General features: G+C 38.6%; 7 protein-coding genes across 9 annotated transcripts; 2 read left to right on the forward strand and 5 right to left on the reverse strand.

Moving 5' to 3' along the window:
* Window positions 1–4462: 4462 nt before the first annotated feature.
* Window positions 4463–5609, reverse strand: LOC144650411 (L-rhamnose-binding lectin ELEL-1-like). Its single transcript, XM_078510076.1, has 2 exons — window positions 5395–5609; window positions 4463–4579 (listed from the first exon to the last, which is right to left on the reverse strand). The coding sequence occupies exons 1-2, from the start codon at window positions 5590–5592 to the stop codon at window positions 4556–4558; spliced, it is 222 nt and encodes a 73-aa protein (XP_078366202.1). The 5' UTR covers window positions 5593–5609; the 3' UTR covers window positions 4463–4555.
* A 1809-nt stretch (window positions 5610–7418) lies between these two features.
* Window positions 7419–32222, forward strand: LOC144648583 (serum amyloid P-component-like). Its single transcript, XM_078508105.1, has 6 exons — window positions 7419–7526; window positions 8033–8295; window positions 9148–9262; window positions 26075–26149; window positions 27599–27818; window positions 29053–32222. The coding sequence occupies exons 1-6, from the start codon at window positions 7451–7453 to the stop codon at window positions 29420–29422; spliced, it is 1119 nt and encodes a 372-aa protein (XP_078364231.1). The 5' UTR covers window positions 7419–7450; the 3' UTR covers window positions 29423–32222.
* Window positions 16754–22352, reverse strand: LOC144647992 (uncharacterized). The gene is made up of 2 exons (XM_078507650.1): window positions 21075–22352; window positions 16754–17074 (listed from the first exon to the last, which is right to left on the reverse strand). The coding sequence occupies exons 1-2, from the start codon at window positions 22350–22352 to the stop codon at window positions 16754–16756; spliced, it is 1599 nt and encodes a 532-aa protein (XP_078363776.1).
* Window positions 32223–38394: 6172 nt separating the features above from the next.
* LOC144650703 (L-rhamnose-binding lectin CSL3-like) lies at window positions 38395–58803 on the reverse strand. 2 transcript variants are annotated; one of them, XM_078510438.1, is made up of 4 exons: window positions 58713–58803; window positions 57677–57960; window positions 57054–57350; window positions 38395–38495 (listed from the first exon to the last, which is right to left on the reverse strand). In XM_078510438.1, exons 1-4 carry the CDS (start codon window positions 58774–58776, stop codon window positions 38472–38474), a joined length of 669 nt encoding a protein of 222 aa, XP_078366564.1. In that variant the 5' UTR covers window positions 58777–58803; the 3' UTR covers window positions 38395–38471. The 2 variants fall into 2 exon arrangements, with proteins under 2 accessions (XP_078366564.1, XP_078366565.1); XM_078510439.1 differs by lacking the exon at window positions 38395–38495 and adding an exon at window positions 55339–55454.
* LOC144647993 (C-reactive protein-like) lies at window positions 41704–50995 on the forward strand. The gene is made up of 6 exons (XM_078507651.1): window positions 41704–41838; window positions 42333–42595; window positions 44721–44831; window positions 45829–45892; window positions 47068–47290; window positions 50535–50995. Exons 1-6 carry the CDS (start codon window positions 41763–41765, stop codon window positions 50902–50904), a joined length of 1107 nt encoding a protein of 368 aa, XP_078363777.1. The 5' UTR covers window positions 41704–41762; the 3' UTR covers window positions 50905–50995.
* A 13121-nt stretch (window positions 58804–71924) lies between the features above and the next one.
* Window positions 71925–119975, reverse strand: LOC144650702 (L-rhamnose-binding lectin CSL3-like). Of its 2 annotated transcripts, none has more exons than XM_078510437.1 (5): window positions 119855–119966; window positions 102680–102766; window positions 101605–101888; window positions 93353–93649; window positions 71925–72050 (listed from the first exon to the last, which is right to left on the reverse strand). In XM_078510437.1, exons 2-5 carry the CDS (start codon window positions 102741–102743, stop codon window positions 72027–72029), a joined length of 669 nt encoding a protein of 222 aa, XP_078366563.1. In that variant the 5' UTR covers window positions 102744–102766; window positions 119855–119966; the 3' UTR covers window positions 71925–72026. The 2 variants fall into 2 exon arrangements, with proteins under 2 accessions (XP_078366563.1, XP_078366562.1); XM_078510436.1 differs by lacking the exons at window positions 71925–72050; window positions 93353–93649; window positions 101605–101888; window positions 102680–102766 and adding exons at window positions 115069–115200; window positions 116059–116355; window positions 117270–117559; window positions 117657–117740 and having other exon boundaries at window positions 119855–119975.
* On the reverse strand, window positions 106270–112134 carry LOC144648584 (L-rhamnose-binding lectin CSL3-like). Its single transcript, XM_078508106.1, has 5 exons — window positions 112068–112134; window positions 108719–108808; window positions 108317–108624; window positions 107094–107390; window positions 106270–106293 (listed from the first exon to the last, which is right to left on the reverse strand). The coding sequence occupies exons 1-5, from the start codon at window positions 112132–112134 to the stop codon at window positions 106270–106272; spliced, it is 786 nt and encodes a 261-aa protein (XP_078364232.1).
* Window positions 119976–128271: the final 8296 nt, after the last annotated feature.

Below are 128271 nucleotides of genomic sequence, written 5' to 3' on the forward strand. Positions count from 1 at the left end.
GCTCAGTGATTATTGTTGAATAATCCCCTCGACTTCGTCTCGGGGATTATTCAACAATAATCACTGAGCCTGAGGCGAATAATTGTTAATTATAAACTGCACTATACTGCATCCGTAATTTCTGGATAAGGACGTGCTTTAGTTTTCAGGTTAAATATGTTTCTAACCTGGGTTTATCTGTTTCAGCCTTAGGATTACACTCTTTTAATCACTTAAAACAATTTGAATTTATTTATTGGGGTTCATTTTTAATGAATTCAAATTGTTCTAAATGATTAAAAGAGTGTCATCTTCAGGCTGAAACAGATTAACCGTGGTTGAAAACAGATTTAACCTGAAAACCAATTCGACCTACATCATATATTCTATAGAACATATATAATTTATACAACATTTATTGAGAACTAGCTATGGTATATTGCAATTCCTGCGTTTTGATTGGTTAACAAGCAATGGTATATTAGCTCATATACCATTGACCACAAATTTGGTAGCCGATACGTATCAACGATCGAAAATAGCTGGGGAGCTCAAATATTGCAATTGTTTGGGCGTTTTTAATAAAACAATTCCACTCGCGCTTGTTGGATATGAGATCGTTATAGCCAACTGGGCGCTACACGCCTCGTTGGCTATCTACCATCACATATCCAACGCGCTCTCGTGCAATAATTGTTAAATATACTATACAACATACAACTACATATATACCTGATTGAAAAATCGTTGACCCATGAAAAGCATAAACCATGAACGATGCGACCCAAATGTTTACTGGGAAATCGGAAAAAATAATCGTCGTCTGTGACAGAATGAACATTATAATAAAACTGGTTGCAAAAATCATCCTTTAAGGTACTCAAAGAAAGAAAATATCTTGATTATCAATAAAAGAAACGTTACTAGGCTTTCCAAGGCTTTGCACCCAGACGCCAGTGGGTCATATCGTTCATGGTTTATGCTTTTCACAGGGTCAACGTTTCTTCAATTAGGTATATACTATACAACATATATACCTATAGCTTATATACTATTAGTATACTATTTGTTAGACGAGTAACAGTAGTTGATATAAGTTTTACGGGTGAACTGTGAACACTGCCCGGCATAACAAATCGAACCCAATCGAACTAAATTTCAATCGAACTTAATCGAACTCAATTCATGGATTGAGTTCGATTGAGTTCGGCAATCGAACGAAATCGAACTCACCGAAAAGAAAAAAAATCAATCGAACCCAATCGAACGTTCGATTTTCGAACTCGTGATTTGTGTAAAACAGGCGTTGAAAATCCATAACCAGATCTTGGAAGCTCGAGTTACTTCAGCCCGGAGTGTAGCGCACGTGTTTTTCGTAAACGAAGAAATACTGCAGAAATGGCTTCAGATGCGATGTGGATTGTAAGCTTCAAATGTGTAGTAAAAGGCTACCAGGAATGCCACTTTGACGTAAAGGATGGCGAAGTTTTCAAGGTTTGAAAGAAAATAGGCGAGAAAGGCCGTGCATTCCGAATTGTTAACGAGCGCATCTTGACACTCAAGAATTAAATTTAACTTTTAATTTTGACCTGAGGAGAAAAATAATTTCACTGTTGCATTTACTATTTGTCCTTTCTATCATGGCAGTAATTATAAGATGCTTCCATACATCTGATATACTGACGCTCGTTCACCTCTTACTCTCTTGGTCACTGTTAATTGTCCAAGATGAATTTGAGAGAATCATGTATATCGTTAGTAAGATATTTATCATAATCATCCATCTACTGTACGCCGTTGCCTGTGTCGCGGTTAGTAATTTGCTTGTATTTTTGACTAAAAGTAACCCTTCGAGTTGTCTTTCCGCAATTGCAAGTTAGCTAAAAAGGAAAGGGTACAACGATTTCGGAATACGCCCGCGGGTATAATGATAGCTTTATTCTGTTCTGCTCTGTTCTCTTGGACAGATTATAAATGGGGTTTCTATTATTGAATAAATTGTAAAAAAACACGAGAAAAACCTGCTTTGATGGGCTTGCTTTGTACATCCAAATTGGTCGTTACTATTCCAGACGACCTGCAACTTACAGACCCAGAACGATCCGTTCTCAGAAAAGGACTTTCTTTGCTTTGCATTGGTTTACCAGAGCCAATCGAACGCAATCCATTTAATTGTGTTCGATTGAGTTCGGTTTCCGAACTATGCCGGGACACTGGCGATAAGACCAATGAAAGAACTGTAAAATGTGACAGTAGGCATGGTTACTCGTACCGTACAAATTTACTCTCGTGTATATCTTTACTTAAGCATGGTTAAAACATCAGTGAAAATGATAAAATATCTATAATATTGTTTTACGTGTTTGCCGTGTGTGCCCGTTGAGGAGTAAAAGTGATTTCGTTTCTAAAGCTTGCAACCTGTTAGGTTCCTAGGCTTTTCTTTCAAAATATTTTTTTGGTTTTCCAGTTGGAGTTAATTCGAAGTGAGTTTAAGTTTGTAAACGAAATACGATGATTATTAGCTCAAGTGCATTGTCAAAAATGACTTGAGTGCCAATTGACCAATCACAGGCACGTACGAAAACGTGACGCGTAGTTCTTAAATGTTGAGCTTCGAGTAAAGTATTTGCTACATGATAGAATTTGAACGGTAACATGCTGTTAAGAAATAAAGTCGTTTGGTGACCCAGAATCTGAAGACTTGACTTGTGATACAGTACACTGCGAAAAAGGCGTCATGATTTTCTCGGACGCTGATATTCGCAACGTTCTCGCGTCTCCCACTTGATGAAATTACACTCTTTCCAGCATTGTTAATGGCCGCGTTGGTACGATTTCAAGCAAAACGTATGACTGTTTCGCAGTCAAGAAGTACAACTAAGGGCTGTAGCCTGTTCCAAGCTCTCGGTAGTTATGGGAGAGTGTTGGCGAATAACGCGGGTGAGCGAGGAAGAAATGAGGCGTTTTTTGCTTTCTCCTGCTGTGTTCCACCATTTAAAAAAATTGGAGTTGGCTCACAAGCGTTTAGACCTTCCCGTCCCAGCCAGCTCGATGATGTAGCTTAAAAACGTTATACTATGCGATAAACCAGAAAAGTTCTTATTAGTTAACAGAGTCAGTCCCAAATGACGTCAAAATTCTTTGCCATTGCAGCATTAAAGAGGTTTAAGACACCCTATGGCAAGTTTCGACCTTTTGAAGGTAATAACTTGATGTTGATGCATTTTTCTAAACGTTATAGGAAACATTTCTACAAATGCTTAACAAACTCTGTTGATGAGATTTTGAGCTTCCTTAAATTTATGAAAAATTAATCTAGCTCTGACCCCTGCCTGCAAATACATATATTTTTTTGAAATTGAAAAGATGTTTTCTATGTCGATAAGACAAAATTTATGAAGCTCAAAACGTCAGAAATAGAGTACATTTGATCCCTCTTGGAGTTGCCATGACGAAACATTTTGACGTCAAAGCGTCATCAATTTGTTAACTGCATGCCATACACAAATCTATCTAAAAGTTGATCTCTTAACGATTTCGACATTGCTGATCCTAGCAGTTTGCAAGACGCTTGTCACATATCAACCTAGTAAATGGCCCAGCTCACAACGAGTCTCTCGTAGCTCAGTTAGTTTGAGCGCCCTATCCATGCTCGTGTCATGTTGAACACTTCATCTTCATTTGATTCACTTCATCTTCATTATCACAGTATTATCTAAAAGTTCTTCGTCAACATTATATTGTGTAGGTGTGATAGAAAGCCAAAGATGGGAAAGTCTAAACTATTACGAGCCTTTACGGCAAATCAAATCACTGGACTACATTCTGTTCTTACTGTAAAACGTGAAGCGAGAGAAGTCTGCGGGATCAACTGTCCTAAGTTTCCCAAAATTGGATAGGTGTGTGTGTCACGCTTCCTGAAACCCTCGCACTATTTCAGACCAAAATATGAAATTTTCATGACTCTATTTCACGCTTCTACCGGCAAAAAGACGTTTTCTATATGCGAGGCAACTCAGTCATAAACAATTGTCATCTAAATAACACGTCTGCGCGAAGTATTAGTTTCAGCTTTTTTTTCTTTTTTTGTTTTCAGCCATCACAACATCCAAAAGACATGCCGCATAAATATACGTCTTTTAGAACTCAGTATGTCATTAGCCAGAAGTGAATTTTTACGTCTTCCACTGCGGTTTTTTATTCTCCATTTTTCAAAGTATATGCAAGGATTTCTAAACCTGTACAACCACGTTCAGTAAAACTAACAAAAATGGTGTTTTATTAAGAACCAATTGTTTGTTAATGCCATTGTGCACTTCGATTTTTCTCTGTCCACTCGAAAAAACGACAAAATTTCTACGGGAAAAAATTCTAGGGAGATAATTATAAAAACGAGCACCATAAGGCGGTTGAAAGTAATGGGTAAAGGAATAAGACAATACTGTTGACGTTTTGCAAAGGGATAAATCAAACACCACGTTTACTAAAATGAATTCTCATTTTTATTTCCCATTATTTTTCGTGCTACATTGCATTTGCTCTCATCTCATCTCTCATCCCCAGTTGACTTTGTCGCTCACCGTCGGCAACGGTAATGAACCTGCAAGAAAAGTTAGAAGACAAAATACAATTACCAGTTTGCTTTATAACAAGATCTATATAAGATCTAATCCGGAGGTCGTGGGTTCGAATCCCACCGAGATCAAATAATTTTTTCTTTACCTCGTGTGGTGCCCGATTTCCTTTCTAGGGCTGACGCTCAAAAAGAAATCCTGGGTTATTTTCCAGCACTTAAAAGTTACATTAGAGTTAATCTTCTACTTTCCAGCTTCTAGTGTCAGTGCTGTGTGGCGCAACACTACATTCGCAAGTGGAACCTATTTGTATGCAGCCCTCTTGGAGCACCTGTATGGCGCCGGGCTCCAACATTGCACAATAAGTAAATACTTTCTATCATTAATATCATTCCCTTTCACCTAAAATTTCCTTACATGTTGTTTCTAGATCTTTATAACGGCTGAAATTGAAACATTGCAAAGCTGTACACTAAGAATTATTGCAGGGTGCCCAAAGGCTCTAATGTAAGAAGTCTTGGGTGCCAAGCTCTTCATGGAAGCAAAGTTGTATAAGTCGCTCAAAGACAAAAGTCGCCTGTGGCACCATAGTTAGTAGAGGGCACGCGCGCACTGGTAGAGCACATTGACATAAAAACATCAGTTTTTGTAAGAGGTTCATCTGGGACAGCACAAATTTCTGAAACGAAGCCCTGAATCAATAACAAATCCGTTTCTGTGGTCAAAAGAATAACTTGTTAGAATTTTTATATTTATTGTGGCATTGACACTACTTTGAATGGCTTGTCGTTTATGAAGATCTATGAACCTTTTAGCAAAGCAAACGTTCAACATTACTAACCTCCAGATATTTCTGAGTAAGGAAACAGGGATCACTAAACTTGCCATTGTCGGCCTCTAGCACGCAGCTACGTTTGCCCTGGCAGTCCTCTTTCACAATTGACAAAGAGTTCGCGGCCTTACAATCTTTTGTCCAGGCAAAGAAACCAGAAAAAAAATTTCGTCTGCTAACGAACTTTAGCACACGTAACGTCGACATGGCTAGCACTTGCTAGACTTGAGGTGTGTTTTTTTAGAGTTTTTGTCTCTCTGCCACATTCAATTCAATTCGATGAAATTGTTTAAATTTTTTGTGATCGAAGCGAATTTTTAGCTGGATCGGCTATTTAAATTGTCAGTTTATGCATTTATTTGATATAAAAGCGTGGGCTGTTTTAAAAATTGACATCTGCTTGATTATTTTCGCCTAGCTTGTTCTAACGTGTACAGCAGGGAGTACAGGTAGCATAAAAGTGCCACGAGGGCCTCTTTGTTTTCAATGAAAACAGTTTCTCTCAACATAGAGATAAAGTTTTTCATATAGGCTGAAATAAATTTTGCTTAGGTTAGAAATAATTCTTTCCCTTGGAAAATGTTTGTAAGGAAACGATCGGAATATGCAGCTAATTTGCTCATTAATGTTTATTGTTGTTACTTTTGAAAATACTGAGAAAAACGTTGATTTTTTTCCCAAAACAACGGCTCAAACGACAAAAATTATTTATTGCATTCCACAGTCAGAAACTGATGTACTGTCGGACCGCCATTTTTCTTCTGGCGAATATTTGGGAAATTCGTGCAGCTCGAGTGCCCTCAATTCCGTAAGTTTCTAGACTGGTATTATTACCTTTTAGATAAAATAGACTTGAGTATTGACTAGGTCCCACGTTTGAGAAAATAGCTTTCAACTACAGGTTTGTCACGTTTCGCTCATTCCGGAATTTGGTAGGTTGTGTTTTAGAAAACTGATATCTCAGTCAAATTTTTATCGAATGCAATTGTTGAACTTTTTACCTTTTGAAGAAAGATAAAACTTGTAAAATATTCATTTTGTTGGGTTAAAACATTTACAGCTAAATACAAATTGGGTAGTTCTGAGGTACAGTTGAGGTTACAGTGAAAACCCTCTCACGAAAAATAAACGATTTGATTCAAATATATGTCATATTTTTAGACCGGTGAAGGTACAAAATTGTCCTTATCCGAAGCTGTTACGGTCCCGGAAAGGAGTCATTAATTCAGCAGACAGGACAGATGTTTAGGAAGCTTTAAAACTTTTGTTCACAGTCTTTTGGTTGAAAAAAGTGACCATACTCCTTAAAAACATTACATTGTATTGACGCCTTCTTAACCTTGGCTTTTTTGTAATTATGAGGGGTCTTTCTTTGTTTAGCTGTGTTGATCAAATACAATCTCACAGAACTTTTATGGTTATTAAATATGTAAGTGAATGGACGAGCTATTATTAATGACGGTTATGAATTAAATATCGCGTCGCGACTTGTTTTTCCCCAAACGTTTGTAACTGAGCCATGTAATTCAATACGCCTTTTAATTATTGAACGCAAAAGAGAAATTTCAATGGGCCTTGTTTAGGTCGACAATGATAAAGTTTTGATTTGAAATTACCATATATGGAATTGCAAGTGCTAGAGCTTAGAAACTGCACGAAAAGTCTTATATGCGACAATAATGTTAAAATGCCTTTGACTAAAGAACAAGAAATGGAACACAAATGCTTATTTTTTTCATCGTTTTTTTTAAATATAAGTTCTGCTAAAAGTACGGCCAAACGTTGAGACAATGTATTGAAGTTTTAACAGGCTGCTGGTTTGGTTTACGTGCAGAAACTATAACTCCCCGGGGGGAGAAGCTAACTCAGTGACAAGCAGCCAATTGCGGATGTGTCCTTTGTGTCTCCCATATCACGGTTTAAATATCATAATTAACAAACTGCAGTCAGTAACTTGTAATCGGCTTTTAGGCCATAGGTAAGTAATACATATATGCGTTGGTGTTAAAGGGTTGTCTAATTTTGGTCTAGAACTTCCTGTTGATCGCACAAGAACTGAGGCAACATGGGTCTTGCTCTCCTCCATTTTGTCAGTCTTCTTGCTTTGATCATGTCAGTGAGCTCTGGAGAAACTTCAAAAGGTACTATTGTATTCATCTGTTGAAGAAGTTTTGTATCAACCTTAGCTTATTTAAAGAAATTGAAGAACTTCTTAAAGGAACCACTGTGTCACGGATTTAAGCGAAATTTAGGCATGAAAATGGCTATCAAATTTGGTGAAATAAGAAAAATAACCGCTTAAAACAGTAAAGGAACATTTCAATACTACCGGGCACCGCAAATACAAAAGAAGGTACGGATGTTGAAAAGTGAAGGAGATTGAAATGGATTGCAATATGGGTTTTTGAAATACCATTGGGCTGAACAGTTCTCAAAGTTGATCTCTTTTGCTTGTAACTTTAAATTATAACGTCCGGGAGACACATTTGGTTGTTATAAAGCTATGGTTTTGTCATTTAGATCCATAGTAGTGATTTCTTTGCAAACATTAAGTTTCGTAGAGAGTATTTGGCAAAACGTAATAAAATAAACTTAACTCAGCCGTGACACAGTCCCTTTAATATTGATTTCTTGATTTTCAACTTAGGACAACCAGCTTACAATGGTCTGATGTATGCCAACTTCAAAACTCATAGTAAATCCTACTTAAACATCACAAGTGTTGCTACAGAACTTGTTCAAGATAAGACAGATTGTGCGTTTGCGTGTGTTGCCACAGAGTCCTGTTTCTCCTTTAACCTGGCCCGAAACAAAACATCAATAAAGCTGTGTGAACTGCTCCCATCTGACAAATACATTAACTCGGACAAGTTCGTCACAAGCCAATTTTACGATCACTTCAGCATTCCGGTGAGTATGACAGCAAGCCGTTATATTACGATATATTTAGGATGCCTTTAAGGTTGGGAAGTATTGAAGCGGAATAATGAACGACCAGGACATTAAAATTTATGCCTACTATTTGTAACGTGCGCCATCAATTTCTTTGCAGAACTGTGGACTGAAGGGCTTGCTCGCAAAGTTCTCAGAATCGTACAGAAATTTCTGAAAATTGCAGACAAAAATAGCATTAACTTCAAAACAACAGTTACTCAGACAGCTGCCGTCTGCATAAGGGGAGAAAGCGGGGTTCCATTGTACATTCTCGTAGCCATGACGACCGGCAGCGTCGAACGGTGACTGTATACGCAGCCTATAACAAATATAATTCACTTTATTACAGAAAAACTTTCGTTTCCAACAAATACTAATAGCTTTTAAACTAAAAAGGTTATACCATCGGCTCTAATCCTATTTTAAGTTTTCATTCAGTCTTTCATTCAAGTTTTGTTATGTTAGGAAAATACTGAAATATATTTTCGGCTCACAAAGACACCTTGGAGACATATCATCAACTAATTTTTAACTTCAAATTCTTATTTTAAAACTACATTTAGAGGCTGTTTCTGTCTTGAAAAATGGATTTCGCTCATTTCTTGTGAGTTGCAAGACATTCATGTACTTATACTAAAACCACAATCGCTTGATTGGATTATTAATTTTTTTGGAGTTTTTAAGCATATTCGGTTCACCCGAACGCGCGCTCGTATAAACCGATAGTTTGAATTTAATAACTGCTGATAACAATGAACAAAATGTGTGAATAGTTTTTTTTTTTGCTTGGTACCATAAATTTGAATGTAGGTGTTTTTCTTCTCTTAGTCTCCATGCTCAAGTGGACCATGCCGTAACAAAGGAACTTGCGTACCAGTTTATCAGACGAATAGCTTTACTTGCCTTTGTGCAAAAGGATACACAGGAGGGAACTGTGAAATAGGTAAGAGATGCTTTTCTGAAATCCTATTAAAACCACTTTTAAAAGTTACTTCCTTGTACAGTTGTTCAAAGTCGTGTGGCATTTGGAATTTTTTGACAGAAATAACACAGATACCTTGAAATAACACGTGCTTTTAACAGTCAAGTGTAATCATGTTTGTCTTTTACCACTGTGTTACGAAGTAAGGGAAACTTTTTGATTTTCACAGAGGAAAACTTTAATGGAGAAGTTCATTCCAAAATGGCACTTTTTTCTTCACGCCAACGAAAAGGTGATTCCAAGATCGAGGCAACTCGCTCGGCTCGCCGGCTCGCCTCGCTCCTTGTCTCGATTAGTGACCAAAACCGCCATCTTACATGTGTGTAAAATCGCGAGCGGCACCCAAAATCTCTGCGGCTTGTGCGCTCAAAAATATCAAGCTTAATTGCTGTGCCAGAAATAATTCCTATTGAACAATTGCTTCCTTTGTGTATATACCAAGATGGCTGCCGCAAGATATTCGTCAGAAGTTTTGCAAGCTATGATGGAGGAAAACCTTCGTGAATTTCAAAGAAACCCCCAAAGAAACAATATGTTTTTTGTTGCAAGAACTAATTTTGATGATTGGCTCCGTGTATGGAAAATGAACATACCTGAATCTGACAGAAATAACAAAGATCTTTTCACTTTTGCAAGAAAAAACAAAAAAAAGTTTTATGATCTTTTATTAAGTGAAATTAATGACTTAAAAACCTTAAAAACGAGCTTTGGGTTGGAAGTTAAATTTTATAAACAAAAAAAACGGTATAACAGAATATATGTGGCATTATTTTAAAGAAAAACAACCGCACGTTTTTAACGAACATAATAAAAAACAGATAAAACAAGAGTTCGATAAATTTATTGAAAGAGCAAAGGGAGAAATAGAGTCTTGGTCAGAGAGAGGCTCAGGCTGGGTTATTGAAAGAATAACAGAAGTGTACGTTAATGTTGCACGCTATCAGCCATTGCGCGGAGGAAGTTACTTACCTCTTCCTGCTGATTTGGCAAAAAAGAAAGCAATTATTAACGTGCAAAACAGGGATAACGAATGTTTGAAGTGGGCTTTGAGAGCTGCTTTATTCCACCAAGAGATGGAAAAAATCCACAAAGAACAAGCAAATACCCTGTTAACGATGGAATTAACTATGAAGGAATTCTCTTTCCAACACCTGTAAAACAGCTTGACAAGCTTGAGGCGCAAAACAAAAACCTCGCAATAAATGTGTTCGGCTGGGAAGACAATTGTGTGATTGTACACAAAATAAGCGAGAAAGAAAGAAAAATTCCTCGTATTTGCCTTATTTTAATTGAGTCAGGATTAATTCAGCATTACTGTTTTGTTAAAAAAGTAAGCGCTTTGCTTTATGATCAGAACAAACATCAACATAAAAAACACTTTTGCATGATGTGCTTGACCGGTTTTTCAACAGCGGACTTGCTTGAGAACCACGAAAAATATTGCAATGGTGTGAACGGCAGGCCAACAAGAATCGAAATGCCAAAAAATGGAGAAAACACCCTTTCTTTTCAAAACTATCACAAGCAAATGAAAGTGCCATATGTGATATATGCTGACTTTGAGGCATTGGTAAGAAAGATGCAACGATGTGAACGCGAAACGCTCAAGGACCGCCAGAAGAGAAAAGATCTTGGTGAAGAACTGGAAGACTTGGAGCAAAAAAGCTACACTGAAAAGACAGAACAGCACGAGGCATGTGGTTTTTCTTACACTGTAGTAAGGAGCGATGGCATAAACAAACCTCCAGTGACCTACAGAGGTAAAAACGCAGTTGAAGTGTTTTTGAAATGCCTTTTAAGTGAAGAGAAAAAATAAGATTTGCTTTGTCAACACCAAAGCCACTTGTGATGACGGCAAAGGATTGGGAAGAATACAGAAACGCAACAAGTTGCCACATTTGCAACGAAAGTTTGATAAGAGATTCCTTTTTTGACTCAATGCCTGTTTGGTGCCACGACTCAGGCCGTTATTGTGGTCAAAGCCACAAATGTTGTTATTACGCGGCACTTAAAGAAATAGAATTTGTAGGCCCAAAAATAGAAAGAAAAGCAAAAAATAAAACAGATCAATGGATTGCAAAAACCCAGGAAGAATGTTTGTTTTGCTCAGAACCTTTTATGAAGAAAGATTATAAGGACTCTGTAAAAGATCATTGCCACATAACAGGCAAGTTTCGAGGAGCTGCGCACAACGCATGTAACTTGAAATTGAGAATAAAACCAAAAACAGACCAAATACCAGTTGTTTTTCACAACTTAAAAGGCTACGACGCACACCATTTAATGCAGGCTATGACTAAGCTAAAGCTTCCAACAAAGGAAGAGAAAAAATGTGGTGCAAACAACATGGATGTAAAATGTGTTGCCAACAACATGGAGAAATACATTACATTTTCATTTGGAGGGCTAAAATTTATTGACAGCTTAAGTTTTCTTTTAACGAGCCTTGAAAAGTGTGTAGAAAGCACTCCAAAACAAGCTTTAAAAATAACAAAAAAACTTTTCTTTGAAAAAAGTGGACTGTTGTTGGACGATGGAACATATCCATACGAATACATTGAACAGTGGGAAATGTTTAAGGAAAATGATTTGAGCCAAAGTTTTTTTGAAAAACTGTTACAACCAGAAGAAAAAGAAAATATTATAAGCCGACTTGGGATTTTTACTAACGAAAAATTAAAAACCATTTTTATTGAACAATACGAAAAAGCAAAAACCATTTTTCTTGAAAACTTTGAACTGTTAACAAAAAAAGGAATTTATCCATACGAATACATAGACTCATGGGATAGATTTAAAGAAACAATTTTACCAAAAAAAGAAAATTTTTACAGCAAGCTTAATGATGAGCACATAACAGATAAAGAGTATAAGCATGCACAAAACGTGTGGAAAACCTTTGGCTGCCAGACGTTGAGTGACTACCACGATTTGTACGTACAAACTGACGTTACTCTTTTGGCAGATGTTTTTGAAAACTCCCGAAAAATATGTCTTGAGAAGTACGTGTTGGATCCTGCAAATTATTACACATCTCCAGGCCTTTCTTGGGACGCACTATTGAAAAAGACAGGAGTACAGCTTGAGCTACTGACAGACTACGACATGCATCTTTTTGTGGAAAGAGGAATAAGAGGAGGAATTTCAATGGTAAGCAAGAGATACGCAAAGGCTAACAATCCTTATGTTGAGGGGTATGACGAAAAAAACCCCAAAAAATACTTAATGTACCTTGACGCTAACAACCTTTACGGGTGGGCAATGAGCAAGCCGCTGCCAAAAAGTGGTTTTAGATGGAAAAGAGTTATGCCGACAGAAAAGAAATAATGAGAAAAAAGGAGTTTGCAAAAACCGGCTGGATTTTGGAGGTAGACCTCGAATACCCTGCAGAACTGCATGAAGAGCACAACAGCTACCCATTAGCACCTGAGAAAAAGAAAATAAATAAGGACTTGTTTTCACCCTACCAAAAGGAATTGATAAAAAACCTTGATCTGGACCCACCAGACAGCGAAAAGCTTGTTTTAACTCTTGAAGACAAAACTAATTATGTTGTGCATTATCGAAACTTGCAGTTTTATTTGAAACAGGGAATGAAACTCAAAAAAGTGCACAGGGTTTTGGAGTTCGAACAGGAATGTTGGATGGAGCCGTACATAAAGATGAACACAGAATTCAGGAAAAAAGCGAAAAACGACTTTGAAAAAAACTTTTACAAGCTAATGAATAACTCAGTTTTCGGAAAAACAATGGAAAACCTGCGTAACCGTGTTGACATAAAAATAGCGCGAAGCGACGAAACGAACAAAATAAGAAAACTGGTTGCCAGTCCATTGTACTCAAGACACGTTCTGTTTTCAAACGATCTGGTCGGAATAGACATGCGGAAAAGCAGACTTTTTCTCAATAAACCTGTCTACACAGGTATGACTATCCTTGACGTAAGCAAGATTTTGATGTATGACTTTTTTTACAACGAAATGAAAATGGAGTACGGGCAGCGCTGCGAGCTTTTGTATACAGACACTGACAGCCTTCTTCTGGAGATTGAAACAGAGGATATTTACGAAGATATTTATCAAAACAAAACTCTATACGACACAAGCGACTACCCAAAAGAGCACTCACTTCATTCATACGAAAACAAAAAGGTCTTGGGAAAAATGAAAGACGAATGCGCAGGAACACCAATTTCAGAGTGTGTCTGTTTGAGGCCAGAAATGTATTCAATACTGACAGAAGACCAAAAAAAAATAAAGAAAGCTAAAGGAGTAAAAAAGTGTGTGGTAAAAAAGAAAATCTTGCACGAAAATTATTTAGAAACCCTTTTTGGAACAAAGCAGTTATGGCATGGAATGAACATACTTAGAAGCGAGGGTCATGAGATTTACGGAATGCATCTCAACAAAGTCTCGCTGTCGCCTTTTGACTCAAAGCGATGGATAGCGGATGATGGGATACATACAAATGCTTACGGGTATAAGTTTTGCGAAACAGAACGTTTATAGCTTTTCTGGTGGTAACTGTGTATTTGGAGGAATAACAAGCAATTCTTCACGCACGAAGCCGCGCTTTGGACCATCGTGCAAGTAATAAAGAACTGGCTGATTAGGTTTAGTAACAGACCTTTCAATGCTGTAGACTTTTAATGACCAAATCGGATCTGTAGCCCTTTTTACGCCGCCTTCCAGCTCGTCAGGTTGGTAGAGATAGCGCACATTAACGAGAGAGGGTATTTTTTTTTCTTTCTTGCCAACAGGCCTTGTATATTTTGAGGACGGTTTGGACGAAACAGCCTTTTCTTTGATTGCAGTAGCAGGTTTTTTTCCAGTAAGACTGGTAACTTCGTTGTTCAGAGCGGTAACAACTTCGGGAAGCCTTTTTACCCACGCTGTCGACCGCTGGCCAGATGGCAGGTTCATCTCGACACCGTACTGATAACCAAACAGGCGCCCTGCCAGTGTTTGATTAAAACGTTCAACAATAGCTTGATCTCTGTGAATGTTAACACGCCCGCGTCTAATATAGGTTTTGTGATTTTCCATTTCTTTAGTAACAGATCCCATGAATTCGCGACCCGGGTCAACTTGCAGCATCTGTGGCCATTTTAGTGCACTTCGCCTGTAAATTGTCTGAAAACCTTTTGCAACCTCAGTTGAATCTTTGGAGGTCAAAGGCTCGGCCTCTTTGAAACGGCTGGCAACGTCAACAACAGTCAGCGCGTATTTGTAAACTTTTCGCCCTCGCGGCAGTTTGTCGTGTGGCAGAAAAAGAAGGTCCGCCTGGTGGACCGCGTTTGGAGAAGAAACATCGAATTTTGGGCGAGGAACGTATCGTGGTGCCGGAAGGTAGATCTGCCAAAGGGCCTGCTTAACTAGCCACTTTTTTGCGGCATCTTCGGAAACCTTGGCAGCCTCGGCTAATTTTTTTATCGCTGCAATTCCCTTCCAGTAGCCCTGGGGGCTATAGTAGACTTTCGAGATCTTTGCATCCATGCGTATACAAGAAAAAAAAGAAACGTTTAAAGAAACCGAAAGGCAGCGTACCCAAGTGCAAGCGCGCCAGCGCCAACGAACATCAGTTCACCTTGTTTCTGCTGCTCGCTTGGCTGATAAAAATCAGAGAACTTGGGCTCTTTCGGAGGAATCATTTGTTTGTCAGGATGTGCCTGGTTATAGAGTTTGAAAGCGTAGTCAGTGTTTGTGAAGTTCTGTTTGGCCTGCTCTTTTATTTCCGCGTTGGTTTGTATCCAGTCGAGGAGCTTGGTGCGGTCTCGAGACTATTTAGCGTAAGCTGCCTGGTAAGCCTCTAGAGCTTTGTCGTGCCTTTCTTTTTCTTTCAAAGCGGCGTCATCTCCACCACCCAAAGCTCGAGCAAGGTAATTGCCGCCAATGAAAGCAGCAGCGTTCAAGATAGCTCCGCCAGCCATAATCGCGATGCTTGCCATTGTGTGTCTTTGTTCTTATATTATGCGAATTTTTTTTTAATTGGTGGGGAGGATTTTCTGGTCCTCGAGATACTGTTTAAGTGCAACGCTGCCAGCCATGACGGCTGTGAACTTTACATAGTTCATAAAACTGCCGCTTGGGTCGGATGTGAAGTTTTCTTTCACAACTTTTTTGGCAGCCCAGCCGATTCCGGCGGCTAGGCCAGTAAGAGTGGCGGCATCCATGAGTGTTTTTACGAACTTGTTGTCGGACATGGCGTTTTGATATAAAATAAAAATAAATATTTAAATTAAAAAATAATTTTATGCATTCTTTCAATCTCATCAAAGAGCTCTAATAAAGAAAAAAAAAGTTAATTGCTAAAGTCAGAAAGTAACACAGAAATCACTTGCTTAAAAACTTTCGTTGGTCAAACCAACATCACCAACCGCAGAATTAAAGGTTTTTTCCATTTCAGCAAACACCAAACTTTTTGCTTTTTCAATCATCTCTTTTCTTTTTTCTTCATTTTCTATTTTTTCATACTCTTTTTCAAGTATTCTTAAATCCTCATACCACCTGTTTAAACTTTCTACAGATTTTTCAGCAATTGCATAAAATTTTTTTAATTTTTCTGGTTCTAGCCGGTTTAAAAAGGCTTTTCCCTCTTTCAAAGCAGCTGTTGCTCGTACCTCATCTTTTTCAAAGCATTTTGAAAGCATAGAAAGCACAAAAAAGTTTCCAAAATCCATTGGGTCAGACATAGTGTATGAACTTGTTGTGGTCATAGTATTTCGTTTACTTAAAAATCGCAAATGTTTAAATGAAATTTATTTAATCCATCAAACGGATTCCTCTTTTTGAGCCATTTTGGCTTGTTGGTTGCGGAATTCTAGAGCCCGTTTGGCGCGTGTCTGAAGAACGCGTTGCAACCCTTCCAATACTTTCTGCTGTAACTGGTGTGTCATCAGTTATAAGAGTTGGCGGAGCTTTAAATGTTGGACTTCTTTTTTCGTTTATAAAGGCTTTTATGTCTTCGCGTTTCACATAAGTTGTAACGATTGCAACGCCGATACCAAGCAAAGATATCCATTGATTTGTGGTGAGACCGCTTGATTGCGGCTGAGCCTCGGGCGGAGCTGGTTCCGTTACGGCCGGTGGTGTTACATTTCGCTTTGCAGCCGCAGATTTCTTTTCCTTTTCTTTTGCAATTATTGCAGCAGCCTCGATAGAAGCTTTTTTCTGTGCTTCACGAGCCTGTTTTGTTTTTTCTGCAGCAAGCTTGCCAGCAGCAACTCTCTTTGGATTTTTGGCAGGCTTTGTTGCAGGAGTTGTTGAAGTGACAGGAGAAGAGGTAGAAACAGGAGTTTCCAATTCACGTTGTTCGAGCTCGGCCATTATATTTATGAAAAAATAATATTTAAATAGAAATTTGCTCAGCAAGATCTTTTGCTAAGCAATTTCTAAGCATTGCTCATTAATTATTCAGTATTTTCTTAGCTTTGTTTAGGAAGTCTTGTGAGTATTACTCAGTAAAGGTGCCTTCGGAGCTTTTTTCCGTGGCGCCCTGCCGCTCAGAGGCGATTTCATCAAGATCTGACTGTTTTTTTGATGAACTTGCTGAGTCGTAATCAATATATTTTGCTGTTATCAAAGCAGCAGAAGCAGGAGCAAGAAGCTTGCCGTAATTGAAAGACAAACTGCCGACAAGATTGGAAAGCTCGCTGTTTATAATGTAGTCATTTTTAAGCTCTTTTTGTAAAGCTTCAATATTTTTCATGGGCACAAACAGACTTGCTGCTTTTGTTAAAAGAGTTAGCGCGCTGTCAATAAGATTTTCCGTTGTCTTGGTGCCAACGTATGCCTCATATCTCTTGAAGTACTTTTCAACTTCTTTATCTGTCAAGCGCTTCACCTGCTCGTATGTCAGCTGCACACCGATTGCTTCTTTGGCTTTTCCTGTTGAAACAAGGATTGCAAGCCGTTCACGCAAAGCAGGAATGTCAGGGCCTTGAATGAGTGCCATAGCGCTTTCTGTACTTTCTGGTTCAGCTCCTAGCAGTTCCATTACGGAAGCTAATTCTTGTTCACTTGCAGCGCCCTTGACGCTCTCGGGAGGAGAAGTTGCGAAAGGGTCGGCCATTTATTACTATAAAAAATATGTTCAATAAAAAAAATTGTTCCGTAAGGGTGGCGATGAGAAATGACAAGATGCGAAAACTTATTTTTTTTTAGCTTTAAAATGATTTCTTTGTAATCCTCATTGGCAAGTTCGCCAGCGTAATCCTCAAAGATTGCCTTCGTGGTCTTGGCAGAGGGGGTGTAAAAGAAAACGATTGCCGCCACATTTTCGCGGAATGAGGCTGTTATGCTTGTCATTTTTTGAGTTAACACCCATATGCTCAAGCCTGCGTGGCGAGCAGAGAAAGCAAGATTCACCAATTCACCCGTTCTTCCCTTTACATCTTTCGATGCAGCACAGTCGTCGAGGATGATAAGCGTGTTCGTACCCTCAAAAAGAAATCTTGAAAGCCTTAACCAAGATTCCACCTCGTGCTGCTCGCAAATGAAAACAAAAAATCGAATATCTTCCTCAGCAAAGCGATAATAAGTCTTGTTGTGCTCGAAAGTCGGGCAGATGAGCACGATGTAGTCAAACTTGCCTCGGAAAGGGCCACAAAGCTGATTGACCACGTATCTTGTTTTTCCTGAGTTCGTTGGTCCCACAATGAGGGCGTTGAAGGGTATATTGGCAGGATCCATCTTCGTTCGTATATTATAAAAGCACAGATTCTAACTGCCTGCCAATTATATTCATTTGGGCGTCGCTGATTACGTAAATGTGGCAGTTCAAATTACCTGAGCCGCTTGCTTTCCTCTCTAGCTCAAGCTGGACACCGTCCTTTGTGTTCACAAGGCGCGTGCCGCTTCCGTGCATCGAGTGGTCAGCCATGGAACGCAGATCAATAAGAAGGCCAAACTTTTCTTCTGTGTAAAACTTTTGCAGAGTCATGTGCTGCGTTTTATTTTTTTCTTTCATGTAGAATCTTTTAACTTCTCCCCAAATGTCCATTCCTTCGATGCCGTTGTTGTACAGCATGTTTGGCGAGCCGTTGACAGTGATGCTTACTTTTGTAAGGTCCGGGTTAATGTACTTTTCCGAGCTCCTTGCACCTTTGTTATATTGCTCAATAAATAGGAGCAAGATACCTTTCATGGACCTCCTCTGCGGGTTGACCCTTAGATTCAGACGTGTGTCGGAGCCTTTTGCAAAAGTCGTCACTTTATCACGCTGGATGTGGTCGTAAGCGAACTCTTTGCCGCCCGAATAAGCGCTGAACGCTTCATCTGCAATTTCCTTGCTTCTTATCATCTCGTACTCCAGCTGGATGTTTGTCAACTTGTATTTTAGTTTTGTTGTATCTGAGCCTCTGACCACATGTTCGGCTGCCGCGAGCTTCAGTTCGAACACAAGATCGTTGTATAGTGCCTGAGGATAAAATGCCCCATGGTCAGTTAAAATCTGGTGATCCAGTCGGATTCGGTATTTATTACCATAGAGCTCATTTAGCTTTTTTTCTGCTTCGACTCCTGAAGTTTTCTTATCGCCAGCATTTGAGCGAATTTTGTTGAGGTCCTCGCTCTGAATGCCCTCTGGCACCCTGTCGTCGCGCTCCTCCTGCGAAAGGAAAAAATCCTCAAATATTTTGTAGATGTCATAGCCCACCGTGTCCTGCACGACGGTGCCTTCGTACTTTACAACAAACTTGTCGACCAGAGCTCGGCTGACGTTGTCAACCAGAAAGTTGTTGGCATGGCCTCCGCTCAAGTCGATGTTGAAGCGCAGCGCCAGCGAGCCAGGCACAATGACCTCGTTTTCGTTCAGCTTGGGCACTGAAACATACAACGTTTCCTCTGGATTGGCTTCTGTGCGGTCAAAAGTGATTCGTTTTACCGCGCGCTCGGCTTTCAGTGCGCCGAGTATTTTCTCTGTGCGTCCCGGTCGAAGGTTTTCTTGAACAGCAGCCATCTCTCGATTGGTTTTATTGTTAAATTGAAAAGTTTAATTTGAAAATATATATAAATTACGTGATGGCGGAAGGTGGTGGTGAGCTTGGATACGAGAACCCTGATTTGGACCAAGATCTTGACCACAACAGTGATAACGATGATGAAAAGGAACAAGAGGTCGACACAACCCGACCATTTCAGCCCGGGGAGGCATCCACACCCTACCATGGGGGTGAACAACATGAAATGCAAACGATGCAGCACGAACAGAGCGGGCTGCCTGATACCTCCTACGACGAAACACATTTGCTTGAAAGAACCCCTTCGATAAGTGATCTTCAAAAAGAAAGTTTTTTGCGGCAAAAACTTAAAAAAGCTGTAGACACGATAAAAGGCAAATTCCCCAAAGCAAAATTTGAAAAAATTAGAATTAGAAGAGGCACTGGGAAAAATGAGGGGAAAATTGTTGCTATAGGAACTAAAAAAGGCGAGTACAAGATTCTAAAAGATAATGAGTCAGGCTTCATGAAAAACTTTTTAGACAGCTTCAAAGATGAACTTGGGCCGTCAGCTGAAGATCTTATTGCTCAAGACAATGAGAGCATAAGAGATGAACGCCAAAGATTAAGAGAAGCTGAAAAACAACTTCAAGAGGCCCAAAAAATCGCATCAGAAAGAGAAAAAGCTGCTCAAGAAGTACAAGATCTGAGAAACAAAATCGAACGAACTCAGGCCAGAATTGAACAACTTGGGTCAAACGTTGAAAATGAAACACAATTGCGTGAGCAACGGCAACTTTTGAAAAACTATAAAACGGATTTTGAAAACGCAAAAAAAGAAGTTTCTGCTCTTGAAAAACAAGCAAAGCAGAAGGCAAAAGAACAAACACGAGTCGGCCAACTAAGGGCAAGCCTCGCTGCCAAAGAGAGCGAAAGAAACACTTTGCAAGAAAGGCTCAACGACACAAGAGCTTTGGAGGATCTAAAAGAGAAAGAAGCCGAGCTGAAGCGCCAAAACGAGGAAGATCAGGCTGTTATAGAGGATGAGAATGCCTCCCCCACTGACAAACAAGCCGCGGAAGAAAGAGTTGCGGAAAGAACCGAGGAACTTGGACGCTTGCAAACGCAGATTGCCGAAAGAGAAAGAGCGCTTCCACTTCGTGAGAGGATCAAAGAGATCTTCAAAAAACATGGCGTGACATTAACAGCAATACTTCTTGCTGCTGGTGTCACGATTGGTTCTGTTATTGGAGCCATTACAAACTCTTTGAAGGCCACCGGCAAAGCGTTGGGAAAAGGCCTAAGTGATATTGGCTCAAAGGTAGCATCAGCTCTGCCTGGTCTCATTGGCTCGATTGCGAAATTTCTTTTCAAAACCACTGGTCAAGTAATTGGATTTCTTGCAGAGCACACCTGGCTGCTTATCCTTGCTGTGGTTGCTTTTCTTGTTGAAAAATACATCAAAAAGAGACGTTAGCGCATAAGGGTGTAGAGCAAAGCTGCTGCTCCAACCGCGCCAACAGCGACAGTTGCTTTGTTTATTTCGTGTGAATCATTGGCTACGGCCTTCGTAGGTTTAGCGCTTTGCGCGTTGCTAGCTTGTGTTTCAGCAGCGCTTGCTGCAGGTGCCTGTTTTTGTTTTGCTGTGGCGCTCTTGTGTATAGGATTTGAAGGGTGGCTGTTTGGTGGGTTGATTTTTGATTTTCCTCCCGCCATCAGTTTAAGAGCTGCTTTTTTTGTAGCTTTATTAACCTCATCATTCACTCCTAATTTCATCCCAACAACAGCCTGCTTAAGCTGGTTATTGTAGCCAACAACGCTTTCTGTGTTTATCACCATTCGAGCGGGCATAAGCCAGGCACCTGGGCAGACTGCAAGGTTAAGCCGAACCTTAGCCTCGTCGATGGCGAGTTGGTATCTTTGGACCGACTTTGCCAGATCAGGTTGCCTTATAGCGTCTTCAACCAACACGAGGAACTCACTTTGCGCTTCCTTTGCACGGCCGCCTGTGCCAAGTATGCTACTTCGAACGTTGACCTGCGAACCCAAAATACAGTAGACAAAAGCCTCTATCGACTGGTTTACTCTCGACAAACCCGCCTGAGTAAGCCCTTGCGTTGCATTTGCACAAAACCAGTCAGCCTGTGATGCTGCAGAATCATCTGGCTGAATGTAATAAATAAGGTTACCGTCGCTTGCAGTTCCACCTTCATCCGAAAATTTATCGTAATCGGGGTATTTTGCTCCAGTTTTTTGTATACCATTGCTTGAAATCCAGATATAAATAGCACCAAGTCCGTGGTTTGCACCTGTTGTAAAACGAAAATCGCTTGACGGGTCGACACCGAACTCAGCACATATTCTTTTGTACGAAGCCACGTCGTACTTGTTGTCGAACTGGCTAAAAGTTGGGTCGCCTGGCAAGGCGCTTACGCTCTGAATTCCCCCCATCTGAAACAATATTCGCCTTATCGTGAAATAAATGTGAAAAAGATAAAAATTACGCACAATCGGTGGCAAGCTAAGAGCTGAGTGCTCTTCATCGAAAATATCTCGACTTATACCGCAGCCTGTTGTCGCGCACCATACCGCAAAGTTAAGTTGCTGGGGCCAATAGGCCATGTTAGACCCCGCAAGCCACTTTTTTGACTCTTTTCCTGATGTATGCTTCAGTTTTGTTTTTTGAAAAATCTCTCTTAATTTCGTTGTGAAATATTGATCTGGTGTTACGTAGATGTTGATTTTGCTGTTAAATATTTTTTTCAAACTCGGTGCGGCTTCGTGAAATCCAACCGCGGGAATTGACAAAGATGAGCCTTTTGCGCCGCTTGGTGACAGCTGTTGTGGAAAACCGCCTGAAATTTGATTCACCCCCAGTGCTTTTTTCATCTCTGGGCTCCAATATTTGCTGTCAGAGCCAAAAACATTTATCAAATGGCCTTGTTCTGCCTTGTAATAAATGTCTGCCGTTGCTGTGTGGTTGTACGCGAACTCAACCTGTGCAACAAATTTTGTTCGGTCAGCGTTTGGATATTTTGCAAGAAAAGGTTTCCACGCATTGTCTTTTGCCGCTTCAGAAATTTTAGTTGCTTCTGGGGTTTTCATCCACTTCATAAAATCTCTTTCTTTGGAATCAAGAAAAGTTGATTGAGAAATGTCATCAGCTCTCTGAATAGGCGGAGCCATTTTATATTAAAGATTTATTTTTCAAAAGATAATTATAAAGATGGTTGTGCTCACAATCGACGCGAGTTCCAACGGGGAAGCTGTTTACTTTGACCAGCCAATTGAAAAACCAAGGTTTATCAGCCTGCTGTCATGCTCGTTACAAAACAGCTGGCGTAATCTGGAAGAAATTGGCTCCATAAGCATTAAACAAAACAATGTGAGCAACAATGTTGCTGTTTTTTTTCCAGGCAACTACAATTTTGATGAAATTACAACTTACCTGACTAATAAGTTCAAAGATCAACAAAAGCTAACAGTAAAAAGGGATGATTTAAAAAGAGGCTTTTCAATAACAAAAACAAAAAATATTGAAAGCTTTTCTTTTGATAAAAATCTTTCTAAACTTTTTAAGAACACAATTGTTGATGCTGCTAACGCAAGAATTGAAGATTTTACTATACCAGACTTTTATTACATTCACTGCGATTTACTTTCCAAAGAAAATAACTTGTATAATGGAAAGCCAAGTGACATTCTCGCTTGTGTACCAATAACCGGGAAACCTTATGATTTGGTTCATTACCCTCAAAATTTTATCAATAATTCACGTCGAATCGACGCTGTTCAGAGTGTGAACAGTGTCACATTGACCGTCAAAGACAAAACTGGCAGTAAGTTTGACTTTGTTGGAGCTCCGCTGCATTTTGAATTAGAATTAAATTAATATTTTTTTATTGTATACGGCCATGTCATCTGCTAATGTTCTCCCTAGTGCACCTGCTTATGGTGATCGCGAAGAAACACAACTTTATCCAAGCCTCCCAACAAATGCCGAGAATTTTCGGCTGACTGAAATAAGTAAAATTGAAAAAGAAATATCCGCTGAAGCTGAGCATTACAGGCTTGTGTTAAAAAAATATAAAAAAGTCCGGAAAGTTATTCACTATTCCGTGGTCTGTCTTGGCACCGTGACGGCAGCTCTGTCTTCTGGAGCTGTTGCGACTTCACTTGCTGGTGTTGGAATTGTTATCGGCGTTCCTGTTGCAGCAGTAGCAGGTATATCTGGCGCAGCTTCCACTGGCCTGTCAGTTATCAACAAAAAGCTTGAACGTAAAGTTAATAAGCACTCAAGAATCCTCGCTCTGGCTGTTGCAAAACATGACTCGATAAACAGCTCTGTCTCACAAGCTCTGAATGATAATCTTGTTTCTGACAAAGAGTTTCAACTGATCACACGAGAAATGCAGAAATATCGCCAACTTAAAGATACTTTACGCTCAAACTTTGCAAAAAAACAAACAAATTCACTCCAGCCAGACATCGGAAAAATTCGGGAAGAAATCAAGAGAGAAGAACGCAAAAGATTGGAAAAAAAACTTCTCGAAAGTGCCACCGACATTTCGAAATAAAATTTCAGTCCAATAAAACATTTTTTCATTTTATAAAAGAATGATTGTCTGCGCTCATCTTGTCGTTTACTTTGTGTTTGAATATTTCACGCCCGAGTGTCAAAAAAATATTCGATACATAACCCGCGATGTTGTTAATTGCCTGAACGAGGCAAAATAAAAGGTTACAGCGCACTTAAAGTGACTTTCAGCCGAGTCGAAAGGATTAAATCTGAGTGTGCAAAAAATACAATTAAGTTGAAGCGAACAGCGAGAAATTGCGTGACCCACAGCGGCATGCAAATTTTTTTTGTGTTTGCGTGCGTGGGTGTACAAAGTCGGGGTATTACCCGAATGATATTTTTAGACGGTGTAATATCATGACTCATCGCCAATGACAAACACCGGCTGTGGTATTTGTCAAATACTCTCTGTACTACTGTTTCAATCAAGAGTCTTTTCTACCAATTTTTAATCTTTTGCCAGTTGATTCTCAATTTTTTTGCTTTAGCCGTTTAAAGCTTGATTAACACATCGGCTTGTTTACAATCATGTCGCTTTAGAATATTCTGGACTTCCGGTACGTCACACACACATGCCAAACATGCCGATTCGCCATTGATTTTCAGCGTTTTTAAAAAAATTTTTTTTTCGTGAAAAAAAAAAATCACAAGCGAACAGGAATGTGTGGTGCGATTTGGAATGTCCTTTCTATTGTGCGATTTGGAATGTGCTGTATAAGCAAAAATAATTTTACGCAGGATTTTTTTTTCACTTCTCTGGTTGTTGAAACAGTTCAATTTAATATGATCTATTTTATAAAATATTATTTTTTTGGCTTTTAGGTTCCAAAATTTGGTTATGGTGTTTGCTTAAAAAATACATCCCTGACGCCATTTCTATTTATCGGTTTATATTCTAAAAATGCACCCATGACGGCATTTCTATAACTGAGCTCTGTCCTCTAAAAACTCCTAAAAAAAAAACAATTAGATTACGTCAAGGGGGTTTTCCGTTTCTTGACAGCAATACACCCACGCAATCAAAGTCATTGTTGTGACTTTCTGTGTTGCTGCAATAATTTATGCACTCACCGGAGCGTGCAAGTCTTGTTTAGCTTGTTAAAACGTTTGCGACAACACTGCTGTCTAATTTTTTTAATTTTTCAATCAGCTCGTCTGTTAAAAAGATTTTTATTTGTTTTTCATTTTCTTTAGTTTTTTTGTAGGTTGTAAACGCTTTTCCACGAGATCTTTTCAAGTTTTTCTTTACATTCAAGTTAATTTCTCCAGTTCTCCCTCTTCCCATCTTCGTTTACTCAATAAGAGCATTTGTTCAATAGGAATTGTTTCTGGCACAGCAATTAAGCTTGATATTTTTGAGCGCTCAAGCCGCAGAGATTTTGGGTGCCGCTCGCGATTTTACACACATGTAAGATGGCGGTTTTGGTCACTAATCGAGACAAGGAACGAGGCGAGCCGGCGAGCCGAGCGAGTTGCCTCGATTTGTGCCAAAACCGCCATCTTACATGTGTGTAACTTTAAATACTGTTTAAATACTTGACACTGCTTGTTAATTTTGTATTGGCTTGTTTTTCCAAATGCCTATTTGTGCAGCATCATTTTGCACAAACTGAGCTCCAAGAGATAATAAACGTTGAGCTCTTTGACGTCACGCATACATCGCCAGGCTGCTAAGTTACTCCAAGATGGCGGCGGCCGGTTCTCAATTGTTGGACTACTTCAGACAAAAATTTCATAGGGTTTGAATACTTTTTGGAAGCTGAAATTTTGGTGAGTAACATATCTTCGTATTACCTTTTCGTTGGCGTGATGAAAAGAATGCCATTTTGGAATGAACTTTCCCTTTCACAATAGACCATATTCGTATTCTCGGTATTGGACTGGAACTAGCTTGTAATGGGGGCTAATGCGGGGGAATATGATTAAAAAGGGCTTCATGTCATTTGCATTTGAAAAGATTACCCGCATGAGCCTCCATTGCAAGCTAGTTCCAGTCCAAAACCGAGAGTACGAATATGGTCTATTGGGTGAAATAAGGCTACAAGAAGTTCAGTTGCGATGATAAGAAGCGTTTAAGGTTTTTGTTGTAAAACTATGGTGAATAGAAGAGGGGTTGAATTGCAAATTTTTAATGAAATCTTGCTATGCCAAAAATAAAATACCCTTGACAACTGATAAAATTGGAGTCCGTAGTCATTCCATTCACCTTTAAAATCAGGCGACAATAACCTATCGTCCCGATCCTTTATTGGGACAGGAGGAAATGACGATATTGATGCCGACAGCTGCAGCTGTTCATCAGGGTTAGACGGAAAACAGTCCTGTAAAACAGGTAAGCCAATCAAATATTAGCAGATTTCTTCACTTTTCACTTTTATTCACACATATTTTGAGTACATATATATTAATTTGTTACTACCCGAAAAATAGCAACAGCTAATCGGGGCGGTTAGTAACACTAACAGAACAACTGAGTCAATAATTGTTTTAATGCAAATTATGCTGCAACCTGATTGGTGAGCTATCGTACACCATTTACACTAACCCAGAGACCGACCATTAGCCAAACTACCATTTTGATTGGCTACACAAGGACCGTGTAATTTTCGATAGACTGCACTGGGAGCGCGCGCAAGTAAAATTGCTGAAATCACAAACCAAAACTACAATTAAACCACTTGCACCGAACTTATAGTTGAATAGATTGGTCTCTGGGTTACGCTTATACAATAAGACGGCTCGCTCTCGGTTTCTATTGACTTTTGATCGTTGACTCGCCATAAACAACCAGTAGAAGCCTCGAGCTTGCTGTTTAATTGTTAAATAGTTCTGTTCTCTTATTGGTCACGAATGTGCGGGTCGTCTGGAAAACCCGAATGGCGAATAGCGAACAGTCGCGAATAGCGAATAGTACGAATAGTGCGAATAGTCGCGAATAGTGACGAATAGTCGCGAATAGTGACGAATAGTGACGAATAGTCGTTTAATAGTCGCGATTAGTGACGAATAGTCGTAAACAGTCACCGTGGATAAGCCTAGGAGGGTTTCTACAAAATTTACCGCCACATGCACAGAGCAATCTACAATCTATTCGCTATTCGGGTTTTCCAGACACCCCGATTGTGCTGCTCTGCGCCGCATGGAATACATGTTCCCACAGCTTTATCGACGGTTCCCCCAGAGTGTTTCTATGACTCTACAGAAACATGGAGAAAATGTTTGTTATTTCTTCTAAAAAACACCGCAAGAAAAAAAAGTAGTAAAAAGAAAAAGAAAACTGGGAATTAGCATTCGAAGCAGACGTCGAACACGTGACCAACCCAAAGAGCATCTGCACAGGAGGCTAACTTGAAATCGGATCTTACTGCCACTCGGCTGCGACTTGGGAAAATAGCTTTTGTTCGTTTGTATTAAAGGGTCTAAGTCACGGTATTTTAAGAAAATTTTATATATTTTCGTTAATTAAGAGCTCTAAACTTCAAATTGGCAGAGCAATAGTTATTTATTGGCAAAATCACGGCCACATAACAAACAAGGATAATTTTCGAACACTTTAAATGACACCTTCCTTCAAATTGTGATAAACTTGAGAAAGTCGGGCCGACGTTTTTCAAGTTTATCCGAACGCAATCCGTTTTAATCTTCTCGAATTTTGCCCATCCATGCCCCTTTTTGGCCTTTCAGTGTTTCTTTTGATTTTTTCTACAGTTTTAAGCCGTTATTGTCAATTCTATGACCGGTTGGTCAGTGCCTCTTAAACACATGTCCTTCTCTTTTTCAGGATATCGACTGGTGTTCCAAACTCGATCCACAGACAACTACGCCATGAAACAGCCAGCCATAGGATCTGACCTCAGCGAGTTATCCATGTGCTTTTTTATGAAAATAGTACCAGACGGGCAGGAACATTCTGTTATCAGCTACTCCAAAGAAACCGCTAACGATTTGTATATTTCATTTCCGCCTCAATCGACAACTGTCTTTATCGGCAACACAAAAATGTAATTGCTGCTATTTGCATTATCTCATAAATATAGTGTATGTCCCCTATACAGTGAGTCAACTCTTGCCTTGCGGTCACCCCGCTCTTGCGGACACTAGCTATTACCTGACGGACAAAATCCAGATTCCCGGCGAAAGAGGTTTCATTGGATTACGGACTCCCTCTATAAGGGACACTAAACGACGCCCCGAGCATGTCTGCTATAACAAGAGTGGACTGTAAATGTGTGTAAATAAGACTTAATTAAAATACTATATACAGTCTATACTAAAAGAAAGCAAATAATCTATTGCCAATTTTAAATACATCTTATTCGATGGTATTACAGAGGAAGGAATGAGAGAACTACACGGAACCTGTTAAACAGGTCTTGTGGAGAATATCGTGAGATATTTATATTCCTTTCGCGCGTCATTTGTACTCCGCAAAGCGGAGTTGGATAATAAATAAAAGTTCTTTTGAGATAGCACACTATGGGCCTCTTTACATGAGAGCCGAGATGAGTTTCGTCCCGGGATGAAAAAATTTCATTTTATATGAACGTGTTCATCCCGGGATGCCGGGACGTAAATCGTCCCCCCCCCCCCGAGTTGAATTCATCTTGCCCTTGCTTACATTACATTACATTACATTTCATCCCGGAGAGACTGTTTACATGGGGGTTTTCATCACGTTTCATCCCGGGATGACATGTCATGCCGGTGCTTAGGACAGGGATGAAATAGTCCCGGGATGAGTTCATCCCGGGACGAAATAACTCATCCCGAGACGAAATCATGTAGACAGTAACAAGAAAATGACCAGACACCGAGCTGAATTCATCCCGGGAGGAAAGTCATCCCGGGACGAAAACTCTCATGTAAAGAGGCCTTATGTCTGTAGATATATCTCCGTCGAGGGAATCGTGACATATTCATTTTATTTCCTTCCTTAAGACAAACAGTGAAAGTTTGATAGAATGTCCAAAAATCAACATCAATTAAAAAGCTCAACAGGCGCGCATCCCACAAAGGTTGAATGTGTCCTGACCACCTCCTCTGTTTGAAGCGTCAAAGTTTCTTTTCTGGCATAAAATGCTGCAGTATAGATATTCGAGTAGATGATTAATTTTAAACTTCTAGTGTAAATTTTATTTACTAAGCCATAAATAAATAAATAAGTAAAGAAATAAATTAACTTAATAAATAAATAAAAATATAAATAAATAAGTCTTTTTTGTAATTTATTCTTAGGAGTATCGACATGGTCGCAAATAGTACCTGGCATCATTTTTGTTTCACATGGGAAAACACCAATGGCGTCTACAAATCCTATAAGGATGGTAAACTGGAAGCCCAAGGTGATGATTTCCGAAAGGGTTACATACTTAGATCTGGAGGCACTGTAGTGCTCGGACAAGACCAAGACAGCATTGGGGGAGGTTTCAATACCAATGACGCCTTTGTTGGTGAAATGACAGAAGTGAACATGTGGGGCAGCGTTCTCTCTGAAAGCGACATTGCAGCCCAGTACGAAAACTGCAGCATACCCCATGGCTCAGTTCTTGCTTGGCCTATTTTCAAAGATGTTATGCATGGTCAGGTGCAAGTGGTAGAGCCATGATCTACCGGAACTAAGGTGATTCCTTAGTGTTGCACTACTCATTTTTACAGCGCATGTTTTCATTCGTAATTAGTGGCGGAATTTTCTTTACGGCTTATGCACCTATCGATGTTAAGCCGCTGCTTGAGCTTAGCTGAGACTTTCTGTTCAAATGCTCAACTCCAAAGCATTTTTGGATGTTCAATGAGTCACTAAACTTCAATAAAATGTTGTAAGAAAGTCCGTTAAAACGGTCAAAAGTCCCCACCACGGGCAAACAATTGCTGTCAAATCCCCTGCCTATGCCCGGCCTCACCCCCAGCTGCTTAACATTGATAGGTGCATTAGCTCGCCAGAGTGATCAAAATTTTTCACGTAAACTACAATAAGCATAGTCGCCCATTCATTTTCGCACATTTTCAGTCCGGAAGTAATCATTTTTGTGCTAAAAAATGTCGGAAAAATACGTCCATGGACATCAAAGTAGTAATCCTGAGATCACGCAAGAGAGGAAAAATTTCAGTTACAGTTGAATCCCGATAACTCGAACCCTCAAGATAAATCGAGAAGGGTCGAGATATCGGGTTTTTGAGTTATCGAAGGTAAAATTAGTAAGAAAATGACCTGGAGGGGAACCGAAAAAGGCTTGGGTTAGCTGGAGGTTCGAGTCACTGAGAGTTAGAATTATCGAGATTCAACTGTAATACCATTTCACACTGTGTCTTTGCCATAAAACACATAAAGCGCGATGCGATAATATTTACACGTGCTTAATGGGTATTATCACAGGAATAAACAGAGAATTCATCTCCCTTTCACGCCCATTTTGACCTTTCTTTTTAATGCACATTTCCAATCAATTTTTTTAATGAAAACTATCCGGAGGGGTTAAAAAACGACTTTCAATAAGGGCGAATCACAAAAACGGCACTAAAAATGACTAAAAACAATAGATTGTAACTTAGATTTGTGGGTTTAAGACTCTTAGTACGAGGAATTGTAGTTAAAACTATGGCTAAACGTTTTAGTTGAGGTCGACTTTTTGAAGGGACAAATCGTGACCACCTGTCAACAATTTTAACCCTAGTTTTTAAATTGATATTAAAATACCAACTTGACTTTCGTTGCCTAAAGTCTTCGAAAAGGGCTGAATAGAATCGGCAAATCACACGGGTATATCTTTTATATGCTGGGACGAGACTTCCTGTAAAGCACATGGACGTCTGGTCTGAGAAATGCGCTGCCTGACTTCCGCTAAAGGGACAGTGTCATGGGAAATCTTTTAAGTTTTGGTGTAAAATATTCTAGAATTACGAGAAAACACTCACTGTTAATCACAATAACCTTTGAACAACAAAAAGAAATGCATTAAATCATTCTCCAAGAGGTGTATAAACCGCAATCAATAGTTTTTGAGAAATTTTCTTCCAAGTAAAACCTGACTGTCAAATTTGAAAACCCTCGGCCCGACGTTTTCAAGTTTTAGGTCATTTCTTTCCTACCAGCCTGTACCACGTTTTAACAATTTTCAGGACTTTGTAAAGTACGATTTAGCAAGGCCAAGCCACTATGAGTGGATTTACTATTCATACCAACACCTTCACGAAATTTTCAAATTGCACTAAATCTTGTTGATACTGCCCCCTTAAGACGAGTCATCGTTATCGCGCTTATAGTAAACGACACGACTCGACTCACTTCATGTATATTGGTCACGAATTTTGTGTCTAATTTGGCCCGTAATCATACTTATGAATAGACAAATCGGACAACTGAGCGCGCGCGTTGTTGTTAATCACTTGTATGATTTCTGACCGAATTGAACTCCACTTCATATTAGATTATAACCATAAAAAAATTGGGACAAAAAGAAGTGTCTACTCTTGTTGTTATATAAATACAATGAACGAAGTATAGCTGAGTGGTTTGGGAGCTTAATACGTAATCTCGAGGTCTCCACCCTGCTACTAGTTGGGTCTATCATTGTCGATCGTCACCTTAAGTTCAGCTCCTCTGTTATGCTTTGAAAATAAGCACTTATTGTATTGGGCCCAGTTGTTGAAAGGTTGGTGAACGCCATCCACCAGGTAAATCGCTATCTAGTAGATAAGTGTTGGCAAAACAATATAACACTATCCACTGAATAGTGATCTATCCGCTGGATAGCGTTTTCCACACTTTGAACAACCTGGCCTGGCCCTGAAGAAAACTGCTCTGCTATTAAAATATTGGCCAATACATTTTACCCTTTTTTCGTAGAACTAGCCTTGCAATCAATTTGGCCTTCATTATAGTAAAGTCTATGCGACAGATTAGTTAGTTTCCAAGCATGCTACTTAAAAACGACAGAAACAAATATTTCAAAAAATTCTATATTTACATGCTTTTATGAATCTAAACTGGTAAGAAAAAAAACCTGGTAAGGGATAACAGCTCTTAAATTTGAAACAGTAGTATATAATGACAGTACGTCCCCTGTTTTCGTACAATTTTCTATTATAAACTGTACTATACTTTACCAGTAATTCTCGGATCGGGACGTGTTCATTTAATGTATCAGGAGTGTGTTTTTTGGTGTACATAAACCAGCAACACGGAACACGAAAACGAAACACGGAACACTGAGCGCGGAATTGGCGCGGAACGGGAACATGGAACGCGGAACGCGCCCAACTCGCCGGGATAGGGTTAGGATTTGGGATCGTGGTTGGCGGTTAGCAGTAAATGATTTCTGCATCGTTTGATTAGATTATTAAGGGAGTTCTGGGCTGCTCCGGTGTACTCCGTTATTTCTGGTTTATTGCACTGCAGATTTTTAAAGTTTGTTGATACGCCATTAGTGTAGTTGTAATGTCTATTGACATTAAATGTATATAATTATGTTGTACATGTAGGTCAAATTAGTTTTCAGGTCAAATCTGTTTCTAACCTACGTTAATTAGTCTCAACCTGAAGATAACACGTTTTTATCACTAAAAAACAATTTTAATTTATTAATTCGGGTTTATTATCAATGAATTCAAGTTATTTTATATTAATTAAAAGAGTGCCATCTTTAGGGTGAAACAGATTAACCGAGGTTGAAAACAGATTCGACCTACAACATATATTCTATAAAATATATGCTATACAACATACAAATACAAATATTTGTATCAAGCTCTACATATTCATGCATAGAGCACTCTTAGGATAAGTGAAGCAATCTAGCCATCGTTTATTCGTGTACTATACAACATATATACCTATAGCTTATATACTATTAGTATGCTCTTTGGTAGACGAGTAACAGCAATTGATATAAAGGTCGGCACACACTAGCTAGGGGACTAGTCGCAGGGACTTATCCCTTAGTGTGTACTGGAATAAAAATGACCGATTTGTGGGACTATTGGTCCCTGCGACTAGTCCCAGAAATCAAACCAGTTTAATTCGTGGGACTAGTCGCAGGGACCAAAAATGTGGTCCCTGCGACTAGAATTTCGATTTAAAATACGAGTATACACACTAGGGGACTGGTCCCCGAAGCAAGTCCCTGCGACAAGTCCCTGCGACTAGTCCCCTAGTGTGTGCCGACCTTAAGTTTTACGGGTGAACTGTGAACACTGGCGATAAAACCAGTGAAAGAATTGTAAAATGTAACAGCGTGCATGGTTACTAGTACCGTATAAATTTACTCTCGCGTGTATTTAACTTTTGTGTGCTATTATCCATTAACAAAAAACAGCGGTCACTTACATTTAGGTTCTGCGCGTTTGATCCCAAGTACTACGACTGTGATTAAAAGTTTAGTTTGGTTGAAAAGTTCCTGTCAGGTCCTACAAAACTTTTTGTTTTTCAGTGAAGTTGGTTTGAGTTTGGTTAACAAGATCCTGTTAGGTTCCTAGGCTTCTCTTTCAAAATATTCTTTTGGTTTTCCAGTTGGAGTTAATTCGAAGAAAGTTAGTTCAAGTTTGTAAACAAAATACCGTACGGTCATTGGCTGTCAAAGGACTCGGCTTTGTCAGAGATGCACTTGAGTGCAAATTGACCAATCACAGTCGTGTACGAGAAAACGCGACGCGTAGTTCTTAAATGTTGAGCTTTGAGTTAAGTATTTGCTAGATAATAGAATTTGAACAGTATCATGCTCTTGAGAAATAAAGTCGTTTGGTGACCCAGAATCTGACTTGTCCTGACTTGTGATACAGTACACTGCGAAGAAGTCGTTATTTTTCATCGACATTATTTTCTCGAGACGCTAATATTCGCCACGTTCTTGCGTCTCCCGCTTGATGAAATGATACTCTTTCCAGCATTTTTAATGGCCTCGTTGTTACGGTTTCAAGGAAAAACGCATGACTGTTTCGCAGTCAAGAAGTACATTTACTTCCACAACTAAGGGCCTTAGCTCCCATTATACTTCTGTGTTCCACCCTTTTAACCTTTTGATTCCCAAATTTTCCTGCAAAAACGCGTTTTTTAACCGCTTAACTGAATTTTTGGTGCTATGATCTTGAATTTAACTCAACTTTGCTAAATAAGCACTTTTTTACACTTCAGCAACATTTTATTAAAGATTCTGTATAAAAATGTACAATATGTCACTTTGGTGCATGCGCATAAGCCAATTTTTTTTGTTGCTAAACCGTTCCAATTTTTTTTTTGCTCCTTTTGCTTCCTTTTATTTCAGCTTTCTATTCTCATTACTTTCTACTCTTCTGGCCAGAAAAGTTTTGACGTTTTCATTGGAAAACCCTGAAAGGGGACCCTGACCAATTACCGGTGTACTGTCCTTTTAAAGCAACGATTTTGCACTAAAAACGGGTCGTGTTTTACTCTAGTTAGCTCTGTGAGAATGCAACCCATATTCAAAATGAAAAGTCCTGTAGAAAGGTCGACCCAAGCTCTAACAGATTCTTATCGCGAAATTTCACTGACGTGCTAATTGATGACGTCACAAGTGGTTCAATGACTGCACCTCTAAATAGCGCGTTTAGGAGTGAAAGGGTTAAAAAAATTGGAGTTGGCTCACAATTGTTTAGACCTTTCCGTCCCAGCCAGCAGCTCGCAACCTAAAGACGTTTTACTGTACTGTAAACCAGAAAAGCACTTAACAGTAAACAGAGTCAGTCCCAAATGACGTCAAAATTCGTTGGCATGACAGCATTAAACAGGCTTAAGACACCCTATGGCAAGTTTCGACCTTTTAAAGGTAATAATTTGATGATGATGCATTTTTCTAAACTTTATAGGAAACATTTCTACAAATTATTAACAAATTCTGTTGATGGGATTTTGAGCTTCCTTAAATTTATGAAAAATTAATGTGACTCTGACCCCCTGCTTGCAAATACATATATTTTTTGAAATTAAAAATATGTTTTCTATGTCGATAAGACAAAATTTATTAAGCTTAAAACGTCAAAAATAGCCGGAGTACGTTTGGTCTCTCTTGGTGAGCCATTACGAAACATTTTGACGTCAAAGCGTTCTCAATTTGTTTACTGCATGTCATACACGAATCTATCTAAACGTTATTCGTCAACATTATATTGTGTAGGTGTGATTGAATGCCAAAGATGGGAAAGTCTAAACTATTAGTAATAGTAATTGGACTGAGTGGAGTACAATTCAGCATAGGCGTACGGGCGCCTTCGGACCTGGGGGGGCGGAGACCTTATTGCCCGAAAAAAAAGGCATGGGTTGAAAGCCGAATAAAGAGGCAAATAAAATTGACAACAAAACGTGTACAAACATTGCCTTCTTGTTTAAAGGAAACGATAGTTCTTTAATTAATTTCGCGGCGTTTCCCGAAGGTGTCAATGCGCTGAATCCTTTTTCTTCGGAAATATTTTATTTATTCACTCTAGTTCAGCGAGAATTAAATTAAAGTATTTTGGGGGAGCCAATTTACGTCGTTTTCCCCCACTTGAAAGTTAAACAAAAGCGTGTGAAACATTCAGGGATGAATGGGTTAAACATTTCGTTGAAAGTTTTAAGCCAGCCCTGAGAACTTACCGTTTGAGTCAAAAGCATTAGCTTCATCACATTTGTAACCGTATCGCAGCTTTGTTTCAAGGTTACACTGAATCCACCGCGCGTAAACGCTCAAGCTATGGAAAAGCTGATTGCAACTAAATCAAACTGAGAGGTCATGCAGAATTTGCGAGAAAAATCGAAAATAATTATAGCAATTTGCGAGAGGAAACGCAAGCAGATGAGTGAGGAATTTGGACTTTTGAACCACAACGTTCGGTATATTTCCAACACTTTTTCTGTTGGTGTTATTTATTCGTTTTGAACGTAATTTTGAGATTTGTTGGCTTATTTTCTATTTTTTCTCTAGGCTTGTTGCCCGAATTCTCAGTATTTTGCCCGAAAAATTTCGGCACTGGGGGGGCTGCAGCCCCCCTCGCCCCCCCCCCCGCCTCGTACGCCTATGCAATTCAGGGAGTAATCGGGCGAGTAATTTCAAAATCGGCCGAGCGCGCAGCGCGAGGACGATTTGAAATTACGAGCACGATTACTCTCTGAATTGTACGACACGAAGTCCAGTTACTAATTAATCGTATCAATAACAAAATTCGAGGTTAGAAAGTCTTTGAGAATCTTTTTAGTGTGAAAAAGCCAATGGTAAAATCAACTGGTTGTACAAACAGTGGGAAAACAGCAAGAAAGAACCCATTTATATGCGGATGATTGACGCGCGAATGGTGTCCAATAGACCATTCGCATTATGACGTAAAAGCGCAAAGACTCCTGGTAGTTGTAGTTAGGTTCGCGGGAAATTTTGAATTATTGCCTGCTTAAGAAAATGGTGATGGAGGTAAAGTAAATTACTCTCACCGAAAAAGGCGTCATTTAAAAGGCAAAAAGCAACCTCTCAGTATAAAACCAAGTCTGTTAAAATGAAAAAAGGTATGAATGAAATTGTATATTTGCTTGGTTGCGTTTTGTAGTGAAGTTTCAACGAGTGTTTCCTCCAGTCGAGTCTCAGTCGCGCTGTTATTAAATTATATTCCTTTTAAGCTTTTGCTTGCCAGGTATTTTCAAATAGCATACGAAGACGCAATATTTTACCCTTTCTAAACATTGGGGAGTACAGTACATGATGTCTGCACTCGTAAAAATCTTTGAGGCTCAACTTTCAAGTCTCACAAGTAATCGCTCATCAACAAAATTATGTAAATAAATTATATTTGCTCACACGTACGGCCCACGCTCGTATTGAAACCACAACACCAAATTAAATCGACGAGGTGACATTTTCAGTACAAAAACAAGAAAGCTTCTTTGTTAAAGAAAATTGCAATTACAGTTCAGTTTAAATTTGACGAGAAAAGAAATACAATTTTAAGATAAATAAACAAATAACCTGTATTCACCTGCACAGTGAAGTTTTGATTGATCAGCTTGGAAATCCTTTATCATTGACCCTTCATGATTCATTGATGAAGCTCGATTAAACGAGGAGAATTATTTGACTCGTTTCTCGGTCTCACTGTAAAAATAAATTAAACTAACCGTCCCGCCGAGTAATTAGGATATATGGCAAATTTTCTAAGCTTTTCAGTCAAGAATTAATTCACCTGCGATCGATGGAAGCGATCGTTTGTTCAACGTTTGAAAATAGATGATGAACAAAGTCAATGGCTTGCCTTGCTTTCACTTGATTCCACACAAATTTAATCATATTCTAGACTCGTCCTTTCAAGCAATCTGTTTCCAGTGCGCGATTTTTTGAAGCTGTGATTTAAGGATAAAATTATTTACGAAGAGAAGTTGTCGGCCGCGATGAATGAAATTCTACCAAGTCAACTCCGCACACAACGTACATATTAAACTTACTTAAATACGAACAACATTTGTCAGTCAAGTTTCATTCCAAAGCTATCATTCTGTTTTCAATATTTTTGACAAGTAACTGATGAAATATAAATGTATAACCAAATTTCGAAGCGACAACGCCGACAAGAGCGTAAACTTTAGCAGCTCAGCTTCAAATAAATGTCATAGATGTCCACCTTCCCGCTTGGCTGCCCTTAGCCAATCAAAAGCCAGAAATGGTGTTTTCCCGCGAACCTAACTACAACTACCAGAATTCTTTGCGCTTTTACGTCATAATGCAAATGGTCTATTACAGGTATCCAATTTGAACTACTTCAAATTGGATACCTGAAATTGGACAACCAAGTGATCGTGCTCCCATTACGCGACAAATATATAGGCGCGCGCAGAACCAATCAAAATCGAGAATTTTGTTATAAATACGATTAAGAGCCTTATCGGCAAATCAAATCACTGGACTACATTCTGTCCTTACTGTGAAACGTGAAACGAGAAAAGTCTGCCAGATCAACTGTCCTAACTTTTCCAAAAATTGGATGGGTGTGTGTGTGAAACTTCCTGAAACCCTCACCCTAGTTCAGACCCAAATATGAAATTTTCACGACTCTATTTCACACTTCTACTGGCAAAAAGTCGTTTTCTAAATGCGAGGCAACTCAGTCATAAGCAATAGTGATCTAAATAGCACGTCATTAAATTCCTTTTTTTAAACAAAATTGTTGCTGTTTTCTTCACGCATATTTACTTCTGGACACAGTAATAGTTCCATTTTTTTTCATTTTTTGTTTTCAGCCATCAGAACATCCAAAAGACTGCCAAATAAATATACGCTTTTTAGAGCTCGGTATATCATCAGCAAAAAGTGACTTTTTACATTTTCAACTGCGGATTTTTATTCTTCATTTACCAAAGTATATGCAAGGATTTCTAAACCTATGCAACCACGTTCAGTAAAACTAAAAAAATGGAGTTTTATTAAGTTTTCTTTGTTAATATCATTGTGCACTTCGATTCTAATCGGTCCATTCGAGACAACGACAAAATTTCCATTTTACGGAGATAATTGTAAAAACAAACACCATAAATGTCAAGCAATAAGACAATACTGTTGACGTTTTGCAATGGGCTTAACCAAACACCACGTTTACTAAACTGAATTCTCATTTTTATTTCCCATTATTTTTCGTGCTACATTGCATTTGCTCTCATCTCATCTCTCATCCCCAGTTGACTTTGTCGCTCACTTTCGGCAACGGTAATGAACCTGCAAGAAAGTCAGAAGACAAAATGCAATTTCCTTTGCTTTATAACAAGATCTATATAAGATCTAATCCGGAGGTCGTGGGTTTGAATCCCACCGAGATCAAATAATTTTTTCTTTACCTCGTGAGGTGTCCGATTTCCTTTTTAGGGCTAACGCTCAAAAAGAAATCCTGGGTTATTTTCCAGCACTCAAAATAACATTAGAATTAATCCTCTAATTTCCAGCTTCTAGTGTCAGTAAAAATATTGAAGATCCGATACCGTGTAGCGAAACATGCCTGGACTTTTGAACACGCCATCGACTTTGACAATGCGGAGATAATTGACAAGGGCAACAATCGCATTAGAAAGACACTAGAATCGTGGCACACAGCAAAAACGGTCGAGGCCGACAACAATTCGTGCCCTCTGCCAGGACAATATAACATTCTTTTAAACAAACAGTAATTTATACACTTTTAGCATTCTTTTAACATTCTTTTACACATACTTTTAACTTTTTAATTTATGCAATTCGCTAGTCATATTCAAATTTTTAGGTCCATTTTATCACTACATTTTTATCTGTCGAAGACAGCAGTCTGGCTGTCGAAAGCTAATAATTTTTAAAATATTTTACCAGAGAACGCTTTTTACCTTCTTCTAGTGTCAGTGCTGTGTGGCGTAACACTGCATTCGCAATTGGACCCTATTTGTATGCAGCCCTCTTTGGAGCACCGATATGGTGCCGGGCTATAAAATTGCACAATAAATAACATTAGAGTTAATCCTCTAATTTCCAGCTTCTAGTGTCAGTGTTGTGTGGCGCAACACTACATTCGAAATTGGACCCTATTTGTATGCAGCCCTCTTTGGAGCACCAATATGGTTCCGGGCTATAAAATTGCACAATAAGTAAATACTTTCCATCATTTAATTTCATTCCCTTTTACTTAAAAATTTCTCTACATATTGTTCCTAGATCTTTGTCATTGCTGAAATTGAAAAATTGCAAAGCTGTGAACTAAGAATTATTGCAGGGTGCCCAAAGGCTCTAATGTAAGAAATCTTGGGTGCCAAGCTCTTCATGGAAGCAAAGTTGTATAAGTCGCCCAAAGACAAAAGTCGCCTGTGGCACCATAGTTAGTAGAGGGCACCCGGGCACTGGTAGAGCACATTGACATAAAAACATCAGTTTTTGTAAGAGGTTCATCTGGGACAGCACAAATTTCTGAAACGAAGCCCTGAATCGATAACAAATCCGTTTCTGTTGTCCAAAAAATAACTTCTTAGAATTTTTATATTTATTGTGGCATTGACACTACTTTGAACGGCTTGTCGTTTATGAAGATCTATGAACCTTTTTGCAAAGCAAACGTTCAACATTACTAACCTCAAAATATTTCTGAGTAAGGAAACAGGGATCACCAAACTTGCCATTGTTGGCCTCCAGCACGCAGCTACGTTTGCGCTGGCAGTCCTCCCTTCACAATTGAAAAGGAGTTCGAGGCCTTACAATCTTTTGTCCAGGCAAAGAAACCACAAAAAACATTCGTCTGCTAACGAACTTTGGCACACGCAACGTCGACATGGTTAGCACTTGCTAGACTTGAGGTATTTTTCTTTAGAGTTTCTGTCTCTCTGCCACATTCAATTCAATTCGATGAAATTGTTTAAATTTTTTTTGTGATCGAAGCGAATTTTTAGCTGGATCGGCTATTTAAATTGTCAGTTTATGCATTTATTTGATATAAAAGAGTGGGCTGTTTTTAAAATTGACATCTGCTTGATTATTTTCGCCTAGCTTGTTCTAATGTGTACAGCAGGGAGTACAGGTTTCATAAAAGTGCCCTGAGGGCCTCTTTGTTTTCAATGAAAACAGTTTCTTTCAACATAGAGAAAAAGTTTTACAAATAGGCTGAAATAAATTTTGCTTAGGTTAGAAATAATTCTTTCCCTTGGAAAATGTTTTTAAGGAAACGATCGGAATATGCAGCTTATTTGCTCATTAATATTTGTTGTTGTTACTTTTAAAAATACTGAAAAAAATGTTGATTTTTTTTCCCAAAACAACGGCTCAAACGACAAAAATTATTTATTGCAGTCCACAATCAGTAACTGGTGTACTGTCGGACCGCAATTTTTCTTCTGTCGAATATTTGGGAAATTCTTGCAGCTCGAGTGCCCTCAATTCCGTAAGTTTCTAGACTGGTATTATTACCTTTAGATAAAATAGACTTGAGTATTGACTAGGTCCCACGTTTGAGAAAATAGCTTTCAACTACAGGTATGCCACGTTTCGCACACTCCGGAATTTGGTAGGTGGTGTTTTAGAAAACTGATAGCTCAGTCAAATTTTTAGCGAATGCAATTGTTGAACTTTTTACCTTTTGAAGAAAGATAAAACTTGTAAAATATTCATTTTATTTGGTTAAACATTTACAGCTAAATACAGATTGGGTAGTTCTGAGGTACAGTTGAGGTTACAGTGAAAACCCTCTCACGAAAAATAAACGATTTGATTCAAATATATGTCATATTTTTAGACCGGTGAAGGTACAAAACTGGCCTTATCCGAAGCTGTTATGGTCATGTAAAAAAGTCATTAATTCAGCAGACAGGAGAGATGTTTAGGAAGCTATTAAAACTTTTGTTCACAGTCTTTTGGTTGAAAAAAGTGACCATACTCCTTAAAAACATTACATTGTACTGACGCCTTCGGAACCTTGGCTTTTTTGTAATTATGAGGGTTTTTTTTCTTTGTTTGGCTGTGTTATCAAATACAATCTCACAGAACTGTTATGGTTATTAAATATGTAAGTGAATAGACGAGCTGTTATTAATGACGGTTATGAATTAAATATCGCGTCGCGACTTGTTTTCCTCAAACGTTTGCAACTGAGACATGTAGTTCAATACGCCTTTTAATTATTGAACGCAAAAGAGAAATTTCAATGGGCCTTGTTTAGGTCGGCAACGATAAAGTTTTGATGTGAAATTACCATAGATGAAATTGCAACTGCTGGAGCTCAGAAACTGCATAAATACTTTATATAAGTTTTATTTGCAAGAAGGATGTTATTGGTGTCTTTGACTAAAGAACAAGAAATGGAACACAATGATTTTTTTATCGTTTTTTTTAATTATATTTTTGAAAAAAGGGCAATGAGATTTGTGAGACCCGGGGGGGAGAAAAAAATAAGTTATACATATATGCGTTGGTGTTAATGGGTTGTCTAATTTTATTTTAGAACTTCCTGTGTGTTGATCGTATAAGAACTGAGACAACATGGATCTTGCTCTCTTCCATTTTGCCAGTCTTCTTGCTTTGATCATGTCAGTGAGCTCTGCAGAAACTTCAAAAGGTACTATATTATTCATATTTCTAAGAAGTTTTGTATCAACCTTAGCTTATTTAAAGAAATTGAAGAACTTCTTAAAGGAACCGCTGTGTCACGGATTTTAGCGAAATGTAGGCATGAAAATGGCTATCAAATTTTGGTGAAATATAAAAATAACCGCTTAAAACAGTAAAGGAACATTTCAATAACACAGCAAATACAAAAGAAGGAACGGATGGCCAAAAGTGAAGGGGATTAAAACGGACTGCAATGTGGGTTTTTGAAATACCATTGGGCTGAACAGTTATCAAAGTTGATCTCGTTTGTGCTTTAAATGATAACGTCCGGGAGACACATTTGGTTGTTATGAAGCTATGGTTTTGTCATTTAGATCCATAAAAGTAATTTCTTTACAAACATTAAGTTTCATAGCGAGTATTTGGCAAAACGTAATAAAATTAATTTAACTCAGCCGTGACACAGTCCCTTTAATATTGATTTCTTTATTTTCAACTTAGGACAATTAGCTTACAATGGTCTGATGTATGCCAACTTTAAAACTTATTTTAAATCCTACTTAAACATCACAAGTGTTGCTACAGAACTTGTTCAAGATAAGACAGATTGTGCGTTTGCGTGTGTCAACACAGAGTCCTGTTTCTCCTTTAACCTGGCCCGAAACAAAACATCAATAAGGCTGTGTGAACTGCTACCATCTGACAAATACATCAACTCGGACAAGTTCGTCACAAGCCAATTTTATGATCACTTCAGCATTCCGGTGAGTATGACAACAAGCCGTTATATTACCATATATTTAGCTGGATGCCGTTAAGGTTGGGAAATATTGAGGCGGAAAAAAATCGACCAGGACATTAAAATTTATGCCTATTATTTTTAACGTGCGCTATCAGTTTCTTTGCAGAACTGTGGACTGAAGGGCTTGCTCGAAAAGTTCTCAGAATCGTACAGAAATTTCTGAAAATTGCAGACAAAAATAGCATTATCTTCAAAACAACAGTTACTCAGACAGCTGCCGTCTGCATAAGGGGGCATTCGTATTAAGGTTGTTCAGAAAGCGGGCTTTCATTGTACATTCTCGTAGCCATGACGACCGGTAGCGACGAAAGGCGACTGTATTACGCAGCCTATAACAAATATTAATTCACTTTATTACAGAAAAACTTTCGTTTCCAACAAATACTAATAGCTTTCAAACCCAAGAAGGTTATACCATCGGCTCTAATCCTATTTTTAGTTTTCATTCAGCCTTTCATTCGAATTTTGTTATGTTAGGAAAATACTGAAATATATTTTCGGCTCAAAAAGACATCTTGGAGACATATCATCAACTAATTTTTAACTTCAAATTTTTATTTTAAAACTACATTTAGAAGCTGTTAACGTTTCTGTCTTGAAAAATGGATTTCGCTCATTTCTTGTGAGTTGCAAGACATTCATGTACTTATACTAAAACCACAATCGCTTGATCGGATTATAAATTTTTTTGGGAGTTTTAAAACATATTCGGTTCACCCGAACGAGCGCTCGTATTTAACGACTTATGTCAAGGCTTAAATTTACCACAACTTTCAAGATAAATTAAACAAAAATTAATAACTCCTGTATCACACAAACACCACAGCCAGTTAAATGATGTCTTTTTATTTTTATCTCACCGTCTTTCATAACCATTGAGCTCGAATCAAGCCAGCAGCAAGACATTGACGACACCCATTTCACATACCTCAATGAAACACGCGAAAACGGCTCGCATTCAAACTTTATTTTTGAAATAGTGATGCGAACTATTTTAATAAAGCCAACACAGCCGAAAAGTAAATACAATAGAAAATGTTACTAAAGAAAAAAACCTTACGGTCTCGTCTTACAGGAGCTACGTGACGGTAATTTCGCATATTTTTGATCTTAACTGTTCTGAAATTAGTGATAGGCAACTTTACCCATGAAAAACATTATCTTTGAACATCTAAAGGAAGATATAAGCTTAATTTCAGAATAAAAATCAAAACACAGTTAAAAATATCGGTTTTTTTGAAGACACGCGGAAAACATTTGAAAAAATTTAGCCTTAATTTTTCATTTGCAATCCATTTCCATCCTAGTTATCCGCAGCTTAAGACGCTTGTTATAGTTTTAATGCTCTAATAAAGCAAGTTTTATTAAAAATATACCATTATTTTTAGGTTTCCTATTACACAAATATAAAATTTTGCCTTTTTAAAAATTGGAAAAATATGTGACATAGTCCTTTAATTGAAATATTTATAGCTGTGTTAACTTACCAAATTTCGACAATCTTTATGTTTGCCGCAGGACTGGGCGTTTCATCAACTTGCCTCGCAGATATACCTAAAACCATCAGAAATAAAGAAAAAAATCAATATAAATGCGTTACAGTTCAATCGAAAGAAAATAAATGTTTGAAATTGGAAGCTTGACTTACATAACTCATTTCAACCATTTGTACGGACGTAATGTCATTACTGTTCCTTCTTTTCCCTTCCTTACTGGCGTACAGCAAAGATTTTCAATCGCAAAACGTTGAACGTCGAACAACAACCAAACAACCAGCCTCCTGGTCTCTACCTCATGTATGAGGCACTTTACAGTTCAATACGGTACCCCATACATGAAGTACGTACCGATAGATAATCATGGCAGTTGCTCTCCTTTTAACAGCGACGTTCACTGTTTTGTGTTGAAAACAACTTCGCTGTGAGTTGATAACATATAAGAAGGGAACCAATAGAAAAGCAACAATTTCAATATATAAACCGATAGTTTGAATTTAATAACTGCTGATAACAAAGAACAAAATGTTTGAATGTTTTTTTTTTTTGCTTGGTACCATAAATTTGAATTTGGTAATTTTCTTCTCTTAGTCTCCATGCTCGAGTGGACCATGCCGTAACAAAGGAACTTGCGTACCAGTTTATCAGACGAATAGCTTTGCCTGCCTTTGTGCAAAAGGATACACAGGAGGGAACTGTGAAATAGGTAAGAGATGCTTTTCTGAAATCCTATTAAAACCACTTTTAAAAGTTACTTCCTTGTGCAGTAGTTCAAAGCCGTGTGGCATTTGGGATTTTTTGACAGAAATAACACAGATACCTTAAAAAAACCACGTGCTTTTAACACTCAAGTGTAATCACGTTTGTCTTTTTCCACTACCTGTCAAAAATGGCACTTTTTTCTCCACGCCAACGAAAAGGTGATTCCAAGATATGTTAGACAACACCAAAGTTTCAGCTTCCAAAGAATATTCAAACCCTATGAAATCCTTGTATGAAGTAGTTCTAAAATCGAGCACCGGCTGCCGCCATCTTGGAGAAACTTAACAGCCTGGTGATGAATGTGTGACGTCAAAGAGCTCAACCTGAAGTTTGACAGGGAGTTTAAACACTTTTTAAATACTTGACACTGCTTGTTAATTTTGTATTGGCTTGTTTTTCGAAATGCCTTTTAATTTTATGCAGCACCACTTTGCACAAACTGAGCTCAACAGGGAGTAAAAGTTGAACTCTCTGACGTCACGCATACATCGCCAGGCTGCTAAGTTACTCCAAGATGGCGGCGGCCGGTTCTCAATTGTTGGACTACTTCAGACGAGGATTTCATAGGGTTTGAATACTCTTTGAAAGCTGAAATTTTGGTGAGTAACATATCTTCGTATTACCTTTTCGTTGGCGTGAAGAAAAAAATTGCCATTTTGGAATGATCTTCCCCTTTAGCAATTTGTTGAAATAAAGTTACACGCAAGAAGTTCAGTTGCGATGATAAGAAGCAACTAAAGTTTTTGTTGTAAAACTGTGGTGATTAGAGGAGGGGTTGAGTTACAAATTTTTAAATGAAATCTTGCTACGCCAAAAATAAAATATTCTTGACAACTGATAAAATTGGAGTCCTTAGTCATTCCATTCACCTTTAAAGTCAGGCGAAATAACTAATAACTTATCGTCCCGATCCTTTATTGGGACAGGAGGAAATGACGATATTGATGCCGACAGCTGCAGCTGCTCATCAGGGTTATACGGGAAACAGTCCTGTAAAACAGGTAAGCTAATCAATATGAGTAGATTTCTTCACTTTTTACTTTTATTCACACATATTTTGAGTACATATATATTAATTTGTTACTACCCGCAAAATAGCAACAGCTAATCGGGGTAGGTAGTAACACTAACAAACAATTAAGTCAAGAATTGTTTTAATGCAAGTTATGCTGCAACCTGATGATGAGCTATCGTACACCATTTGCACTAACCCAGAGACCGACCATTAGGCAAACTACCATTTTGATTGGCTACACAAGGACCGTGTAATTTTCGATAGACTGCACTGAGAGCGCGCGCAAGTAAAATTGCTGAAATCACAAACCAAAACTACTGACAAATAAACCACTTGCACCGAACTTATAGTTGAATAGATTGGTCTCTGGGTTACACTTAAAGAATAAGACGGCTCGCTCTCGGTTTCTATTGACTTTTGATCGTTGACTCACCATAAACAACCAGTAGAAGCCTCGAGCTTGCTGTTTAATTGTTTAACAGTTCTCTTATTGGTCACGATTGTGCTGCTCTGCGCCGCATGGACTACATGTTCTCACAGCTTTGTCGACGGTTCCCCCAGAGTGTTTCTATGACTCTACAGAAACATGGAGAAAATGTTTTTTATTTCTTTTAAAAAACACCGCAAGAAAAAAAAAAGGAGTAAAAAGAAAAAGAATACTGGGATTTAGCATTCGACGCAGACGTCGAACACGTGACCAACCCAAAGAGCATCTGCCACGCACAGGAGGCTAACTTGAAATCGTATCTTACTGCCACTCGGCTGCGACTTGGGAAAATAGCTTTTGTTCGTTTGTATTAAAGGGTCTAGGTCACGGTATTTTAAGAAAATTTTATATATTGTCGTTAATTAAGAGCTCTAAACTTCAAATTGGCAGAGCAATAGTCATTAATTGGCAAAATCACGGCCACATAACAAACAAGCATGATTTTCGAACACTTTCAATGACACCTTCCTACAAATTGTGATAAACTTAAGAAAGTCGGGCCAAGGTTTTTCAAGTATACCCGAACGCTATCCGTTTTAATCTTCTCGAATTTTGCCCATCCATGCCCCTTTTTGGCCTTTTAGTGTTTCTTTTGATTTTTTCTACAGTTTTAAGCCGTTATTGTTAATTCGGTTGGTCAGTGCCCCTTAAACACATGTCGTTCTCTTTTCCAGGATATCGACTGGTATTTCCAGAGAATCGGTCCACAGACAACTACGTCATGAAACAGCCAGCCATAGGGTCTGACCTCAGCGAGTTATCCGTGTGCTTTTTTCTAAAGATAGTACCAGACGGGCAAGAACATTCTGTTGTCAGCTACTCCAAAAAAACCGCTAACGATTTGTATATTTCATTTCCGCCTCAATCGACAACTGTCTTTATTGGCAACACAAAAATGTAATTGCTGCTATTTGCATTATCCCATAAATATAGTGCATGTCCCCTATACAGTGAGTCAACTCTCGCCTTGCGGTCACCCTCTCTTGCGGACACTAGCTATTACGGACAAAATCCAGATCCCCGGGGAAAGTAGTCCAGTCCCTGAACTCTCTCTTCCACGCGCCCTTTTTAAGCGGTTAAACCCATGCGCGCGAAAAGAGAGAGTGCAGGATAACTTGCATGCGCAGGCTCAGAACGAAGCAATCAGAAGCGAGGAGTGTGGCATCACTTGCTTGGAGCGCGCGCGCTTGGTTAAAAATGCTCGCTCAAATGACGAATTCAACTACGCGACCAAGCGCGCGAATAAACGCAAGAAAAAAAACTGTGCTCAATTGAATCCAAAACCAATTCAATAAACAGCTACAAAACTAGGAATAGTTGACCGGTAGCGATTTGTGTTTTGTGATTTGTGTTTTTAATAGACACTGACTGGAACGCTAGGTCTTTTAAAGTTATTCCGGTGATCCAGCTTCAGTACGCGTTGTTGAACTCGTCATCTGTGCGCGCGCGTTTTCAAAAGTGCTGCCAAATATGGTTTTCCCCCCAATTTTAGGGAAAAAACTGGCGCATGCGCATGCAAGTTATCCTGGTCTCTCTTATCGCGCGCCTGGGTTCAGCCCCTAAAAAGGGCGTGCGGAAGAGAGTTCAGGGACTGGACTACGGGGAAAGAGGTTTCATTGGATTACGGACTCCCTCTATAAGGGACACTAAACGACGCCCCGAGCATGTCTGCTATAACGAGAGTGGACTGTACCTGTGTGTAAGACTAAATTAAAATACTATATACAGTCAGAAGTACATGATCTAGAAGTCCACATCTCTGGTAATGGGTCTTGTGCTATCGGATTTGCGTGTGTGCTATGTTTAGAACAGGCCTCGCGCGCGAGACGCACGAGAAAATTACGTAGACGGCTTTTGGCGCGAACTAGTAACCAATCGCGTAAAAGTATTTTTTACAGCGCGCCTTTGATTGGTTGAACAAATTTTTGAAGTTGACTGAGCAAGAAGAACCTAACTGCTGAAAACAAACGAACGGCACCACGAAATTTCTTACTGTTCAAGTTTTTGTTAATCAAAATGTGCATTTAGTGAGGATTTAAACCTACTGGATACGAATCACTGGTCTCCTCTTCTGTCGATGATTACAGCATTGAAATCGCTAAAAACATTGGAGCATCCAGTAGAATGTGTTGTGTTTTGGAGTCAGAGTAGAGTAGGCAGCGAGCGTAAAAGAAACTGACTGCTTCGACCGGCTCAAATTCAAAATGTAAAGACACTTCAGATGAATGGAACTCAAGAGAAAAAGAAAAGAAAAGTCCGGCTGTCCCTGAAGTGGTTAAAATCGAGCGCGACAACTGTAAGATACATGCACTGAAAGTGCGAACACCAGCTTGATCCATGCATGTGACAACAACTTTCTGCTTCACGATCAAGCCCTTTTTCAAAGCCTAAAAGGACAGGACGGCTACACAAGAGAAGGAAAAATTTTGGTGACTATTTCTGTGGTTCTAAAGGTGTCTTTAATTTGGAGTCCTTATGCGTGCAGAGCGGTGAAAGCACAATATTTCTAGACCTGAACTCAAACAATTGTAAGGGAAGCCAGAGTACCGCATTTTAAAAATACATGCCTCCCGCCTTTCGGATTCGGAAAATGGAGGTTCTTTTCGATTAGTAAATCTGTGAACTTTAATTTAAGGTAATGTACATGTTTATATATAAATGAAAATGCGAGTTAAATTCACTGAACGATCATGTTTTCATTCATGCTTTTCCAATATACCTCAAAGTATACAGTCAGTTGGCGCCGCAAATAAATAAATAATAAATTTTCTATTTGTTGTTCAGTAATTAAGCTTAAATACGACGAGACTTTATACTTTCCATATGAAAGTTTAAGGTACTTATTTTCATAACTCCTTCGTTAAAATACAAATATTCCGCATGTTTGTTTTGGGAGCTCGCTAATGGAAAGCGGCGACCGGTTGCCTTTTCACTTGCCTACAAACTTTAAATTTCAACACTGTCAGACGGTTATAAATTAAAATCAAAATTTAAGAGTTATACGACTGTCAAAAGGCTAGAGTTAAAAATAATGGCCAATGAAAATAATGTGTTTTCAATTGTTGTATCGCTCCCTTTTCGAAAATATTCTCAAACAATTTTTAGTTAGCAGTTTTAATATCGAAATTCAGAAAACGAGTATTCCAAACGAGCTTCAAGTCGTGGTTATTTTTGTAGCTCAGGAGCAAGACAATATTATTTTGTTGATTTAAAGACGTTCAGCAAAGCGAAACATACTTTCTTTAACCAAAAACTAAATATTTTATTCTATCAATGGTTTCGTTTTCTTTGGTTTTTGTTCCTTAAATTTAAGGAATTTATCACTGTATTGAAACGGAAAGCAACTTTCTCCATCTCTGATTATCATCGGATGTTTTTCATCACAGATCTCATAAAATTAGATCGATGCTTCCCCTATTTCGGAGTATTTTTTGAATTTGTTTTTAGTTTTAATTTGTTTTCTGAGTGAAATGTTTTATGGCAAGGTCACACGGCATTTTCTCGCGCGTCTCGCGCGTCTCCCCCACAAGGATGTTCTAAAAATAGCACACACGCAAATCCGATAGCACGCGCCCCAATGCTAGATGTGGACTTCTAGATTATGTACTTCTGATACAGTCTATACTAAAAGAAAGCAAATAATCCATTGCCAATTTTAAATACATCTTATTCGATGGTATTACAGAGGAGGTAACGAGGGAACTACACGGAAACTGTTAAACAGGTCTTGTGGAGAATATCGTGAGATATTTATATTCCTTACGCGCGTCATTTGTACTCCGCAAAGCGGAGTTGGATAATAAATAAAAGCTCTTATGAGATAGCACACTATGTCTGTAGATATATCTCCGTCGAGGGAATCGGGACATATTCTTATTATTTCCTTTTTTTAGACAAACAGTGAAAGTTTGATAGAATGTCCAGAAATCAACATCAATTAAAAAGCTCAACAGGCGCGCATCCCACAATGGTTGAATGTGTCCACCTCCTCTGCTTGAAGCGTCAAAGTTTCTTTGCTGGCATAAAATGCTGCCGTATAGATATTCGAGTAGAGGATTAATTTTAAACTTCTAGTGTAATTTTTATTTACTAAGCCATAAATAAATAAATAAATAAAACATTTTTTGTAATTTATTTTCAGGAGTATCGACATGGTCGCAAATAGTACCTGGCGTCATTTTTGCTTCACATGGGAAAACACCAATGGTGTATACAAATCCTATAAGGATGGTAAACTGGAAGCCCAAGGTGTTGATTTCCAAAAGGGTTACATACTTAGATCTGGAGGCACTGTAGTGCTCGGACAAGACCAAGACAGCATTGGGGGAGGGTTCAATACCAATGATGCTTTTGTTGGCGAAATGACCGAAGTGAACATGTGGGGCAGCGTTCTCTCTGAAAGCGACATTGCAGCCCAGTACGAAAACTGCAGCATACCCCATGGCTCAGTTCTTGCTTGGCCTCTTTTCAAAGATGTTGTGCATGGTCAGGTGCAAGTGGTGGAACCATGATCTACAGCAACTAAGGCGATTCTTTAGTATTACACTATTCATTTTTACAGCGCATGTTTTCATTCGTAATTAGCGCGCTCATTAAGAACATGGCGGGATTTTCTTTAGGGCTTATGCACCTGTCAATGTTAAGCCGCTGGGGGCTGGGGGGGGGAGGCCGGGCATAGAACGGCATTTGAACTTAGCTGAGACTTTCTGTTCAAATGCCCAAACCCAGGGCATTCGTGGATGTTCAAAAGAGTCACTAAACTTCAATAAAATGTTGTAAGAAAGTCCATGATTAAAACGGTCAAAAGTCCCCACCACGGGCAAACAATTGCTGTCAAATCCCCTGCCTATGCCCTGCCTTTCCCCCCAGCTGCTTAACATGTGCATTAGCTCGCCAGAGTGCTAAAAGTTTTTCGTAAACTAGCATAGTGGCCCATTCATTTTCGCACAATTTCAGTCTGGAAGTCATCATTTTTGTACTAAAAAGTTTCCGAAAATTCCGTCCGTGGACATCAAAGTAATAATCCTGAGATCACGCACGAGAGGAATAATTTCAGTTACAGTTGAATCCCGATAACTTGAACCCTCAAGATAAATCGAGAAGGGTCGAGATATCGGGCTTTTAATTTGAGTTATCGAAGGTAAAATTAGTAAGAATCGAGAATTGTTCGAGTTTGCTGGGGTTCGAGTTTTTGACGGTTGGAGTTATTGAGATTCAACTATTATACCATTTCACATTGTGCCTTTGCCATAAAATACATAAGGCGCGAATCGATAATATGTACACGTGCTTAATGGGTATTATTGCAGGAATTTACCCATTTAACCTTTCCCTATCCGGAAAGGTTAAAAAATCGTATGTTAACTTTAAATAAGGGGGAATCACAAAAATTGCAAAAAAAAAAATGACTGAAAACATTAGAATATAACTTAGATTTGTGGTATAAGACGAGGAATTGTCGTTATAGCGATTGGCTTCTCGTTTTAGTTAAGGTCAACTTTTTGAAGTGACGAATCGTGACCACTCGTCGACATTTTTTCCCTTAGTTTAATACCACCTTGACTTTCATTGCCTAGTCTTTAGGAAGGACTGACTAGAATCGTGAGAACAACACGGGTATATCTTTTATAAGTAGGGACAAGACTTGATGGGACCTGTGAAGCACATGGACTTCTGGTCTGAGAATTGCGCTGCCTGACGTCCGTTAAAGGGACAGTCTCACCAGAAATCTTATAAGTTTTCGTGTAAAATATTCTAGAATCACAAGGAAACACTCACTGTTAATAAAATAACCCTCAAACAACAAATGAAATGCATTAAATCATTCTCCAAGATGTAAATAGACCGCAATCAATGGTTTTAAATAAGTTTCTTCCAAGAAAAACCTGACTGTCAAATTTGAAAACGTCGGCCCGACGTTTTCAAGTTTTAGGTCATTTCTTTCCTCCCCAGCCTGTACCCAAACAACGTTTTAACAATCTTCAGGGCTTGTAAGAGTACGTTTTAGCAAGGCCAAGCTACTATGAGTGGATTTACAATTCATACCAACACCTTCATGGGATTTTCAAATTGCACTAAATCTTGTTACCGCACTTATAGTAAAGGACACGACTCGACTCACTTCATGTATATTGGTCACGAATTTTGTGTCTAATTTGGCCCGTAATCATACTTATGACTAAAAAAATTGGACAACTGAATGCGCGCGTTTTTTGTTAATCACTCGTATGATTACTGACCGAATTGAACTCCACTCCATATTATATTATTACCATAAAAAAGTAGTGTCTTTTCGTTATATAAATATAATGAAAGAAGTATAGCTGAGTGGTTTGAGAGCTTAACTCGTAATCTCGGGGTCTCCACCCTGCTTATAGTTGGGTCTATTATCGTCGATCGCTACTAAGGTCCAGCTCCTCTGTTATGCTTTGAAAATAATCACAGGTCAACCTCCCACCAGTTAAGATTCATAAAAGCATGTTAGTATAGAATTTTTTGAAATATGCTATCTGTTGTTTTTAAGTAGCGTGCTTGGAAGCTAACTGGTCTGTCGTATGCTTCGTTTGATTATTTTATTAAGGGAGTTTCGGGCTGTTCCGGTGTATTCCAGTGTTTCTGGTTTACTGCACTGCAGTTTTTTGAAGTTTGTTGATACGCCACTAGTGTAGTTGTTATGGCTATTGGTTGAAATGTATATATGACGTAGGTCAAATTAGTTTTCAGGTTAAAACTGTTTCTGACCTACGTTAATTTGTTTCAGCCTGAAGATAACACTGTTTTTTTTTTTTTTAAAAAAAATCAATTTATTTATAAGGGTTTATTCTTAATGAATTCAAATTGTTTTAAGTGATTAACAGAGTGCCATCTTCAGGTTGAAGCAGATTAACCGAAGTTGAAAACATATTTTACCGGAAAACCAATTAATATAGAACATATATACTAAATTTTATACAACATATATACTATACAACATATATACCTATACTGCTTATACACTATTAGTATACTATTTGATAGACGAGTAACAGCAGTTGATATAAGTTTTACGGGTGAACAGTGAACACTGGCGATAAGACCAATGAAAGAACTATAAAATGTGTCAGTAGGCATGGTTACTCGTACCGTATAAATTTACTCTCGCTTGTATTTAACTTTTCTGTGCTATTATCCATTAATAAAAAGGAGCGGTCACTTCCATTTAGGTTCTGCGCGTTTGATCCCAAGTACTTAGACTGTGATTATAAGTTCAATTGGGTTGAAAAGATCCTGTCAGGTTCCTATTACAATTTTTGTTTTTCCAGTGAAGTTGGTTTGATTTGGTTGTCAAGATCCTGTTAGGTTCCTGGGCTTCTTCTCTTTCAAAAATAATCTTTTGGTTTGCTGGAAAATTCAAGCATGTTCAAACCCGGGAAATAACCAATCAGAACCACTGTGTAGAGCTTCTTCTACATTAACAAAGTTTTTCGCGTGCCGGAAACGAATTTTTCGCGCAGAGAAAGATGACCAATTTCGATGTAGTTTAATTAAACACAACGCAGTCCGTTGTTGTGTGTCATAATAACCTAATTATCATGTGTCATAATAACCTCCACCTCCTAAATTACAATTAGAGCCGATTTTAACATCGCGTGGGTGTCGAAAGAGACTTTTTTTGGTATTTTTCCTTACAGAGTTCATGCAGATCATGAAGATCATGCAGATCATGAGATCAGATCAGATCATCAGATCATGCAGCTTATAAATGATGACAACTGCTCTGTTTTTACTGCACTGACTAGCCTCTTTTCCAGGCTTTTACCGTCACAAAGACGTTTTCTGTATGTGAGGCTACCTAGTCCTAAACAATAGAGCGTTTTCACGTGAAATCATCACAGTTCTAATATTTTGTTTTTGTTTTTTTTTTTTTTTTCCCCCCCATTCAAAAGCTATTAAACCTACCAAGCTGTTCTTTTAGTAGATTGTATTCATCAGTGTCACTAATTGCTGGGGACGTTTTTGTGCCAGAAGAGTGCTTTGTTTTGGAGATAAAGCGTTTTGAGACAGCATAACTCAACGTGATCTCAAATGTTACAGAAAACAATATTTCTGCACTTTTGAAACTCTTTTCAGATTTGCTTATATAAGTTTAAAAAATGACAACCAAAGCATTCCGAAGTGCAACGCATGACTTTGATAGCAAAATCTTTCTTTCTTCTTGCAGAGGGTTTTGGTCTCCATCAGTGATGTACCAAAGTGAACACCAATATGGCGGACTCTTACAACACTCTGTAATTTTTCGAATTTTGTTTTCCAAATAACTTGGCTGCAATGGGCACTGCCACGATAAAATTTGAGAAATATATTTCTTTTTACCTACTCCACAATCTCTGAGTTTGTTGATGTTTTTGATGCAAGCAAAACAATCTTGTTATCTTGGTGAAAACGCTCTATAAGAGATTTCCGTTTTCTTAGCACATCTTTCTGAGCAAAAACTACTCGAATAATTTACGTTTTTCAAATTAATTGAGTTTTTAGCGCTCAGACCATCCAGAAAAATCTTGACTGCCGCATAAATTTCCTCCAACTGGGTATGTCATCAGGAAAATCATGACTTTTTACGTTTTCCGGTGCGGATGTTTATGTTCCCTTGTTTTGCAAAAGGCTTTATACTAGAATATCTAAACCTACACAAACGCGTTCTGTTAAACTAGCAGAAATGGAGGCCGGCTTGCGGCACGAAAAAAAAAATGGCTTCAAAACAATCACATTCAGTATTTTAAGAACAGTTGTATGTTAATGTCCGGCATTGTGCACTTCCTCACTTTTCATTCGAACAACGACGAAATTTCAATTCTATGGAGACAATTATAAAAACAAACACCGCAGAGCGGTTGAGAGAAAAGGATAAAGCAATTAGACAAAACTGTTGACGTTTTGCAAAAGGATTAATGAAAAACCACGTTTACTAAAATGAATTCTCATTTTTATTTCCCATTATTTCTCGTGCTGCATTACACTTGCTGTCATCTCATCTCTCATCCGCAGTTGACTTTGTCGCTCACTTTCGGCAACGGTAATGAACCTGCAAGAAAAGTAAGAAGATAAAAAGCCATTTCCTTTATTACAGGGTTCAAGACGGATTCCGTTGAAAGTTGGAGAAATGAGTGCAAATATGAATAACTAAAAACATAATCATAGCACGGCAACATTTTAAATACTATTTGAAACATCTCACTGAAATTTATTTGTTTTAGTGACCCTATGATTAAACTCTAAAGCATTCTTGAGAAAATTAAAGTCATACCTCGTAGAAATATTCAAAACGCGCGTCAATTTTGTTTTAAACATTTTTCTCTCGCGGGGTAAGCTTGAGAGTAGTTGGGGGGGGCCAAAATTTAGTATCAGTGCTGTGTGGTGCAATTTTGATAACATTACATTCGCAGTTGAACCTTATATATTTGTATGCAGCCCTATTTGGAGCATCTATATAGTGGCCAAAAAATTGCTTTTAAGTGAAAACTTTCTACCTTTAACACTTTTACTGCTTTAGTCAACTTTGGCGAAATTTAAAGGAGCTGTCAATGAATCACTTATGGCGTTATCATTTTAAACGTCAACAGATTTTGGTAAAAAGCACTGATAAATATAGGATTGACCCTTTCACAGAAATATTCATTTTGCGTATGGCTTCCTGACAGAGCTAATTGAGAAAAATACAATCACTTCTTGGTGCAAAATCGGTGCTTAAACAGGCCTAAACACATGAATTTGATCGAGGTCCTCTTTTCAGGATTTTCCAATTATTTCATCAAACCTTTTTTGGCTTAAAGGAAGGAATTGAAGAGTAGAAAGGAGTGTGAATACTTAAGCCGAGAAAAACAAAAGAAAAAAGAAGCAAGAAAAAAAGGAACGATTTCGCCAAAAAAAGAGAAATCCAAATTTTGGCCTATGCGCATGCGCCAAAGTACAATTTTGTATACTTTTTCATGGAATCTTCTGCTGCATTGTGGAAAAGTGCTTTCTTAGCAAAATTAAAGGAAACTCGGGATCGAAGAACCAAAATTCATGTTAAAAACGGTAAAAAAACGTGTTTTTTGAGAAATTTAGCACTGAAAAGGTTAATTAATATGTATCCCTTTCACTTATCTAGATGATAACAATAATTAAAATTGCTGAAATCAAAATAATGCCATAAAATATCAGTTTTTGTGACAGGTTCATCTGGGACATCACAAAAAAAAAATTGCTATACCGTATTTTCTCGATTAAACGCCGGGCCCCGAATAAACGCCGGGTCTCCGAGCAAGATTTGTAAGTAAGCCTTCCAGGCATTTATTTGAGGTGTAATATGCTTTAGGTATGATGGCAAATTACGTTCATGTCACAAATAATGATTTAAAACCCTTGTTTAATAAAAATTTTCCTTCCATAAACTGCGCCATTCAAATAAACGCCGGATCAACGGAGCCAAGTTTGAAATAAACGCCGGGGGCGTTTAATTGAGAAAATACGGTATTTCTGAAACGAAGCACTAAAACAATACCAAAATGCTGTTGTCTAGACTATTTCAAAAGAAGAGCTTTGTAGAATTTTTATATTCATTGTGGCATTGACATTACTTTTAACAGCTCGTCGTTTACGGTTTAAACAAGGACAGACCCCAAAGACCAACATTACTAACCTCAAGATATTTCTGAGTAAGGAAACAAGGATCACCAAACTTGCCATTGTTGGCCTCCAACACGCAGCTACGTTTGCCCTGGCAGTCTTCCTTCACAATTGACAACGAGTTCGCGGCCTTACAATCTTTTGTCCATGCGAAGAAACCACAAATATGGCCTCCCTTTAAACGACCGTAATTTGCATACTCGATATCAATTTTACGTCTGCCGGGGCATTGGATTGATTGTTGATCTCCTTCACAAACACGAACCTTTCGCAAGACATTTTGTTTTGCTGCTACGCACTTGTAAGATACCTGTACAATGTAAGTAAAAAAATATTGTAAATGTAAAATTTTTATAACTGTAATATTTTGGCTGTTATTTCTTGGCAGAAATAAACCTTACTCAATTTAATATTGACGTATTTCGTTTTAAAAAATATTTTTAACAGCTACAATTAATCGGTCTGATCGAAAATTAGCTAAGCATATTTGGGGGTATCAGTCAAAGAGAATTTATTAGTTATTTAATATAAATGATAACCTGGAAATGACAGACAATCCAGGGACAGAAGGAAAAAGTAGTTGCATAATAATTTGTGCGAAAAGTTGGTATTTACAACGAATAATTGTGGACATACCGTCAAATACTTTTTGGTACCCAAACATGGGTCACCGTACTCAGCGTTATTTGCATAGAGAGCACATTCCGGGTGACCTTCGCATTCATTCTTGGTGATTTCCAAGGCACCTGGTGAGTGGCAGTTTGTGTTATGGTCTTGTAAGAACGCCGGGCACACGTCTTTTGCAGACCTTCCATAGTCCGCAGCGGTAATCTGAATCTTCTGGTTTTTCTGACAACTGATCTTGTCCGATTCGCCTTCACAAACTGTGACGCTCGTTTCAGTTTTCGCTGGGCGTTTCTCTAGAAGAAAGAAATAAAGAATGGTTGCACTTTAATTAAGGGGCTATGTCACGCAATTTTAGGCAATTTCGGCACTGACCAGCCGGTCATAGAATTAACTGAAATACCATAAAATTTCGGTTATAAACCCCCCCCGGTTATAGCATCTACCGAAAAGGTCCCCGGATATAAGCCCCCCTATGCCGGTTGACAGTACTGAACAGGGCTAAATGTTGTTTTTCATGCGTTTTTAACTTAAAAACGTATTTCGATCTACACTCCTGTGGCTCGTTTCGGAACGTTTTTTTTTTATTCCGCTTATAAGCCCTCCCGGATATAAGGCCCTTCGCTTATAAGCCCACCCAAAACCCCTTACGAAGTTGTATAAGCCCAGGGCTTATAACCGGAATTTTACGGTATCAAAATAACGGCTTAAAACTGACGAATAACTAAAAAAAAAACACAGAAAGTCGAAAAAGGGGCATGGATGGGTAAAATTCGACAAGATTAAAACGGATTGCTTTCAGGTAAACTTGAAAAAACGTCGGCCAGACCTTTCTCAAGTTTGTATGAAAGTGTCATTTACAATGCTCGAAAAGCATCCTTGTTTGTTATGTGGCCCTGATTTTGCCAATAAATGACTTTTGCTCTGCCAATTTGAAGTTCACAGCTTTCAATTAACGAAAACAAATAGAATTACCTAAAATTCCATGACCTAGTGTTAATTATAAAACAAATAATAATTACTCATTAAATCATCAAATCATTCTTACTTTTGCCGCAGTGAATTCCACTCACAGCGAGAGAAATTACGAACACCACCAAAAGTGACCTCATTCTCGTTGATGTCGCGTTGAAAACTGAAAGGAAAATAATACAGGAATTTGTTATCGAGCTTACTCAATCGTATATTCTTCTTTATTATAGTAACTGGCAATGGTATATTACAACTCCTGAGTTTTTATTGGTCGAAAGACAATGGTACATGAGCGCATATACCATTGACCACAAAAATGGTAATCGATACGCGCAGCCGGAAGCTCAAATATTGCAATTCTTTGGGCGTTTTTAATAAAACATTTTCCACTCGGGCTTGTTGGATATGAGATCGTTATAGCCAACTCGACTCGGCGCTACGCGCCTCGTTGGCTATCTACCATCTCATATCCAACGCGCGCTCGCAGAATAATTGTTAATTAAACTTCCAACGGTTTAGCATTTTGTGAACTTTCTATGGCAGAGAAGTTCAATAACAAAAGCACAATATAACCTAATTCAATTTGCTGAATCAAACTTAATCGCCGAACCAATTATCTTAAAGCGTTTTGAATATAATCAAAAGACATCAAATGGTGGCAATTATAGACCGCTAGGTGTGGCAAGCTTGCGTATAAAACGTGTAAGAGATAAATTTCCAACGTTCGAGGTATTTATCTTTATTTCATGTTACACCTTTGTTGGATCAAAACACACAATAAATGTGTCGGATTTTTCAAGGACTATGAAAATTCTTGTTTAAAACCTCAGAGAGAAGCAAAAACAATGCTGTTTATTAATCGTGCTTCATGAAATGATTTAAATAACGAGAATTCCAGCGAGTCCACAAGGGACTTATCTTAGTGTTTCCTTTGTTCCTTTGTTTTTATACTGTTCTGTTGTTTGATCTTTTGTTTTGTCATTTGCCAGTTTACCGGTAGAACAGGTTCCCAGGGGCGTACTCGAAGTTAACATGACGGGCGGGGGAAATTGCTATTGTGAATATTGAAGCCTCCCAGAAACTGCTTTTACAGCTGCCTCTTTGTAATAAAATGAAGTAGAAATATTTTCGCAATGTTTAAGTTTGTTTTTATGCGTTTGTTTTGGCGATTTAAAGCGTGCGAGAGAAGTTCTATAAGTTTTAGTTGTCGACTCCTACATAGAATACAATTATTTACAAAAAGCATATTAAAAGCGTGCAACTTTAACGGAGAATCGGGTACCTCTTCTAAAATACACGAAGAAAGTATCTCTCCTCCGCTTGCTTTGATAAAAGCTACCGGTCCTCTAAAGAACACTTTTCAAACTATAGTCCGGCTGGCATTATTTGAGTTGGATCAGTTCGCGAATTGTTTTTTTTTTAAGCTACCTGGAATACTAAATTAGGCCGTAAATTTGCCGATTTACCATTGCTAAAACTGCAGAAATTGGCAAAAGCTAGATTATAGTTTCTCGACGACTCAATATAAAAGAAACGTTTTGAATTTTGACTTTCGCGAGAAACCCAATTCAGTAAAGCCCTGACAATTGCGATTTCTTTAACAATGTCCCGGGCAGTATCGTGTTTGTCGTCATCTCTCTTATCTGCTCATTAACAAAACCGCGTATGGTCGCGCAAATTTAGCCTGCGTAGCTGGCGGTATTGTTGGGTTTAGCGCGCACAAGCAAGCGGCAAAGCCGCGACTTCGCCTCTTGCTTGTCGCGCTAAACTCAACAATATCGCCAGCTACGCAGGCAACGCAAATTCAGATTTTAGTAAAGACTGTTTAGCTTTGAAACTTTGCGTATGAGATTGGTTAAATATATATCAGCTAAATCCCGCACACCAACCAACCAGAGGAACACGCAGCTTGCATAAGCGCGAATACGCCCTTTAATAATGTTACATTCCAAACACGCTGCTTGCGCTGTGTTCACATTTCAACTTGCCAGAATGGTCACCAAGGTTTTCTCCTTAAGCTGGCATGGCCGGTGCGTGTTTCTGTGGTCAATCCGTCAATGCAGCTGTATTTCCAAGCTAGGTTATAGAATGGACTAGTACTTACCTTTGAAGAAGTCGGATCCACTTTAAAAGCAGCAGCAAACTGATCAACTCACTGGTTTGAGAATAAGAGCGACTATTTGCTCTTTATATAGGTATCCTAATTAAAAAATATTTCCGACTCATTATTGTTTTTTAACAATAGTACTACGAAACTGTGGAAGACGAATAATAAGCTACTAGATGCGTTGATTGCAAAAAGCCCTTCTTTTGGACTTCTTTGTCGATGACAATAGCGGTGTTATCCTGGCAAAGCGAAAAAAGCCGCCAAGTTATATTCCTCTGAGACGTAAGCATGATAACAAAACAGAGGGAATTTTTGTCATTGTTCGCTGTACATGTACTAGTGGCTTTAAATTGTTTGTATAGGCGCTTTTTCTTTTGACATATTGTTCGTATAATACAAGATTTGCCCTAATGTGACACCAACAGGAAGGTGGGTCAGTCAACTCAATATGTTGGCATATTGCTGGATCCAAATGCTGATTGGTTGTCGCCGATCTGATATGTTTTCGAAGCAAAGATGTAGCGTCGATGTAAAATGAAAAAGGCATTTGACAATTGTTGTGTATGTTTGTTCATTGTTCGAACCAACAAGGGACTTAAGTAATTGATTTTAAACAAAGTCAAAGGCTTCAAATGCCGGCAATTTTAGGCCGCTAGGTGTGGTAAGTATCTACCTGGTAAGAGATAAATACCAACGTTCGAGGTGTTTATCTGACTTATTTCATGATATTTTATGAGGATCTTGCTATAAAAGACTTTCCTTCAAGTGGACAAATTCCAGTTAATTAGTACGCATTGAATATGTGAGACTTAACAACTGATTTCAATACCTCAGCTAGAAGCACTCTAAAACAATATTGTTCATTAATCTGCTTCACTAAATGATTTAAATAATGATATTCCGGCGAGTCCACAAGGGACTCAGCTTTGTGTTTCTTTGTTTAATGTGTGCTTCTTTTTTACTATTGAGTTGGTTTAGTTTGCCAAACTAACGGTATATAGAACCAGCGTTTGTCGACAGCAACGAAGATTGTTTTCTTACTCATAATTAGCTGTCGCAAGAATTGGTTAGCATTTGTTCTATTTTCGACCGAATATAAGTTATCAATGATTCTTTTACGTTGATTGCAAAAAGCCCTTCGGCTTCCTTTGGATTTTTTTGTCAGTGACAGTGGCGGTATTATCCTTGCAAAGTGAAAAAGCCGCCAATTATTATTCCTCTGAGACGTAAGCATGATAACAGAAGAGAGGGAGTTAGTCATTGTTCGCCGCTCTGGTGTTCTTAACTAATTTTGAAAGGACGCTTCTAAATTTAACGTACTGTACATATAATACAAGATTTGGCTTTATGACACATAGGAAGGCGTTCAATCAAACATGTTTGCACAATATTGCTAAACAACAACGCGGTGTTTGATTATTCGTTTTCTGTGATTGCGTTCAACCAACAGATATCCCTGCAGGCGTGCCTGTCCCATAGGGTGGGGGGGGGGGGGGGGGGAGGGTTAGACAGTGTTTGCTGTACGGAGATGTCCTAATGTTAATAACTACAAGTGCTGCAGTCGACTCTACTTTTTTCACTCGAAAAATAACATTAACCATCATGAATTCTCATATTTATTTCCCATTTCTAGTTCTACATTGCATTTACACTCATCTTGTCAACCATCCCCCAATTGACTTTGTCGCTCACTTTCGGCAACGGTAATGAACCTGCATGAGAAGACAAAATATAATAAGGTTACAGGATAAAAAAAGAGAAACGCTTATCTGTAGACCCAAAATTTTGCTTTATTACAAGATCTATACAACCATATAAGATCAAATAAGGGAAACGTGGGTTCGAGTCCCACCAAGGTCAATGAATTTTTCTTTGCCTCGTGGTCCCGATTTCCTTTCTAGGTCTTACGTCAAAACGAAATCCTTCGTTATTTTCCAATTTGTTTCGACCTACGAATCAAATAAATTAAAAAAAGATACATTTTATTGGAGTTGATTCCTTAGTGTCCAGCTTCTAGTATCAGCGCTGCGTGGAGCAATACTGCTTTCCCAATTGTACCTATAATTTGTACGCAGCCCTCTTGGAGTACAGTCAACTCTCACTGAAACGGACACCTTCGGGACCACAATTTTGTGTCCGTAATAGAGAAAGTCCGTAGTAGCAGGAGTTATTTTCAGTGTTTCTTATTCGCCTGGACTTCAACTTCTGTCCGTAATGACGGGGTGTCCGTAATAGCGAGGTGTCCGCAAGGCGGGAGTTGACTGTTCCTATAAATTAGTATGTGGTTGCCCAAAAACTGCACCTTAAGTAAATATTTTCTTCCATTAATATTATTTCCTTTCACTCAAACTTCTTTTTTAGATACTGTTTCTGAATAATTATAATAATTCAAATTGAAAACGTGCCATAAAATGTTCAGGTTCATCTGGGACATCACACATTTCAAATGTTATATTTCTAAAACTAAGCACTAAAACGATACCATAAGTTCCATAGAGGTTAATGCTTTTGTCTTTACTATGCATGGTATTGACACTACTTTGAAAGCCTTGTTGTTTATGGACGTTTTCAAAATAAGGACTAAACCCAAAAGCTCATCGTTACTAACCTCAAGATATTTCTGAGTGAGCAAACAAGGATCGCCAAACTTGCCATTGTTGGCCTCCAACACGCAGCTACGTTTGCCCTGGCAGTCCTCCTTCACAATCGACAAGGAGTTCGCGGCCTTACAATCTTTTGTCCAGGCGAAGATACCACAGATATGGCCTCCCTTCAAACGGCCGTAGTTTGCATACTCGATATCAATCTTGTGTTTGCCGGGGCAAGCGATTGATTGCTGATCTCCTTCACAAACGCGAACCTTTTCCAGGACATTTGGTTGGGTTTTTACGCACTTGAAAGAAACCTGTCAGTTCAGAAAAATTATAGCTGTGAAATAAGTATAAGAAAAAAGTTGGCGACACTATTGTCTATTTCGAGGTTAATGATTTGAAATTATGTATTATTCATTTTGCACTACCACAAACTAGTACTTCTAGCTAAATGTATAGTAACTCTTAATCTATCAAAGTGGCCTTAAAACAAGGGCAACCAACGGGCAAATTTTACTATAGGTGTCGGAACACCGTTTTTACGTATTTAGTGTCGTTTTCGTGCGATTCAAAGCATTGGGAGTCTTGAACGCTAAGAAAAGTGTATCTCTCCGGATTCGCTAGCTGAACTTTCAATCTTCAGAAAATTTTAGGAAACAAAATATAATTACCCGAATTTACGAGCCGCTATTGCCTTCTCGAAGATCGTAGCTGGCCTTTTTTGTACCGAAAACAACATTTTTCTCTCTCCGAAAACAAAAGACATTACTTTTCCCATGTCACGAAAGTTTGAGCTGGAAAAATTCCAGTTTTCGTCCCAACTTTAATCCAAAAATCACAGGCACAGTCTTCCGAACAGATAATTACCGAAACGGTCTATTGGGTGCTCCTGTTGGAAAACATATCCAAATCCATAGCAATGTTTAAGCCTTTACGTAGCTTCGTTTAGTAGAACTTGAATTTCGTTTGGACATTTTCTACAAGAGCCGCTCATCGTATGGGATCACACCAGCTTTTAAATCATATAAAAAGACACATCGGAACGATCACAAATACCTAAGGAAATCTAGGTTGATCAGTCAAAAAAATATATAAAGAAGTTGGATAGTATAAATGATCACTAAAATGCAATCTAGGAAAAGGAGAAACCAGATATTACAAAACTGTTAACGAGAAAGTTGACATTTACAACGTCTTATATTGACATACCGTCAAATACTTTTTGGTGCCAAAACACGGTTCGCCGTACTCATCAGTATTTGCATAGAGAGTGCACTCCGTGTAGCCGTCGCATTCTTTCTTGCTGATTTCCAAGGCACTCGGCGAGTGGCAGTTCGTGTTCAAGTCCAATAAAAACGCCGGACACACGTCTTTCGCGGTCCTTCCAAAGTCCGCGGCAGTAATCTCAATCTTCTGGTTTCCCTGACAACTGATCTTGTGTGAGTCGCCTTCACAAACTGTGGCGCTGGTTTCAGTATTCACTGGACCTTTTCCTGGGCGTTTCCCTGGGCGTTTCCCTATAACAAAATGGATGACACGTCAAGAAGGTGTTGGTCATCTCAAACGGTAATTTTAATATCATGATAATTTATAGAAATAAATCAGTCTTACTTTTGCCGCAGTGAGTTCCACTCACAATGAGAGCAATTACGAAGACCACCAAAAGTGACCTCATCGTTCTTTTTGATGCTGCTTGGGAGACTAAAAGGACTAAAAGTAGAAAATTGTAACACAGTAATCGAGGTTGTTCAATTGAATCCATAGTCCAGTCCCTGAACTCTCTCTTCTGCACACCCTTTATAGGGGGTTGAACCCAGGCGCGCGAAGAGAGAGTCCAGGATAACTAGCATGCGCATGCTCAAAACGAACCAATCAGAAGCGAGGAGTGTGGTGTCACTTGTTTGGGACGCGCGCGCTGGGTTTAAAATGCTCGCTCAAATGACGAATTCAACTACGCGACCACGCGCGCGAATAAATGCAAGAAAAAAAAACTGTGCTAAATTGCATCCAAAATCAATTCAATAAACAAGAAGCAGCCTTTAGAGATTTAGTATTAATGTACAAATGTCTAAATAATTTAGCACCCAGTTATTTAAGCAACAAGTTTTGTAAACGGTCTGATGTTCATGGATGAAAAACCCGCCAACACCAGAGCTTGCAAATTCCACTGTTCAGGACCGCAGCAGGGCAAAGAACATTCACATACAGAGCCGTAAACCTATGGAACAGCCTTGATATTAAAACCAAAAACGCTAAATCTCTGTACTATTTTAAATCAAAGCTTAGGGATCATCTTCTTTTAAACTTTTAATCATTATTTTATTTAGTTTTCAATTTTATTTGTAAATATTAGTGTTAAGTAGATTTTTTTTTATTGTAAATAGTTTCTGAAAAGCCCTATGGGGAGATTACTATTAAAGTTCTTATCTTATCTTATCTTAAAATACTAGGAATAGTTGACGGATAGCAATTTGTGTTTTTGCCCTTCGTTTTTAGTAGACACTGACAGGAAATTAAGCTTTTTTAAAGTTATTCCGGTGATCCTGCTTTAGTACACGGTCGCGTAGTTGAACTCGTTATCTGTGCGCGCGCGTTTTCAAAAGTGCTGCCAAATACTGGCGCATGCGCATGCAAGTTATCTGGACTCTCTCTTCGCGCGCGTGCACGTGGGAAGAGAGAGTTCAAGGACTGGACTATTGAATCCAGTAAACGTACAATGTTTTATTTTGGTGAACTTTCTATGGCGAGAGCCTAGAAATCGCCGAACTAACCTACCTTTTTTGGCGCTCTTCTCGTTGGCCCCGTAAGTGGAATCAAATGAGGGGAACTTAAGTATCTAGTGTTAAAACAAATGTTGTGCTATTTTACTTATTTGAAAACATTTCTGGATACTTCAGCTTATTCATAGTGTCTTTTCTTTCCGTCTTTATTAAATGGTAGTTTATAAAGAGAAATTACCTTAACCGGTGTTTGGTTTGCCGCAAATGTCAGTCTTTGCATTGTTCATCCGGGTTTTTAGTTACATAAGAATCTTACGTTAAGAGACTTTAAAATCTGTCCTAAGTAGATGTAAAAAACACCTAAGTTTCGGCAGCCCTTTAGCTGCTTTTCTCGGATTCAAAATAGTTTAGTCACTAATGAGACTTTTCTTGGTCCCTAAGGGATGTAACAAGAGGCAAGTAAGCTTCTACATCTACATCTACATTTATTGAGTTGATAACATCGTTTAAGACATCACATCAACTATAAGAGTACAAAATTAGCTTTAGGGAAAAGAGAGAGAACCTTGAATAATGTGAACAAAATAATTCAATTTCAATTGTTTCAGAGGCTTGTGAAAGTAAACGAATAGCTTAACAAAAGTCTTAGCTAACTGGTGTTTGAGGTCATTTTTCTGAGCTTGCACTGAGAGTTTAGCTGTGAAATCGTTCGTTAAAGCAACTCCATTGGTTGCCGGTTGCTTGGCAGCTTGAAGTCAGAGACGCCGTATTGGTTATAAATGTTTGCACGGACAAGCCCCAGCATATCTACGCAGCAAATTTATTGTTAGAGCTGACGTCCATTCTATAAATACAAGACACCGAAACAAATTGGATGTCCCGCTATTCAAAACAGCTACAGGCCAGCAGTCATTTGTATTCAGAGCTACTCGGCTTTGGAACGAACTACCAAGGACCCTAACAGATGTTAATAGTTTGAGTATTTTTAAGGATGCTATAAAACGTCGCGCTTGGAAGAATTTTATTGAAACATAGAACCCTTTTAAACGTAACTCTTTTTAATATTTAGAATGATTTTATTTTTTAGCTGTACATTTTTAACATTTTATTGTAATTTGCCCTGAAAAACCATTTTTGGAGAGGTAAATAAAGTCTTATCTTATCTTTGACGAGCGATTGATCGTTATATTCACTCCATGCCTCCCCACCCCGATGCGCCATTTCTAAACTCTTTCTTTCCTACCAGCGTGACTCATCCAGATACACAAGCAAATTTTTGCGCGAAAATTTCGCAGGAAAATTTACACTGCTGCGAGTCCGTGGACATTATGATATCAGCCCGGAGAGGCGAACAGTTTTCATAAGCCGATAACTACGAGGATCTACGAGATTTACGGTAAATTAAGGAAAAATATCACTGCATACTTTTCTGTGTTTTAATGCTTCATTAAAGATTTTGTATTTGTTATCCTTCAAATATATTTTTTTTAATATTGAACGTCTTTAATCTCGAAGTTAAAAAAGGAATTAAATTCACTGAAAACGAAACGGGGAACGGATCTGAATGATGTTTACGTAGATTAAGCTAGATTACAAATTTCAAGTTAGACAAAATTTCCCAACATTCTTTTTCGTGAGCTCCCGAAGATACCCCCCAACTTCCTGTTTTTAACATGAAATTCACTGAACAGAAGCTTGATTTATGATTTTCAAACATAATTTACCAGTTTCTCAAAATTCTCAACTTACCTTTTTTACTTCAGACCTCGATACCACAAGGCGCGTGTCTTGAGATGAAAAATGTCTAAAAACTTCGCATTTGCGAGTTCTTTTAAAGGGTTTTATTAACATAAATATATAATGTACACCTAATTGCAATAACGTTGTCATAGAAAAGAAGAAAAATGAAAAAAAGTCAAAAAAGAATTAATTAGGCGCACGTAAGAAACTGACCCAAAGAAATGGCCTCAAAATACAAAAAATCAATCTTTCCTTATTTTCTCGTGATTTATCTCATTACACGATTAATATGTGTACAAATAAAAATTCGTAAGTTTCTTGAAAATACTACTAGTTGTGATGATTGAGTGAATTAATTACTATTTACATTTTTTTCATTTTTCTTTTTAACATGATAACGTTATTGCAATTAGGTGTACATTATTTGTAAGAACTAAAGGCATTTCGTGTATTGTCATCTTTATTGTTTTGTGTTAAATGTTTATTTGGCTAACGAGGACTTTAATGAATTTGAGGTGCTTTCCTCTTTTTCAAAAATGATCATATATTGACGACGAAGCATTGTTTATAATTTCCACTGTCAGCTCATTCAAAATCCTAATTTAATCACTGAAATACACCTAATTGCAGTAAGGTTGTCATAGAAAAAGGAGAAAGGAAAAAGTCCAAAAGGAATTAATTAGGCGGATGCATACAATTTATTCGTACAAATGGCCTAAAAAGCCTCAAAATACGAATTAATCAATTTATCTTGTTACAGCATAAAAAAGTGGACTCAAAATGTGCAGATAAAAACTCGTGAGTTTTTTGTAAATGCTATCAGTTATGAAACTACGCTAATTAATTCCTATTTACTTTTTTCTTTTTTCTATGACAACGTTATTGCAATTAGGTGTATACCAAAATACGTCTGTCCTTTGTCTAAAGGAAAGCAAAATTACCTTGTTAGCTAAGAAATTGTACAAAGAAGAAGTAATGAAACACCTCCGTGCTCCCCAGCCAGCAGCTCCAATCCTGGATCCAGCTCAAAGAAGTCATCAGAAGGAACCATGGCGGCCAGTTTCAATCCTCAATTGAAACAATGTAATAGTACGTGTAGAAACTCCTCAATGTTTTCTTTTTCCTTTTTTTTTTCAACTCCTCCTTTTGTGTAGAAACTCCTCAATTGCCTTCTGCCATGGCGGGTCTCCTCCCTAAGGAGGCTTAAAAAGAGCTGGTGCTGATTGGGACAGCAATTACCTTGTTATAATTAGCTAAGATATTGAACATCAAATAATACCGCCGACAATCAACTTTGTTTTCACTTGTTTCAGCTGTGAATTTTAATAGCACTCTCGTCTAGACGAGCTTTTTTGTCTTCTGCCTATTGAAATTTCATTATGTAGAAAACACGAATTAAAGAGCAGTACATAATAGGAGATTGACTGCTTTTAAACAACAGCTGAGGTAAAACGTGTGCTGATCCTAAGTAGAAAAAACTTAAACGCAAAACAACTTTTCTTTCTGTGGATCAGTCTTGTCGGGTTGGTTTTCTAAAAATTAAGATGCTAATAAGCCATTTTCGAGATGCCATTTACCTCTAATTCATAGCGAACCCTGATAATATGGAAAAGATCTTTACATGTACGTTCATTGTCAAATTATTTTCTATTTGAAAGGTTGTGCATTAGAACTCCTTTTGAAAAAGAGGTAAGCATTGGACGACGTTTTTGCTTTTTTGTGTAGAATTAAATTGTTGTTGATAAAAAAAAAAAACATGGAATTTTGGATAATTTTTCAATCATCAATTAGTGGCATTACGGAGAAACTACCGATAAACTTTGGGGCTCATCCTCGTTGAAAAACCTGTGAAACTCACAAGTGACCTAAAAAAAAGAACGACCAAGACAACAAAGAACCTTGAGACAATAGAGCAGGAAACAATAGCGCCAAAACAAAGAAAACTTTCACAAGTTTTTACATCAAAGTGAACCCAAAATTGGCTTTACTTTTAATAAAATGACATACATTTTCTGGCCTTAGATTACAATGGTTCGTTAGATCAGTTAACGTGGACGGTTAATTTTGTTCTTTACATCCTAAAAACCAATAATTATCTCTAAGTTCAATTGAAAAGAAAATATGATAGAAGAGGCATACGAGACTGAAAAGCGAGACCGTTCTTTTGTTATGTGAGTCTCTAAAGGCTGGTTCTCATATGATCGCCCCGATCGTCTCTGTCGCTTCTGTCGTTTGCAAAGTCTGAGGTGATTGGAGCAAGCAAACGTTTTGAAGCGACAGAAGCGACAGAGACGATCGGGACGATCATATGAGAACCAAGCTTAAGAAGAGACATCACGTGACCTTTTTGGCGTCAAGTGTTTTTGCAAAATATCCAAGAAGGCGGCGAATAGCAAAGATTTGTATGAAGGTTTCGTTGCTTACATGCCCAATAAACAAAGTTTTAGGAGATCTTCCTGCTTTGAAAGGTTAAAAATCCATCATTTTTAAACAGGGGTGAAAGCCTTCAACATTGCGTAAAGAAGAACAGTGCCTCCCGGTAATGCAGGTGAATTTCACTGACTTTCCGTAAACCAAAGGCACGAATTGACAATAAAACCATGTAAACAAGCCAAATAGCGGTAATTTTGTTTGTTTTTTCTTACAAGTAAATCAATGATGATAAAAACAACAGCATGGGTGTTGGTGTAATTTTTCCATCATTTAGTGGAAGCACCACAGAGATGCAAACAAAGGACATAAATTTTCTGGAGTAAGATCGTAATGGTTCGTTAGATCAGTTTAACGTGGCCAGACGGTTCATATAAATAGAGAGATTAAGCATGAAGTTTATTTTTCCCGCGAACGGCAAAAATTCAACTTCTGCCGTCTGCCGTTTGGCGTTCGTACGCGAAAAAGATTAGTTTTGTGTTCGTCTTGAATGTGAAATTTCCCTCCTTTTTTATGAGGGATTAATTTTAGAATTCGTTAAAAAGGCAACGAAATGAAAGGCAAGCTCGCGTTTGCCGTTTGGCGTATAACGTCGTGTTTTTAAACACGAGATTAAAATCTCTCTAATGACTTAGTTCATTCATCCTTCACTTCGGAATTAAGTTAACTAATAAAAAATTCAAAACTTTCGACCGTATCTCACGGCCATCATCAGTGAGCACCACGTTCTTACTTGTTTGTCCATTTGTCAATCAGCTTCATCGCCAACTATGACTAGACCTAAGGCCTATTTGTAAAGAAAAGTTGCCGTTTGTAGGATGGTTGCCCTCTCCCCCAGTGTTTTATATAAAAACCAACCGAGCCAAAAATTTATCCTCCCGCTTTCACGCATGCTGTGTATTGAAAAAGGTGAACAGCGGTTACAGGCTTATTTTATAGCAACAAAACCGAGACATTTAAAACCTTTTGCCATAAAAAATTTGCAATTGACCGAAACCAAGAGAGAAACACCACCTTTCCAAAAGCTGAAGAACAAGCAACTCGTTCAAATTGAAGTAGGTTCTTGTCATTCTTGACACTTTGGCCTACATATTTGGTATTCAAGGCATGCAGAAAGAACTATTGTAAAAAATACTTTCGCTTCAGTACATTTAAACTAAAGTCAATGTTCCGATTCCATCCCAAATGACAAAATTTTGGGAAGCGTGCAGTCGTTTCTTCATCCTTTTCTATATTCATTCACGAAGAGCGATTTTGTTTCAACAGACGTATGCGGAAAAACGAAGAAAAAGACTATATTCTTTCTAGGTCAGGTACGTTCCTCAAATTTGGCCACTTCTTAACCGTCCTTTCCAAAAAACGACGAAATTATAATTCTAACAAAAGTGGTTGAAAGAGATGGGTGAAGCATGGTATGCAAGACTGTTGACTTTGTTAGGGGGAATCTAGCCAATCACATGAAAGTGTTAATCACAGGCGCCTTTAGTGCATAGCTACCACCCTTTGACACGCTGGGTAGCCAGGCCTCAGTCTGAAATATAAGCACTATCGATTACACTACGCGCACTACGCTTTGTTCATTATCATTGTTATTTGGTGATTTGAAGTCAGTAGTTTTAGCTTATCTGATGGTAGACTGACAGTTGACCTCTTTACATAGCATGTCGATAGGACGCATCATTTATGACAACGAATTTTGCATTTCATTTTTATTCCCATTTCTATTTCTACATTGCAAGTCTCCATATGAACGTCCTTTCTTGAACTCATCTTGTCTGGGAAGACGCAGCTGACTTTGTCGCTCACTTTCGGCAGCGGTAATGAACCTGCAAGATCAGTTAAAAGAAAAACAAAATACAGTTCAGTTATGGATTTGTTCAATTGATTGAATTGTTTCCTAGTTTTTTTGATGTTTTGTCTGCTTTGAGTACACAGGTTTTGCATTTATTTAATGATAGAAAAGTTATAAAGAACAATGTTTAATTATTTAACAAGAAATATTTGTATTATTTGCTATAGTTTTGGTTTTCAGGGAGGTCCTCAAATAAAACTAATTACAAGGTTAAAAATCAAGTTAAAAAGGTAAAAAATATAAAATTACAAGTATAATGTTCTAAAAATTAAGAATAATGTTCTAAAAATAAAAAGCTAAAAGTACTTTATTAGTACTTTGGTTAGTTATGTATTTCTAGGCTTTAATGTCAAGAAAGCATCATGCACGTGGATTTTGCGCAATATGTGTTAACAATATGTTACTGGTATCAGGTTATATTTCAGAGCTAGTGCAAAAACACTTGTTGCTAGAATTTGTAGTTCATGAGCTTTGCAAAGTCATATGTACAGTTTGAAATAAATAAGCCCACAATCTATGACACACACGTACACTTTTGTTGTCATGTTGTAGCTCTCCGTCCCCACCATTCAAGGAGTTCACACGCATTCCGTTGTCCAACATTGGACAGGACAGGGTCCTAAAGGGCCCAGAAAAGCGGGATGTAATCCAGGGCTTCAGGACCTCAAAAAATGGTGCTCCGGGCTCTGTGACAAACATTCTCAAGGCTCCACGGTCTGCAGTAAAGAGCTCCAAACAGCAAAACGATGGGCCCCAGGCTTCAAGGCAAGAATTAATGGGCTCCCAGGTTGTGGCTACCCTCCCCTTTCACTCTTTGGGAACCTGACTGACATTAAGTGATCTACACCAATTGTCCTGATAAGATTGTATGCTCGGGAGTCTGTCATATCAGTATTAGCGACCATAGCCTAGTTTTTGCCTACAGAAAATTATCCGTTAATGGAATATCTGGTGGACACAATACTATAACTTATAGGAACTTTCGAAAATTCAATCGAAATCATTTTCGAAATGATGTTGCGTCACAAAATTGGGATCCGGTATACATGGTATATAACTCAATTAATCCCAATGAAATGTGGTCCCAATGGAAATACACACATGTAAATTAGGAGTTGTGGCACAAACCGTGACAACTCGCTCGGCTCGCCCAGGCTCGCCTCGCTCCTTGTCACAATTTGTGTCCACAACTCCTAATTTACATGTGTGCGCGGAACGCAAGACGCCTTTCTTACCCCCCTCGCGAAACGAGTTGCAAAAAAAAAGACGTTTAATCCCAGAAAACTTAAGAAAAAGAAAGCTGCAATCTTTATGCAAAGCATGGTTAAAACTAACAAAAAAATCGGGAAAGCAGGCGTGGAAATGGTAAAAAAAAAGGAGGAAAATGTGAGTGGCTTTCACATTCCTAACTTCCTGAAGCAGATTCACCGGACCCGACAGTGTACCAATCGTTGTATGGCGCCATTGTATTAAATTACAACCAACCTTTAATTGCTGTGCCAGAAACAATTCCTATTGAACAAATGCTCTTATTGAGTAAACGAAGATGGGAAGAGGGAGAACTGGAGAAATTAACTTGAATGTAAAGAAAAACTTGAAAAGATCTCGTGGAAAAGCGTTTACAACCTACAAAAAAACAAAAGAAAATGAAAAACAAATAACAATCTTTTTAACAGACGAGCTGATTGAAAAATTAAAAAAACTAGACAGCAGTGTTGTCGCAAACGTTTTAACAAGCTAAACAAAACTTGCACGCTCCGGTTAGTGCATAAATTATTGAGTAACACAGGAAGTCATTGTTTACCCTGTGTCAATTACGTGGGAAACCCCCTTGACGTAATCTAATTGTTTTTTTTTTCATCTTGAATATTTTTAGCCGGAAAACAACTCAAACTCTTTGTATGTGTTTTTTGAGAGCTATGATTTATTCAACAACAATATTTAATTTGACTAACATGTAAATATACCGTGAAATATTGAGCTAAGAACTTTCTAGCACATAAAAGAACAATATAAGATCACGGTAATTTTATTCACCAGGCGTCATTACTATTTTTAGTTAATAGGTTATTTCCCGATGTAATGACGTCTTTTGTGACCAATCACAGTTAAAATTATAACTATATATTATTCACATAAGCTTTTTTGTATTACACAAGCAAGCATGGCCGATGTATAAAGACGTTTATCAAACCTTCATTGAAAAAGAAGCAAAGACACAGCTTACGGACATGAATCATTTGGAAACGACAAACGAGGGTCCGATTATAATATTTAACATCAGCCATTCGTGCCTTCGCTTCACGAAACCGAATCAATTACGGACAACAATCAGATGCTTGGTCGTGTGAAGTTTTATTGCAAGGTTAAGTATATCGGAAGCTTGAAGACGTTTATCAAACCTTTTTCGATCAAAATTAAGACGATTTAACTCAGTTTATCGAAATGATTCATTTGTAGATGTCTAACGATAGCCTGATACAACTAAAGCGTTTTGCCAAACTTGACAAAAATCGGCCAAGTTACAAGCCTAATTGGAATGCAAATGGGTTACGCGTAACCCGAATTGACCAAAACTTGTCAAGTCATCAAAGGACAGACGCCGCGCTGCCATAAGATGTCCGCCGTTGTCAACGAACAATTTACCATAGATACCGTGGCCATAGATGTCCGCCGTTGTCAAGGAACAATTTACCTTGGATACCGTGGCCATAGATGTCCGCCGTTGTCAAGGAACAATTTACCTTGGATACCGTGGCCATAGATGTCCGCCGTTGTCAAGGAACAATTTACCTTGGATACCGTGGCCATAGATGTCCGCCGTTGTCAACGAACATTTAACTTAGCAACTGAATAAAATTATTTTACTTAACACACTTGTAATGTTTATTGATTGCTTATTATATCATTAAAAAGCTGTTGATTTTGCATAAGTCTGACGCTGTGGGACATTCACCCACACACACAAAAAAAATTTGCATGCATTGTTCAGACAAGCCCTTGACTGTGGGGATTAAATCAAGTGTTTATTTTTTTTCTGATTTCGACTCGGCTGAAAGTCACTTTAAGCACGCTTTAACCTTTTATTTTGCCTCGTTCAGGCAAACAACAACCTCTCTTGTGATGTCTCGAACATTTTTTTGCAACTCGAACGACAATGCTTCCATCACAAAGTAAACGACAAGATGAGCGCAGACAATCATTCTTTTATAAAATGAAAAAATGTTTTATTGGACTGAAATTTTATTTCGAAATGTCGGTGGCACTTTCGAGAAGTTTTTTTTCCAATCTTTTGCGTTCTTCTCTCTTGATTTCTTCCCGAATTTTTCCGATGTCTGGCTGGAGTGAATTTGTTTGTTTTTTTGCAAAGTTTGAGCGTAAAGTATCTTTAAGTTGGCGATATTTTTGCATTTCTCGTGTGATCAGTTGAAACTCTTTGTCAGAAACAAGATTATCATTCAGAGCTTGTGAGACAGAGCTGTTTATCGAGTCATGTTTTGCAACAGCCAGAGCGAGGATTCTTGAGTGCTTATTAACTTTACGTTCAAGCTTTTTGTTGATAACTGACAGGCCAGTGGAAGCTGCGCCAGATATACCTGCTACTGCTGCAACAGGAACGCCGATAACAATTCCAACACCAGTAAGTGAAGTGGCAACAGCTCCAGAAGACAGAGCTGCCGTCACGGCGCCAAGACAGACCACGGAATAGTGAATAACTTTCCGGACTTTTTTATATTTTTTTAACACAAGCCTGTAATGCTCAGCTTCAGCGGATATTTCTTTTTCAATTTTACTTATTTCAGTCAGCCGAAAATTCTCGGCATTTGTTGGGAGGCTTGGATAAAGTTGTGTTTCTTCGCGATCACCATAAGCAGGGGCACTCGGGAGAACATTAGCAGATGACATGGTCTCGTATACATAAAAGTTATTTTTGTATTTAATTTAATTCAATTCCAACTCATATGTAAGATTTGTGCCGTTAAAATCGAATGGCTTTCCATTCTCATCTCTAATCGAAAGAGTCAGAGATGATACATTTTCTTCAGCAGAAACGTCGCGCAAGACGTTAAAATGTGTATTTTGGTAATAAACTTTTTCATACGGTTTTCCACGTATGTCAAAAAACGCTAAAAGGCTTGATGGCTTACCATTTAGCAAGCTTTGTTGCTTGTCGATAAGGTCACAGTTGATGAAGTAATTTTTAGGATTTGAAACATTATTTACCTCAATTGTTTCAAAAAATTCCTTTTCAATACTTGCGTAATTCTCAAACCCAGGCAAATTAAAGAACTTAATAAGACTTTCATTCAGTCCAAAAGTTTTTAAATTGGGCTCTTTTGCTTTTATTATCAATGAACGGCCTGCAATGCCTTTTGTTACAGAAAACATGTTTTTCTCTGGAAATCCTTTTTCAAAAATACTCCCAATGTCATCGAGTGAGAAGTTTCCTTGCCGTATATAACGCGCCTTCTCTTCCTTGTTCACTTGTTTATAAAAAACTATTCCATCCTTTTCCAAACTATTCCAGCTGTTGTAAAGAGAACAACTTAAAAGCCGGATATAGCTCGGTTTTGGAATAGGCTGGTCAAAATAAACAGTGTTCGGATTTTCTTTTGTGGTGACAGTCAGCACAACCATTTTTATATTAAATAATAAAAAAAAATGTTTAATATAAAAGAGGACCATGGATGCGAAAACAAGAGATTTTATGAAGTGGATGAAAACCCCAGAAGCAACTAAAATTTCTGAAGCGGCAAAAGACAATGCATGGAAACCTTTTCTTGCAAAATATCCAAACGCTGACCGAACAAAATTTGTTGCACAGGTTGAGTTCGCGTACAACCACACAGCAACGGCAGACATTTATTACAAGGCAGGGCAAGGCCATTTGATAAATGTTTTTGGCTCTGACAGCAAATATTGGAGCCCAGAGATGAAAAAAGCACTGGGGGTCAATCAAATTTCAGGCGGTTTTCCACAACAGCTGTCACCAAGCGGCGCAAAAGGCTCATCTTTGCCAATTCCCGCGGTTGGATTTCACGAAGCCGCACCGAGTTTGAAAAAAATATTTAACAGCCAAATAAACATCTACGTCACACCAGACCAATATTTCACAACGAAATTAAGAGAGATTTTTCAAAAAACAAAACTGAAGCATACATCAGGAAAAGAGTCAAAAAGGTGGCTTGCTAGCCAAAATATGGGCTACTGGCCTCAGCAACTTAACTTTGCTGTTTGGTGTGCGACAACAGGCAGTGGGGTAAGCCGAGAAATTTTCGATGAAGAACACTCATCTCTTAGCTTGCCACCGATTGTGCGAAATTTTTACCTTTTTCACGTTTATTTCACGATAAGGCGAATATTGTTTCAGATGGGGGGGATTCAGAGCGTAAGCGCCTTGCCTGGCGACCCAACGTTTAGCCAGTTCGACAACAAGTACGACGTGGCTTCGTACAAAAGAATATGTGCTGAGTTCGGTGTCGACCCGTCAAGCGATTTCCGTTTCACAACAGGCGCAAACCACGGACTTGGTAACGTTTATATCTGGATCTCAAATATTGGTCCGAAAAATTCTGGGGCAAAATACCCCGATTACGATAAATTTTCGGATGAAGGTGGAACTGCAAGCAAAGGTAACTTGATTCAATACATCGAGCCAGACGACGCTGCATATGCACAGGCAGACTGGTTTTGTCCTAACGGCACTGAAGGGCTTACTCAGGCAGGTTTGTCGAGAGTAAACCAGTCGATAGAGGCTTTTGTCTACTGTATTCTCGGTTCGCAGGTGAACGTTCGAAGTAGCATACTTGGAACAGGCGGCCGTGCAAAGGAAGCGCAAAGTGAGTTCCTCGTGTTGGTTGAAGACGCTATAAGGCAACCTGATCTGGCAAAGTCGGTCCAAAGATACCAACTAGCCATCGATGAAGCTAAGGTTCGGCTTAACCTTGCAGTCTGCCCAGGTGCCTGGCTGATGCCCGCTCGTATGGTGATAAACACAGAAAGCGTTGTTGGTTACAATAACCAGCTTAAGCAGGCTGTTGTTGGGATGAAATTAGGAGTGAATGATGAGGTTAATAAAGCTACAAAAAAAGTGGGCGCAACAAGTATGAGCGGTGGGCCATCAAAAGTTAATAGACCAACAAGTCATTCGTCAAACCCGATTCACAAAGCTGCAAAAAAAGAGCCGGCGCCACATACGCCTTCAGCGGGTACTGTGACAAAAACAGACGAAAAGCAGAAGCCAGACACTGAAGATACAGCACACGAAAAAAACAAGATCTACCTTATTGCTGGTGCCGTTATTGTTGCGTTTGCAGTCAGCCGAGCTCTTTGAGGGTGCCCAAGGGGCACCGGCGCTTCGCGCCCTCTAGAGCTTAGCGCTCGCTTCGTTTTGTAACTCGCTCGATAAGAAAGATAGCAACACCGACAATCAAAAGCCAAGCATTCTTGCCGAGGAAGCTGATCACCTGGCCGGCCGTTCGAAACACAAAACTGGCGATCGAGCCAAGGAGGCCCGGCAGAATACTTGCAATTTTTTTGCCAAGTGTCTGAAGACCGTCACCAACACCTTTTGCTAAACCTTTTAAACCGTTTGAGAGAGAACTCAGAATTACGCCAATAGTCGTGCCAACGGCAAGCAAAACTGCTGTGACGGTGAAGCCATATTTTTTGAAAATCGCTTTTACCTTTTCTCTTAATTTGTCTGTTAAAGACAATCTTTCGATCTCTTCTTCTCTTTCATTTTCTATTTCATTAATTTCTTGATTCAAGTTATCAACTCTTTCGCGAGCTTGTTGTCTTTCTGCTTGTGGCCTGTTTTCGTCGTTTGCAATATTTTCTTGTTCTTGTCTCTCTTGTTGTATTTCCACTTCCCTTTCTTGCCTTTCTGTTTCGTGTTGCTGGAATTCTTGTAAAGGTATTGTTACCCCAATCACAGGCTCGTACTCTACTTTTTTCAACCGATCTAATTCTTTCTGTAGATCAGTGCGCCTTTCAATTTGTAGTTTTGCTCTTTCTTTAGCTTTTTTTCTTTCCTCCGGGCTTTCATTGTTATCTTCTGCTGTTTTTTTGTTGTTATTGATGCCTTCTGAAAGACCTCTTATTTCATTTTCAAGAGTTAATCGACGACTTGGACCAAGGGCTTTTAAAACTTCTTTGGGAAGTCTTATATTTATCTGGTATTCTTCCTTGCCTTGAATTTTGGTTGTTAAATTATAATAAGGCTTACCTGGTTTAATTAACCCGACTTGCAGCCTTCCATTTCCATCTATTTTGTATTTAATCTTTGATTTGTCAGCTGATGGAAACTCTTTGTCAAGATAACTCGAAGCAGTGAAGGTTGTTGTCGCACTATCGTCGGGGATTTCAGGAAACATCGTTGTTGTTTCGTCTGGTCTATTCATCGTGGTAGTTCTTATTGGTATTTGTTCGCTTGGTCCGGGCGTTGATGCCCCTCCAGGTTGGAATGGGCCTGTTGTATCGCTGTCATCGTTGTCATTACGGTCGTCACGGTCATCTGTATGTTCCAAAAGAGGATCTCTGTCACCAAAGCCACCTTCTGCCGCCATGTTATATTAAATAAATACATTTTTTAATTTAAATATACAATGGCTGTCAGCGAAAGACACCGACCAACGTTCGAAGAGAAAACACCAAACGCGCTCAAGGCAGACAGAGTGCGACATCGCATTACATTTAACCCGAATAAAGCGTCTCCAGAAGAAATTCTGAGAGTTGCTGTGCCAAAGCTTGAAGAAGGCGTCGTTCTCGTTCCAGGCTCCCTGGCTCTTGTGTTCAACTTGACGGTGAGCGGCGAGCCCAACAACTTTCTCGTAAACAACGTCACCCGGGCGCTTGTCTCAAGGATGGTGGTCAAGTTTGCTGGAGAAACGCTGCAGGATACGAACGCTTACGACGTCTACAAACTTTTCGAGGACCTTTTTCTGCCGGTAGAAAAGCGCAGCAACATGTTTCTTGAAGGTATCCAGTCCGAGGATTTATGCAAAATCCGTTCAAACGCTGGTGACAAAAAAAAATCAGGAGTTGACGCGGAAAAGAAGCTGGCAGAAGTTTATGGAAGCAAGTATCGTATCCCGCTTGATCACGAGATTTTGAGAGACCATGGCGTGTTCTATCCGCGCGCACTCGCAGACGAGCTTGTCTTCGAGATAAAACTGAACAGTCCAAATGTGGTTGTAAGAGGAACAGATCCATCAAAACTTGGGTATGAGCTAACTGACATCCAACTCGAATACGAGGCTATTTATCACAAAGAACTTGCAAGAGAAGTAGAAAGCACTTACATTAACGGCAAAAGTTTCTTTTACGAGCATGTGCATAATTACAAAACGATCTCAGTAAAAAAAGCTACTGACACGATAATAAACGAAAGCATTAACGTCCCAAAGCGCTCCTTGAAGGGACTTCTACTTCTTTTTCCTGAACCCCACGCCGCAGGTGCAAGAGATACAGAATCTTTCTTTAACCCTGACATAACAAATGTAAAAATCAGCGTGAACGGCGTTCCAAATAAGGTGTACAGTCAGGGCGTTGAAGGAAGAGACATGTGGGAGGAAGTTCTCAGGTTCTTTGGCAAAAACGCAGACCAAAAAATGTTTAATAACGCCACAAAGTTTTATGCAGAAAAAAAGTTCGGGCTTTTCATTGACCTTCGCTCCATGAGCGACAACAACATGCACGGCAGCGGTCTCCGCTTGGTGAACACAAAGGATGGCGTTAATTTAGAGATACAGAGAACAGCCTCAGGATCAGGGAATGTCAAATGCTACATATTCGCTATCGCTGATGCACAATTTTCTATTGTAAATAAAGAATTAGAAGGTGTTGAGTATTGATATAGCTTTCGCAAAGCGAAGCATGGATCCTGCCAATATACCCTTCAACGCTCTCATTGTTGGACCAACGAACTCAGGAAAAACAAGATACGTGGTCAATCAGCTTTGTGGCCCTTTCCGAGGCAAGTTTGACTACATCGTGCTCATCTGCCCGACGTTCGCGCACAACAAGACTTATTATCGCTTTGCTGAGGAAGTTCTTCGATTTTTTGTTTTAATTTGTGAGCAGCACGAGGTTGAATCTTTGTTAAGGCTTTCAAGATTTCTTTTTGAGGGAACGAACACGCTTATCATCCTCGACGACTGTGCTGCTTCGAAAGATGTAAAAGGAAGAACAGGGGAGTTGGTGAATCTTGCTTTCTCTGCTCGCCACGCAGGTTTGAGCGTATGGGTGTTAACTCAAAAATTGACAAGCATAACATCCTCATTCCGCGAAAATGTTGCGGCAATCGTTTTCTTTTACACCCCCTCTGCCAAGACCACGAAGGCAATCTTTGAGGATTACGCTGGCGAACTTGCCCATGAGGATTACAAAGAAATCATTTTAAAGCTAAAAAAAAATAAGTTTTCGCATCTTGTCATTTCTCATCGCCACCCTTACGGCACAAAATTTTCTTATTGAACATATTTTTTAGAGTAATAAATGGCTGACCCGTTCGCAACTTCTCTTCCCGAGAGCGTCAAGGGCGCTGCATGTGAACAAGAATTAGCTTCCGTAATGGAACTGCTAGGAGCTGAACCAGAAAGTACAGAAAGCGCAATGGCACTCATTCAAGGCCCTGACATTCCTGCTTTGCGTGAACAGCTTGCAATCCTTGTTTCAACAGGAAAAGCCAAAGAAGCAATCGGTGTGCAACTGACACACGAGCAGGTGAAGCGCTTGACAGATAAAGAAGTTGAAAAGTACTTAAAGAGATATGAGGCATACGTTGGATCCAAAACAACCGACAGCTTGATTGACAACTTTATTTTTCTTGTTACTAAAGTCGTTGGTATGGCCGTAAATATCAAGGACGCCAATGATTATCAGAAGGAACTCAAAAACGACTACATTATCAGTAAAGAGCTGTCCACTTTGGCAGGCGGTCTGGCTTTGAAATGCGGCCGATTTCTTGCCGTTGCAAATGCTGCGCTCATCACAACAAAGCACGTTGATTTAAACGAAGCCGCGCCTGGCGCGGGGACCCAAGGGGTCCCTACAAAGTCGCACACTTCGCTGTGCGAAACCAAAGGTGCTTCCAAAGATGCGGACACAAACACTACTGAAGATTTTTCTGAGCAATGCTAAGAAAATGCTAAGTAATTACTGAACAATGCTTAGCAATTGCTTAGCAAAAAATCTTGCTGAGCAATTTTCTATTTAAATATTATTTTTTTTTATTATAAATGGCCGAGCTCGAACAAACTCCGATCGCTCAAGAAGAACAGAAACAAGTTACTTCAACAACTCCAGCAACAAAGCCTGCCAAAAATCCAAAGCGAGTTGCTGCTGGCAAGCTTGCAGCTGAAAAAACAAAACAGGCTCGTGAAGCACAGAAAAAAGCTGCTGTCGAGGCTGCTGCAATAATTGCAAAAGAAAAGGAAAAGAAATCTGCTGCTGCAAAGCGAAATGTAACACCACCGGCCGTAACGGAACCAGCTCCGCCCGAGGCTCAGCCGCAATCAAGCGGTCTCACCACAAATCAATGGATATCTTTGCTTGGTATCGGCGTTGCAATCGTTACAACTTATGTGAAACGCGAAGACATAAAAGCCTTTATAAAGGAAAAAAGAAGTCCAACAATTAAAGCTCCGCCAACTCTTATAACTGATGACACACCAGTTACAGCAGAAAGTATTGGAAGGGTTGCAACGCGTTCTTCAGACACGCGCCAAACGGGCTCTAGAATTCCGCAACCAACAAACCAAAATGGCTCAAAAAGAGGAATCCGTCCGATGGATTAAAAAAATTATTAAATAATTTTCATTTAAACATTTGATTTTTCAAAGTATACAAAACACGATGACCGACACGAGGACATACACTATGCCTGACCCAATGGATTTTGGAAGCTTTGTTTTGTTGAGTCATTGTGCCAAATGCTTTGAAAAATGCTTTGAAGAAGATGAGGTACGAGTAACAGCTGCTATGGAATGGATAAAAGCCTTTTTGAACAGGCTGAAACCAGAAGGATTAAAAATTTTAAATGCTATTGCTGAAAAATCTGTGCAAAGTTTAAACAGGCAGTATGAGGATTTAATTGGTAAAGTTAGCCAACTTGAAAAAGAGTATGAAAAAATAGAAAATGAAGAAAAAAGAAAAGAGAAGATTGAAGAAGCAAAAAGTTTGGTGTGTGCTGAAATGGAAAAAATCTTTATTTCCATGTGCCATGATGTGTTTGACCATCTAAAGTTTTTATGCAAGTAATTTTTGTGTTACTGGCTAACTTTAACAATTAAAGCTTTTTTTTTCTTTATTATAACGATGAAGCTACCGCGAACTTTTGATGAATTTTCATCTTTATTTTTTAAAATCGGTGCTACGTCGATTTCTATTAGTGTATTATGTTTTGTTATAGGCTCTTTAAGAGATGATTTTATTGAAACATCAAGTGGAGTTGAGGAATATGAAGAGGACAACCAACAAGAAGAAGCGCGCGAGCGCCAACGAGTCTATAATGAAGGGTACAACGCAGGTATCGAAAGCACAAAAAAAGTTGCAGCCGGCGCTGCATGAAAAAAAATTTTCAATTGAATACTTTTTTATTATTTTATACTGAACTGTCATGTCCGACAACAAGCTCGTGAAAACGCTCATGGATGCCGCCACCATTACAGGTCTCGCCGCCGGAATCGGCTGGGCTGGCAAAAAAGTTGTAAAAGAAAACTTCACATCCGACCCAAGCAGCAGTTTTATGAACTATGTAAAGTTCACAGCCGTCATGGCTGGCAGCGTTGCACTTAAACAGTATCTCGAGGACCAGAAAATTCTCCCCACCAATTAAAAAAAAATATCATAATATAAGAACAAAAACACACAATGGCAAGCGTAGCGATTATGGCTGGCGGAGCTATCTTGAACGCTGCTGCTTTCATTGGCGGCAACTATCTTGCTCGAGCTTTGGGTGGCGGAGATGACGCCGCTTTGAAAGAAAAAGAAAGACACGACAAAGCTCTCGAGGCTTACCAGGCAGCGTACGCGAAGTACTCTCGCGACCGCACGAAGCTTCTCGACTGGATCGAAACCAACAATGAGATCAAACAGCAAGCGAAACAGAACTTTACGAACACAGACTACGCTTTCAAACTCTACAACCAGGCACATCCTGACAAACAAATGATTCCTCCGAAAGAACCCAAGTTCTCTGATTTTTATCAGCCAAGCGAGCAGCAAAAACAAGGTGAACTGATGTTCGTTGGCGCAGGCGCTCTTGCTCTTGGGTACGCTGCCTTTCGGTTTCTTTAAACGTTTCTTTTTTTTCTTGTATACGCATGGATGCAAAGATCTTTGCGGAGCAAAACTTTTCGAAGAAAATCTCGAAAGTCTACTATAGCCCCCAGGGCTACTGGAAGGGAATTGCAGCGATAAAAAAATTAGCCGAGGCTGCCAAGGTTTCCGAAGATGCCGCAAAAAAGTGGCTAGTTAAGCAGGCCCTTTGGCAGATCTACCTTCCGGCACCACGATACGTTCCTCGCCCAAAATTCGATGTTTCTACCCCTAACGCGGTCCACCAGGCGGACCTTCTTTTTCTGCCACACCACAAACTGCCGCGAGGGCGAAAAGTTTACAAATACGCGCTGACTGTTGTTGACGTTGCCAGCCGTTTCAAAGAGGCTGAGCCTTTGACCTCCAAAGATTCAACTGAGGTTGCAAAAGGTTTTCAGACAATTTACAGGCGAAGTGCACTAAAATGGCCACAGATGCTGCAAGTTGACCCTGGTCGCGAATTCATGGGAGCTGTTACTAAAGAAATGGAAAATCACAAAACCTATATTAGACGCGGGCGTGTTAACATTCACAGAGATCAAGCTATTGTTGAACGTTTTAATCAAACACTGGCAGGGCGCCTGTTTGGTTATCAGTACGGTGTCGAGATGAACCTGCCATCTGGCCAGCGGTCGACAGCGTGGGTAAAAAGGCTTCCCGAAGTTGTTGCCGCTCTGAACAACGAAGTAACCAGTCTTACTGGTAAGAAACCTGCTGCTGCAATCAAAGAAAAGGCTGTTTCGTCCAAGCCGTCCTCAAAATATACAAGACCTGTTGGCTTGAAAGAAAAAAAACTCCCCTCTCTCGTTAATGTGCGCTTTCTCTACCAACCTGGCGAGCTGGAAGGCGGTGTAAAAAGGGCTACAGATCCGATTTGGTCATTAAAAGTCTACAGCATTGAAAGGTCTGTTACTAAACCTAATCAGCCAGTTCTTTATTACTTGCACGATGGTCCAAAGCGCGGCTTCGTGCGTGAAGAATTGCTTGTTATTCCTCCAAATACACAGTTACCACCAAGCACTTAGTGCTTGAGCCCCTTGGGCTCAGAAAAGCTCTAAAAGTTATGTTTATGTAGGCTTTGTTTCGCAAAACTTATACCCGTAAGCATTTGTATGTATCCCATCATCCGCTATCCATCGCTTTGAGTCAAAGGAGGACAGCGATTTTTTGTTCACCACTATCGAATACAACTCATGGGCATAGCTTCTTATCATGTGCATTTCGTGAAAGCTTTCCTTGGTTTGGAAAAGTGTTTCTTTGAAATTTTCGTGATTTATCTTTTTCTTTGTCACACACTCTTTCACCCCCTTTGCCTTTTTTATATTTTTTTTGTCTTCTGTCATTATTGAATACATTTTTGGCCTCAAACAAACGCACTCTGAAATTTGTTTTCCTGCGCATTCGTCTTTCATTTTTCCCAAAACTTTTTTGTTTTCGTTTGAATGAAGTGAATGCTCTTTTGGGTAGTCGCTTGTGTCGTACTTGTCAATGTTTTTTGCCATGTCCGCGTAAACGTCTTCTGTTTCTATCTCAAGCAAAAGGCTGTCTGTGTCTGTATACAAAAGCTCGCAACGCTCTCCGTACTCCTTTTTCAGATGGTTGTAAAAGAAGTCATACATGCATAGCTTGCTTACGTCAAGGATGGTCATGCCTGTGTAGACCGGTTTATTAAGAAAAAGCCTGCTTTTTCGCATGTCTATTCCAACTAGATCGTTTGAAAACATTACATGCCTTGAATACAATGGGCTTGCAACTAATTTTCTTATTTTCTTTGTTTCGTCGCTTCGCGCTATTCTTATGTCTACACGGTTTCTCAGGTTTTCCATTGTTTTTCCAAAAACCGAGTTATTCATTAGCTTGTAAAAGTTCTTTTCAAAGTCGTTCTTTGCTTTTTTTCTGAATTCTGTGTTCATCCGGATGTAGGGCTCCATCCAGCATTCCTGTTCAAACTCTAAGACCCTGTGCACTTTTTTGAGTTTCATTCCCTGTTTTAAATAAAACTGCAAGTTTCGGTAATGCACGACGTAATTGCTTTTGTCTTCGAGAGTCAATACAAGCTTTTCGCTTTCTGGCAGTTTTAAATCAAGATTTTTTATTATTTTCTTTTGGTAAGGTGAAAACATTTCTTTGTTTATTTTCTTTTTCTCTGGCGCTAATGGATAGCTGTTTTGGGCGTCATGCAGCTCTTTCGGGTATTCTAAGTCCACCTCTAAAATCCATCCAGCTTTTGCAAACTCTTTTTTCGTCATTATTTCTTTTTCTGTCGGCATAACCTTTTTCCATCTAAAACCACTTTTTGGGAGCGGCTTGCTCATTGCCCACCCGTAAAGGTTATTCGCATCGAGGTACATTATGTATTTTTTTGGCTGGCTCGGGTCAAATCCCTCAACATAAGGGTTGTTCGCCTTTGCATATCTCTTGCTTACCATCGAAATTCCGCCTCTTAATCCCCTTTCAACAAAAAGATGCATTTCATAGTCCGTAAGTAACTCAAGCTCCACGCCTGTCTTTTTCAAAAGTGCGTCCCAAGAAAGGCCTGGCGTCGTGTAATAATTCGCGGGATCTAACCCGTACTTCTCAAGACAGATTTTTCGGAAGTTTTCAAAAACGTCAGCCAACAGAGAAACGTCTGTCTTAACGTACAAATCGTGGTAGTCGCCCAGGGTCTGGCAGCCAAAGGTTTCCCACACGTTTTGCGCGTGTTTGTACTCTTCATCCGTTATGTTCTCATCATTAAGTTTGCTGTAAAACTTTTCTTTTTCAGGCAAACTTGTTTCGCTAAATCTTTCCCATGAGTCCATGTATTCGTAAGGATAGATTCCCTTTTTGCAAAGAAGTTCAAAACTTTCATCAGACTGTGTTGAAATAGATTTTGTTATATTTAATGACTCCTTCGGTGTCGCTGTTACAAGTGAATCAAGACTTCCTTGAAGAAAGTTTAAGCTGTCAATAAAACGCAGTCCGCCAAATGAAAATGTGATGTATTTTTCCATGTTGTTTGCGACACATTTTACCTCTTTCTGTGCCTCTTTTGAAATCTTTGACATTGCCTGCATTAAATGGTGCGCATCATAGCCCCTTAGGTTGTGAAATACAACTGGTATTTGGACATTTTTTGGATTTATTCTCATCATCAAGTTACAAATGTTGTGCGCGGCTCCTCGAAACTTCCCTGTTATGTGGCAGTGGTCCTTTACCACATCTTTGTAGTTCGGCTGGATAAGCGGCTTGTGGCACTTCAAACATTTTTTTTGGTTTTTTGCGGCCACTATGTGTGTGTTTTGTGTCAGCTTTTTTAGCTCATAGTGGTGTTCGGTACCAAGGCTTTGCTCCGCTTTTTTCGTGCTGTAATAACATTTTTTGTGAAGCTGCCCAAAGTAATTAAGTTCACCATAATACCCAATCCAAACCGGCAACGAGTCTAAAAAGTTTTGTTTCATCAGCGTTTTTTCGCAAATGTGGCAATCGGTTGCATTTTTGAATTTTTCCCAGTCTTCCGAAGTCATCACAAGGGGTTTTTGCTTTGACAATTCAAATCTTATTTTTTTCTCTTCACTTAAAAGGCAGTTCAAAAATACTTCAACTGCGTTTTCGCCCCTGTAAACAAAAGGCTTTTCGTGTTTGCCGTCACTCCTTACAACCGTGTAAGCAAATCCACACGCCTCGTGCTGTTCTGTCTTGTCTGTGTAGCTTTTTTTCTTCAAGTCTTCCAGTTCTTCCCCTTGTTCTTTTCTCTTCTGGCGGTCCTCGGGCGTTTCGCGTTTACATCCTTGCATCTTTCTTAACAATGCCTCAAAGTCGGCGTAAATTACAAAAGGCGCTTTCATTTGTTTTTGATAGTTTTTAAAAGAAAGAGTGTTTTTCCCCTCTTCCGGCATTTCGATTCTTGTTGGCCTGCCGTTAACTCCATTGCAATATTTTTCGTGCTTTTCGAGCAAGTCTGCTCTTGTAAAACCGGTCAAGCACATCATGCAAAAGTGTTTTTTGTTGTGTGATTTAGTCTGATCGTAAAGCAGAGCGCTTACTCTTTTTACAAAACAGTAGTGCTGAATTAATCCTGACTCAATTAACATAAGGTTTATACGGGAAATGCTATTTTCTTTTTTGCTTGTTCTGAGAGGTATCACACAGTCGTCTTCCCATCCAAACACATTTATTGCAAGGTTGTTGTTTTGCGCCTCAAGCCTGTCAATCTGCTTTAGAGGCGTTGGAAAATCGATTCCATTGTAGTTTATTCCGTCGTCAACTGGGTATCTGCTTGTTCTTTGCGGATTTTTCCCATCTCTTGGCGGAAATAATGCAGCTCTCAAAGCCCATTTCAAACATTCGTTATCCCTGTTTTGCACGTTAATAACTGCTTTTTTGTTTGCCAATTTTGGTGGTAAAGGCAGATAACTCCCCCCTCTCAATGGCTGATAACGCGCGACATTGATATACGCCATTTCTATTCTTTCAATTTTCCACCCCGAGCCCTTCTCTGACCAAGCCTCAATTTCTCCCTTTGCTTTTTCGATAAATCTGTCAAACTCTTTTTCGATTTCTTCTTTGGTGTTTTTTGAAAACACGTGCGGTTCTCTTTCACTGAAATAGTGGTTCATGTGTTGCGTAACTCCGTCTCTTTGTATCGAAAATTTAACTTCAAGTCCAAAGCTTGCTTTTAAGCTTCGTAAGTCATCAATTTCGCTTACTAAAAGATCATAAAACTTTTTCTTGTTTTTTCTTGCAAAAATGTAAAGATCTTTGTTGTTTGTGTCAGTTTCGGGTATGTCCATTTTCCATACTCTAAGCCATTCGTTAAAATCGGTGTGGGCGAGTGAAAAAGACAAATTTCTTTGGGGGTTTCTTTGAAATTCACGGAGGTTTTCCTCCATCATAGCTTGCAAAACTTCTGACGAATATCTTGCGGCAGCCATCTGTTGCATATACTAAAGAAAAATATTTGTTCAATTGAAAAATAAATCTAGCACACAGGTGGCGCTCTCTGTTGCTGCGGGCCGTTAGAGGTGCCGCCAACGCCTTTTTTGCAACTCGTGGCGCAAGAGGGGTAAGAAAGGCGTCTTGCATTCCGCACACACATGTAAATTAGGAGTTGTGGACACAAATTGTGACAAGGAGCGAGGCGAGCCTGGGCGAGCCGAGCGAGTTGTCACGGTTTGTGCCACAACTCCTAATTTACATGTGAGTGAAATGCTTGTTTCTTTCGATTGTCGACAAGCATGCTCCACGGAGAACAATGCGTGTTCGCTCACGCAGTTCCCCATGGATTACCTCCGAACTAAATAACGGATGCGTCATCGCGATTTTCTTAAATTTAAAGCAATGAAAACCAGTGATCCCAATGATTGGACGCAATTTTAAAAACAACGTAATGCAGTTAATACCGAAATTAGATTAGCCAAGCAAGTCTATTATCAAAATAGTTTTAACGAGTATGTTAGTGATTCTAAGAAGACCTGGCAGACCATTAACGAATTAACTTCACGAATATCTGGGAAAACATCAGTTACATCTCTAAAAGTAAACGGGGTGTCTGTTACTGACCCAACGGAGATATCAAACGAATTTAACAATTATTTTGCCACCATCGGTCCGAAACTTGCCAGTAACTTTGATCCCTTAGATCAAAGTCTCTTCGAGATACCGACTTTTTTTGCATGAAGTATGAGTCGAAGGTTTATCCTGTGCATTGTTCTTCGAACTTATCATTACGGTTGCTTTGTAGTTTAGTTTAACAATTTCCTATCTTCGCGGAGGAAATGCAGCCATATAATTTTGTCAAAAATGGCTCGTCCGCGCCGGACGAGATCTGACAATTCTATACTTTAAAATTGCAAGGACCTTTCGAGGCAGTCGATTACGGCAGCGAAATTAGCACATGAAACAGCAAAATATGCGTTCGACGCTTTGTTTTTGTGACGCCATATTTGAATTGTTATAGGTAGACCGCTGTTCAATGTGTTCAAGGCCGTATCGTTACGATTGCTCCACGAAAGAGCACGAAAAAAATACGGATATTTCCGACTACTGTCGGAGAAAACATTGCGTAAACAAATCGATTCACAAGCTGCGTTTTTTCTGACTCGTCCCCAGTCGTCTTCATATAGCACGCGGCAATCTCTCCCTCCGCTGTATATTTGCCGCGTGCTGTATGAAGACGACTGGGGACGAGTCAGGCGTTTTTTTTCGCTCCCCGCCCCTTAACCCCGCCCCCACCCTCTTGCTTCTTCTGTTTTGTGCTGGCGTCCAGGTCTCTCGCCGTTCTCACCGAGCGCTCATCGATCGAAAAACACGAAAAATAGAGGGCTGTGGACAGTCTATGCGAGGGTCGGATATCAAGACAGCTTCTTCGTGGGCTTAAGAAGGATTAAACAAAAGCCATATATACAGTGAATGCTATCGAATTATATTTGAAGATGAAATACGAAGGAATTTTGCTGTCTTTGACTGGAATTCCACTCGAACTGCGTAGATACGATCGCATGTTGTAAAGCCGATTCATGCAACATTGCTGTCAACGCGAGGTCACGTCCCTAACGACCTAGGCTGATGACGAAATAGAATGGGCGCTTGTAGCGACCAAATTTGGCCTAAAAAAGAAGCCTTAAAAGAAGCCCCCATCTCTTGCATTTGTTTTAACTTCAATAATATCTTTGAAAAGAGCAAGTTTTTTGGTATGGTTTATTTTTGACGTTTGTAATTTTTAAACGATTTAAGTGCTAGTGGCTATTTATTCGTGTTTTAGTTACGCAATCCATTGTTTGTGCGACGCTTTTTATAGATCGCCTTTCAGACACACGTGCGTTGAGATGAGAAAGCTGACATGTCACTTTTAACATTGTTATATAACGTTTGTAAATGTGACAAGTCACGTTTTTTCCACGAGATCGCGTGATCACCCACAGCGGAAAGTAATCCCTTGAGAAATTAAAATATTCCCTTGAGAAATTAAAAAAGTCCCTTGAGAGTAGACAAGAATGTTCCAAATTTTGCCCCACATAACTGCTATTCTCCTATTTTCGCTTGTAAACAAGCAAAAAAAGTCGCAAAAATGACAACTATCAGAAGTATCTCACCAGCACAGACAAACGGTTCCAGCTCCGTCCGACCAGTACAAATAAGGTCCTTTCACTTTTGAATAAACTAAACAAGTCAAAGGCAACTGGCCTTGACAAGATACCTGCTAGGCTCATCCGAGACTGCGCAGATCTCATCTGCATTCCTATTCGTGATATCTTTCACCAATCAATAAGTCTAGGTATATTTCCCGTCGATTGGAAATGCGCGAGGGTTACCCCACTCTTTAAACAAGGCGATCGAAACGACCTTAACAACTATCGCCCAATTTCTGTGATCTCCATTGTGGCCAAGGTGTTTGAAATAATTATTTATGACCAACTATATGCTTATTTAGAAGAACACAATATCATTTGTAAACACCAATCGGGTTTTCGTGCCATTCACTCAACTGTAACGGCTCTCCTCGAGGCCACAGACACTTGGGCATATAATATCGATCACGGCAAAGTCAATGTTGTTGTTTTCCTAGATCTAAAAAAGGCCTTCGACACAGTTGACCATGTGATCCTTTTGTCTAAATTAAGTCATTACGGTATAATTATATGGTAATTCACACCAATCGTTTAGGTCATATTTAGAAAACCGCACACAAATGTGCTCTATCAATGGTTCGCTCTCCAGTAGTTGTTTATTATGTTGTGTTGTTCCCCAGGGAACGATTTTAGGGCCACTACTATTTCTATTATATATAAACGATCTTCCGAATTGTCTCTCAAATTGTGAGCCAAGGATGTACGCAGATGACACCCATCTTACATACGCGAGTGACAGTTACGCCTAAACCAAGATCTAGAAAACGTTCACAACTGGCTGAGAGCAAACAAACTTACTCTAAATATGACTAAAACCGAGTTTATACTTATTGGATATAGGCAGAGGCTTAGTAATCTTACAGGTTCCTCGAAAGTTGCAATAAATGATTTTCAAGTTAGCCAGGTCAAGTCTGCAAAATCACTTGGAGTGATCATCGACGACAGACATGACTGGAGTGGTCATATCGAGAAACTAACAAAGAAAATTGCTTCTGGGATTGGGGCCTTAAAACGAGTAAGGCACCTGGTCCCTCAAGCAACCTTACACCTAATATACAGAGCTTTAATACAACCGCATTTCGACTACTGCAGTACTGTTTGGGGAAACTGTGAGATTACTTTGCAAAACAAGCTACAAAAGCTACAGAATAGAGCAGCCCGTGTTTTGACCTTCTCAAACTATGACGCGCACGCTGGTGATTTATTTGAAATTCTAGGATGGAAAAATCTAGCTCGCCAGCAGCAAATTCAAAGAGCCACGATGGTTTACAGGTCTCTGCACGGGTTGGCTCCAGACTACCTATCATCTAAATTTGAAAAACGAGAAACCGCGTACAACCTAAGGCACTCTGAAAACAAACTCAATGTTCCATTACCACGCACTAACTATTACAAAAACAGCTTTACGTACAGTGGCGCCATCTTGTAGAACAGTCTTCCTATTAACGTAAGACAAGCAGAGTCCCTTGGGCAATTTAAAAAACTAATTGAACAAATACTCTAGGGCACGGCATTCGTGGAAAGCAGCTTTTTATATTTGTACATATATTTTTATATTTCCCCTCTTTCTTGTATATATATTATAATTAGATTGTTGTATTGTAAGCTGATGAATTTGACCGTGTTTTAAATAAAGATTATCCATCCATCCATCCATCCATCCATCCACAGAAGGAAAGGAGGCGGATGTTTAAACAGCTTATAACACCGATTTTCGATGTGTTGCATCCCTCACAACCACACACATACTAGATGATATACTCTTCTTCATTGACACTCGCTTAAAAAGCTTGTAATTTATGCACAGCTTTTATGAGCAAAGGTATAAAAACTTAACATCACTAACCTCCAGATATTTCTGAGTGAGCAAACAAGGATCACCAAACTTGCCATTGTTGGCCTCCAAAACGCAGGTATTTTCACCCTGACAGTCATCCTGCACAATTGACATGGAGCCGGCTGCCTTACAATCTTTTGTCAAGATGAAGGAACCACAGACATGGCCTCCCGTCAAACGGCCGTAGTTTGCATACTCGATATCAATCTTACGTTTGCCGGGGCAATTGATTGAATGTTGATCATCTTCACAAACGCGAACCTTTTCCATGACATTTGGTTTTGCTGGTTTGCACTGGTAAGATACCTGTCGGTCAGAAATAGGTAGCTGAGAATATTCCTGAAGTAAATTTGCAATGAAACGCAATGTTCTCAAAAGTTACCCCATCGAGTCGCTACCAGGTTAACATATAAAGTAACTGTCTGACTCATCAACAAAAGTGTAATAGAGATTGTATATCTCTAGGTACAAAGATGTAACTGTCAAAGAAAAGTCTGTTTTTGAAAACTTGGTGTGTCTGAGCGTTAACATAGTTTACCCTTCATTACTGTAACATTTCGAGTGATGTAACGTAAACTAAAGTAGCAGTGTAAGTTTCGTATTGCAGATAGTGGTGGTATAATATTGTGAGTTGTCTAAGTGTCGTACGTAGTCTGAGTATCGTATGTTGATAGCAAAGTATTATATTAGAAGTGCTAATTGGAGTAAAAAGTTCCAAGCAATATACCGGTCAACTAATCCATTGCCAATTTTAAATACATCTTATTCGATGGTATTACAGAGGAGGTAATGAGAGAACTACACGGAACCTGTTAAACAGGTCTTGTGGAGAATATCGTGAGATATTTATATTCCTTACGCGCGTCATTTGTACTCCGCAAAGCGGAGTTGGATAATAAATAAAAGCTCTTATGAGATAGCACACTATGTCTGTAGATATATCTCTGTCGAGGGAATCGCGACATATTCTTATTATTTCCTTCTTTTAGACAAACAGTGAAAGTTTGATAGAATGTCCAGAAATCAACATCAATTAAAAAGCTCAACAGGCGCGCATCCCACAATGGTTGAATGTGTCCACCTCCTCAGCTTGAAGCGTCAAAGTTTCTTTGCTGGCATAAAATGCTGCAGTATAGATATTCGAGTAGAGGATTAATTTTAAACTTCTAGTGTAATTTTTATTTACTAAGCCATAAATAAATAAATAAATAAATAAATAAATAAATAAATAAATAAAATATTTTTTGTAATTTATTTTCAGGAGTATTGACATGGTCGCAAATAGTACCTGGCGTCATTTTTGCTTCACATGGGAAAACACCAATGGTGTATACAAATCCTATAAGGATGGTAAACTGGAAGCCCAAGGTGTTGATTTCCAAAAGGGTTACATACTTAGATCTGGAGGCACTGTAGTGCTCGGACAAGACCAAGACAGCATTGGGGGAGGTTTCAATACCAATGACGCTTTTGTTGGTGAAATGATAGAAGTGAACATGTGGGGCAGCGTTCTCTCTGAAAGCGACATTGCAGCCCAGTACGAAAACTGCAGCATACCCCATGGCTCAGTTCTTGCTTGGCCTCTTTTCAAAGATGTTGTGCATGGTCAGGTGCAAGTGGTGGAACCATGATCTACAGCAACTAAGGCGATTCTTTAGTATTACACTATTCATTTTTACAGCGCATGTTTTCATTCGTAATTAGCGCGCTCATTAAGAACATAGCGGGATTTTCTTTAGAGCTTATGCACCTGTCAATGTTAAGCCGCTGGGGGCTGGGGGGGGGGGGGGAGGCCGGGCATAGAACGGCATTTGAACTTAGCTGAGACTTTCTGTTCAAATGCCCAAACCCAGGGCATTCGTGGATGTTCAAAAGAGTCACTAAACTTCAATAAAATGTTGTAAGAAAGTCCATTGAAACGGTCAAAAGTCCCCACCACGGGCAAACAATTGCTGTCAAATCCCCTGCCTATGCCCTGCCTTTCCCCCCAGCTGCTTAACATGTGCATTAGCTCGCCAGAGTGCTAGTCGTAAACTAGCATAGTGGCCCATTCATTTTCGCACAATTTCAGTCTGGAAGTCATCATTTTTGTACTAAAAAGTTTCAGAAAATTTCGTCCATGGACATCAAAGTAATAATCCTGAGATCACGCACGAGAGGAATAATTTCAGTTACAGTTGAATCCCGATAACTTGAACCCTCAAGATAAATCGAGAAGGGTCGAGATATCGGGCTTTTAATTTGAGTTATCGAAGGTAAAATTAGTAAGAATCGAGAATTGTTCGAGTTTGCTGGGGTTCGAGTTTTTGACGGTTGGAGTTATTGAGATTCAACTATTATACCATTTCACATTGTGCCTTTGCCATAAAATACATAAGGCGCGAATCGATAATATGTACACGTGCTTAATGGGTATTATTGCAGGAATTTACCCATTTAACCTTTCCCTATCCGGAAAGGTTAAAAAATCGTATGTTAACTTTAAATAAGGGGGAATCACAAAAATTGCAAAAAAAAATGACTGAAAACATTAGAATATAACTTAGATTTGTAGTATAAGACGAGGAATTGTCGTTATAGCGATTGGCTTCTCGTTTTAGTTAAGGTCAACTTTTTGAAGTGACGAATCGTGACCACTCGTCGACATTTTTTTCCCCTAGTTTAATACCACCTTGACTTTCATTGCCTAGTCTTCAAAAAGGACTGACTGGAATCGTGAGAACAACACGGGTATATCTTTTATAAGTAGGGACGAGACTTGACGGGACCTGTGAAGCACATGGACTTCTGGTCTGAGAATTGCGCTGCCTGACGTCCGTTAAAGGGACAGTCTCACGAAAAATCTTATAAGTTTTCGTGTAAAATATTCCAGAATCACAAGGAAACACTCACTGTTAATCAAAATAACCTTTAAACAACAAATGAAATGCATTAAATCATTCTCCAAGATGTAAATAGAACGCAATCAATGGTTTTAAAGAAGTTTCTTCCAAGTAAAACCTGACTGTCAAATTTGATAACGTCGGCCCGACGTTTTCAAGTTTTAGGTCATTTCTTTCCTCCCCAGCCTGTACCCAAACACTTTTAACAATTTTCAGGGCTTGTCAAAGTACGTTTTAGCAGGGCCAAGCTACTATGAGTGGATTTACAATTCATACCAACACCTTCATGGGATTTTCAAATTGCACTAAATCTTGTTACCGCACTTATAGTAAAGGACACGACTCGACTCACTTCATATATATTGGTCACGAATTTTGTGTCTAATTTGGCCCGTAATCATACTTAATTATGACTAAAAAAATTGGACAACTGAATGCGTGCGTTTTTTGTTAATCACTCGTATGATTACTGACCGAATTGAACTCCACTCCATATTATATCATTACCATAAAAAAGTAGTGTCTTTTCGTTATATAAATATAATGAAAGAAGTATAGCTGAGTGGTTTGAGAGCTTAACTCGTAATCTCGGGGTCTCCACCCTGCTTATAGTTGGGTCTATTATCGTCGATCGCTACTAAGGTCCAGCTCCTCTGTTATGCTTTGAAAATAATCACAGGTCAACCTCCCACCAGTTAAGATTCATAAAAGCATGTTAGTATAGAATTTTTTGAAATATGCTATCTGTTGTTTTTAAGTAGCGTGCTTGGAAACTAACTGGTCTGTCGCATGCTTCGTTTGATTATTTTATTAAGGGAATTCCGGGCTGTTCCGGTGTATTCCGTTGTTTTTGGTTTACTGCACTGCAGATTTTTGAAGTTTGTTGATACGCCACTAGTGTATTTGTTATGGCTATTGGTTGAAATGTATATATGACGTAGGTAAAATTAGTTTTCAGGTTAAAACTGTTTCTGACCTACGTTAATTTGTTTCAGCCTGAAGATAACACTGTTTTTTTTAAAAAAAATCAATTTATTTATAAGGGTTTATTCTTAATGAATTCAAATTGTTTTAAGTGATTAACAGAGTGCCATCTTCAGGTTGAAGCAGATTAACCGAAGTTGAAAACATATTTTACCGGAAAACCAATTATTATAGAACATATATACTATATACAACATATATACTATACAACATATATACCTATACTGCTTATACACTATTAGTATACTCTTTGATAGACGAGTAACAGCAGTTGATATAAGTTTTACGGGTGAACAGTGAACACTGGCGATAAGACCAATGAAAGAACTATAAAATGTGTCAGTAGGCATGGTTACTCGTACCGTATAAATTTACTCTCGCTTGTATTTAACTTTTCTGTGCTATTATCCATTAATAAAAAGGAGCGGTCACTTCCATTTAGGTTCTGCGCGTTTGATCCCAAGTACTAAGACTGTGATTATAAGTTCAATTGGGTTGAAAAGATCCTGTCAGGTTCCTATTACAATTTTTGTTTTTCCAGTGAAGTTGGTTTGAGTTTGGTTATCAAGATCCTGTTAGGTTCCTGGGCTTCTTCTCTTTCAAAAATAATCTTTTGGTTTGCTGGAAAATTCAAGCATGTTCAAACCCGGGAAATAACCAATCAGAACCACTGTGTAGAGCTTCTTCTACATTAACAAAGTTTTTCGCGTGCCGGAAACGAATTTTTCGCGCAGAGAAAGATGACCAATTTCGATGTAGTTTAATTAAACACAACGCAGTCCGTTGTTGTGTGTCATAATAACCTAATAATCATGTGTCATGATAACCTCCACCTCCTAAATTACAATTAGAGCCGATTTTAACATCGCGTGGGTGTCGAAAGAGACTTTTTTTGGTATTTTTCCTTACAGAGTTCATGCAGATCATGAAGATCATGCAGATCATGAGATCAGATCAGATCAGATCAGATTATCAGATCATGCAGCTTATAAATGATGGCAACTGTTCTGTTTTTGCTGTACTGACTAGCCTCTTTTCCAGGCTTTTACCGTCACAAAGACGTTTTCTGTATGCGAGGCTACCTAGTCCTAAACAATAGAGCGTTTTCACGTGATATCATCACAGTTCTAAATTTAAAACTATTAAACCTACAAAGCTGTTCTTTCAGTAGATCGTAGACACCAGTGTCACTAATTGCTAGGGACGTTTGTGTGCCAGAAGAGTGCTTTGTTTTGGAGATAAAGCGTTTTGAGACAGCATAACTCAACGCGATCTCAAATGTTACAGAAAACAATATTTCTGCACTTTTGAAACTCTTTTCAGATTTGCTTATATAAGTTTAAAAAATGACAACAAAAGCATTCCGAAGTGCAACGCATGACTTTGATAGCAAAATCTTTCTTTCTTCTTGCAGAGGGTTTTGGTCTCCAGTGGTGTACCAAAGTGAACACCAATATGGCGGACTCATACAACGCTCCGTAATTTTTTGAATTTTGTTTTCCCATTAACTTGGCTGCAATGGGCACTGCCACGATAAAATTTGAGAAATATATTTCTTTTTACCTACTCCACAATCTCTGAGTTTGTTGATGTTTTTGATGCAAGCAAAACAATCTTGTTATCTTGGTGAAAACGCGTCTGAACAAAAACTACTCATAATTTACGTTTTTCAAATTAATTGAGTTTTTAGCGCTCAGACCATCCAGAAAAATCTTGACTGCCGCACAAGTTTCTTACAACTGGGTATGTCATTAGGAAAATCATGACTTTTTACGTCTTTCGGTGCGGATTTTTATGTTTCCTTGTTTTGCAAAAGGCTTAGTGCTAGAATATCTAAACCTACACAAACGCGTTCTGTTAAACTAGCAGAAATGGAGGCCGGCTTGCGGCACGAAAAAAAAAAAAACGGCTTCAAAACAATCACATTCAGTATTTTAAGAACAGTTGTATGTTAATGTCCGGCATTGTGCAATTTCTTACTGTTCATTCGAACAACGACGAAATTTCAATTCTATGGAGACAATTATAAAAACAAACACCGCAGAGCGGTTGAGAGAAAAGGATAAAGCAATTAGACAAAACTGTTGACGTTTTGCAAAGGGATTAATGAAACACCACGTTTACTAAAATGAATTCTCATTTTTATTTCCCATTATTTCTCGTGCTACATTGCACTTGCTCTCATCTCATCTCCGGTTGACTTTGTCGCTCACTTTCGGCAACGGTAATGAACCTGCAAGAAAAGTAAGAAGATAAAAAGCCATTTCCTTTATTACAGGGTTCAAGACGGATTCTGTTGAAAGTTCGAGCAATGAGTGCAAAAATGAATTACCAAAAACATACTCATAGCACGGCAATATTTTAAATACTATTTGAAACATCTCACTGAAATTTATTTGTTTTAGTGACCCTATGATTAAACTCTAAAGCATTCTTGAGAAAATTAAAGTCATAAGTCGTAGAAATATTCAAAACGCGCGTCAATTTTGTTTTAAACATTTTTCTCTTGCGGGGTAAGCTTGAGAGCTAAAGTTTTGGTTAGTTTTTGTTAGCTTTACTCAAACTGATACCATGCTATGAGATCTCTTTGGTAACTTTATTTTTGCCTGTATTGCTCGAATGTTCGGCGGAAACCATGTTAAATCCAAAATCCGCTTGCCTTTGAACACATAATTTGCTTTATAATCCGGAGGTCGTGGGTTCGAATCCCACCAAGGTAAAAAATATTTCGATCAGAAGGAAATCTTGGGTTTTTTTCCGGAGCTCAAAACTACATTTGATTGACTTTTAGTATCAGTGCTGTGTGGTGCAATATTGATAACATTACATTCGCAGTTGAACCTTATATATTTGTATGCAGCTCTATTTGGAGCATCTATATAGTGGCCATAAAATTGCTGTTAAGTGAAAACTTTCTACCTTTAACACTTTTACTGCTTTAGTCAACTTTGGCGAAATTTAAAGGAGCTGTCAATGAATCACTTATGACGTTATCATTTTAAACGTCAACAGATTTTGATGAAAAGCACTGATAGAGCTAGGATTGACCCTTTCACAGAACTATTCATTTTGCGTATGGCTTGCATCCTGACAGAGCTAATTGAGAAAAACACAATCACTTTTTGGTGCAAAACACATGAATTTGATCGAGGTCCTCTTTTCAGGATTTTCCAATTATTTCATCAAACCGTTTTGGGCTTAAAGGAAGGATGTGAAGAGTAGAAAGGAGTGTGAATACTTAAGCCGAGAAAAACAAAAGAAAAAAGAAGCAAGAAAAAAAGGGAACGATTTCGCCAAAAAAAAAGAAATCCAAATTTTGGCCTATGCGCATGCGCCAAAGTACAATTTTGTATACTTTTTCATGGAATCTTCTGCTGCATTGTGGAAAAGTGCTTTTTTAAGCAAAATTAAAGGAAATTCGGGATCGAAGAACCAAAATTCATGTTAAAAACGGTAAAAAAAACGTGTTTTCTGAGAGATTTAGCACTGAAAGGGTTAATCAATACGTTTCCCTTTCCCTTGAAATTGCTGAAATCAAAATCATGCCATAGAATATCAGTTTTTGTGACAGGTTCATCTGGGACATCACAAATAAAAAATTGAGATATTTCTGAAACGAAGCACTAAAACAATACCAAAATGCTGTTGTCTAGACTATGTCAAAAGAAGAGCTTTGTAGAATTTTTATATTCATTGTAGCTTTGACATTACTTTTAACAGCTTGTCGTTAGCGGTTTAAACAAGGACATACCCCAAAGGCCAACATTACTAACCTCAAGATATTTCTGAGTAAGGAAACAAGGATCACCAAACTTGCCATTGTTGGCCTCCAACACGCAGCTACGTTTGCCCTGGCAGTTCTCCTTCACAATTGACAAGGAGTTCGCGGCCTTACAATCTTTTGTCCATGCGAAGAAACCACAAATATGGCCTCCCTTTAAACGACCGTAATTTGCATACTCGATGTCAATCTTACGTCTGCTGGGGCATTGGATTGATTGTTGATCTCCTTCACAAACACGAACCTTTCGCAAGACATTTTGTTTTGCTGCTACGCACTTGTAAGATACCTGTACAATGTAGGTAAAAAAAATTGTAGATGTAAAATTTTTATAACTGTAATATTTTGGCTGTTATTTCTTGGCAGAAAGAAACCTTACTCAATTTAATATTGACGTATTTCGTCTTAAAAAATATTTTTAACAGCTACAATAAATCGGTCTGATCGAAAATTAGCTAAGCATATTTGGGGGGATCAGTCAAAGAGTATTTATTACTTAGTTAATATAAATGATAACCTGGAAATGACAGACAATCCAGGGACAGAAGGGAAAAGAAGTTGCATAATAATTTGCGCGAAAAGTTGGTATTTACAACGAATAATTGTGGACATACCGTCAAATACTTTTTGGTACCAAAACATGGGTCACCGTACTCAGCGTTATTTGCATAGAGAGCACATTCCGGGTGACCTTCGCATTCATTCTTGGTGATTTCCAAGGCACCGGGTGAGTGGCAGTTCGTGTTGTGGTCTTGTAAGAACGCCGGGCACACGTCTTTTGCAGACCTCCCATAGTCCGCAGCGGTAATCTGAATCTTCTGGTTTCCCTGACAACTGATCTTCTCCGATTCGCCTTCACAAACTGTGACGCTCGTTTCAGTTTTCGCTGGGCGTTTCTCTAAAAGAAAGGAATAAAGGATGGTTGACACTTTAATTAAGGGGCTATGTCACGCAATTTTAGGTAATTTCGGCACTGACCAACCGGTCGTAGAATTAGCTGAAATACCGTAAAATGTCGGTTATAACCCCCCCCCCCCGCTTATCAGTCCCCCCGGTTATAGGTCCATCTACCTGGAAACAAAAAAAATCCGATTATAAGCCCCCCGGATATAAGCCCCCCTATGCTGGTTGACAGTACTGAACAGGGCTAAATGTTGTTTTTTATGCGTTTTTAACTTAAAAACGTATTTCGATCAACACTCCTGTGGCTCGTTTCGGAACGTTTTTTTATTCCGCTTATAAGCCCTCCCGGATATAAGGCCCTCCGCTTATAAGCCCACCCAAAACCCCTTACGAAGTTGTATAAACCCAGGGCTTATAACCAGCATTTCACGGTATCAAAATAAAGGCTTAAAACTGTCGAATAACTAAAAAGAAATAACACAGAAAGGCGAAAAAGGGGCATGGATGGGCAAAATTCGACAAGATTAAAACGGATTGCTTTCAGGTAAACTTGAAAAAACGTCGGCCAGACCTTTCTCAAGTTTGTATGAAAGTGTCATTTACAATGCTCGAAAAGCATCCTTGTTTGTTATGTGGCCCTGATTTTGCCAATAAATGACTTTTGCTCTGCCAATTTGAAGTTTACAGCTTTCAATTAACGAAAATAAATAAAATTACCTAAAATTCCGTGACCTAGTGTTAATTATAAAAAAATAATAATTCATTAAATCATCAAATCAGTCTTACTTTTGCCGCAGTGAATTCCACTCACAACGAGAGAAATTACAAACACCACCAAAAGTGACCTCATTCTCGTTGATGTCGCGTTGAAAACTGAAAGGAAAATAATACAGGAATTTGTTATCGAGCTTACTCAATCGTATATTCTTCTTTATTATAGTAACTGGCAATGGTATATTGCAACTCCTGAGTTTTTATTGGTCGAAAGACAATGGTACATGAGCTCATATACCATTGACCACAAAAATGGTAATCGATACGCGCAGCCGGAAGCTCAAATATTGCAATTCTTTGGGCGTTTTTAATAAAACAATTTTTCCACTCGGGCTTGTAAAATATGAGATCGTTATAGCCAACTCGACTCGGCTACGCGCCTCGTTGGCTATCTACCATCTCATATCCAACGCGCGCTCGTAGAATAATTGTTAATTAAACTTCCAACGGTTTAGCATTTTGTGAACTTTCTATGGCAGAGAAATTCAATAACAAAAGCCCAATATAACCTAATTCAACTTGCTGAAACAAACTTAATCGCCGAACCAATTGACTTAAAGCCTTTTGAATATAATCAAAAGACATCAAATGGTGGCAATTATAGACGGCTAGGTGTGGTAAGCTTGCGTATAAAACGTGTAGAGATAAATTTCCAACGTTCGAGGTATTTATCTTTTTTTCATGTTATTTTACACCTTTGTTGGATCAAAACACAAACAATAAATGTGTCGGATTTTTCCAGGACTATGAAAACTGTTGTTTAATACCTCAGAGAGAAGCAAAAACAATGCTGTTTATTAATCGTGCTTCATGAAATGATTTAAATAACGAGAATTCCAGCGAGTCCACAAGGGACTTATCTTAGTGTTTCCTTTGTTCCTTTGTTTTTATACTGTTCTGTTGTTTGATCTTTTGTTTTGTCATTGGCCAGTTTACCGGTAGAACAGGTTCCCAGGGGCGTACTCGAAGTTAACATGACGGGCGGGGGAAATTGCTATTGTGAATATTGAAGCCTCCCAGAAACGGCTTTTACAGCTGCCTATTTGTAATAAAATGAAGTAGAAATATTTTCGCAATGTTTAAGTTTGTTTTTATGCGTTTGTTTTGGCGATTTAAAGCGTGCGAGAGAAGTTCTATAAGTTTTAGTTGTCGACTCCTACATAGAATACAATTATTTACAAAAAGCATATTAAAAGCGTGCAACTTTAACGGAGAATCGGGTACCTCTTCTAAAATACACGAAGAAAGTATCTCTCCTCCGCTTGCTTTGATAAAAGCTACCGGTCCTCTAAAGAACACTTTTCAAACTATAGTCCGGCTGGCATTATTTGAGTTGGATCAGTTCGCGAATTGTTTTTTTTTAAGCTACCTGGAATACTAAATTAGGCCGTAAATTTGCCGATTTACCATTGCTAAAACTGCAGAAATTGGCAAAAGCTAGATTATAGTTTTTCGGCGACTCAATATAAAAGAAACGTTTTGAATTTTGACTTTCGCGAGAAACCCAATTCAGTAAAGCGCTGACAATTGCGATTTCTTCAACAATGTCCCGGGCAGTATCGTTTTTGTCGTCATCTCTCTTATCTGCTTATTAACAAAACCGCGTATGGTCGCGCAAATTCAGATTTTTAATAAAGACTGTTTAGCTGTGGAACTCCGCGTTTAACTTGGCTAAATCTATATCTGTCAAATCCTGCCCACCAACTAAACAGAGATACACGCAGCTTGCATAAGCGTGAATACACCCTTAATAATGTTACATTTTAAACGCGCTTGCGTTCTTTTCGCGTTTCAACTTGCCAGAATTGTCACCAAGGTTTTCTCCTTAAGCTGGCGAGGCCGGTCAATCCGTCAATGCCGTTTTATTTTCAAGTTCGGCTAATTGAGTGAACTTACCTTTTAGGAAGTCGGATCCACTTTAGAAGCTGAAGCAAACTGATCAACTCACAGGTTTGAGAATAAGAGCGACTATTTGCTCTTTATATAGGTATCCTAATTAAAAAATATTTCCGACTCATTATTGTTTTTTAACAATAGTACTACAAAACTGTGGAAGACGAATAATAAGCTACTAGATGCGTTGATTGCAAAAAGCCCTTCTTTTGGACTTCTTTGTCGATGACAATGGCGGTGTTATCCTGGCAAAGCGAAAAAAGCCGCCAAGTTATATTCCTCTGAGACGTAAGCATCATAACAGAACACAGAGAGGGAGTTATTGTCATTGTTCGCTGTACATGTACTAGTGGCTTTAAACTTGTTTTGTATAGGCGCTTTTTCTTTTGACGCATTGTTCGTATAATACAAGATTTGGCCTTATGTGACACCAACAGGAAGGTGGGTCAGTCAACTCAACATGTTGGCATATTGCTGGATCCAAATGCTGATGGGTTGTCGCCGATCTGATATGTTTTCGAAGCAAAGATGTAGCGTCGATGTAAAATGAAAAAGGCATTTGACAATTGTTGTGTATGTTTGTTCATTGTTCGAACCAACAAGGGACTTAAGTAATTGATTTTAAACAAAGTCAAAGGCTTCAAATGCCGGCAATTTTAGGCCGCTAGGTGTGGTAAGTATATACCTGGTAAGAGATAAATACCGACGTTCGAGGTGTTTATCTGACTTATTTCATGATATTTTATGAGGATCTTGCCATAAAAGACTTTCCTTCAAGTGGACAAATTCCAGTTAATTAGTACGCATTGAATATGTGAGACTTAACAACTGATTTCGATACCTCAGCTAGAAGCACTCTAAAACAATATTGTTCATTAATCCGCTTCACTAAATGATTTAAATAATGATATTCCGGCGAGTCCACAAGGGACTCAGCTTGTGTTTTCTTTGCCCTTTGTTTTTTACTGTGTGCTTCTTTTTTACTTTTGTTTTGGTTTGGTTTGCCAAATTACCAGTATATAGAACCAGCGTTTGTCGACAGCAACGAAGATCCTTTTCTTACTCAAAATTAGCTGTCGCAGGAAATCGGTTAGCATTTGTTCTATTTTCGACGGAAGTAATCAAAGATTCTTTTATGTTGATTGCAAAAAGCCCTCCGGCTTTGGACTTCTTTGTCAGTGACAGTGGCGGTATTATCCTGGCAAAGCGAAAAAGCCGCCAAATATTATTCCTCTGAGACTTAAGCATGATAACAGAACAGAGGGAGTTAGTCATTGTTCGCCGTTCTGGTGTTTAACTATAAATTTTGAAAAGACGCTTTTAAATTTAGCGTACGGTACATATAATACAAGATTTGGCTTTATGACACATAGGAAGGCGTTCAATCAAACGTGTTTGCACAATATTGCTAAACGACAACGCGGTGTTTGATTATTCGTTTTCTGTCATTGCGTTCAACCAACAAATATCCCTGCAGGCGTGCCTGTCCCATAGGGTGGGGTGGGGGGGGGGGGGGGCGAGGGTTAGACAGTGTTTGCTGTACGGAGATGTCCTAATGTTAATAACTACAAGTGCTGCAGTCGACTCTACTTTTTTCACTCGAAAAATAACATTAACTTCATCATGAATTCTCATATTTATTTTCCATTTCTAGTTCTACATTGCATTTACACTCATCTTGTCAACCATCCCCCAATTGACTTTGTCGCTCACTTTCGGCAACGGTAATGAACCTGCATGAGAAGACAAAATATAATAAGGTTACAGGATAAAAAAGAGAAACGCCTATCTGTAGACCCAAAATTTGCTTTATAACAAGATCTATACAACCATATAAGATCAAATAAGGGAAACGTGGGTTCGAGTCCCACCAAGGACAATGAGTTTTTCTTTGCCTCGTGGTCCCAATTTCCGTTCTAGGTCTTACGTCAAAACGAAATCCTTCGTTATTTTCCAATTTGTTTCGACCTACGAATCAAATAAATTAAAAAAGATACATTTTATTGGAGTTGATTCCCTAGTGTCCAGCTTCTAGTAACAGCGCTGTGTGGAGCAATTCTGCTTTCCCAATTGTACCTATAATTTGTACGCAGCCCTCTTGGAGTACAGTCAACTCTCACTGAAACGGACACCTTCGGGGCCACAATTTGGTGGAGAAAGTCCGTAGTAGCAGGAGTTATTTTCAGTGTTTCTTATTCGCCTGGACTTCAACTTCTGTCCGTAATGACGGGGTGTCCGTAATAGCGAGGTGTCCGCAAGGCGGGAGTTGACTGTTCCTATAAACTAGTATGTGGTTGCCCAAAAACTGCACCTTAAGTAAATATTTTCTTCCATTAATATTATTTCCTTTCACTCAAACTTCTTTTTTAGATACTGTTTCTGAATAATTATAATAATTCAAATTGAAAACGTGCCATAAAATGGGTTTTGGGAATTTTTTTTTTATCTTTTTTTTGACACTACTTTGAAAGCCTTGTTGTTTATGGACGTTTTGCAAAATAAGGACTAAACCCAAAAGCTCATCATAACTAACCTCAAGATATTTCTGAGTGAGCAAACACGGATCATCAAACTTGCCATTGTTGGCCTCCAGCACGCAGCTACGTTTGCCCTGGCAGTCCTCCTTTACAATCGACAAGGAGTTCGCGGCCTTACAATCTTTTGTCCAGGCGAAGATACCACAGATATGGCCTCCCTTCAAACGGCCGTAGTTTGCATACTCGATATCAATCTTGCGTTTGCCGGGGCAAGCGATTGATTGCTGATCTCCTTCACAAACGCGAACCTTTTCCAGGACATTTGGTTGGGTTTTTACGCACTTGAAAGAAACCTGTCAGTTCAGAAAAATTATAGCTGTGAAATAAGTATAAGCAAAATAAAGTTGGCGACACTATTGTCTATTTCGAGGTTAATGATTTGAAATTCTGTATTATTCATTTTGCACTACCACAAACTAGTGCTTCTAGCTAAATGTATAGTAACTCTTAATCTATCAAAGTGGCCTTAAAACAGGGGCAACCAACGGGCAAATTTTACTATAGGTGTCGGAACACCGTTTTTACGTATTTAGTGTCGTTTTCGTGCGATTCAAAGCATTGGGAGTCTTGAACGCTAAGAAAAGTGTATCTCTCCGGATTCGCTAGCTGAACTTTCAATCTTCAGAAAATTTTAGGAAACAAAATATAATTACCCGAATTTACGAGCCGCTATTGCCTTCTCGAAGATCGTAGCTGGCCTTTTTTGTACCGAAAACAACATTTTTCTCTCTCCGAAAACAAAAGACATTACTTTTCCCATGTCACGAAAGTTTGAGCTGGAAAAAATTCCAGTTTTCGTCCCAACTTTAATCCAAAAATCACAGGCACAGTCTTCCGAACAGATAATTACCGAAACGGTCTATTGGGTGCTCCTGTTGGAAAACATATCCAAATCTATAGCAATGTTTAAGCCTTTACGTAGCTTCGTTTAGTAGAACTTGAATTTCGTTTGGACATTTTAATTTCTACAAGAGCCGCTCGTCGTATGGGATCACACCAGCTTTTAATTTTTTGTGATGCTTTAGAATAATCATATAAAAAGACACATCGGAACGATCACAAATACCTAAGGAAATCTAGGTTGATCAGTCAAAAAAATATATAAAGAAGTTGGATAGTATAAATGATCACTAAAATGCAATCTAGGAAAAGGAGAAACCAGATATTACAAAACTGTTAACGAGAAAGTTGACATTTACAACGTCTTATATTGACATACCGTCAAATACTTTTTGGTGCCAAAACACGGTTCGCCGTACTCATCAGTATTTGCATAGAGAGTGCACTCTGTGTAGCCGTCGCATTCTTTCTTGCTGATTTCCAAGGCACTCGGCGAGTGGCAGTTCGTGTTCAAGTCCAATAAAAACGCCGGACACACGTCTTTCGCGGTCCTTCCAAAGTCCGCGGCAGTAATCTCAATCTTCTGGTTTCCCTGACAACTGATCTTGTGTGAGTCGCCTTCACAAACTGTGGCGCTGGTTTCAGTATTCACTGGACCTTTCCCTGGGCGTTTCCCTGGGCGTTTCCCTATAACAAAATGGATGACACGTCAAGAAGGTGTTGGTCATCTCAAACGGTAATTTTAATATCATGATAATTTATAGAAATAAATCAGTCTTACTTTTGCCGCAGTGAGTTCCACTCACAATGAGAGCAATTACGAAGACCACCAAAAGTGACCTCATCGTTCTTTTTGATGCTGCTTGGAAGACTAAAAGGAGTAAAAGTAGAAAATTGTAACACAGTAATCGAGCTTGTTCAATTGAATCCATAGTCCAGTCCCTGAACTCTCTCTTCCGCACACCCTTTATAGGGGGTTGAACCCAGGCGCGCGAAGAGAGAGTCCAGGATAACTAGCATGCGCATTCTCAAAACGAACCAATCAGAAGCGAGGAGTGTGGTGTCACTTGTTTGGGACGCGCGCGCTGGGTTTAAAATGCTCGCTCAAATGACGAATTCAACTACGCGACCACGCGCGCGAATAAATGCAAGAAAAAAAAACTGTGCTAAATTGCATCCAAAATCAATTCAATAAACAAGAAGCAGCCTTTAGAGATTTAGTATTAATGTACAAATGTCTAAATAATTTAGCACCCAGTTATTTAAGCAACAAGTTTTGTAAACGGTCTGATGTTCATGGATGAAAAACCCGCCAACACCAGAGCTTGCAAATTCCACTGTTCAGGACCGCAGCAGGGCAAAGAACATTCACATACAGAGCCGTAAACCTATGGAACAGCCTTGATATTAAAACCAAAAACGCTAAATCTCTGTACTATTTTAAATCAAAGCTTAGGGATCATCTTCTTTTAAACTTTAAATCATTATTTTATTTAGTTTTCAATTTTATTTGTAGATATTAATGTTAAGTAGATTTATTTTTTTATTGTAAATAGTTTCTGAAAAGCCCTATGGGGAGATTACTATTAAAGTTCTTATCTTATCTTATCTTATCTTATCTTAAAATACTAGGAATAGTTGACGGATAGCAATTTGTGTTTTTGCCCTTCGTTTTTAGTAGACACTGACAGGAAATTAAGCTTTTTTAAATTTTTGGTTGTTATTCCGGTGATCCTGCTTTAGTACGCGGTCGCGTAGTTGAACTCGTCATCTGTGCGCGCGCGTTTTCAAAAGTGCTGCCAATTATGGTTTTCCCCCTTTTGGGACTGGCGCATGCGCATGCAAGTTATCTGGACTCTCTCTTCGCGCGCGTGGGAAGAGAGAGTTCAGGGACTGGACTATTGAATCCAGTAAACGTACAATGTTTTATTTTGGTGAACTTTCTATGGCGAGAGCCTAGAAATCGCCGAACTAACCTATCTTTTTTGGCGCTCTTCTCGTTGGCCCCGTAAGTGGAATCAAATGAGGGGAACTTAAGTATCTAGTGTAAAAAAAAATGTTGTGCTATTTTACGTATTTGAAAACATTTCTGGATACTTCAGCTTATTCATCATAGTGTCTTTTATTTTCGTCTTTATTAAATGGTAGTTTATAAAGAGAAATTACCTTAACCGGTGTTTGGTTTGCCGCAAATGTCAGTCTTTGCATTGTTCATCCGGGTTTTTAGTTACATAAGAATCTTACGTTAAGAGACTTTAAAATCTGTCCTAAGTAGATGTAAAAAACACCTAAGTTTCGGCAGCCCTTTAGCTGCTTTTCTCGGATTCAAAATAGTTTAGTCACTGATGAGACTTTTCTTGGTCCCTAAGGGATGTAACAAGAGGCAAGTAAGCTTTAGGGGAAAGAGAGAGAACCTTGAATAATGTGAACAAAATAATTCAATTTCAATTGTTTCAGAGGCTTGTGAAAGTAAACGAATAGCTTAACAAAAGTCTTAGCTAACTGGTGTTTGAGGTCGTTTTTCTGAGCTTGCACTGAGAGTTTAGCTGTGAAATCGTTCTTTGACGAGCGAGTGATCGTTATATTCACTCCATGCCTCCCCACCCCGATGCGCCATTTCTAAACTCTTTCTTTCCTACCAGCGTGACTCATCCAGATACACAAGCAAATTTTTGCGCGAAAATTTCGCAGGAAAATTTACACTGCTGCGAGTCCGTGGACATTATGATATCAGCCCGGAGAGGCGAACAGTTTTCATAAGCCGATAACTACGAGGATCTACGAGATTTACGGTAAATTAAGGAAAAATATCACTGTATACTTTTCTGTGTTTTAATGCTTCATTAAAGATTTTGTATTTGTTATCCTTCAAATATTTTTTTTAATATTGAACGTCTTTAATCTCGAAGTTAAAAAAGGAATTAAATTCACTGAAAACGAAACGGGGAACGGATCTGAATGATGTTTACGTAGATTAAGCTAGATTACAAATTTCAAGTTAGACAAAATTTCCCAACATTCTTTTTCGTGAGCTCCCGAAGATACTCCCCAACTTCCTGTTTTTAACATGAAATTCACTGAACAGAAGCTTGATTTATGATTTTCAAACATAATTTACCAGTTTCTCAAAATTCTCAACTTACCTTTTTTACTTCAGACCTCGATACCACAAGGCGCGTGTCTTGAGATGAAAAATGTCTAAAAACTTCGCATTTGCGAGTTCTTTTAAAGGGTTTTATTAACATAAATATATAATATACACCTAATTGCAATAACGTTGTCATAGAAAAGAAGAAAAATGAAAAAAGTCAAAAAAGAATTAATTAGGCGCACGTAAGAAATTGACCCAAAGAAATGGCCTCTAAACGTCTCGAAATACAAAAAATCAATTTATCCTAATTTTTCTTGATTTATCTCATTACACGATTAATATGTGTACAAATAAAAATTCGTGAGTTTCTTGAAAATACTACTAGTTGTGATGATTAAGTGAATTAATTCCTATTTACATTTTTTTCATTTTTCTTTTTAACATGATAACGTTATTGCAATTAGGTGTACATTATTTGTAAGAACTAAAGGCATTTCGTGTATTGTCATCTTTATTGTTTTGTGTTAAATTTTTTTTTTGGCTAACGAGGACGTCAATGAATTTGAGGTGCTTTCCTCTTTTTCAAATATGATCATATATTGACGACGAAGCACTGTTTATAATTTCCACTGCCAGCTCATTCAAAATCCTAATTTAATCACTGAAATACACCTAATTGCAGTAAGGTTGTCATAGAAAAAGGAGAAAGGGAAGAGTCCAAAAAGAATTAATTAGGCGGATGCATAAAATTTATTCGTACAAATGGCCTAAAAAGCCTCAAAATATGAATAAATCAATTTATCTTGTTACAGCATAAAAAAAAGTGGACTCAAAATGTGCAGATAAAAACTCGTGAGTTTTTTGTAAATGCTGTCAGTTATGAAACTACGCTAATTAATTCCTATTTACTTTTTTTCTTTTTTCTATGACAACGTTATTGCAATTATGTGTATACCAAAATACATCTGTCCTTTGTCTAAAGGAAAGCAAAATTACCTTGTTAGCTATGAAATTGTACAAAGAAGAAGTAATGAAACACCTCCGTGCTCCCCAGCCAGTAGCTCCAATCCTGGATCCAGCTCAAAGAAGTCATCAGAAGGAACCATGGCGGCCAGTTTCAATCCTCAATTGAAACTATGTAATAGTACGTGTAGAAACTCCTCAATGTTTTCTTTTTCCTTTTTTTTTTCAACTCCTCTTTTTGTGTAGAAACTCCTCAATTGCCTTCTGCCATGGCGGGTCTAGTCCTTTCTAAGGAGGCCTTAAAAGAGCTGGTGCTGATTGGGACAGCAATTACCTTGTTATAATTAGCTAAGATATTGAACATCAAATAATACCGCCGACAATCGTCTTTGTTTTCACTTGTTTCAGCTGTGAATTTTAATACCATTCTCGTCTAGACGAGCTTTTTTGTCTTCTGCCTATTGAAATTTCATTATGTAGAAAACACGAATTAAAGAGCAGTACATAATAGGAGATTGACTGCTTAATACAAGCACGTTTTAAACAACAGCTGAGGTAAAACGTGTGCTGATCCTAAGTAGAAAAAACTTAAACGCAAAACAACTTTTTTTTTCTGTGGGCCAGTCTTGTCGGGTTGGTTTTCTAAAAATTAAGATGCTAATAAGCCATTTTCGAGATGCCATTTACCTCTAATTCATAGCGAACCCTGATAATATGGAAAAGATCTTTACATGTGCGTTCATTGTCAAATTCTTTTCTATTTGAAAGGTTGTGCATTAGAACTCCTTTTGAAAAAGAGGTAAGCATTGGACGACGTTTTTGCTTTTTTGTGTAGAATTAAATTCTTGTTGATAAAAAAAACATGGAATTTTGGATAATTTTTCAATCATCAACTAGTGGCATTACGGAGAAACTACCGATAAACTTTGGAGCTCATCCTCGTTGAAAAACCTGTGAAACTCACAAGTGATCTAAAACAAAGAACGAACAAGACAACAAAGAATCTTGAGACAATATAGCAGGAAAACAATAGTGCCAAAACAAAGAAAACTTTCACAAGTTTTTACATCAAAGTGAACCCAAATTTGGCTTTACTTTTAATAAAATGACATACATTTTCTGGCCTTAGATTACAATGGTTCGTTAGATCAGTTAAACGTGGACGGTTAATTTTGTTCTTTACATCCTAGAAACCAATAGTTATCTCTAATTTCAATTGAAAAGAAAATATGATAGAAGAGGCATACGAGACTGAAAAGCGAGACCGTTCTTTTGTTATGTGAGTCTCCAAGAAGAGACATCACGTGACCTTTTTGGCGTCAAGTGTTTTTTGCAAAATATCCAAGAAGGCGGCGAATAGCAAAGATTTGTATGAAGGTTTCGTTGCTTACAAGCCCAATAAACAAAGTTTTAGGAGATCTTCCTGCTTTGAAAGGTTAAAAATCCATCATTTTTAAACAGGGATGAAAGCCTTCAACATTGCGTAAAGAAGAACAGTGCCTCCCGGTAATGCAGGTGAATTTCACTGACTTTCATAAACCAAAGACAAGAATTGACAATAAAACCATGTAAACAAGCCAAATAGCGGTAATTTTTTTTCTCTTACAAGTAAATCAATGATGATAAAAACAACAGCATGGATGTTGGTGTAATTTTTCCATCATTTAGTGGAAGCACCACAGAGATGCAAACAAAGGACATAAATTTTCTGGAGTAAGATTGTAATGGTTCGTTAGATCAGTTTAACGTGGCCAGACGGTTCATATAAATAGAGAGATTAAGCATGAAGTTTATTTTTCCCGCGAACGGCAAAAATTCAACTTCTGCCGTCTGCCGTTTGGCGTTCGTACGCGAAAATGATTAGTTTTGTGTTTGTCTTGAATGTGAAATTTCCCTCCTTTTTTATGAGGGATTAATTTTAGAATTCGTTAAAAAGGCAACGAAATGAAAGGCAAGCTCGCGTTTGCCGTTTGGCGTATAACGTCGTGTTTAATGTCTCTAATGACTTAGTTCATTCATCCTTCACTTCGGAATTAAGTTAACTAATAAAAAATTCAAAACTTTCGACCGTATCTCACGGCCATCATCAGTGAGCACCACGTTCTTACTTGTTTGTCCATTTGTCAATCAGCTTCATCGCCAACTATGACTAGACCTAAGGCTTATTTGTAAAAAAAAGTTGCCGTTTGTAGGATGGTTGCCCTCTCCCCCAGTGTTTATATAAAAACCAACCGAGCCAAAAATTTATCCTCTCGCTTTCACGCATGCTGTGTATTGTGCAAGGTGAACAGCGGTTACAGGCTTAATTTATAGCAACAAAACCGAGACATTTAAAACCTTTTGCCATAAAAAATTCGCAATTGACCGAAACCAAGAGAGAAACACCACCTTTCCAAAAGCTGAAGAACAAACAACTCGTTCAAATTGAAGTAGGTTCTTATCATTCTTGACATCTTAGCCTACATATTTGGTATTCAAGGCATGCAGAAAGAACTATTGTAAAAAATACTTTCGCTTCAGTACATTTAAACTAAAGTCAATGTTCCGATTCCATCCCAAATGACAAAATTTTGGGAAGCGTGCAGTCGTTTCTTCATCCTTTTCTATATTCATTCACGAACAGCGATTTTGTTTCAACAGACGTATGCGGAAAAACGAAGAAAAAGACTATATTCTTTCTAGGTCAGGTACGTTCCTCAAATTTGGCCACTTCTTAACCGTCCTTTTCAAAAAACGACGAAATTATACTTCTAACAAAAGTGGTTGAAAGAGATGGGTGAAGCATGGTATGCAACGGCTGTTGACTTTGTTAGGGGGAATCTAGCCAATCACATGAAAGTGTTAATCACAGGCGCCTTTAGTGCATAGCTACCACCCTTTGACACGCTGGGTAGCCAGGCCTCAGTCTGAAATATAATCACTATCGATTACACTACGCGCACTACGCTTTGTTCATTATCATTGTTATTTGGTGGTTTGAAGTCAGTAGTTTTAGCTTATCTGACGCGCGTATTGTAGACTGACAGTTGACCTCTTTACATAGCATATAGATAGGACGCATCATTTATGACAACGAATTTTGCATTTCATTTTTATTCCCATTTCTATTTCTACATTACAAGTTTCCATATGAACGTCCTTTCTTGAACTCATCTTGTCTGGGAAGACGCAGCTGACTTTGTCGCTCACTTTCGGCAGCGGTAATGAACCTTCAAGATCAGTCAAAAGAAAAACAAAATACAGTTCAGTTATGGATTTTTTCAACTGATTGAATTGTTTCTTTGTTTTTATTTTTCTTGATGTTTTGTCTCCTTTGAGTACACAGGTTTTCCTTTTTTATGATAGAAAAGTTTTAAAGAACAACGTGACTACTGAATTTGGTTAACTTTCGACAAGAAAGTCTAGGTTTTACTTTAATGTCAAGAAAGCATCATGCACGTGGTTTATGAGCATATTATGTGTTAAAAATATGTTACTGGTATCAGGTTATATTTGAGAGTTAGTGCCAGAATACTTGTTTCCATGTCATATGTACGGTTTGCAATGAAAGGCCTACAATATATGACACACATGTACACTTTTGTTGTCATCTCGAACCCCTCCGGTCCCCCCATTCAAGGGGTTCACACGCATTCTGTTATTCAACACTTGACAGGATAGGTTCCCAAAGGGCCCGGAAAAGCGGGGATGTAATCCAGGGCTTCAGGACCTCAAAAAAATGGGGCTCCGGGCTCTTTGACAAACATTCTCAAGGCTCCACGCTCTGCAGTAAAGGGCTCCAAACAGCAAAACGATGGGCCCCAGGCTTCAAGGCAAGAATTATGGGGCTCCCGGGTTGTGGCCCCCTCCCCTTTCACTCTTTGGGAACCTGACAGAAGGAAAGGAGGCGGATGTTCAAACAGCTTATAACATCGATTAGATTGTCGATGTAACATTGAAAGGGTTGCATCCCTCACAACCACACACATACTAGATGATATACTCTTCTTCATTGACACTCGCTTAAAAAGCTTGTTATTTATGCACAGCTTTTATGAGCAAAGGTATAAAAACTTAACATCACTAACCTCCAGATATTTCTGAGTAAGGAAACAGGGATCACCAAACTTGCCATTGTTGGCCTCCAAAACGCAGGTATTTTCACCCTGACAGTCATCCTGCACAATTGACATGGAGTCGGCGGCCTTACAATCTTTTGTCAAGATGAAGGAACCACAGACATGGCCTCCCGTCAAACGGCCGTAGTTTGCATACTCGATATCAATCTTGCGTTTGCCGGGGCAATTGATTGATTGTTGATCATTTTCACAAACGCGAACCTGTTCCATGACATTTGGTTTTGCTGGTTTGCACTTGTAAGATACCTGTCGGTCAAAAATAGGTACAGTAAAAACCCGCGTGTAGAACCTACTTTTTAGAGTTTGGCAAAACAGGTTCTGTATTATGGGACATGAGTTAGGCAAGTTCAAAATCACAGAGTAGAATGATGTAATCAGAAAATAGTATAAATGTTCTCATTATATTTGTTGATGTACCCATGTGCAGACAACACGATCCAAGAACTGTAAAAAAAAATATAAATAGTACCCCCAGAACCTGATTTGCAACAGGTGGGTAAAAAGTTTTGCCAGAAGGCATTCTGGTCTACACGCGGGTTTTTACTGTAGCTGAGAATATTCCTGAAGCAAATTTGTAATGAAACGCAATGTCCTCAAAAGTTACCCCATCGAGTCACTACCAGGTTAACATATAAAGTAACTGTCTGACTCATAAACAAAAGTGTAATAGAGATTGTATATCTCTAGGTACAAAGATGTAACTGTCAAAGAAAAGTCTGTTTTTGAAAACTTGGTGTGTCTGAGCGTTAACATAGTTCACCCTTCATTACTGTAACATTTCGAGTGATGTAACCTAAACTAAAGTAGCAGTGTAAGTTTCGTATTGCAGATAGTGGTGATATAATATTGTGAGCAGTCTAAGTTTCGTACGTAGTCTGAGTATCGTATGTTGATAGCAAAATATTATATTAGAAGTAATCTAAGTATTGTAAGAAGCATATAGTAAGTAGTGTACTGAAGGATCGTATGGTGATAATACGCTTTGAGTAGTGTAAGTATTGCGCAAAGATCTTTTGGCTTTATGGAGCGACTTAGTCCATTTGGTAGAATTTTTCAGGAATTTTCACCATGTGCTAGTCTTTCCAGGAATCACAATAGCACAATTCCCAATTTAAATTTTGATGCGTTACATGTTTACAAGTTATTGTATTTGAACATACCGTCAAATACTTTTTGGTTCCCCAACATGGGTCGCCGTACTCGTCGTTGTTTGCATAGAGAGTGCATGAGGTAAAATCGTCACATTCTTCCTTAGTGATTTCCAAGGCCTTGGGTGTGTGGCAGTTTGTGCTCCAGTCAATTAACCCCGGGCACACTCCACTCGAGCTTGGTTCTGACCTTCCGTAGTCTGCAGCAGTAATCTCAATCTTCTGGTTTCCCTTGCAACTGATCTTGAGTGACTTGTCTTCACAAACTCTGACGCTAGTTTCAGTATTCTCTGGTCGATTCTCTATAATAAAAAAATAGATGGATGTTATAAAAGTGTTGCTAGACTCAAATGAATCAAATGGTAACTTATCATGGTACTTCATCCAAATATATCTTACTTTTGCAGTGAATTTCATTCACAAAGAGGGAAAAGACGAAAAGCATCCAAATTGTCTTCATTCTCACTGATGTTCCTTTAAAAGCTAGAACAAGGGAAAAAAAATAAATTTGTTTTAAACACTGATGAAAGTGTAGCCTCTGGTAAACTTTGTGTGGCAAATAAATTAAATTGAAAATTAGAAATAACCCTGCTACATTTTATGTACCAAACTAAACTATCCAACCAATTTAAAATTGCTTATTTCGCCATTTAAACCGAAGCATGATTTAATTGATTTAGGTTAGCCATAAACGGCTGTTTTTATAAGACAGGTCACTTCAGGGTTTTGGCGCTTGCCACAAAAGTGTTTCCATTGTTCATCCAATTGTCAGATGACAAGAGTTGTTAATGTACATAACTTTAAATAGTTTCATTTCAATTATATGGGTCGAATAGCTTTGAAATAGCAGTGCAGGTGTTTAACTTAAACAAGACTCAGCTAGCGATAATAGTGCATTAATGTATTTGTTATTGTTTCATAACTGCTGTTCAATGAATCGCAGTGTCATTTGTGGCGCACACATTCATTTACACGCCCGTGGTAATCTTACCGTGCCACGAATTTTAGCCAAACTTAGGCATAGGAAATGACCATCAAATTCGTTTAAATATATAAAATAACTCTTAAAACAGTGAAAGAATATTTAAATGACACAACAAATGCAAAAGAAGGTACGGATGGCCAGAAGTGTCGAAGATTGAAACGGATTGCGATATGGGTTTTTGAAATATGGTCCAGCGGATCAGTTTCGAAGTTAATCTTGCAGGATATGCACTCCCACACTGATACAAGTTCAAGAACGAGTTGTTTCAAATAGAGAATAAACTCTACAAGCTCCTAACACAGCGGGAAATTTAAAGGAGCTCAACAAATAAACTCTTGGCAATTTTGCTTACTTTTAACCATCAAAGGTGGACAGATGAAAAGTTGGCGAAAAGGTTTTATTTATTTCACGGCCTATGTGTTGTCCTCAGCGATACTTTGTGAACCTTTCGGCCTAATCATTGTCTGAGCCATTTACTAACATGCCCGGAACAATTTTTTAAAATGAAAGCTCTTTAAATTTTATTATTATTCTTATTAATTATTCACTAGTTCACGGTCACTTGGCAAAGTCAGTACACTTTTAAACGAATGATTTCAGTGTGAACCTGTTTTACAAAAGGTGTGCCTTGTTCCTGCTGCTTGAATAAATGAACGAATGAATCTCGGCGTATCCAATCGAACAAAATCGAACCAAAAATCAATCGAACCAAATGATTACCGAACCCAATCGTTCGATTGGGTTCGTAATCGAACAAAATCGAACATCTGTTTTGCTGTGAGTGCGACGACCAATCGAACCAACGATCACACGAACACAACGAATCATCGACGATTGTCGAGTGACTGTTCGGTATCGAGCGTTGATTTTGTTCGATTGACCGATTTTATTGTGAGTTTGATTATGTTCGATACCGAACCCAATCGAACAATGGTGTTCGATTGGGTTCGATACCGAACGTTCGATTGGATACGCCGGGATGAATTTAAATGAATTATTCAGCCAATAGCGCAAATGTGTTTGGGTGTTAATTGATCACTATGAGACATGTTTTTTCCGACGGTCGACAACCGCTCCCCGCATGAGCATTTTAAGAGATTTTACGTTTTGTTAGTAAACTGAAGAAGGGCTGAAGTACTGAATCCATACACATGGAAGCTCAGTGTCATCGAGACCGCTTCTGCGTTACTCTGGACAGAGGGCCGTGCCGACTGAATAAAAAGTCAGTGTTTCTGTTCTTATAGCATTATTTTACTTGCTTTGATGAAAATCGAAGAGAATCAGGGCGGACGATTTTACAGTCTACGCATATTCTATAAAGATTATTAATTTTGTTTGATAACGGTTTTTGTGATTCCGTACTAGCTAGACAAGAAAGTCTTCAGACTTTTTACTTGGCTGACTACGGGTTTTTATAGAAACAGTATCTGCAAAGAAATTTTCTAAAAGTTTTCGCCCTCACCACAGAGACCAAAATAAGTTAAGCAAATAGAGGCTATATGACCACAAGGCGTCGAATTTGAGATTAAATTTTACACGACAGAAGGTTAAACGCGCTGTTACGCACTTGCGCTAACTTCAAGCCCGTTGAAAAGCTCGGAGACCGGCTTACCTTGTGAAAAGTTAAACCCAGAGATGAAGATAAGAACTGTAAACTTCAACACTGCACCTCAAGTCTACCTGAAGTTCTGATGAGTTTCTGCATTCGACCCTGCCTTTTATGTGTATACAAATTAAGCAATGAACCAGTAATTCCTCTTTGTTTTATTATATCTATATTTATCATATATTTTCCCTCCAGGCGATTAATCGAAATGGGTTTGCTTCTTTCTGGAATTTTGATACCAACATCAGTTTTTCCTTTCGCAACTTGTTGGCGATGCCCGCCACCTTCTGCTAATGCACGGGATCGTTCGATACTTATTGGCAGCTATCTACTGAATTTCGTGAAAGTTTCGTAAACAGATGATTTTTGTGATGTAAGAGCTCTACATTGAAAACATTACGTGAGAAGACAAAACGTTGTTATGTCTGCGGTGGTTTCCGAAATGAAATCGAAATTTGCGCCGACAAAGTGATCACTAGACCAGTACTTCCATCCATGCATTCCTTTGGTAACTCTTTTGAGAACGTGGGTATTTTTAGATGAACATGAGTGTCCACTTAGCACTTCCCTTTTTTCCTGCGCTTTACATAAATGGTATTTTAGTATACCGTGCTTGCAGAAATAAACAAAACAACTGCTCGTTATGGACTGGGGTGAGAGTGGGTGTGGATTGTGAAACCATTTGTGGTACCACTCAAATCTAGCTCCGATCTCACATTGAATGAGAAAATTCTATTGTTTTACTCTCAAGGCTGGCTCCGTTCAGTCCCAAGTCATTAATGGGGCATATTATCGAATAAAGTGCGTGCAAGTTCACAAGCTGGAATTAAAATAAATTGAACGTCAAAACAGCGAGTCCCTCTGTTTAAGTCTGCAGGCGATTCCATTAAAGTTCAAGCAAAAGGTCGGATTTTTGTAAATAAAGGCGCTGAAGGATTGCCGCATGTCGAAGAACGCGAGCAACAGATCTATTTCATGCCACAACTGAAGAAAACGAAAGCGATTACTATCATGTTTATTCGCTGTTCAGGAACGAATTAAACAAATTGCAGAATCCAATCAACTCTCTCTTTCCCGGTCGACTATCATGTGGGGCTCTATTATCTTTTGTCAGTAGAGCGAAACTTGAACCAAATAATAGACTTGCTTTGAATTCAATTTCAAATGTTTTTAATAATTTAAGGGATTGGCCACTTTGTAAGATTTTCTTTACAAAAATAAACCACGCTGCTTTCTGCATCCGACCCTGGCTATTATGTGATGTGCAAATAATCACTGACCCTGTTATTCTTCTTTGTTTTATTTTATCTATAACTGTTCTATATTTATCATTAATTATCCCTCCAGGATTTTTCTAGAAATGATTTTGCTTTTTTTCTCCAATTTTGATGCCAAGATATCAGTTTCTGCTTTCGCAACTTGTTGGCGATATATATATCATGCACCACCTTCTGCTAACGTATATTCACTGGGTAGCCATTTCGCGAAAAGATAGCGGGTATGCCGTAAATGTTTAAATTCCAGCAGTGCGCCATATTAAAAACATTACGTGAGGAGACAGAATTTGTTATGTCTATGGTGGTTTACAAAATGAATTAGAAATTTGTGCCGTCGATGTAACCAGTGGACCATTTCTGCCCTCATGGCTCTCATACATTCCTCTTGTAACTAGTTAAAGGACCGGGGGGGGGGTGGGAGGGGGGGGCGTTATAGGAGCTACGTCAAGGGGATTTCGCAGATATTTGGTCTGAGCCATCCGCAGCCAATGACGCTTGTTAACATTTCAGTGCTCTAATATAGCAATTTTTAATAAAACTGGAACATTATTTTTAGGTTTCCTACGACATAAATATAAATTTTGGCTGTTCAAAAATCTGTTGAATCCTTTACAAAGCCCCTTTAATTAAGCATCGAAGATATTTTGTTTCTACTGTCATAAGTTCCCCGTTTATCATTTCTCTATTTTCTAGCGCTTGACACAAATGGTATTCTGCTTGCAGGAGTGAGCAAACTAAAAGTGAGTGATGGACTAGAGTGACATGCGGTGGGTGCGGTAAGACGAATTCGTTCTCCACTATTGCATGCAAACTAGAGCATGGGTACTACTCAAATCCCAAATGAGAAAATTACTATTGTTTTACTCTTAGGAGTGGCTCTGTTCAGTCCGTAAACATACAGGGCATCTATTGTCCAATACATTGCGTGCAAGATTCCAAGCTGAAATTACAGGGTGCAATTAAACGGGCCGTGAAAACCGCAACTAACAGTTCAAGCGAAGGGTCGGATTTTTGTAAAAAAGGCGCTACAGAGTTGCTGCCCTGTAGTAAGATGGCGAGTGGAAATTCTAAATTAATTGCTATGTTAGTTTGCTTTTGGGAGACGAATTGAGTCTTGTTCACATTTCGATCAACTTTCTCTTTCACTGTTTCGATCATCATGTGGGACTTTTTGACAGTAGAGCAAACCTTGAACCCCCCCCCAAAATAGACTGAGGCTTTTCATATGTTAATCAATAAAATAGATTGACTTGTTTGTTAGATGTTCGTGATAAGAGTAACCCACACTCTGCTTCTCTAACACAAAAGGCTTTCATCTTTGAACAATTCTAACGCATCACTTGTAATTGGGGATGCATCAGTGATAATATTAACTTAGCGGCAGTCTTATTATCTGTAATTTTTATTATAGTTTACAGGCCCGTAACCAGGATTTTTAATGGGGGGGGGGGGGTGCGGGGGTGCGTATGAGCGATAATGTAGGGGGTTTGGGGGTATCCTTCCCTAAAAAATTTTGAAAAAAAGGTAATCTGAGACAGCATTTCGTGCGTTTTGAAGACAGTTTGTTAGGAAACAAGGCAGGCCGAAAGTGAAGGTAATGACGACAATAATTCTAGTTCATTTTTAAATTCTAAAAAACGTAATTTACAATTTATTTAGCTAACAATGACTGCAGTACATAAAAGGAAGTCAGGAAAAAGTTAGGTAATTACTTAAATCAGCTAGAGTCAGTTTGTTGATCTTTTAGCATTGTGGCAAGCTCCAACCTTCTTGGGTGCTTACGAGCCCAATCAACTAGTGCCCAGTCACCTCTCTTTTTGGTAGGATGGGAATATTAATGGCACTTCGAAAGGTTCGGCTACGAAGGACATAAGGTAGAATGTATCGTTGGAATTAACCTGAGATCGTGGCGTCAAGATTGGGACTTGTCTCGCCTTGACCACCATCTTCAGAAAGACCATGGAAACGAGCTTGGGACGATTTGTAAAGTCTTACTTCACATTCAATACATAAGGTACTGTTACCGCTGCCTGCTGATTAACGCAGGTGCATTATAATAATATAATTATTGAAGATTTGTATGGCGCAAATTAACATGTAAATATAATCAAATGCGCCCCACAAATAAAATCGAATCAATACTTAGAAAATAAATAATTCTCTTACACTATGTTAGGGGATATGTCATGGGAAAGTGTGCAACGTCTTCATCGAATTGTAGTCACAATAACTTTTAATAGCTTTTGCTCGAACGATATTCTTCAGCATGAACAACAGAATCCCGGGTTAACAAATCCCCGTTATAAATTAAGTCAGAAAACACTTTCCACCTTCTTGGAACTTTGTCATATCGGGGTTTCCACTGTAGCACAAACATCAAAAACACGTAGACATATTCTGCGTTTAGGTATATATTTTTTCTTTAACGCGCTCTAACTCCGGAAAAGTGGAATACAATTTTATCCGACAATACAATTTTAAGCCCTGAATTGTTTTTCAGGCTTCTTTATTCCTATTGCTTTTATTGGAAATTCACTGCGATGATCATTTATCACTTTCAAATTATCTTACAAGCGCTCATTTTTGGATGAAGACAAGGCCATAACACGAGGGCATTTGTTGAACTTTCGGAGCCCACGAAAACAAGGGAAGGGGAATTTGAAGTTTCTAATTCATTCAATCTACCAGCAGCCTAAATTTAAACCATTAAGGATTTCAGTAAAATGTATAAAAAAGAATATAGAAATTTCAGGTTTGTTAGCTCTTGCACATCATGACTAACCTGTTTATAACTAAGGGGGTTGGGTGGGGGTAGTATGTCACTGGTTTGTTAATATTAACGCTAGTAAACGTTTTGTAACCCCACAAACGAAGAAACGGAACTTCGTCAAAATAGCAACAGACTTGTTTAAATATACCAGATCTACAAGCAGGATAGTGAAATTTAATCAAGTTTAACAAAACCTAAATGTGTGCATTTCTTGAAGTAAGGGGAGGCAGATATTTGCTTTTCGTTAACTTGCTACGCGTACCACCCTCGCCGTGTCACTCGGTCCAAAGGCTGGATTCGTTCATACGTTCAAAAGAGGCTTTATTCTGCCAAATGGCAGTAAATATTTTTATAAACAGTAAAAATGCTTCACAGATACAGAAAAATAAAACAAACCAACCAGAACTCATCACAATGTGATAAAAACTTGTAAGTAATTGACATAAATCATCAGTACCACGAAACATCGTTACGCAACAGTTTGTGGGGGAAGAGAACAAGATGCAATTTATATCAACAAATAATTGCTGCCTTCGTAGGTGGCTCAAGTACTCCAGAAGATACACCCTTGCAACCGCGATTTCTTGAGTATGAAATGAGATTTTGTTACACACGGTTTGTTACCCAAGCTAAAAAATTACGTTTCTCAAAGTACATACAAAGACGTGAACTGGCCACATAGTAACTGCTCGTTGCACAATATTATTCTGCCACCTCCGCTTATGCGTTAGCGGTAACTAGCCAATCCGCCCCCGATTAAAAAGGTTATTCCAGAAAAAGGCATGCAACTGCACTTTCTGGAGTTGAGAGATATTTTTTCGTTAAAATTTATAGCACACGAGTTAGTACGTTTGTTAAAGCACAACGAGCCACGTGTACTGGTCACACTTAGTGCTCTTAGTGGCTGTTTGTTACAAAACACCAATTGTTACAAAATTATTATAAATTAAAATACCGCCTCTGCTTTGTGTTGGCGGTAACTAACTATCGTGCCCCCGCTTTGAAAATGGTTAACTTAGAAGTGCACGCGATGACGGTTTTCCGTGAGTTTGAAGAGTTTTTCACGTGCGGCACGGTTTTTTTTGTACACCAGTTGAAAAATGTTTCTCTTCCACGTGCACTGGTCCCACGTGACTTTCTGATTCACAATGTGTTACGAAACATTATGTCACACGAAGCAACACGTTGCATCAACTTGTCGCCGCAACATGTTGCAGCGACTTGGCGCCTAGTGTGTCCTGACCTTTATACTACCTAGCTCAGCTTACGGGGAACTTTATTCAGCCATTTGATTTAACTGATACTTACGCTTCTGAGGAACCAACATTGTCAGCGCACCAATACTATCTACGCTCGTTTTTATTCTTCCCTTTATCGAATGTTCTTTTTTCTACTTTTCCTACAATACATTTTTGTGAAAACGTGTAGAATATTCTCCTTCACTTATAGGGACTTTCAGGCAGCTTTATAATTGTTTTAATGCATCAATTCTACTTTTAAATGGTAAAATTTTGTTGAGTTTGACAAAACCTGTGTTCTCTGCATTTGGAAATGAGTGTGGACGGGGTTTCAAAAATTTAAAATTCGTTAAATTCGTCCAAAATGCATTAGGCTAAATGGCAGTAGATTCGGTAAGATGAAGTAAATCAAACCAAAGAACCAGAACTCGTCGTAAAGCCTGGTTCTCATATAATCGCGATTATATGAGAATCAGCCTTAACTTGGTAGAAACACCATGAACCTATCAAATAACCAATAATACGTCCAGGAGAACCTTTATCAACTTCCCTTGAAGGTTTGACTGTATATCTTATGTTCATTTTTTACTTGTCATCTATTATTCATTTTTCTGAGAACTTGCGGATTATACCATTCACTGAAGACTTACTGATTGCTTCAGACTTGTTTGAATACACCAGATCTACGGTTGACAGAACTAATGTTTTATACATTTTTAGAAGGGAAAGGATGCAGGATAAATGTGTTTCATTTATCACCCCCGCTGGCGTATTTGGTCAAAAATTTGTCGATTTATTAATTTACAATAAAGAAAACCGAACAAAACAACGAGATACGTTAAAATAAACGTGATAACAATAGACAAAAATACTCCATTTTAGTGTAAATTTTAAAAATCATCGCAGCTGTGAATTTCCTATATTACGGGACAGTTTAAAAGTGCAGACAGCGTTATGTAATTTACATAACAATGCCGCCCTCGCTGGCGAAACTCACGAAACTTGCATGTTGTAGAGTTTGAAGAATTTTTCGGTATTCTGTTTGCTATATCAGTTTAGGAATGTATCCCAACTGGAAAGCCGTGTTAGCTTTTTAGCAGATGGTAGAAATCCTCCTATTCAGGGAGGTTTGGTGTTGAAAAGAATCATTTCGTAATAAAAAATCCTCCACGCGTGAAATTTTTCTGCGCGACCATTCGGATGGTTTTGAGAATGTTTTTTTAATTTACATCAACAAACGATGCCCCTTTCGCAGGTAGTCAGTCTGGCTAATGCACGTCAACTTCCGAGGTTGAAGAATTTTTCGTTATTCTGTTTGCTACACAAGTTAATAAATGTTTTAAAAAAGCACGAAGGGACGAGTACTGGTCCCGTTAAGTTGTTCAGAAATCATGGTCAAAATAGTAAATACCTTCATGGAAGATTTAAATTATTGTTATTTTAAAACTTGTAAAAAGTTCAAAGAGCAGAAAAAAACTTGCCGAGTATACCATTCACTGAAGACTCACAGGCAGCTCAATACTTTTTTGAATGTAACAGACCTACGGGCAGGACGGTGAATTTTTTTTTTTAAGTTAGCAAAATCTATGCTACATGCATTTGGGAATGAGAGGGCACCGGCTTTCAAAAATTTTAAATTCGTTTATTCTTTCATAGATTCATTCAGCTAAATGGCACTGAGTAGATACGGTAAAACGATCAAAATCAAACAAAGCATCTTCAACCCGTCGTACCTTGGTAAAAAACTTGTTTAAAACGCATTTTTTAAAACATTCATAACCCCATGGACCGATCAAATCTTTTATGATACGTTCTAGGGTTGTTCACACAATGCGACCTTTGCAAATCTTTTATGATACGTTCTAGGGTTGTTCACACAATGCGACCTTTGATGATACGTTCTAACTCCTTTTATAAGTGTTTATCAGTTATAAACTAGGAAAACTAGAGTGCTTTCCATTTGTGTAAAAAACCGGTCGGTGAGAATTTCCCAGCCAATGCAACAGTAGAATTTTTCAACAAACTCAACGGTACGGGACGAGTGTGTAACATTTAAAAAACGTTTCAGTGGAAAGGACCGTTGAATTTCATATCTTAAAGGAACTGCCGCGTATTTCATCTAAGGGTATGGTAATAGTGCGAAAACTGAAGCAAAATGGTGCAGTGATATTCCTAGCATTTCTTTGAAGACGAGAATAGAGGAATACCTTTGAACATATGCATTTTTTCCGACAATTTTCCAGTGAGAAGGATCGTTTCATTTGATTAATCACCAGAACAACTGGTTTTCCGCACAAACGGAAAGCGCTCCTAACGAAGCGAATGACAATAGGTTTTCCTACCTTATTAGTATTCGTTATATCAAGAATACTAATGATTCAGCTCATTAGCAATCAAAACATCAACAAACACAACAAATGATGACTCGATATTTAATATATTAAATGTTTCTAGTAACAATTTTTTTTCGACCGAGAAAATACCTTTCACCATTTTTCTTAACACACTTCGCAAAAATTTTACCAGCCATTGCCAAAGTTAAATGACAGCTGTCATTTTACCGATATCGTGATGGAAGCGTTGTACCCTTTGACACGTACGTGTTGTCTTGAAACCGAGTGACTCCCATGTAAGATTTTTGTTCTTTCTCCTTTTCTTGCCAATCAATAAAAAATTATCAAAGTCCGCTAAGTGCCGAAGGTGTAGACTTCGGGCACACTCTTCTAAGTTGTTCTCTTCCTCGGAGCAGTGCTGGATTCCTAAAGCCTTCAGAAAGAGGACGACACGTCACTTAATAGAAAGACGTGTTCGTGTACTTGTTTTGCATACTAATTTCCTGAAGTTTTTCACGTGGGGCTAATATCACGATTGTTTTTAATAATTCAGCGACAACTTTTTTTTTGGGATTTTTTAGGAGTCGTTCCTTAAACTCGCAACAAGTGTTATATTTACTGGGTTAAAAATCACTCGCCTTCGGCTCGTGATTTTAAACAGTGCTGTTCTTTTATTAAAAATTACTTCATAATTGGTAGAAATCCTCCTATTCATCGAGGATTAAAAATTCATCATTAGCAGGATCTTTACATGATCATTTGCGGGGGTAGAGACAGTCCTCACTGGCGATTACTGGCGGCCATT

This window comes from Oculina patagonica, chromosome 4 (genome assembly GCF_052425735.1).
Source record: "Oculina patagonica isolate OP01 chromosome 4, crgOcupat, whole genome shotgun sequence".
In the NCBI taxonomy this organism is placed as follows: domain Eukaryota; kingdom Metazoa; phylum Cnidaria; class Anthozoa; order Scleractinia; family Oculinidae; genus Oculina; species Oculina patagonica.

Coding starts and splice junctions, on each gene's coding strand:
- LOC144647992 (XM_078507650.1), bottom strand. CDS start 22,352: ATGAAGTGGATGAAAACCCCAGAAGCAACTAAAATTTCTGAAGCGGCA. Junction 17,075..21,074: donor GGCTTATGCCCGCTCGAATG/GTGATAAACACA, acceptor GTTGGCACCAAG/ACAACGGAAAATCTTATTGA.
- LOC144648583 (XM_078508105.1), top strand. CDS start 7,451: ATGGGTCTTGCTCTCCTCCATTTTGTCAGTCTTCTTGCTTTGATCATG. Junction 26,150..27,598: donor AAAACAGTCCTGTAAAACAG/GTAAGCCAATCA, acceptor TCTCTTTTTCAG/GATATCGACTGGTGTTCCAA. Junction 27,819..29,052: donor TTTATCGGCAACACAAAAAT/GTAATTGCTGCT, acceptor ATTTATTCTTAG/GAGTATCGACATGGTCGCAA.
- LOC144650411 (XM_078510076.1), bottom strand. CDS start 5,592: ATGTCGACGTTACGTGTGCTAAAGTTCGTTAGCAGACGAAATTTTTTT. Junction 4,580..5,394: donor TTACTCAGAAATATCTGGAG/GTTAGTAATGTT, acceptor CTTTTCTTGCAG/GTTCATTACCGTTGCCGACG.
- LOC144650703 (XM_078510438.1), bottom strand. CDS start 58,776: ATGAGGTCACTTTTGGTGGTGTTCGTAATTTCTCTCGCTGTGAGTGGA. Junction 57,961..58,712: donor TGGAATTCACTGCGGCAAAA/GTAAGAATGATT, acceptor TCTTTCTTCTAG/AGAAACGCCCAGCGAAAACT. Junction 57,351..57,676: donor GTACCAAAAAGTATTTGACG/GTATGTCCACAA, acceptor TACATTGTACAG/GTATCTTACAAGTGCGTAGC.
- LOC144648584 (XM_078508106.1), bottom strand. CDS start 112,134: ATGGTTCCTTCTGATGACTTCTTTGAGCTGGATCCAGGATTGGAGCTA. Junction 108,809..112,067: donor ACTGGCTGGGGAGCACGGAG/GTGTTTCATTAC, acceptor TACTCCTTTTAG/TCTTCCAAGCAGCATCAAAA. Junction 107,391..108,316: donor GCACCAAAAAGTATTTGACG/GTATGTCAATAT, acceptor CTGAACTGACAG/GTTTCTTTCAAGTGCGTAAA.
- LOC144650702 (XM_078510436.1), bottom strand. CDS start 117,717: ATGAAGACAATTTGGATGCTTTTCGTCTTTTCCCTCTTTGTGAATGAA. Junction 117,560..117,656: donor GAATGAAATTCACTGCAAAA/GTAAGATATATT, acceptor TTTTTATTATAG/AGAATCGACCAGAGAATACT. Junction 116,356..117,269: donor GAACCAAAAAGTATTTGACG/GTATGTTCAAAT, acceptor TTTGACCGACAG/GTATCTTACAAGTGCAAACC.
- LOC144647993 (XM_078507651.1), top strand. CDS start 41,763: ATGGATCTTGCTCTCTTCCATTTTGCCAGTCTTCTTGCTTTGATCATG. Junction 44,832..45,828: donor ACACAGGAGGGAACTGTGAA/ATAGGTAAGAGA, acceptor GGAGGAAATGAC/GATATTGATGCCGACAGCTG. Junction 45,893..47,067: donor GAAACAGTCCTGTAAAACAG/GTAAGCTAATCA, acceptor TCTCTTTTCCAG/GATATCGACTGGTATTTCCA.